This window comes from Ciconia boyciana, chromosome 7 (assembly GCF_034638445.1).
Source record: "Ciconia boyciana chromosome 7, ASM3463844v1, whole genome shotgun sequence".
Lineage (NCBI taxonomy): Eukaryota > Metazoa > Chordata > Aves > Ciconiiformes > Ciconiidae > Ciconia > Ciconia boyciana.
The window spans coordinates 67,939,112-68,080,810 of NC_132940.1; the positions used below are offsets into that span (position 1 = coordinate 67,939,112).

Sequence of the window (141,699 nt, forward strand, 5' to 3'; positions counted from 1 at the left end):
ATCCTGAAATATCAAGACTGAGTTACTAATGATAAACTTTAATAGCATCTTATTGAGTATGTTACTTAGCAATATACTGTTTAGGCATTTTTGTTTGCATTGATGTAATTTTTTTTAAACTGAATTAATTGGTCTTATTCTGTGAAGAAATTGTGTCTGTTTGTAAAGAAAATTACTTCCTGCCAAAAGGAAAATGGCAATATGTATTTCTCTATATTTGTCTATTAGCTAGCTAATTCCTGTTGATACTTGTAAAAGCCGTCCTATCTTGTGGGCCATACAGTTGTTCTTATCTCCTGAAGAATTTCTGCACAGTTTAAATGAAATTGTATATGTAATATATAAACTCCGATGTTAATCACAAATATGTACATCTGTATTTGGGAGACTTAACACTGTTTGAAGCAGGTCTACAATTTTTTTAACTCTACTTGTAGAGATAAATAGTACTAAATGTTTGGGGTTTTTTGAATAGCTGAAATTGCTTTCACCACTCAATAAATATAATGGAACTGATGTTCTGTAGGAGAGAGCATATAGGAGAGCAATCCACAAGGATGTGTGCATGTATACCTACTATCCAGTTGCAGGATATTTTATTATAGCATTATGTCGACTGTAACATTTATGTTGTGTAACTTTGAGAAGGAACAGAAAGCGTCAGCTTTCGATTCTCTCTGAAAAATTTAACTTGTGACTTAGCCAAAGAAATTACAGGTGTTACACATCTGAAAGTAATGATTTATCATATGATGAAGAAAATTTGAGGCAGTTCATTTAGTAGCTTGCAAGCTAGATTCTATGAATGTGTTACACTGGTAGCCTATGGCAGGTAAAAAAGATAGGTATAGCTATCCAGATTGGAAGACTGGAAGTAACAACTGTAAAGAATTCCTCTATGCTTATTGGATTGCTAGAATTGTAGCTTCCTCATCAGATCAAAAAAATGTTTAAGAAGAGTCCTGACTACTGCACTGAAGTTGAGGTACCCAGACTCTAGTGTGCACAATGCTTCCTTGGCCCAGGTCTGCCACGTTTTGTGCAAGCAGCAGTTGTCATACTTGCTGGCAAGGTATTTTTCTGTCTGTACGTCTGAGCTCAGGCAGCAGCTGGGAGAAATAACCTCCGGAATACACATTCCAGTAATGCCGCAACTGGCTGCGAGGAGCAGGCTTCGAACAGCAGCACGCAGGTACATTGAAGGGCTGGTGCATTCCCGATGCTCACTGTGCTGAGCAGACAGGCTGGCTGCTCTGCTCCCAAATATTTTGCAGGTGTTAAAATGGCAATATGTATCTTACAGAAATCCCTCGGGGGGGTCACTTGCTTTTCATTGTTTTCCCCTTCCGTCTTCAGTTGAACATGTATGTTACGGTTACAAGGGCAAAAGTGACAGCATATGATGTGAAGTTTAGATGTTTCAACATCAGTTACTTTATGGTGGCCACATCTGTATTTTAGGTGTTTGCTCAGCATGTTGCTTTGTAGAAAGCATCTAACTCCATAAATACCGTGAGTGTGACTTCATTTTCCGGGATTTCTTTTCCCTCCTGATTTTAACAGAGACATCCGGCTGAAAATGGACTCCTTCAGAGATACAAGTGGCCACAGTTAGTCATGGGCATGTCTACCGTGATAGTCCCCTTTAACCATCGGTATCTACTGGTGTGTATGGTGAGCATCCTCCGGTGAATGTTCCACAGGCTGCTGCCAATCCTGCCCACCTCTTACAGCGAGGGTCCCTGGGTGCTGTCTCGGATGCTATAATCCCAGGCCAGCTGATCAGACCAGTCTTGCTGGCTGTCATGCATGGTTACTGTGAGTTGGTTGTTCCTCCAACAACATTGCCAAATATAACTTATCTCATCAGTTTGGTTATATAAGGTATATTATGTTTATGCTTTTTCAGAGTAGGGGAGGCAACCTCTCCCTCTCTAGTAGCCACTGAAAATGCCTTGCACTGGGGAAACATCCATATCGCGCTATCAATCCCACCTGAGCGACTGCTACAGACGGCGAGGAACTTCTGTGCTCCTTCAGAAGGATGGGAGAATTCATGCAACCACAAGGAAAGGTGCAGGTAACGTTTGCTTTTTGGCAGTCTACTGACAGATTGAAGGTTTCACTGCTTGTTGCTCTGGAGAGTGTTTTCACTCTCCAGGCAGGATGTAGAAACCTGCAGCCACACCAAGCCCTCCTACCTTGATCGTTGTGTACTATCACTTAGCCCACTGGCCTGTGTTTGCGAGTGTCTTTACTTATTTTCTGGTGTTAAAAAAGAGCCTCTAAATCTCCTCATTGGCAAATACTACAAAAAAAGTTGCGAAATACTTGTGAAAGCAAATTTCACATCCAGAGCTCTAACAGCTGTGCTCTCCCAAAGGGAAATTTGAGGAGGAAAGTCCTTTCTAGTGGTCTGTGCATGTTTTTATTCTGTTTGGTTACTGCTGTGGAATGAGCTGGTGATAAATAGGAGCGCAAGTGAAAGGGATGATAGGATGACGAGCCGGAGCTGTCTGAAGAACTGTATTCCTTCCTCAGACTGCCAGATGGAGTCTGTAACCACTTCTGTCACTGTTTGGATGCTTTCCTTGGAGGTCACACATCTTTTTTTAGTTTAGTATGCCTATGGTAGTCCCTGCTGATAGAAGATGGGAGCTAACACAGGCTTGCAAACAGTTTAAAAAAAATACATAGCCAAAGCAGATGTGGTGAAGAGTTGGATTAAGCTTAGTCTGCTTTTGTTTTATTCACTACAGCGTTCCTCTTCCTGTTTCCTTCCCTTTGTAATGCTCTTAAGGGCTGCAGGAACATCCTTTTTCTTCTACAGCTCTTGTGTCATACATGAGCACATGCCTTTCCTGTAGAGTCTAGAGATGTGTTTTCATTAGAACATAGAGGCTCAAGAATAGGACAAATAGGACATGCAAGCAAATTTCTGCTTCTTCAGCCTCTGTTTCCAGTTATTGACAAGCCCTTGACTTTGCTAGCATCAAGGTGTCTGCATTAAACTTCTACAAGGAAAAATAATCAGGCCTCTGAAGTTGAATTTAAAATAATTTCCACAAAGGTAGCGTATGTGCAAAGCAGCAGTCTTCCTATGAAGTGTCAGAAAATGTTTTGTGAGATTTGTTGCATTATATACACTCTACTTCATTGTAGAACTTTGCTTATTCTTTTTAAAGGTGCTACTAAATATGCTGGAGTTTGGAATGAATCCTCAACAAGCCTCAGCTGCAGCCTGGCTTTGCTTGGACTCTTCCAAGAGAGGCATAATCTTAATTTAATGCTTGAAAAGTAAACGGTTAGGCCGGGAGTTTCCAGTTGTAGCACAGACACAGTAGCAGAGGTGACTGTGAGGACAATGCAACTTCTCTGTAGGTAGCAGAGAAGTTGTGGTCCTGTACTGTCAAACCTGCCTGCTGTTCTCAGGCCTCTTGGTAAAGGAGTATTTTGCTTGCTTAGTGCATAATCCGAAAGAAAATAAATTTGCTATGAGGTGGTGTGGAAGCTCATTCCTGTTGTGATAGTCTTTTTATATGCATTGCACATTAATCATAGGCTGGATTAATCAGCAACCCACTTACAAAGTCTGCATATGAAGAACTGTGTAAGGGCTTTGTAATTGTAATGGTTCCACAGGACACGCTTTAATTTTCCTTCAGCCTTTTGCATGCCCCCAAGTAGCATTCAGTTCGTAAGCCCTATGACTTCAGCTTAGGGCAGAATGCAGTTGATCACAATCTTGGGAGCTGATGGAGAGTAACACAAAAAACCCCCAAGGTGCTTTGCCTGCCAAGCAAGTGCTAGTGTTGATGCGGCTGCGGTTTCCCCAAAACAGTGCCTGCCTCTTTGAGGAGCGTGTCACCTGGCTCAGCCCGGATACGAGGGAAGGGCTGTGATTTTGGGGGGGTGGGTTTGGTTGGTGCGGTTTTTTTTGGTCCTCACCTTTAGAGGAAGCTTCCAGTATTTTTTTGTTTCCTTTATCTTTGTGCTTGTGGAGAGCAAAGAGCGGGACTACTTGTCTGCTGTGAAGGTCTGTAAAAGAAGAAAGTTGGTTTACTTCCTTTTTTTAACTTACCATACAGTAGCGCTCTTCCTGGAAGAGCTCTCTTCTGGAACTAGCACCTGAACCAAATCCAGTCCTACTGAAGCCTTCAGGAGTTGGCTCAGTGGGTGCGATGCCTTAGTTCAGTTCCTGTCGCTGCAGAGTGCCTTGTGCCTGACTCCTGTGCCATCAGTAGCTGTCGCTGAGCATTGTCGTCTTACGCAGGAGGCAGGTGGCGTCTGTTGCCTGGAGATGGTATTTCATGAGCTGTTGTAGAAGACTTGAGAGCCAGAGGTCACTGGAGCTAGTGGCCCATGAGTGGGCACAACAGAGCCTGTTTGGTCATAGCCTGATTATCACTAGAGGGAGCTGGTGGCAATCTTGGGGCTCTTTGTCTTCCAAGCACTAGCAGAAAGTCCTGCGGGCAGGATCTGACCCCTGAGGAGATGGCTGTGCAATGGAATACTACTCTGGAATGAACATGTGTGTAGTTCTGCAGCATTAACTGCCATGTTTAGGTGCACTGGTGACATGAATGCTTTTAGCTGTAATTATAGTTAAAGGAATATAAAACTCTTAATTCAGGAACTTAGTCTTTCCCCACCCTCCAAACCAAACCACAGTTCATTAGAGTGGCACCACATACGTGAGTTAGAAGGACCTTGTGAAAGGAGCAGCCGCAGGAAAGCGTTGCATGTAGGACAGGCACGATGTGGCATGAAAGGAGCAGCCGCAGTGAAGCGTTGTATGTAGGACAGGAGCGTTGTATGTAGGACAGACAGGATACGGCAGACAGGTATCTTGTATATCTACACAGAATACAGTCTCAGTTGTATTGTTGCAGTAGGTTTCCTTTAAAAAAGACTAAGAATTAATTAAAACATAATCTGTGTTAAATGTTTCTAATTTTGTTTTTAAATTAACATTCTGCTATTAAAAATGTGTGCTACATCTGTATAGCATTTTTGAGGTCTTGATGTGCCCGGTGGAGGAACATGACCATGACCTAGTTGGCTGTATGACTGACAGCCATTTTAAGGACCAGCTGGTAGCAGAAATTCAGTGCACTGAGTGTATGCTGTTAAGGGAACTTCAGAGTTCCAACTTAAGTGATGATAGCAAAGGTTGATGGAAGGGTGGGAGTGCAGTTTAGGAAATCATCTTTCAAGAGTCTTGTGGTCATGTCTGATTTGCTCTTCTGATTGTGATGTATGTGATCCAGTTACTACTGATGCTGAAAGATTTGCAAGCAAATACAGGATGCTGCAATATCAGTCATGATGACATGAAAGACATGTTAATTTTAAGCACTAAATTTCACATTTTACTGCTCTGATATCTATACATAGACTGTTATAGTCCAGTAGTAGTTGCGGGATCATTCAGCAAGAATAACTTACGTTTTTAACTGGCATGAACTTACTAATGGCTAATTCCAGAGACAAGACTGTGTGAACAGTGCATGAAGCATATGCTAATGAAACAAAATGGGCAATGAAATTTGTTGCTTTTCTTTTTTTCTTTCCTTTTTTTGAGCCTATAGATCTAAAATATATGGTATGATAGAGGTAATTTTTTTTTGCTAGATTAGAGGTAAGTAGAAAACTACTCGCAGGATCACTATATGAGAAACACGAAGATGCTTGACGATTGACTTTTGCACCACAAGAGCCAAAGACGTAGTCATGATATTTCTTGTTCCATGTTCTCTGAAGTGTCAGAATTGGATGTCTTTTACTGGACGTCTGTTTTATGCATATTGCTGCAGGGGAGGGGAGTCACAGAAGTGGCACGCTTCCAGCCTGAAGACGGTCTGTTCATCAGGCTGTGCTATGCAGAGATAAGTATGCGAAGCTAATCCCAGTTTTTTAATTCATACAGCCATTACCTACACACAGTATAGAACAGTGTGCTTATAGTACAGTGATGATAATGCTTCATGCTTGTTTAACTTTTGCAAAAATGTCACAGTTTTAGGGATAGACTAGAAATATAGAATGCAAACCTGTGTGTATATACTACTGCCCAAGGGAAACAAACTTTTGTTGGTGATTGTGCATTGCCAAAGTTTCACCCACAGGCTGTGGCAGAAACAGAAATAAGAATTTGTCTTATGTCCTACTTTTATCATAATAACGTTGTTGCAAGAAGTAATGAATGCAGGCTACATCATGGTTTTTACATGTCACCAGAAAACAGTTTTTTTGAAGTTGTTTATTTCATTCTGGAATGATGTTACAGTAGCATTGCAAGTCTAGGGTCAGTAATGTTGTTCCTAAGAAAGGTTTATGGGCTCTTCTTCAGAGAGATGAATTTCTATACACTCATTTAGTGGTAGCTCTGCCCTGATCGTAAGCTTTTGAATCTCCAAGCTGGGTCAAAACTACTTCTGTTGCATCATTGCTGACTCCTTCTCAGGTCAGCATTTATTACTAATAAATCTTCTCTGTATGTGTCAATGTGTGTTGTTGCTTAAAAATGTGAGTGTTCCCTTCAGGCTGATTTCTACGGTTCAGATCAGTTTTCTGTCTCAAAGCGATGGCAGAGATGGCAAGCGAGCATATGCATGTGTGTTATAGCTGTGTAAGGAGCAATCGATTTTGTTTGGTGATCTGCCTCATGGCAACAGGTGGTTGCTCCTCCTCAAAGTACCTCATTAGTTCGCCCGAGGAGCTGTCATGTCATTAATAAAGGTAGTCTGGAAACTTTCTTCTGGCTGTGGCCAGGAGACCATAGACACCAAGGATCAGGGGAGCAGTTTCCTCTCGCGGCTGTCCGGGTGGAGTTTGCTGACTGACGTGCACTTGTGAGGTGGCGTGCCTGAGGACAGTTACGGCTACGGCATGTAGTCTTGTGGACAATGGCTGGAAAGTGTGAGCAATGCACCGCTTGGACGTTGAGAAATGGCTGGTAGCACGGATGGGTGTTTCCCCATTTGATTAAGGGGAAGTCATGGGTGTTCCTAAGGTCACTGGGAGCTCTGTCTGAACAGCTGGCCAGGACGCTTCCCTTGGTGTAGCTAGCAGGGGACTGCATATTCATCATACGTTCCCAGCAGTCGTCCGAGCTGGCATTTGCCTCTGAGCAGTAACCTACGAAACAGTAAGCGAAGAACAAATGAGAATAGCGTATAAGGGAATACGAGCGTGAGTTCATAACCTGTGTCGGTACGCGTGCATTGTGTTGCTCAGCCTTTCCAAAGGCATCCGTGCAGCCCATGCTATTATTTCGCAGGCCGTGTCTCATCCGCAGATGTCCTGCAGTTACCACACCCTGCCGGTGCTTCCCTCCCATTAACCTCTCGCCAGTGGTGGGTGGGACCAGAAGTTTTGCAAGAAAAGTTACAATGAGAAACTCTCTGGTAGAAGTTGTCAGCATAGGGTGTCCAAATGGCAATGATATTAATAAAGCCCACTTGATTCACATCGGACTAGTTTTGTAATGTAAAAAATTTTTGTTTGCTTCAAGGCTTTTTGTTTTTTTCTTTAGAGTGTTTTCAAGGTAATTGGAAGACATTTGTCGTGTCTGTTTCAGCTGTGTCTCTTGGTCACTATTGCGTCTTTCAGCAAACCACATCTAGGGGTGGCTATAAGGCAGCGTAAAGCAGAAGGACTGACCATTTGGAGCGTTAGAAGAAACACGTTACGCTTTTCAGTAGAGCGACAGCTTTCTTTCCATCTTTCTGGCATCTTTAGTTTAAATCAAGAGATTGCTTATATTTGCTCAGAAAACACTGATGACAGAAACGTTTATTGCAAATGTTTTATCCTTTGTCTGGTTATAAGAGGTATAACCTCTTTAGATGCTAAAACAGTAAAAAGAGCAACGTTCAGTTTAGGGAGGCTTAGCAAGATTAACACTGGAGATTTGGCATAGCTGAGCTATAACAATCTCATTTCCACGAAGGGAATAGCAGCCAAGCTGTCCTGAGCGTGTGCCAGAGAGCTAAGGAAAGAGGGTTCTGTGGCATCCTCGGAGCACGTGAGCCTTACAGCACACACGTGCAATAAGTTCAAATATGGTAGTGTGCCCAGTGTCCAGTCAGGGAAACCGAGCCTAGTCTGCTGTTCTTGACGGCATGCTGACTCTGACCTGATGGGTCTGGGTCTGTCTGACGACTTCTCTATTTATTTTGCAGGTACCCTTCCCTTCCCACCCCCCTTGATTTCCTCTTTAGTAGAGGGATATGGGTGTTTGCAGGATTACTGTAGGCATTAAAACATATTAGTGGAGTCCAGAGATCCCCTTTTTTGTATGGCACTTTTCTTTGTGGTTGCAACTCAGTTTCTTCTGTTGATTAGGATGAATCCCTTTGGGAAGCTGGCGTAGGGCGGAGGTGCTAGCTGTGGCTGTAGGCAAAGTGATTTGCATGTGTAGGGGAAATGTGATACTTCACGGTTTTCTTTTCCTTGATAAAATTCTGTGGTTTTGTGGTTTTGGGAGTGTTTTTTTCCCTCTCTGAAAGTATTTGGTAACTTTGCAAGCTGTGGTAACTTTGACAGTCTTTGATAAACTGCTCCTCTTTACAATAGGTAGATGTAAAACTTGTCCAAAAATATAGCAGGGGTCTCCAATACACCGCTGAGCTGAAGAAAGTAATTTCTGTTCCTCCTGTCGTGCTGGCTGAGGAGCTGGAGAATGCTCCGCTTTTCAGAGCGTGAATGTAGAGAGCTCTTCTGCTATTTATGAGATCTCCCACTTCTTGGCATCAGGAAACACTAGTCTCTTTCTAACATCTTTACTTTGTGAAAGAAGTGGGCTTCTGTCCTCCTGCTGCAATAGAAGGGCCAAAGCAACAATGCCTATTGAGGTGGGGTTTTTTGTTTTACGGGGGGGCTGCTGGATCCTTGGACCCCATGTGAAATTAGGCTTGGTATTAGATACCTCAGTAACTGAACAAGGCACCTAACTTTACCCACTTCTCTGGCGTGCAGGGTCAGTGTCCTGCTCCATGTAGCGCCGTTCTGCTGACGAACTTTATCCTGCGGAATTGATGATTTGTGGATAGAAGCCAGTTGCTGTAATTGTTTATAAACCAGCCCCCTTCTGCCGGGAGGGCATACAGAGGTCTTTCACAGCGGTCCTACCTGCTGGACCCTAGAGCGCGCTATCAAAATTGCTTCGCTGCCCCTTTGATTGCCTTGTCCTTCCCGTACCACGCTGCAGTAGGTCCTTCTCAGCCAGAGCTGAGGACTAGGCCTACAGCCTAAAGTTAAGCTTTAGCCTAGAATTAGACTTTTATTAGTAACACGGGGTCATTGATTGCCTTTTAATACATCGTCTTTGTACAGGACAGGCATCAGAGCTACAGGAATAGCTCTGCAAGAGAGAAATAGTGGCGTTTCCCATGGGCCATGGGGAAGCACCTGTGACTGAGTAAGCAATTACCTTACCTCCGCAAGCGCAGACACTGTGGTTCTTGTATAAAAGACTCAGAACCCGATTCTGGTTTCGTTTACAGCAGTGTAAGCTTTGCCGTCTCGTGGTGCTGGAGCACGTCACAAGCTGCAGTTTGGGCCCTGCTGTTCCTCAGGTTGACGAGAAGCTCGTGTTTGGCTACGGCTCGTGTGGGGGTCAGTCTCATCACTTAAAACTGGACATGCCCACGATGCATCCCAAAAATCCACCCCTGCTCACTTTGCCAAGCAGTAAAATTAGGATTTATGAAGTAAACGGGCATGAGAAGTAAACAACCTCAAGATTTTTGTAACCTATACGATTATACAGGAGAGTGATCTGAACTACTACTGTGTTGTTTGGGAGGGGGTTCTGGTAGTAACCGCAGACCGCAATGCCCATGCGATGTCCCACATGCTTGATAATGTACAGAATTGATTGTAAATACAGGAAGTTCTTGATTATGTGAAATTTTATTTCACATCAAGTGTTTAGAAAACAATTATACAGGTTATAAATAGAACGGATTTTAAATCCACTTCCCAGTGGCCATATGTATGGTGTGGCGGGTGTGGGGAGGGTGCTGGGTGGTGGTTTTTTGCAGAGGGGTGGTTTGGGTTTTTTAGCATAACACAATAAAGGGAGTTTTCAGTTGAGCAGCTGTCTCCTCCTGCAGAGGAAACTTGCAGGATGATGTTTATGCTTGGTTTAGTCATCAGAGGTGAAGAGGACAATAATGGTAAGCCCATGTTTCTACAATTGGAGGATATTTCTCATAATGAAGGAAGTCTCCAAGGTCAACAGCTACAATACCCGGAGAAGTTACATCACGAAACCACATCTGCACAAGGCTGCTCTCTCCGCCCTCCCCCCCGCTTCTTCCTTTTTGCACACTTGCTCTCTCTTTCTCAGCTTAAGTGTTGCTCACATCACTTGCAAGAATACCATGGATTTGATTTGGACTTCTGCTTACAGTGTTATTTGGCTGTTTAACAAAAAAACCCCCACACACACCTCCCCAAACCAAAAAACCTGAATAAGTATTTTTTTCCCTCTAAATAATTGAAAAAGTCTCACTACAGTCTTCTAATATCCTGTACATTCCCAAACTCAGTCTGTTTAGCTGCTGTTCTTGCAATGAGAATTACATCGTATTATGGTGATGGCACAGCAGCACCTCCCCAAGCTAGTCTGGGCCTGGGCATTTCTTGGTTGCCTTCTGTCCTGTGCTAGTAGTGGGCATGGCAGCTCATGCCTCTGTGAGCTGTACGTATGTGAAGAAGGAAGCTTTTGGCTATTTTAGCCAAATTTGCATGAGGGAAAAGAGAAGGCTAATCTTAATTTTTCCAGGTCACTTTGTATCTCCATTTACTATGCAAATTAATGTTACAGGTACGTGTAACACAGTTTGGAAACCCCTGGTATAATGCATTTCTCTCTGTTTGGGGTTTTTCTTTTTTGTGTTTCTATATGTGAAATTTCAGTGCGAGGACTGTCTTTTATAATCCTCATTTTGAAGCAGTATTTTTCACCAGTGTTTGCTTGGTTTAGCTTTAACAAATGGCTGTTAATCTAAATTCAGCTTGTCTTACAATGGCAAGAACAAGGGCACTCCTTAGAAGCCTGCCTGTCCATTTTATTTGTTTTCCAACCTCCTGATGAGGCTTGCTCTTATTCCATCAACAGGATAGCAAAGTGAGAGGTTGCTCTACATACCCCTCATTGCTGTAGACCTTATTCTATTTATACCCAAAACTGTGACTCAATACTGTTTAAGTCAGCTGAGTCTTTCCCTGGCTTCAGGTTGTTCTGAATCAGTCTATAAACCTGCAAGTCAAAGCTGCTTCTAACGAAGAAAACAAAACTTTTTTCCTTCAGTTCCTAACAGAACTTGTGTTGTGGTTTAAGGCTATTGTTCATGTCTAGTCATGTTCACTGGTGATCATTCCAAGCATCATATATTAGAGTGAAATTACCTAGTGTTCAGTATTTCCTTGATTGCATTTGGTTTGACAACAATTACTGCATTTAAAAAGGGTGGTGGCGTTCTGCCACCCCTGTTGCCTCGCTCCGCAATTGGGAATGGTAGTTATGAAGAGGTGTAAACATCATCCAGGTAGCTAAGTAACCCTGAGTATTTAAGGAGGTGAGAGAAAAGGCCGATCTTCTTTTAGGTGTGGACAGGTATGAGAGAGGTTGGACTGGACTAGTGAAAGAAGGATTTGTAAAGCTGAGGACATGTGTTTTGGAAGGTGTGCTAGATGTATTGGTTATAAGTTGCTCATCCTTGCCTTGCTCAGCATCGTGGCCAACATTTTACTTTATTTTCCCAATGGCGAAACAAGATTTGCTTCAGAGCATCATCTCGGCAAATACGTGGAGTGCCTTCATGGCATTCTAGGTGGAGGCTTTTTGGTAAGTAATGAGGTAGTGGTTTCTTTCAAGTTTATTTTGGAGCTACTTGGTATTACTGTTTCTTTACCAGTTATGTTAACTTATTGATCAAATATCTCGTCAGCAGGAATCTCTGGAGTTGTATCAAAAGAAATTAGCTATATTACCCCATAGATATTATTAGTTACTATTGGTTATCTTATCTGCAACATTATGTCACTTTAGAGCTGAGAAGATCATAGGGACTAGGTAGCGGAATGTAAATGCAAAACTGGAACGAAGCCTCTCAGTGGGTCACGGTTTGAGTAAAGTGTTAAATCTTACATTTTTGTTATATTATTGAACTGTTCTCCTTTTAAATGTCCCTAGATAACTAGCATTTAGTTACAATTCCTTAATTTCTATTATCTGAGATGTTGACAGTTATTTCTCCGCCTTAGCTCTTTATTCAGAGGAATCAAGTGGCAGTTATCAAAGCTTTGCATTCGAGTGACAGCAAAGGATGAAGAATTGAGTGTGTTCATTGTAGGACATCGTTAATCTGAAGCTATTATTTTCTACCTTTTCAATCTTGTGGACCACATTGTAGCATATTTAACTTCCCCGACTCCAGGCTTCCTTTTTCATTTGCTTTTAAAAGTACTCTTAGAAATAGGCTACAGATCTCAAGGTGTCTGCAAATAACAGGTTGAAAACTATTGCGTGATAAGGTCCTCTGTCTTGTGAGAGGTGCTTACAGCTGTGTTACAGCCCTTTGGCACCTAGACTGGGATTTGCAAAGACTGGGCTTTACGCACAGGATAATACAAGTGAAATCAATGGAACTGTTCCTGTAGCACACTTGTACAACCTATTCTGGACCTGCAGCACTGGGGCTCAGCAACAGGTTTGAGTTAGGGGCTGACAAGTATGTCACTGTTCAGCTGGATAGCTTTTATTTTAGCGTCTTGTTAAGTAAATCCATGTGGCTTGCAGATAACACTTTGCTCTTTCTTTATGGTTTTCCAAGGTACTCCTGGGTGTAGAGTCTTTATAAGTGCAAACTGTTATTAAGTCCCGTTAGTGCTGGTGGGCAGGATACTCTATTTAATCAACTCTGCTCCTTCTGGATTTTATGCTAAAAGCTCTACAGTATGGATGATTTCTGTTTCTCACAGATAGCTTCTGCTTTGTTACTTTGCGTTTCTGTCACTGGAAACTGGTTGTGAAAACCCAGAAGAAGCTAGATGTCTGTAATGAGATGTTTGCCTGACTTGGGCAAAATATTCCTACACTTTCTACGCTAGTCAGACTGGTTTGTCACATGGGCAGTGATGACTACTCTTCAGTAACTAATGTGTTGGTAGTGGGGTTTTTTTTAACAAAATAATTATGAGAGACTTATCATGTAGTCCTCATTTGGCAGAAAGTGAAGGCATTTTTTTGCAAAGCATTTTATTTGCAGGATACAGCCTTTAATGTGAACAAAAACTTGTAAAGTTGAAGTACTTTCAATTGCAGCAATATCACAGCAGGCTCTTTGGTGACAGGCTTTTTATGCACTTAAGTGTTGTGTATACACAAAGTGGAAATAGAAATGTACCTATCCTGGTGTTGGCGCTACTGATATCAGTAGTGAGATGCCTACTGTGTTAAACTGTAGTAAAACTGAATAATCTGTACAAGGCTGCCCCCCCCTCCCCTGCCAAGAAGCTATATAAATGAATGCAATGCAAGGACTGTGTTTTATCTGCCCTGTCTGTGCAACAAAATAGAACAGTGTGGTTTGTTTGCTCCGTACGTAGGTACTCATTCCAGCTGCAGTATTCATTGGGCTTCACAATGATGACTGCTGTGGGTGCTTTGGCCACGAGGACTGTGGGAAAAGCTGTGCGGTAAGTGAGCCTTTACGCTCCAGTCGCAGATAATCCCAAAGACAAGGCGATGGCTGCGTTGAAAGTTCATGTCTATGTTTGCTCTGCAGATGCTGTCCTCAGCTCTGGCAGCCTTTGTTGGGATCCTTGGTTCTGGATACTGTATAATCATTTCAGCACTGGGCTTGTCTCATGGACCATATTGTTTTACTCGCCTAGAAAGAAACTGGATATATCCTTTCACCGAATCCTCTGGAGGGTAAGTTGTCTGTTCATGTGTACATGGGGGAAGATATAACATCCTCATGGTCTTTGTTCCAGTACCTTTCAGCAATCCAGTAACCATATAGCAAGATCCATTAATAAGTTTATGCTTCTCACTCACTAAGAACTAAACAGATGGCATCAGTTACCCACACTGCTATAGCTTAAAACCAAAGCAATATAAATCCTCTGTCCTACAAGACAGGATCTGAACATATAACATGTATATATGTAATAATATCTATATACCACATACGGTTCATGTCCATGAACATCTCTCACAAAGTATAAAGTTTTAGGACTTCGAGGGATTTACAAACTATGAATAGCGGTTGTTATGAAACTTGTCTTATCATTTGTGTAAGAATTTGTTTTGTGAGGCTTTCTTCTGAAGTTGCTTTGCATCAGTGTAAACTGGCATAATACCTTCATTAGCAACAACGGCGTAGAACCTTTGTAAATGAAACTAGAAAAGGCTTACAGGAATCTTTGTCCACTGCAGGGCGGGGAGGGCCAGAAACCCTTAATTATCCCTAATTAGGGTTCTCCAGCAAACCAAGCCTACGTAGCTGAGTTTTGTGCTATTCCCCATTAATCCCCCCAAATCCTGGAGGTTGGAAGAGGATTTGGTTTGGATCGTGACATGCTTTTACAGTGTCTGTCTGGTTGGCAACCTTGAGGCTGTGTCTAGTAAGAGTGATGGCTGATGCCAGGCTAGAGACAGTTTGAGGACTGAGCAGCCACACGAAGATCCTTTGCAGCAGAGCGTTTGAATTTTACCTTTCAGCTGCACCTCTCCCAGGAGGGGGCATTCCTCCTCCCCCACCCCCAGCTATGGCTGAATACAGAAGAGCTGAGTTAGGTCCTTGCTGAAGGCTCATCAGCGCTGATGCTCTGAAGGTGTGGGAGAGGAGTAGCAGCTGGAATACTGCAGTACCCCTCTAAGTTTGTTCTGTGTTTGGCTCTTCGAGAGCAGGCATGTGAGGGCCCAACGGCAGCAGCACAAGACAGGAAGTGCCCCATGTGCTTCAGATCAGTAATTGCTGTCTTTAGAGTAAAGGCCCAGTCCTGAAAAGCTCTGTGGTGGTTTTGAGAAATAGCTTTGTTCTTTCAGCTTTCTTGAGCTTGTGTTTTGCTTGAATCAGTAATAGAAGATCATGCCTTTATAGCTTAGATTTTTTTTTAAGAAATTAAGACTTAACAAAAATGTATGGTTGATAGTTCAACACGTTCTTAAACAGAGCAAACTTGCATGGAATAAACCATTGCATTGTCTATTCCCACTTAGAGCGGTTACCCTCAATGCAGTTACAGGCTAGATGTAATCTGGTTCTAGTGTATGGTAAGCATCCCACTCTGTCACAACGTTAATATGCTTTTAATTGCTGTGTACAGGTACTTGTTCGAGTATAACAAGTGGTCTGAATGTCAAGAACCTCAAAACATTGTGCAGTGGAACGTCACCCTCTTTTCCATCCTCCTCATCTTGGGCGTGATAGAGTTCATTCTGTGCTTCATACAGATAATCAATGGCATTCTTGGAGGACTATGTGGGTTGTGCTGCAGTCATGAGGAGGTAAGCCATTTATAGTTATAACCATGCTTCTCAGGTGGCCATGAAACACTGGTGTTACTGATGCTACTGTGGAGTCTTACTCAGCAGCTATGGTTTAGGTATTCTTAAGCAACAATTCAGTGTACAACTTTTTTTTATAGCCTTGTTGTGTTCAGCATTTTCCTGTAGTATTTGATCACATGCTTGCAGCTGATTCCTCAGCTGTCACAGTGAAGTTATACTGCAGAGGAGCTGGAAGGCTTTTTTCCTGCTATGGCACATGTGGTCATCAGCACTATATAGGTGATACAACTGAAATACAAATCTCCTGGTGGTGGCGGTCTTTGCCATAGCCTAAACCATTGTTGCATAGTGTCGTGCAGTTTTGTGGTAGGCTGGTTTTTTGAACTATATCGCTTTAGCCTTGTATTTTGCTCACAGCAACTGGTAGACTACTGAGAATGTGCCATATGCAATGAAAACTACAGCATCCTGGCCTTGCTTAGTAAAAGCAGGATAAGAGAAGGAATTAAATAGCACATAGCTGACAAAACCTGCAGACAGACCTGAAGGGTTTTTTGAAGGTCGGGGGTTTTTTGAGTGAGGAAGGGGAATTTCCTCCAAATTTCTTTAGAGTCTTGTTAAACAGCTTTGAGCATGTTAAAATCAGTATCATAGTGGTGGTGTTGGAATTGCAATGGCTTAAAGTATGAACCAGATATGATTTATCACACACACATTATGGCTAAGAATGTGTTTCACATTTTTAATTGACATAATTCAATGTTGGGCTATTACTGTCTTCTCATGCCTGTCTTCCATGCTGTAACTGCAGTATAAAAGAGCCATGCTATGGTCGTCTAAATGTGGTCAGCTTAATTTTAGCTCTTATAGTTGGACACAATATTAGCATTCTTCCCCTTAATATGTGTTTCTTTCTTTTTGTTCCCCCCACAGACATACGTTTGTTAGAACCTGACAATGTGGTGACGTCGGTGCATGTGTGTGGTGTATTGAGTATTCTGTGGGGTTTTTTTATATTCCATGCATACTAAAATGCACATTGTTGTCAAACTGTGGTGTTGCCATCAATTTAGCTGACTTGGGGCCACCCTTTGTTGTTAGTCATATGCAAGTTTTCCACTAACCTGCCTGTATCTAAAGGCAAAATGTATCCTGAATTTCTTTGGTTTGTTTCACCTTAGTATGAGCAACTGCCTCAACATGTGTTGTTAAAGATGATTTTTTTCCTTTCTATTGACACAACAGCTCTGTACTTCATGCTGCTTTCAGAATAAAGTTGCACTTTCATTCTGATGTTGGAATGAACACAAACCCAATCTAGTCTGGCCTGGATAGAAATGAATACTCAGCTGGAGCAAAGCCAAAGCAGCAGTAAAATGTGGATGATCGAGGCAGACACATGCACTTCACCTTTTCAGGGTTTTTCTGAACTTCTGTATTTCACAAATAAAGATTTGTATTAAAAACACCCAGCAGGTGTCAGTGATTCTTTCCCTGCCCATGCTGAAACACTGCTTTCCTGGCCTTAGAGTAAAGGACAGTGGTGGCATGAGCACACGGATATAAAGCAGCCAGGTTATAACCTACTTTTCCTCTCCAGCAGGCTCTGTCAGAGTGGGAACTGCTTCACTGTTTGGTTTAGATCATTTAGCTGAGGCAGGCAATTGTCCGTCAACAAGGATACGATAGTTGAACGACAGCTCTGTGACAGGCACAACTGTGTACGCGGAGTCCTCGTCCGGGGTCTGGGCTAGCCGTTCTTTGCTGACGCCCGTTCCAAGGACCGGAGGGAGGTTCCCGTGCAGTTGAGCCACAGGGCTGTGTTCCTGCTGCTGCTCTCCCAAGGGGGGCTTGCCCCCTGACTGCTTAGTCAGTCTTGAGGCAAAACAAAATGTGGGTCTGGGTCCTGGTTTCTACCTCACTCAGCAGGCGTAGCCATGTTCAGAAAATACAGTGCAAATTCAGGTCAGCAGTGATAGATTAATCTGAAATATTTGACTTCAGCGGTAAGCAGCCTGGAGGCAGTATTCTAAGATCCCGTGCAAGAACCTCTGAAGTGTGGCTTGTAGCATATTACAGTGAATGTTTTATCACAAGGTAAAGTAAATCTGAATAATACGCTGCCAACAGCATTGCTGGGAAGTGGCGTTTTTCAAGTGAAAAACAAAATGTGACGTGCCATTTGTTTCAGGGAAATGAAGCTGATTACCGTTACTGCTCAGTTTTGGAATCTAGCAGCTAATGTCATCTTTGAAAACAGGCAAATTAGTTTCTGTTTATGGGAGAAAAAGAATTTCCCATGGGTGTCAGTGCATACTTAGTACTATTTGTAACTAGGAGGGTGGTCTTTAAAGGTAGCCTGAAATTTGAGGTGTATCTCGGGCTGTCCTCACAGCCAAGTCTGCCCAGTACAAATACATATCTGAAAAAAAGAAATTAACTGTGAAAAAGAAATTGCACACACACATCCACAGCAACAAAAGAACTCACAGACAGGTAAAGTTTGTGTTCAGAATCTCAAGATATCTGCTTCTTGCAATACCATTTATTCATACAGAAATACATAAAGTAGTTGAGGGCAGTCTTTAATACCGTTTCTGCTTGTTCTGTTTCTCTCTGTCTCGCCCTGCTATGGGAGGGAGGAGAATGTGCACATGCGTATACGCACACAAAATGCCTTGCTGCTGTGCAGTACGGTGTCTCTGTGTGAAGAAGCATTGTTTGAAAAAGGATCTGCAAATTTAAATTGTGTGGAGTGAGAGGAGGAGGAAAAGAGGGTCTCGATGGAATAGGGTATAATTCCCATGGAACTTAGATTTTTGCCTTTATGCTTGCATAATTGTTATTTGTCTTTCTGGTACACACAACTAATTAAAGAACTGAAAATTTTAGACATTCCAATGAGCAGAATGATTAGTCTAGAGTTTAGAATTAAAACTTCAGCTCAGATCCATGTAGCACTAATGCACAGCATTACTACTCACTGTTTATGTTGTCATTTAGAAAACGGACGGTTGAATTCCTTTGTTGCCTGACGCATAAGACGGTGTTTTGGGAGCTTTATCAGTTGCATCATGGAGGAGCAGTTGTTTTAGGTTAAATTCATTTCAGTTAGCAGAGAGGTCACTCATCCAGGGTAAACATGGCTTTTTGGTAATGGGCTCGGCATCAAACTCATGGATATCGACAGCAACAGCAAAGCAGTTCTTGCAACACTTGGTAAGATATTTGAGAAGCTGGTTGCCAGATTTGCGTAATATTTAATATAAAATGGTTGCTTCCTAATCTAGCAGTCTAGTGTGCCAGCAAAAAAAAACCCAACCACCTTGATTTGGTATTTGTAGAGCTCAGTTTAAATACAAAAGAAGTCATGATGCGGACTGCTGTCCTGCAGAGTGAATGCTGTTTCAGGTGTCATTTTCCAAGTAAGTTTCTTCTAATCAGAACAGATTACTATGGGAAGTAGCAGCAAATCTGATTATAAACTAAGCTGCTCACTAGTAATTTTGGCCTTTGCTTTGAGAAAAAAAGATTGCAGCCGATTGCATGATCTCTGAGTTTTGTAATAAAAATATCAGTCCTGGGGATGCGATGTGCCTGCTTTTAATCCAGCCCTTTTCTCTGATCTGTAAGGCGCAGTGTTGATGATATGAGTTCCGTCCATGCCTGTGAGCCTGCAAAGGGAGGTTTGCCCCTAATTTCAGTCAGAGAGAGGCCTGAAAAAAGTGTCTGTAGTGAATAGGGAGTAAAACAGGAAATATGGGAAGATCCTCAGAGTAAAGTCTGAGGACTTCAAAATGAAACCTCCTAGAAAAAGAAGGGGAGAGTCACAGCAGAGTACGGGTAGAAAAATGGTATAATTGCATGAGTACCACCATGCCCATTTCCTTGGGTGATCTCATTCGAAGCAATAGGAAGGAATTAGTTACAACTTGCAACCCAAACAGCTTTTATGAGATCATGAGAGAAATCTCATGTGTGCAGAGCCTAAAACAGCTCGTAAGGAAGCAGAAGGAAGATATGCCATGACACCATTGCTTCTAAAATCAGCCTTCTCACTTTTGATAGAGCCCCAGGTTTTTTTTTGTTCTCTGACTACAACTTTCCTATGAGTAAACCCTAAGCTCATTCTTGAGTTACTTTTCCAGTGACTCACAGGCACATGGAAAGGCGGCTTGGGTCATGCTGTGAGCATTCAGACAGCTCTGGCTCTGTGTTACTGGGATGGATGTTTAGTTGCTTAGGGAATGATGACACATGAAAATGGGGAAGCTGTCTGGCTTTGGCTTTGCACAGTGCAAAACAGCAGGCATTTCAGAAAACAGCCAGACCTTTTGTCCCATACGAGAAGTCACGTGTACTTAGGTCAGATCTGTGGCTGTGCATACTCAGCTGTAAGCACGGAGTAAAACAACTGGAGAAATAGCAGGATTTAATTCATGAAAAAGTTCAGCTGCACAATGCTGGGGAAAAGAGTAATTAACTAAAGTGTGGCAATAAGTCTGCCTGGCAGTTTCTAACCAGTGTTATTTGGGCTTCTGCACGCTCTGCAAAGCAGCTGAGACTCAGCTTGGTGTTTTTGTGAGGCTGCCCCAAGTTAGCAGCAAGTGTTGGTTCGCCCTTAGGGCCGTATCTGCCAAGCTCTGGTATTAATTCTCTGTAGTGTGAGGCAATGTGTGGCCTTCTGCGCAGAGACTGGGCATATTTATCATTTGACAGTCCCCTTCCCCGTGTAAGGTAGAAAACAATTTGAGCTGCAGTAAGGCTGAGCAACCTGCCTCCTGTCACAGAATATCTGCATCGTAATCCATGTTCTCGGGAGGAGTGCGTTTCTAAGCAGTCACTAGGAAATGAGAGTTTTGAAGTTCCTTCCTGAGTCTGACTTCTAGACGTATTTCATTTGGAAGATCACAAAGGAGGATCCTTTAGAAGGGAAACTGCTACTTAAAGACATATACCTAGAAAGGACAATGAGTTTAGACAGCGATATTCATCTACTGTTCTGCTAACTGTTAAGCACCTCTCTATCTCTGGAATCATACCCCAGTCACCTGGTTCCTGAGAACATGAAATGACTGAATCAAACTGAGGAGGTCAAGACACTTTTTGTATTTAAAACCTTGTCATCTTTTGTTACCTTAGAAGAGCAAAACTTCTAAAGTTCTTGAGAGATGGCTTTAGAGACGTGTGGAAGCTGTTTGAGTTGTCTGCTGATACCTCTCGCACTTTGGAGTATTGTTGTTAACATCCTATTATACTTCCCTAACGGGAAAGCTTCACATGCTGCCAGTTACCAGCTTCCCAACTATGTGTGGTATTTTGAAGGGATCTGTTTCTCAGGTGTGATGGTAAGTGTTGTTTCTACGGATTTTTAATTAATTGCATTCTACTGCAAATAATACTGGGTTACTGTGCAGCAATGTAATTGTGCTTTTAAAGAGGATATGAATTACTTTGGCAAAAACACTGCAGGCAGAAAAACTTGATCAAACTGAAAAAAATGTGAATATACTGAATGACATGCTACGTATACTATTTAATTTCATGTAAGTGATTTTGCAGGGTGGTTGGTTTTTTTTCTGTTGGCTTTTTGTTTATGTGTAATTTACACTTGTATTATGGAGGCAGGCACTACGTTGATTTAATGCTCTATGGCGGTAGAGTTAGAGCTCTTTTACCAAAACAAAAGGAAACAAAAACTAAGAAAGCTGTTCAGATGTTTTTAAGAGCTGTACGCAGTCCAGTATTTAGAGGACTGGATACAGTTCACAATGCATCAAGCACCACTGTTGTTGGGCTAAATACAGAAGATTGTCTCACTGTGATTGGCGTAGTAGGATTTTCTCCACCACATTTGTAATGTGCTCGTCTGCAGTAATAAACTCACACAGAGTTGCCCACTGCTCACAGTGTTGGCTGTGTTCATAAAGAACTGTAGCCTCAGGGACAGAAAACAGCTATGTAATAAAAGTGCAGGCACACAATCAGTATTTAAAAGGTCTCATTTGCATAAGTAAGGTCTTTTTATGAAGGTGCTGAACTGGGAGAGTTACTAAAGCATGAGACATTCTTTTGAAATTGTGTATTCTTCTTAAAGCAGAAGAAAAACCTAATCTTTTCTAGCGGAGCAAAAAACTATCAGGCAGAGAATTTGAACAGAAGAGCATAGTTGAAAATTTGGGAAAAAGTTAACTGCAACAGTGACATTCATACTTTGAAGCATTTTTAGCCTTAAGGGCATTACCAATTTATTAAAAATGTATATATTATCCTGTTACAAACAGGGCAGCAGCATGTGAGAGGACAGTGCTGTGATTCAGAAACATTCCCTTTCATGTTTCCCCTTTCAAACCAGCGCCTCTCTGAGTGGCAGTTTGTGGTTCTGGAGTCCAAATCTTATTTGTTGAAATGATTCTAGTATCAGGTTTAAATAATCCAGTAGTCCGAGAAAAACAGTATGGATACTTGACAGAGAAAGCAGATGAAAGTCCAGGTGAATTTAACGAAACGGTTGTCCTACTGACTTTTTCTAGCATAACTGTTGGTAAAGAAGGTGATACCCTGATCCATGTAACTGTGTCAGCAGGAAGCTGTTGAACTGATGTGGTTGTATCAATATCTTGCCTTCATTGGTATAGATTCTTTTACTTGTGAGCTTGGTTTTATTCTTTCATCTTCACTGTATAGCTGTGTCCATGCTAGTAACACTTTGCTGTGATAGGAGACACTGTACTCTTGTCTTTCAAGTACAAGAAACAAGTACAGTGACAGCCTGAGAAAAACAGCCCAGTTCCATGGTGCACCTCGAGTAGTTGTGCTTTCCTACTGAGCAGCTTTAAAATCCCAACAGAGCATAACAGATGCAGTCCCTACCTTCCATAGGCAAAGGAGACTTTGGTGTAGTATCTGCAATCATTTCACCGACCTTATAATGTCCCCTTATAGATCCTTCTGTTGGCAGTAATTCTAATAACACTGGAGTGTAGCGTGTTCTATCGGTGCTGCCAGAGTGAGAGCTGTAACAAAACCTACAGGGTGAGTCTGTGTTCTGGTTTTGTGCATCTCTTTAGCATTTGTTCTGCATGCCTTCCTGCTCCTGTGTTTGCAGCACATCCTTCTGCCCTCTCTGCTGCTCTGTCTCTGCTTCCTTTCACAGAGAAGGATTCTAAGTCGGCTTGAGAGGTCACAGAAAGTGTAGCTCCTTCCTTCTGATGCGTAAGCAGGATGAAAGAAAAATAAACAAAAAAAATCACAAAAAAATCCTTGTAAAATAAGAACGTAGAAGGCCTGAGAGTTTCAATGGTGTGCCCCAACTAAATAGCTTCATCCCCTTGCTTGTATTATTTGGAAGTTATTTTTTCCAGTAATGACTCAATATACACTATCTGGGATGCAAACATGTTTAATGCATGGTTGTGTTCCTCTAGCATTTTGGGAAAGAACTTTTCAAAAATGCACGTTTTTTTAAAAAAAGTCCCCAAACAATATTTAACTGAGAGTTGTGAAACTATCTTAAACTCTGTCTTAATCTTTATTTTGTATGTGCATGCTTACTATTCTTTCCCTGCTATTTTTCTTTCTGAATATTGACAAATGGGACAATCAAATGTGAAATTCAACCCCAAGGCAGTAGAATGACTGTATTTGCTGAATGACTGTATTTGCTGCGGTCACTGTCCCCACACAGTAATATTTTTCTCTCTTTACTTCAGAGTTTCATTTCAATTGTGCTAGCCCTGCTTGGAGTTGCTTTCTCTGGATACAGTTGCATCATTTTTACCTTGGGGTTGATCCAAGGCCCCTTCTGCAACTCATCAAGTGGATGGGATTATATCTTCAAAGACACTGCTGGAGGGTAAGAAACATCAGTGTAATTCTTCTGGAAGAAACTGTTCATCGAAACAATAGTCAGACAAATTCTCTCACCAATTTACACAAAATGGCACTGTCTCTTGAACACAAGACCTATATTGGCGAGTGAGTTTTTTCAACTGCTTGAATGAGCACCAGAATCCTCAAAGAAAGGTATTTGCCTCTTTGTAAGGAAAGATGAAATGTAAGAATCTTTGTACTGATCAGACCTGGAGGTCCATCTAGCGAAGTGTCCTTTATCTGGTGGTGGTCACAATCATATGTGTAGTAAAGAATGTAAGATTAGAGTGAGTGTAGATGATACTTTCTCAGAATATTCTCTCAAATTCCTCAGATTTTTGGTTCAAAGATTATAGATGGCATTTTTATATTTAATAACTCAGTAGATATCTCTTTAACTCCTAAAGCTCAATGAAGTCTGTGGTTTGACCACTGGTAGTTTTTGCATACAGCTGCTGTATCTCACAAAACACCTAAGCAAGGCAGACAAAGCGTTGTCCGTGTCCCAGCCTCCTAGAGGCATGAAAGGTTTGATTCAGATATGTAACCTGAGGCTGCTTTCGCAAGATTTTACATTCTCCCTTGAAAAGATCAAAGTTTTATAAGACTTTAATATTTCAAGTCATATAATGCCAAGCTCTTCCAGCTGCATTTGAATGCACCGAGGATTACATTTGTCAGAGGATCACAAACAAGTTCCTTCAGCATCCAACAGGAATAGTTCCTAAACTGTGGCCTTCTCTGACTTAAGTCAGCTTTATTTTAAAACACTGAAGTGCATCCTGCAATCTCTGCTACGTATGAGCAGCATTACCATCCCATGTGGAAATACAAAACTAGAGTCTGAGTTCAGCGTAAAGGGCCAGATGCTGAATAACGCACTCCAGCCTGGGCTCCAAGCATTTCAGTTACGAGTGTTTAGAAAAAAAGCAACTGACACTGAGCAAGTCAGTCTAACAAAGTTTCTTGCGAATAAGCTCCAGGCTGTAGCATGTGTCACAGTTAAAAGGGCAGAGCTGTGCCTGTCAGTTGTGCACATTACGACCCTCGAGGATGCGACGCATGGCTCTAGAACAACGGGGCATTGCACGCAGTGACGCTTACCTCAGCTCTGCCGTTTAGGCTGCACGCACTGGTTAGAATGATGGTGCTGGGGTGTTCTTGCTTTCTGCACGGTACTGATGTCAGCTGGACTTAACCTAAAGCTGAAATTAAATCGATAAAAGGAAAATTCCCGTTTCAAACTTGGCTTCTGCCATTTGAAAAAAAATGGCAGCGTCTCTCTAACACTTGGGTGTCTAACAGGGAAACTAATGAAGCAGGTGTACTTGAGAAATAAGTCTTTTCACTCAGCTGAGTTTGACAAACCTATGCAGGAGTTATGCTGGTGTAATGAAAGGCTAGAGTCTGTCTCCCAAACTTGAAGCATATAAAGCCCAATATGGTTTTTCTGTATATTATAGGTAAAATATCGTGTATTTAAATTGAACTGCACCCACCACATGCAATTTACTTCACATTGCTGTCTCTCTAACAGGTACCTCACAGATTACCCTGCTTGGTCTCGGTGCACCGAACCTGCCAACATAGTGGAGTGGAACATCATTTTACTCTCTATTCTGATAGCTCTTAGTGGACTGCAGTTGATCATCTGTTTTCTCAAAGTGGCTGCTGAGTTGAAACGGACGCTCTGTGGGACCTATTCTGTTTTTGTCCAGGTAACAAAAGATCTGAGGTAATTTCTTCAGCATCTCCAAGTCAGTTTAGCTTCAGCAGTTTCTTTCAGTTGAGGACCTACCCTTTTGGTTTATCCATTCTCTATGCTACTGCATTTTTATTACCAGAGGATATGTACTGATTAAAAAACTATTATGTTTGATGCATCTACTACTTCCTTGTGGTATACAGGGATTGGTGACTGCTCACTCTGACCTTTAAGGCTAGGATTGAGAACAAAAAAATGTGGCTGGGAATTAAGCACCGATGCTGAGTCCATTACTCCTATGTCAGCAGAGGTCTGTGAGCGCCTGTCTTCTAGCATTCAATTTAAAGTCATTCTTATCAATGTGTGGGTTTCGCAGCAAAGACAAGAAGATGCAAGAGGTAGTATGTAGCAGTTGTGATCTAGGCATCAGCTCTTACTATGTTTCCAGTAGGTTATTGAAACAATAACGGAGAGGGCTCTGCTTTGGGCAGAAGAACTAGTTGGAACCCCAGAGCTCAAGTGACTGATGCTGCTAACCTGCATGCTGGTGTGAAGTGGCGTGGTTTAGGGTGGGATGCAGTTTCCCCAGCTTTGGAGGTAGGGTGAAATTAGACGTGCTTACCCCTCCCTGTCCATCTGCACTGGGATCAAGGAGCCCTCAGGGTTTTTACGTAGCCAACAGTCTCAGTGATGACAGCATGTTTGAGAAAGATTTCTCATTAGGAAAAGCAGCAACCCCCAAAAGCACGCATGCGCACCCGCATGCACGTACGCACAAATATCTGTATGTACACCTGCACGCACACACACGGTAGCGTTAGTTCTGTCACCTAAGTGGGAAACGTTGGAGGGCAGAGCAGGTAGGATGGCAGTGCCTCTGTAGCGCGAAGTCTCCTGACCCGTGCTGGTCAGCCAGGGCAGGGGAGCTGCAGGTGCCACGGAGGGCCTTGGGCAAGCAGGCAAGGAAGCGCTCTGGTAGGAATTTACTGTAACAGCAATCTGCGATAAGGCCGAGGCCTGAGGCAATTTCTCTCAAACCATTCCACTTGCCAGCGAAAGGGCCTCGTCAGCCTGGGACCCAGCCCAGCCTCCAGCGCAGCCGGAAGCCGTGCTGCCAGCTTGTCCTTGGGCGCAGAGCAGGGTGTGTGGGTTTCAGATTGGATGTGGATGTTGAACAGCCGAACAACTTCCCTATTAACTTGAGTTGAAAAAAAGCGAGCAATTACTTCCTTCCTTTTTTATTTGCAGGCTGGGATTCTCTGAAAGGGGCAAGGAAATCTTCACTGCTTCTCCCCCACCCCCCAGAAGAGAGAAACGGCTCCTCCAACATTTACGGTGGTAAATTTGGGTGCTGCAAAGACAAGAGAAACCCTTGTCTTAAATCTTTGTCTCTCAAGACTCTCTGTTTTGGATGAAGTTATTTGAACTGTTTGACATCTACAATTTTCTAGCTGTTTTCTAACATGTCCGATTGTCCCTGGCCGTGACTCTTCAGTTTTTTACCCTCCAGCTTGTTCTGACAATAGGAAGGTTTGAATACTATGGAACTGCTTTTGTATTGAAATCACATTTTTTTAAAATAAACTGCTGTTAAATTGCCTAGAACTGCTTTTGTACTCCCCTCTCTCTGCTCAGAACATAGGAATATCTGTTGTTCTGAAAGGGCCTGATTCAAAGCCCAGTGTGTCGGGAGGGGTTGTTCCTTTGAGAATTAGTGTGCTGGATGAAGCCGCGATGTCTAAATGAATAAATTTTAGTTACAGACAGACCACGATGGTCACGGAAGGCAGCAGCCTACTGCTCATTCTATCTTGGAAATTCTTAACTGCACAAAGCAATTACTGAAAGAAGTCTCTCAAGTCCTCCTGTGGTACGGCTTTTAGAAAGGCATCCAGGCCTGATTGAAAGATTAGATACACAGCTCTGAAGTCAGGTGTGCGAATTAGTACACATTAATAGCTGCACTGGGTTTCTCTTTAATTTATACTGAGAGGCAAACTTCTTTTTTTGATCGAGTATTATGTGACTTGAGGGACTATATGAGGGAACCCTGTGAGCAGCCAGTGCTGGCTTATTAATACTCTTCTAAATTCCCTGACCTTGCTGCAATGAAAGGCTGATGTTCTTGACAATAATAATCAGACAAAAAGAATAATCTGTTTTAAATTAGCAGCTAAAAAGTCTTTTTAATTTCTCAAAGAATTATTATTTCATTCCCAGTGGAAATTCAAGGCTTTACAATAAAGTGGACATATGGCTCATTTGCAGCTGCATGGGCAACAGCTGGCTGTATTCAGCACTCTGGTTTGAGAGAATGAACACCCAGAGGAGAGCGAAATGCGTCCTTCAGACTTGCAGTAATGCAAGTATCCCTACTGCAGCAGAACTAGTGGGATTCAGCTATATCAACATCTAATATTAAACACTGTTAGAACTGTGAACCATACAATAAGGGGCAGCTGTGGGTAAGATATTTAGAAAAAATAGAGTATATCAGTCATTTAATTCTGTTTCAAGACAATATTGGAGATTTTGCCTTAATATTCCTTTATCAGATTGTTTTGAAAAGCTGATTTCTTTCTGCAGATTTGAAGAATGCATCTGAAGTTTTAATTGCTTAGTTTCTATTAAGTTGCAAGAAGTAATAAGGAAATTAATGATGTTTAAGAATGGGGCTAGTCTTTTGGGAGATGGTTCAAGGTGGCATGGATGTTCAGAGATGCATATAAAAAGGCATGATTACAAAATGGGGGCTGTTTGCAACTGCACACTTGTTTTTCCCTAGGCTTAAATATACATCATAGCCTATATCCGCTTAAATGATAATCCCATATTCGTATGGATTTGTGGATATTGTTTGCAGACAGAAGGAAAAGAAAGAAAACTTAACAATCAGCCCGTACTCTTATCAAACATCTTGGACAATCTTGCTGATTTCGTGCCTGTGAACCGTGGAGCTGTTTATTTGAAAATGTTAGAGATACTTGAAAAAAGGTTTTGGTTATTTGGATGAAAAATAGTATGTGTGGGGTAGACATTCAAAGCAGAAAACCCCCAGAACTGCTAAGTATTCCTGAAGGGAATGGCGCCATTTCACTGAGGAAAGCAAATAAACGGTATTCTATTCAGACTGCAGCTCAGCTATGGGGAAATTACAGGCTTATCTTTAGGCAAACAGGGTCTATTGAGATAGATTTTTCTGTGCTGGATGAGAGCAATGAAACGCCTTAAGTTACACCTGGAAACTCTTAACCCTTTATCTTGCTCCTGTATGTGCCCTTTCCACTTTTCAATAACTTCTGTCCCTGATCGTGGAAAGTCTGGAGCTTGGCAGACAGGAGACACAAAGAACAGTATCTAGTTTGACAGCTTTTCCCATAGTAGTATTATTAGTGGCTGTACCTAACCACTGGCAAGGCTTGGCTGTCTTTAATTCATCCCTTTTTTTGTGATTGTGTCTTGTGAATTTACATTTCTGCTCTACCACAGGCTGGTATCTCCTATTTTAGTGGCTTAAATCAAAGAAAGAGATGTGTAATTTAGTTCTTGTTGGACATATTGATTTTGCAACCCTCTTTATCCATAATCCAGATATTGGCATCTCCATTGCCATAGCCAGACTCAACTGTGACTGGATGGCTCAGCTTTTAAATGGGCAGTTTATTAATTTGAAATTGGTGATAAGAATACTAAAGGCTAACAGTGAGTTGCATTTACAAATTTAACAACTTGTTTCACACAGGGCTTTTAGATGTAAGGCAAAGTTAAACTTGATCTAATCAATTTAAGTCCCGATTCAATCCTAAATAAGGTGTCTCTAACAAGAGGTGCTATGAACTGTGCCTGGTAGCAAAACCAACATTCCTGTAAGGAATATTAACTGACGAAATCTAGACATAACTGGTGGCTCTGACGGTGGCGTTGGAGGCAATGGGACCATCTGGCTCTCCAGCTGCAGGATACAGACCTCACGCCGACAGCAGCAGAGGGAAGTGGGCCACAAAGCCCGGACAAAGCTCACACCATGCTGGCATACGAGAAACCCTTTTTTTGAAGAAGTGTTCCTGAACCTGAAGTGCATGTGCTGCCTGCTGAAACCCACACATAAAATACCCTGGGCACACCTGGAAGAAAGCTCCAGATTTGAGTTTATAAACTTCTGTAAGTGAGGAGTTAATGCTGAAATCTAGAAGTAAGAGCTCCAGCATTGTTTGTTCCTCACAGCCAATGCATTTTGCCAGACTATTATGGTGCTGTGTCTGGAACAGAAATGTCATTCTTTTAAAACACTGCAACTGGAAATAGCTGTAGAGACTCGGTTTTGACCACAAATAATTGTGGGCAGAGATTTGCAGTAAAATACTGTGGAGCCCCATCCACCTTTGCATTTTGGGGCATATTATTCCTCATGTAGGTAAAAGTGAGTCTCACTGAAGCACCATTTCCTGATTGCTAATTGTTCACATGTTGGATGGAGGTTTTTTTCCACGTTGAAAAAGAATTAGGGTAGCAGAGGACAAATGAAGCTCCCCAGACCTTTAAAGGGTGTTTACCTGCAAAGGTTTGCGGGAGGTCAGAACAGCAGCATGGGCAGCAGACTATAAACACGTCATTCGGATTAGGGAATTATGAAATTGTAGGGTTTCAAGTCAATCTCACTGGGAGCTTTTATTGAGGCTTTTTTGTCAGAATATTCCCTTTATGTTTTTTTTTCCTCAAGGAAAATTTTTGAAGTAAAAGATCAGCTTTATATTTTCAATGCAATTTTGAGGACTTTCAGAACAGTCATAGCATTTCAGCATCCTCGGTATGAGAAATGAGGTATTGTGGTTTAAAACAATAAGGGGATATTCATGACAGCAAACTGCAGACTCATAATTTAACCAATTAAATGAGGTGCTCAGTCTTTTTAGCCCTCTCTACCAGATGAGAGAGGTTCCTGCTCTTCAAACGCCCTCTGAAGATACTAATACAGGCTTGGGAAGCTCAGTCACCTCTGTCAGTTTTTCGAGTTCCTTAAGAGAAAGATAACAGGAGTGTGCTCAGGCACACAAATATCTTTAAGTTTGGGTGAGACACAATTAAAAGTGGCAATGGAAAAATCTTGCTGTCAGAAGTTTTTGTTTTATCTTTAAATAAAAACAGCATGCAGTTCTTTTGCAAGTGAAGAAAGAGTAATGTAGAGGAGTCAAGGGACTAAGGCAAAGAAATTCTCATGTTTGTACCCTCAAATAAATGTGGAGATTTCAAGGATACTGCGTGTGTGGTTTTTTTATCTTCCTCACTCCGATGGAAATTTGAACAAAAGTAAACCAAATAGCCCACGTATGCATGAACAACTCTGTTAGCTGAGTATTAAGGAATGACTTTGAATTTAAGTAGTATAACAGGAGGTAAACATTTTCTCATTTCTACCTCAGTTAATTTATGGAATGGGGCATATGGAACCTGTACAAGCTGGTCTTTCCAGTGAACCACTGACCTTCATCCCTGGCAAAGAAAAAAAAAATCCCTACAGAAATAATTTTGAGCATGTGATGCCAACCTGGGAAACTCCAGAATTTCATCATAGATTCGGTCAGATTTCGAAAACTTGGCTTTGGCCACAGTCATTTAGACAGAAGCAGAATCCTCCATTTAATGCAGATGTGTAGAAGGTCCCAAAAGGTGAGATTATGAACTTCAGTATTCTGACAGTGCCTGAAATTTTTTATATGAATAGTGATGAAAATTGGTAATTTATCTCTATACCACAGTCCTGGTAAATAAGGTTTAGATTTGTATGTCATTAAAGGAAACCTGACATACTTTAGTTACGTTCTGAATCTTAAGTCTTCTATCCAAAATAATCGTAATTTTTCTGACCATTAAGAAAATAGCTTCAAAGAAGGTTGTGGCTATTACAGATATTTTTAAGTTGCCATATAATGAAAAGTGTCATTTAGAATGAGTGCGACTGTGTCAGTGCTCAGAGTGCAGAAGAGATTTTTTAAGAATTCCCAACTGACTGAAGATACACATTTTTTAATAGAAGTCTTTAAGATTTGCAAGTTTACAGGTGGCTTTGTATGTCTAAAGCTTCAGACACAACCATGATGTAATGGATGTATGCTTGAAAAAAAATGCAGTTGCAAGCTTTAGTTAGGTGTTTTTTAAACGTCCCATGTTTAAGGTCCAATTTTGTTCTTATTTTTCAATGAGACTAACAGACACAAGATGTTTACAGAACTTGAATAAAACAGAAGTATAGCCTTCTGCACTGGGTAGTACATTTAGATAATGGTAACAGTTAAGATTATCTGGAGCTTTATACATCTATTATGCTTTTAATCATTGAAGAATGTGGCTTATCCTGTCTGGTGGTAGACTAGGAGGAAGATAACAGAGGGAGTTCATTTTGTGGAATTTCTGAGCTTCATTTCCATTTGGGCAATACCGAAACTGCTTGGAAATGCGATGCAAACTTCCCCTCCCGCCACCATCCATGCGGAGCTGGTTCTTTTCAGCTCTAGCTATATGTGCCACACTTTGTGCTAAAATTACATTCCACGGGAACTGTGGTGGGTTAGCAGTATACCAGTGACCCCAGTCCTCCCTTATCTGTCTGTGCCACACCAGCGTAGCGATTGCTGCGCAGAGGGGAAGAAGCAGCGATCTGTAGACTGAGAACGAGCAAGGGAAACAGCAGAAAGTCTGCACCTACGGGGCCTGCCTGGTGTTCAGTTCTGCCAGCACAGAAGCAGACACACCAGAGAAAACAGGTACATTTAGAGCTTTTCACGGTGCAATTAAAAAGTTGTGTTCTTGTACCGCACGTCACAGAAATTGTTTTCTCAGTAGTATACAAGCTATAGAGAGAGTGATAAAGATAGTGAAGAATGCAATTAAGCTTAAGTCTGTAAAGCCATTTCAATTCAGCTACAAGATTTACAATCCGATAACAGTCTAAATGGTAATTTGCGTGATAGTAGGTTGGCAGAAGTTGAAAAAATTTCTTTGAAGATTATCCGAACTGACGAGGTTACCAGAATCTTTTGTTTACTCTTGACACACAGAGACATTGTGCAAGAGTTTGTTGTGTTCGCCAAAGCAAACAGGAGTGGGGAGGGGGAAGGCAAGGAGGGTAGGGGGTGGGAGAGACAAGAACATATAAAGGCAAATTGCATGTGCCCGTCCTGTGTTTTTATTTCACATTTTCCACAAGGTTCATGAATGCAAAATGAAGCTATTCTTCCTAAGTTGCTTGCTGGTTTCTTGCTGTTGCCAAGTTGGGGCGGTGAACAGGGAGTACTACATCGGCATTACAGAGACAGTGTGGAACTATGCACCTGGCAATACCAGTATCATATCTGGACAGCTTTTCGCAGAAGAAGAGTAAGTAAAACAGTTTACACTGGTTGAGTTTGATTTTACAGCATTGTCTGCTTCAGTCACTAGGGCCAGACTGAAAACCTGGTGAAGGCAGTGAAATGAATCATGTTGGTGTCAGTGGATTTTTCTGTCAGACGTATAAGGGAATTTTTATTGTTTCCTGGCTTGCTTGAGAAGTGCATTCCAATGCTCTGGTAATTAAAAGCATTGGAATATGTAGCTTTCTTGTGAATTTGTTGCAATGAAATGTTTACTAAGTAGAGACTAGAAAAAGACCCTGAACGTCTAACGATGTTTAATTTTGAATGGCTAAGGTGCCAGTACTGAAGAGAAGACTTTTGCTGTTATGTTTTTAAACACGGAAGTTTGACAAATTTAAAACTTTCCTATTGGGCACACGTTTCCTTGTTAGATATTAATCGTTGGCAGTGGGCATTTTCACTGGTGCAGCAGCACAGCTGGGCCCTTCCAGCCCCAGGGCGGGAGCTGGGTTGCTTGTTTCAAGGCAAGGAGGGTCCCGGGCAGAGTCAGAGAGATCAGTAGGGTGAGGATAAGTACGGTGAGGAGGAGGGGAGCACCCTGAAGATATGAAGATTCAATAAAGAAAAGTCAGCTATAAAAGGCATCAGAGAAATATTTGAGAGAGAAAAATAGTTCCTTCTATTTTTTTCAGCGCCTTTAAAATGAAGTAGGACTATTACAATAAAAACAATGAAGAGAGAAATGAGAAATTAGAAAAATCTCAGAAATACAGTTCTCATTTAGTCTGTAGATGAGGGATTCGAGTTCCTGTGGTTTGTTTTCTCTAGTGAGAGCCAACAATATCTCAGCCATAATCTGCCATTCATCAGGCATGAGACAAAGCAGTCAACTTTTTCTTTTTTTTACTCATAACCTGAGTGACGTGTAAGACACTGCCAGTGATTCAGCAGGCTGGTAATTCTAATAAATGGTGGAAGCAGGGCATCTTGTGTGAAAATTGTGGAGCAGTGTTGTAATACAACAAGCCACCACCGATCACTGCACTGTCACCGCTTTGCTCTGCTCTGTGACAACCTGCAGCATGCTAAAGTAATTCCAGCTTTTCAGTGGCTGTATGCCTGCAATGGAGCTGGTCCCTTTTATCGTACTTTTCATTTTCAGCTTCTCTGACTCTTCTTCTCCTCCTGAACCCTTCAACTATGAGGCTGTGCTTGTACGGAGACTGATATTTATAGAGGCACGGAAGAGCAGGAGAAGGGAAGAGGGCAGTGTACCTGCTAGAAGGAATACTCTACAATTAAATGGTAGCTGTTTAAACAGTCCAAGAAGAGCCATAACATTTGTTTGATTTAATTTGTGGCTAAAAAGCTTCATGCACTCACACTTCCAGTAAGTGAGCCTTTGCAACTAAGTTTATGCTCTCCAAGTTTCATGGAGCTCTGAACTGGCATTTTAATTACACTTCAGATCTGTGCTTGCCAAGGTACAAACAATTCCTTCCCCAATGCTCAGACAATGCTCAGCCTTGTGGGAAATACTTTGCATTTTTGGGCAGTATTAACTTGCTTTACAATATGGCCTGCTGGGAATATGAAACCAAGTTGGCTTGCTTTCTCATCATGTAAGACAAAAAGTCAGGAGGCTGCTGAACTTCAGGCAGTGTTGCTTTATCTCCCGGGACTGCCTCCTCCTGGAGCAGGTTTACTTCCACAGCTAGTCCTCCTGAGATGGGCAGGGAAATGTGCAGGAGGATTTGGCGTTAAAGAGACTCTAGAGTTTGGGCTAACAGCATTAGCCAATAGTAGCACTACTGGTGTGAACAGCCAGTGCTGGCAGTTCCTCTCGCCATTGTAGTTCGAGAATATAAGCACTTTTTCCACAAAGATAACTCTTCTCAGAGACTGAAATATTTGAAGAAAGGTACCTGACGCTCAGCACAGGCAAAGGTTGGCTCCAAAGCCATTCCCAGCTGCTGGTCGTCAGAGCCACGTGGTGACCCCGCCTGCGGCTGATGGTGCGTGGGCAGCATATCCACGCCAGCTACGCGGTTCAGAGGTATTGACACCACGTGTAGGAAACACCGTCTCCATCGGTCTCATTTTAGCTCATGGGTCAGGCTGTTTTCTCGCTAACCGAGTTCTCATTTTTAATATAAGCGTTTCATTAATTGAGAGGAGCAATGGTCCGGTAGTTAAGGCACTTAGTGATTGAGGGGTCATTGCTAATTCCCTGCTCTCATGTAACCTGTTTGTATATTCTTGGGCTGAATCTGTAAAAGTGAGACTTTATTAGGCTAAATCCATATCAAGCTCTAAGGCTGTGATTCTTCTTCATCTGTGACTGGTGAGCAACCGGAGGGCTCGGTCTCACTCATTTCAGCACTCTGCATGTCCCCCTTGCCCATGCACACACTGGACATTAGCAGCACCTTGTAGTTTTGCTCATGTCCAGACATCTTAAATGTATTTTACAGCTGAAAAGTCCGCTCCTCATTGCAATGGAGCAAGGACTATACAGTCAACGTAATAGCATGATGATGGAAATTATTGTTTTTAACAGGCCATGGAAAATTATACAGCAATTTAAGCATGCAAGTACAAAAGTTTTGAGCAATAAGAACTATTATTTGCCTTATCTACATGGTCTGAAATTTGCCCAAAATTGTATCAAATACCCTTATCTTCAGTCTACAAAATAGGTAGAAAAAAATTCAGGTTGGTGCATAATATTTAACCTCTAGATGAGTGCCTAACTCTTTATGATAAGAGACATATTTGCTCCTAAACACAGATACAGTTGTGCACAGCACTACGGAGGCCTGGTCTTTATTTGAGACCCTACTAATTAACACCTTTCAAATATAAAATGAGTATCACCTGACACTACAGATGTGTTTGTGTATTTTCTTGACAGGCAGGCTGCAGTCTTTCTCAAAAGAGGACCACATAGGATAGGAAGCACTTACAAGAAGGCTGTCTACACTCAGTACACCAATCATTTATATGATGTGATAGTTGACAAACCTTCCTGGCTGGGCTTTTTAGGCCCTATCATTAAGGGAGAAGTTGGAGATTCCATTATTATTCACTTGAAAAACTTTGCTTCCAGAAGCTACACACTGCATCCACATGGTGTCAGATACACAAAGGAAAATGAAGGTAAGCTTGAGTCCGTTCTGTGCCAGAATTTGTCAAAAGTTAATCATTCCTCTGAGTGCAAGTGATATTCTTTCATCAAAGAGAAGACTGGTCAAGTAAATAAAAATTTAAAACAGGACACAATCAATTTAAAACAGGAGCTGAGAAGTTTGGTAATTTTTTTCGAGAGTGAAATACAAAGCCACAAGTGGAATTCATAAAGGAGGCAATTTTAGATCAACATTTCACCTGAAATAAGAGTATTTATATTTCACCTGAAGTAAGGGTATGTCGTGCTTTAGCTTCAGTTGGCAACTAAGCCGACCAGCCACTCGCTCACCCTCCCCCCCGGTGGGATGGGGGAGAGAATCAGAAGAGTAAAAGTTAGAAAGCTCGTGGGTTGAGGTAAGAACAGTTTAATAATTGGGAAAAAGAAAAAAAAAATTGCAATGAAAAGGAAAACAACAAAAGAGAGAGAAAGAAATAAAACCCGGGGGGGGGGGGGAGCAAGTGATGCAACTGCTCGTCACCCACCGACTGATGCCCAGCCCGTCCCCAAGCAGCAAGCGCTGCCCCCAGCCAGCTCCCCCCAGTTTCTATACTGAGCATGACGCTATATGGTATGGAATAGCCCTTGGGCCAGTGTGGGTCAGCTGTCCTGGCTGTGTCCCCTCCCAGCTTCTTGTGCACCTGGCAGAGCATGGGGAGCTGAAAAGTCCTTGATTTAGTGTAAGCACTGCTCAGCAACAACTAAAACATCGGGGTAGTATCAGCATTATTCTCATGCTAAATCCAAACCACAGCACTATACCAGCTACTAGGGAGAAAATTAACGCTATCCCAGCTGAAACCAGGAGAGGGTATAAAGGTATCTAAGAGATGCAGGTATTGAGGATATCTAAAGGAAAAATTGATGCTGTTGTAAAGAAGATATTGTTAACAGTGATAACTTACAGTTCCAAATTCTTAACAGTAAATTTGTATACATTGTATACAAGATACACAAGAATTTCTTAAAATGGAAAAACAGCTACTGCTTAGTAATAAATTAATGAGAGAAAAGTCTGACGCACTTTAAGATGTATTGTAGGGGTGCTAGTGGGATTAGTGATGGTTTGCCCTTGCAATAGCTGCTCTTGCCACACTCAGGCAATGGGAATTTTCTGCACCAGATGGCACCAGAATATGGCTGGTGAAGGTTTTATTAGTGCGTCTTAAAACAAGTGTGTGAATTGTTGAGAATATGATGTCTCAGAAGCAGTCTTTAAAATTTTTTCACTGGAAGAATTTATGAAGTATCAGCTTAACTTCTAATATTTCATTAAGTTTTTCATTGCAATTAATATGTGGCTTGATACAGACACAGTCTGTGGGAGCAGAACAGTGGGTTACGTAGCAGTACATGCACTTTTTGGAACAATGTTTAAATTTTTTTCTGTTGCTCTCATTCCAGTGACACCTATATTCCTTGAGGACATATGCAGTATTTTAGAACAGTTTCCAAGATTAATATTTAACAAATGTTTTACAAATATTTGAAGTGTTATGTTTTTAGCAGAAGTACATAGTGCCCTCCTAATAAATTAAGGACTAAATTTAATGTGCCATTAAAGAAAGCACTCCCGTGGAATTGAAAGGCAAATGAAGAGACTCCTAAAGAGAAGGAAAAGATCTACTCACCTGATTTGAAAGAATTTTTTTACCTGTATTCAGATGTTCAGTCCATGTTACTGCAATATGTAGTCAACTTCAAAGCATGGCAGGTGCTATCCTGACACCATATTGTGAACGTGTTGTGTTAATGGTGACTGCACGGCATTCTTCAGGTGCTTTTTATCCTGACAACACCAAAGATTTGCAAAAGAGAGATGACGCTGTGGAGCCTGGAGGCCAGTACACTTATACGTGGGACGTGACAGAAGATCAAGGTCCAGCTAAGGAAGATGCAGACTGCATAACCAGGGTTTACCACTCCCACGTAGATGCTCCAAGAGATGTTGCCTCAGGGCTTGTTGGGCCTTTAATAATTTGCAGGAAAGGTAAACCATAAATAAATAAGTAAGTAAAGGAATACATGTGCAAGGTGATTGATAACGGTTATTGATAAGTATCAGTGCAATAATTTACTGGAAGGGGAGAAGATTACAGTTAATTTTGAAATAGCAGCTTTTTGTCTTCTCAATTAGCTGCGGTTCAATAGTATAGGAAGGAGTTTGATTTTGTGTGTGACAGCGAATATAATTTGCAGAATACTTTGTCCACAAATCCATATGAGTGAGATGTGTTCATGCTAGTAATGCAAAAGGATGTGTAAATACTGATAGGAGAAACAGATTTACTGTAATCTTATCACATGCAATATTTATTCTTAGTCAATTTATTTTATAGTATTTATCAAAACCGATTTTTGTTTTCTGACCATGTCTGTAAGTTTATGTGTACACTCACACTCAAGAAAAGTGGCAAAATATGAAGTAAACAGTGACCAGCCCTACTGATATCACTTAAAACTGATGAAAAGAACATGTCAGTTGCCAAAGACTTTGAATATATCATTTTCTTTTTCAGACACAATGAATAAGGGCAGTGATAAACACTTTGATGCTGAATTTATCCTTATGTTTTCTGTGATGGATGAAAATCTCAGTTGGTACCTAGAGGATAATATCAGGACATACTGTTCTGAGCCTTCCAAAGTTGACAAAGACGACGAGGACTTCCAGGAAAGCAATAAAATGCACTGTGAGAGAACATTCTATTAATGCTGCTTGTCATTGATATGGCGAAGTAATATTTTTATGTGTTGTCTCTTTTAAAGATGAACTGTAGATAATTTTTTTTAAGCAGGGCTTTTTCTTGGAGGAATAAGAAAGATCCTTTTAAATAAACAAAAAAATTAAAAAGTGATGGCAAGTATTGTGCAATCAAACCTTTGGAGTTGTGATATAAAGTTCTTAGGGGCTGAGAACCTCTTTGCCAGTATAATTTCCCAGGCGCTCTAAACAGAGGTGTGTCACTTTGTTCTGTTTCTTAGTCCTGAACTCTGTATTATAATATGACAGTTTAGAAAAAACATTTTTATTGTTAGTGTCAACAAAGAAGATACCTTAGGCTCTGACATGGATTCCAGAATCACAGCAGGAAGTGCTGGTCATGCAGATAGTCGTGCAGATGAAGCGTGTGTGTGATACTGGCTCACTTCCAAAGGTGTGGAGTTTTGTTCTGAGCCTCTTTCTCTTTTGAAGAATAGAGCAATGGTTGTATGACACCTGCTTTTGAAGAAAAGATCCTAAGGTCTGTGAAGGTAACTCTAATAAATAACATTCCTTTTAGCAATCAACGGATACATGTATGGATACCTCCCAAACCTAACAATGTGTGTGGAAGATAAGGTAAAATGGCATCTTTTTGGCATGGGTAATGAAGCCGATATCCATTCAGCCTACTTTCATGGACAGACCTTAATAGAAAGGCATCATCGAGTTGACACCATCAACCTCTTCCCAGCCACATTTATTGATGCCGTCATGATACCAAGGAGTCCTGGGGAATGGCTGCTCAGCTGCCAAGTGAATGACCATATCGAAGGTACAGAACAAGTTCCAGTGATCAGAATTTTTTTCAGCTTGAGCTAACAGCTTACTGAGTCACTTTAGCAGTATTCCTGACCTGGTTATACACCAGATGATATTCTCCTCTGGGTAACAAAACTCTCATAGTAATTGAAGTGCCTGGAAGTGTATCAAATGGGCTTGAGCACGTAGCCATGGAAATCAAGGAAATTCTTGTCTGCAATGGAAATTGTTATCGGTAGGCAGCAATTGGCACAGCTGCACTTTTGCAAGCCTCAACTTTAGACAAACAATAGCATGGTGTTTGCCTCTTACTGAAGGTAATTAATCACAATTTTCTGTTTGCCAACAAAAAAGTTGGGGCTCATTCCATGTTTGGGCAAGGGGCACCAGACAGGCAGGCTAACTTGCCTGCTGACAAAGAGATGTTCTGGGAAGTGCATTGGTAATAAGCAGAGGTCATCTGCATTTCTCTTCCCTGTATCTTCCTGTATTTCCAGTGTTTGTTAACCATATGAAATACTTAGAAGCTAATTCCACACTTTTCCGTGATCTATATCCCTATAAGTGAGTTAGAGAAGTACTTTGTCACAAAAGAGGGAAGGAACACAGAACTCAAAATCATTCTCCAAGATTTGAAAATTCTGATATAAAAGGGAGTATGTTTAACCTACAGATTCAACTACACAGAGGTTGTAAGTTTTGAAATAGCTATCACGTCAAGCAGCATCCTGATGGGGTTGAAGCATCCTGGGCGAGACTTAAATCCTACAAACTGGCCTAATCCATAGCTGCAAAAGGGCTCTCTTTGTTATATTATTTGTATCTCCAGCAAGCAGATTTGCTAACAGACCTTTCTCCTAGGGTGCAGAGACCCAGGAGTTTCACAAGCAAGCTGTTGATTAGACGTAAAGGGAAGCCTGGTAGCACCTGGCCTTGGCTGAAGTGCTACCCGACAGTACTGTTTCCACTCCTCCGTAACCCCCATTTCAGCTGCAGCTTTACAAGCAGACCGCACTTTACCACACCTGTCTGCCTACTGTAAATACCCTGGTTGTGTTTCTACATCCTAGCTCAGCTGGCACGCATTCTTTTATATCATTCCTCTTCCTTTTCATTTGTGATTTGCATATCCATCAATGGCACAGGAATTCTCCAGGGAAGAGAAGAGCTGTTGCAAGCAGGGAAAGAAAAAAACAAAGTGCGGTTCCTTCTCCCTAGTTTTCTCTACCTCCTCATTTTTTTCCAGGTGGTATGCAGGCCCTTTTTAAAGTAGAAGTTTGTAGGAAATCCACAATAGATCGCAATGAGAGTACGAAGATAAGACAGTACTTCATTGCTGCTGAAGAGATCATCTGGAATTATGGCCCATCTGCAATGAACCATTTTACAGGACAAGAATTAATTGCTGACAGGTAAATGCTTCTAATTAAAGAAGTTTTACTTTCCAAGCAGAATTGATATAAATGTGCTAAATAAGGTAAACCATGCGGTAGAACTGACTTTTAAGCAGAATTTCTCATTGTCCTCACCTCTGCTTAAATATTAATGCCAGGATAAATATCAGACCAAATTAGGTCTATTGTTTTCCTTGCAATGTTACTATAAATTTTGCTGTAATGTTAGTAATTTCACTGGGATGAAGATGAATTGTAATGCCATATGTAGGCAGTGACCTCTGATGATTCCAGGTGGTTGATTATTCTGAGTTAGAGAACAAAGCTAGGAATTCAGGATCATCTCCTTAGCTGATGAAAATCACGCTAACAGCATCTGGGCTAGCAAACCAATTGCATGAGGTAGCTTTGCCTTTTGCTCTGTGTTTACATATTTAAGACATGGATCAATTCACTGAATACATTGATTCCTCAGATTTCTCATCTGTGAGTTAAAGAATACTCGCTCCACAAGGGACGAGGCACAGTTCGTTGTTTGACTAGTGCTTGTAAAACATTGAAAGGTCCTTTCCTGAAGAGTAAAAGTGTAGCCTAAAAGGTGTAGACTAAATCTTCTCATTTTCTATTTAGACATTACATATTCTTGGTGTTTGTATCTACTGCTGTTGTTCTATTTGTAACTTAATAAAAAGAAGAGTAAACCTCAGGTTACGAAATGCTGACTAGAAATCATTGTTGATGAGTCTCTAATATATGGCTTTATAAGGGCAATGCAGCACAGTGTCTTTTTGGTAAAGAGAAGTTAGTGAAGGATAATGCATTCCTGCACATCCTTATATGGGACTGCATATAAGTGTGTGGCCAGGTCACTTAAAGGAGACCCAAAAGACAAACTCAGCATGCCATACCTCAGAAAACAGGGTTGAGGTCTTGACTGCCTTTGTAAAGATGACCATTATGACTTGAACTATTTGCATCTATTGCCATTTCTTTTGCACAGTGAATCTCGCGTATTTTTTGAACAAAGTGAGACAAGAATTGGTGGCTCTTATAAAAAAGCCGTTTACAAAGAATACACAGATGGTTCTTTCACTGAACATAAGAAAAGGCTCACAGAGGAAGCACACCTTGGACTCCTAGGTAAGATACCTAAAATTATTTCATGTCAAAGATGTGTGAGAGTAAACGATCGCTTCCCCTGGCTAGCCAACAGAGCCCCTCCACCTCCACGGGAGCGGCTCTCGGCTCTCCCTGCCTCCTGCGGATGCTGGCGCCTGTGGCCTCCTCCAAGCGACACCCCAGGGTGTAAGAAAGCTCTTGAAGGCAACGTTGTGATGGCCCCCTGCTTGCCCGTGGGAATATGCCATGGCCTCCAAAGGTCAGGCTCTGAATTACAAGGCCAGGCTGGGCAGGTCTAGCCCTGTTTATAACCTGCCTGCTCCTGGCATGGCTCTGGACGGAGTCTGAGGCTGGCGCTGTCTGTAGGTCCCTTTCCAAAGGGAGGAACTGTCCTGCGTGTCACTGGGCCTCCATGAGGAATGGGAATGGAGCAGTCCAGTTGCTGCTGGGCTGCCATGTGATTCAGGTCACGTGCCAGGGACCTGGTCGGTGGCCACGTAGGCCCAGGGGCAGTTCCCCATGCAACAGGAAAAGCAGCCAGCCATTGATTGCTATAAGCTCGTGGTGATCTGTACGCCGCTTGATAGAAACATCTTGTAATTAGACCATATGCTCTCTTCTAGGACCTGTTATCAAGGCTGAAGTGGGTGAGAGCATCAGGGTGACCTTCCGAAACAATGCCAGCCGCCCGTTTAGCGTTCAGCCCCATGGTGTGAGTTACCGCAAGAGCGACGAGGGGGCGTTGTACGGTGCCGCCTCCAGAGGTGCGCCTGCCGCCAGGGATCCCGCAAGCACCAGAGCACGAGCTGTCGTGCATGTTGATGTATTAAAGGTGATGAAATAAACAATGTTCATTAGGCATAATTCCTAATGTTGCTTTCTGTAATAGGTACTGAATCTCCAGCCTCTCATGTGAGTCCTGGTGCTACATTTACGTATGAGTGGAATGTGCCAGAAGATGTGGGCCCCACAGACCAAGACCCAGACTGTTTAACCTGGCTTTATTACTCAGCTGTGGATGCAGTCAGAGACACCAGTTCTGGCCTTGTGGGTCCTCTCTTGGTGTGCAGGAAAGGAGCTCTGCTTCCTTCTGGGAAACAGGTCAGTCGAAGAAGAAAAATGGAAGCATTTGCATCGTTGTAGCTGAATCTGCTTTCTCTTCCTGAATCGTGCCCTCAGGGCCTGCCACGTTAACGACCACTCAGCACCACCTCCTCTCCACATCACAGTCTCACCCATGGGCAGAGGGGAATACATAAAATGAAGAAAGTGGGTTTGTTGGTTTTTTTTTTTAAAAAAAAAGCAAAATCAGTCTGGCTCCAGATAGACAGACACTGTACTGTGAAACCACTGTCGCAGTGAGCAGTCACCAGCATTCAAGTCTCAGCTAGGATGAGAATGACTACAAAAATGTAGAGACTTTAAAGATGAAAACACACATTCATTTCTGGAGGTGGCTCCTGCTGGTAGAAAGAGCCCTAGCAGCAGATACCTAGTCATCAGATACGGCAATTAGAGAGCTTTGAGATTATCGGACTGAAGTATCAATGTATGCATCTATCCTACGTGTGAATTATACTCATAAAGTATCATGCGCATCAAATTTTTTTTCCTGACATTTTCTGTTCACTCATTTTTATTTTCCTTTGTGCTATTTCTTCTCAACAGAAAAATGTGAACATGGAGTTTTTTCTACTTGCCACAGTATTTGATGAGAATCTGAGCTGGTATTTGGATGACAATATTTTGATGTTTACACTAAATCCTTACAAAATTGACAAAGAAGATGAGGACTTCCAAGAATCTAACAAAATGCACTGTAAGAAAATTACTAGTTAGCCAAATATTCATTTCTACAATAAGGTTTTTACTTTTGTGATCTCATGTTGGAGACTGGGAAACTGTATAGTGGCAGAGACATTTCATTCCTTTCTATTGGGAACAAAACCATGTTTGAATGCAATTCAATTTCAGCTAAATGTGGTAGTTCAAAATATAATGCCAGCTGTTCACTGGCTTGCGTGGCAGTTGAGCATTTAGCACTGTTATGTACCACTGTGAGCAGACAGAAGGAGGAATTAGGTCTGTAGCCCATGTGCAACCCCTGTGGATGCAACCAGGCAGCAAGAGAAAACCAACCTCTGCCCTACAGATGATGTAGCCGAAAGGAGGATTTTCACAGAACCACAGAACGGTTGAGGTTGGAAGGGTCCTGTGGAGGTCGTCTGGTCCAACCCCCTGCTCAAGCAGGGTCACCCAGCGCCGGTTGCCCAGGACCATGCCCTGATGGCTTCTGAATACCTCCAAGGATGGAGACCACCACCTCCCTGGGCAGCCTGTGCCAGTGCTCGGTCACCCTCACAGTGGCAAAGTGTTTCCCGATGTTCAGAGGGAACCTCCTGTGTGTCAGTGTGTGCCCATCGCCCCTGGTCCTGTCACTGGACACCACCGGAAAGAGCCTGGCTCCATTTTTTGCACCCTCCCTGCAGGTGTTTGTGCACATTGATGGGATCCCCCTGAGCCTGCTCTTCCCCGGGCTGAACAGTCCCAGCTCTCTCAGCCTTTCCTCACAGGAGAGATGCTCTCTTGTGCCTCCGTCATCCCTGTGGCCCTTTGTTGGACTCTCTCCAGTATGTCCGTGTCTCTCTTGTACTGGACGAGCGCAGCTCGGGACACAGTCCTCCAGGTGTGGCCTCACCAGTGCTGAGCAGAGGGGAAGGATCCCCTCCCTCGACCTGCTGGCAATGCTTTGCCTGATGCAGCCCAGGATACCTTCTTTGCAGCAAGGGCACGTTGCTGGCTCATGTTGAACTCCGTGTCCACCAGGACCCCCAGGTCCTTTTCTGCCAAGCTGCTTTCCAGCTTGATTTGCCTGAAGCATTTCTACAATAGCAGCTGCAATCTGACCTTCATAATCTGACCTGCTGGCAGCACTCCTAATGCAGTCCAAGATACTGTTAGCCTTCCTTGTGGCAAGGGCCCATTGCTGGCTCATTTTGTGTCCGTAGCTGAGTCTGGATTCCCTTACCAGCACTGTGGCCCCCTAGAATGAAAATCTTTGCTTCTTTAATAGGGCAGAGCTGAGTTTCACACTGATTGTATTTTGGTACTGTAAAAATGTCTTTCAAGTTTCATGTGAAAGAACATTTTTATCTTCAGTACCTAGTCCTGCAAATAAGTCCTAATCTTTAAACATTACTTGCTTGTGCTCTTTCTTAAATTTTGCCCTCAGGGGCATTCCTACTATTTACAGAGCCCTGATACTGAGCGTTCAGTGGTACCTGTGAGGCCCAGTCTATGAAACTTTTGCACAGGAGTAGCTAGAAAGGATTAGTAACTCAGACTACAAAAGACTTCAGATGGTTGTCTCCACTGTGTGGCTGGAGGGTCTTGCAGGGTATAAGGCAGGAAGCTTTAGGCACCCTGCATACTTGGCGGGTATAAAGCAGTGGAAGTTCCAGTTGGTCAAGTCAGCTACCTGTGCTTTAGACATTGAAAAAGAGAACGGTTAGAAATTGTTTTTAAACACTGGGTTTTAAAAGTTGTTTTGCTTGAATTGATTCTCTAGTTTCGCTGATGTGATAAAGTATTTTATTATTGGTATTTCTCTCAGTCTAAGGCATCATATTACATCTGAAGTGTGTATTATTTAATATGTATTGCAGAATTAATTCATGTGTTAATCAAGGTGGGTTTTGCCTCCTCAAATCTTCTACAGCCATTAATGGTTATATGTACGGAAATCAACCTGGTCTTGAGATGTGTAAAGGAAGTGTGGTTTCCTGGCATTTGATGGGCTTGGGGTCAGAAGTCGATGTCCATGGGATATACTTTTCAGAAAACACATTCGTAACTAAAGGAACAAGAAGGGATACAGCAAATCTGTTCCCACATACATTTCTTACAGCTATTATGAAGCCTGATTCCGAAGGTAAATGTCTTGTTTAAAAATCCTGTTACTAGTTTAGAAACTGTTTACCTATGAACATTTTATGCTTAGAGACAGGCTTTAAATAGCTGATATTTTGATCCTTTGGTGCTAAAACTGTGTACAGCTATGTCTGAAGGGCAGCAAACTTGTCTTCACAGGACACAAGGTCTTAATGCTAAAGCCTTGATTTTTCTAGCTTCTACATATGCTGAATTTTGTTACTATAAGTAGCCATACTACACAAATAATTTGGATCTTATATGAGCAATAGCCTGTGTCTAAATGGCCTGGTCTAGAGAATAACAGCAATATTATTATTGCTCTAAATAGCAATAGCCTAGTCTTTAAACACTAAATCAACATAGGCAATACAATCTTAGGATCTACTGGTAGCAGATTCTTGTCTTCAAGGCTTTGTTTCTCGTATGACCTCCAGGAGTTTTTGAAGTGTCGTGCCTGACAACAGATCACTACACAGGGGGCATGAAACAGAATTACAAAGTGAAACAATGCCCTTGGTGGAATGTGGATCTATCTATGTATTTGCATGAAAAGACTTACTATATTGCTGCAGTGGAAGTCGAATGGGACTATTCTCCTAACAGGACATGGGAATTTGAGCGGCATCAATACCATGAGGAAAGGTACTTTGGAATATACACAAGGGAAAAAATGCAAAAAAGCAAAGGAGAAACTCACTTCTCCTCTGAACCTTTTCCTCCGCCAGGCATTTCTAGACACACTTTCTTTGCACATGTATTTTTAGGGCTCACTTGAATTTGTGGTCCTTCTCCAGTCATGTTGCTGTGTAACTGTGAGCCAGACAGCATGATGTTCATGAAATGGTGCAGTGTAAATCTTCTGTGGGGCAGCTACAGATTGTCATGAATCCTGAATAGTGCATGTGCATTCATTATTTACCGATGTTGGTACAGTCCTTGATGTGGAATGCTTAAAATGTTCATTAAGTTGTAGATACAATGACTGCTTTGTCCTGGTATTTGATTACTTACAATATGTAACACGTCTTTGTCTCATGTTTATCTGTACTCTGAGTAAGGTTCTTTTCTACTCTTCTCAATTTCATTAGCTTACACAAGATAAATCCATAACTGAATCCATTCACTATGAAGCTTGTCGCCTTGGTGTCTTATTCCCAGTATTTGAATCTCAATGAGAGGGAACCGATTGGATCAAATAATTCATGCCCATTAGCAGGAAAGGCTAAACAATGAACTGATGACCTTCTATGTGTTCCACCTTATAACTTAATTTGAGGTTAAAGTAGTAGATTGTAACTAACTGCCCATATTTTTTTATTGACTTAATTGTATTTTCTTCTTTTTCCTCAGCTTGATAGCACGTGTCCTTTCCCTGCATGCCACGGTGGACTCTGTCATAGCTCTAAGTCACTTAAGCTTTACAAGTTTTAGGCTTCATTTCAGATCTCCAGAAGTCACTGAGGGCTCTATTTTTTGGTATGCAAGTTGCTGGATGACTTCTTGCAATCTGAAATATCTGCCAGGCCAAGCACTCGGCATTCTCTCAAATACGATATAGACTTGGTCTGTTTATAGTGGGTTTTTAACTTTCCAGGTTAAGAGAAACCTCCCAGCTTAAAAAGAATGTTTTCATGTTGAAGATACCAGTGGTCTATGAGATTACTGCTTCACTGAGCTGGAATTTTGTTTGATGGTTAATTGACATACCTGCAAAAGATGTTTTAAAATACATGAAGAAATGTACGACACATTCTTATCTCTATTTTTTTTTTTTTCCCCAGCCCTGGCAATCCATTTTTAAATAAAGAAGACAAATTCATTGGCTCAAAATACAGGAAGGTAGTATATCGTGAGTACACTGATCAGACATTCAGTACTCCCAAAAACAGAGCAGAGGAGCAGCAGCACTTGGAAATTCAAGGTATAGTCATCATGAAGTTCAGTTTTGAAACTGGGAAAAATGCAGTGAAACAAAACAAGAAGATACTATTTAAGTAATACTGAGTATAGTTCTACCCATACAAAGTGCCTAAACCTACATGGAATCGCTACTTTTATTATGGTGCTTTCCTTGCAAGATTACATGGCTTGCTTTACAAGAAAAAAACCCCTTCTGGTTTGCTGCCTGATCACAGGCCAGTATTCTCGAAGTCCGCATAAAACTGGGCAGCTACATCCAAACTGACTTCAAATACACAGTAGGTGCTCGGAGCTTTGGAAACTTAGGCCTCTGCTTAGGTGCGTAACTTCAGCTACTCAAGTTGGCGTACCGTAGTGAATGGCATTATCCATGTGTAGTTTTTAGTTGGATTATAAGCCAATGTTGTTGTGTGTTTGAACACAACTGTCTCTCTCTTTCTCTCTGCTCTGATCTTTTGTAAAACCAAGTTAATCTTTCTTTTCAATACAACAGGGCCACTGCTGATGTCAAATATTGGAGATAAAATTATAATAGTTTTTAAGAACTTGGCATCAAGACCTTATTCTATACATGCCCATGGAGTGAAAACAGACAGCTCTGTTGTTGCTGTAACTAACCCAGGTATCAAAGCATCCTTGTTTATTTCTAGCAGGTAACATCAAGCCTTCTAGTAAGGTTTAGCAAGCTTTCATTTTAGGATAGCAGGAAAGACTTTGGTTTTGTTTGTTTGTTTGTTTTTAACTCAGGTTCTTCGATTTTTGATGCTGATTATGACAAATATTTCTACAATTAAAATGGCCCTGCTAACTATTGCTATGTATCCTAGCCCTTGACAGATCACTAATTTTTTGACACAGTGCTGCTGCACGTTCATGAAAGGAAACAGATTTGGCTATGTAGGGAGAGCGTAGCTTATGCTAGCTCTTATTTCAGAAGTTCCTCTGTGATCTTTACAAAAGATACGGTTGTTTTTATTAAGTATGGTAAACTGGACAGTGCGGCCACGCACAAAAAACACGTTGGCAAGAAGAGTCAGGGATCTGCAGAAGGGAAATAACAAGAAGCTAGCCAGTGCAGTAATGGAAGAGGAAGTTCAAGACAAATGTAAGCTGTAAATGGAGACAACATCTGTTTCAGGATGACCTCTGCATCCTGCAGGTCAGCACACAGAAAACTTCTAAAATTCATCGATATTTATTTAATTCAGGTGAAACAAAAAGGTATGTCTGGAAAATCCCAGAGAGATCTAGTTCTGAGAGAGGAGATCCACATTGTATTGCATGGGCATACCATTCAACGGTGGACATCGTTAAGGTATATTATTAATATCAATCCAAAGGGTTTCGTTCGTGACTTCAACACAGATATACGTACAGCAAAAGGGAGATGAGTTTGAAACTCTTTCTGCTTTCTCTGTCAAGTCATTCCTCCCATTACCATACCTTTGAATTTAAATGTCTCTTGAATAACGCAAAAAAGTCAGGGCAGAATTTGTCACAGCCCTTCATGTTCTTGCTCTCTGGTTCTTCTGCTGTTGCTATAGATCACCTCACTCGGATTTCATTCTTAAAGCTAACACCTTATAGCTCAGTATCTAATCAGTCATGTGTGGGAAAACTAACATGCAACTGTGGAACACAAATCTGCCATTTTTGTACAAGCACCCATTAACTTAACATGACTAGTAATTTTTAATGGAAATTAATGTATTTTTTCCTTCATGTCTCAGCAAACACAAATAAAAAGTGTCAAGAAGTACATTTTGAATGGAAACTGAGCTCAAAATCCTAAAACCTAAAAAGAATTTGGAAAAAAAAAAAAAAAGCTGAGCAAGAAATTAAAATGGAACAAATGTTTATTTCTAGCAGGACATGAAAAAGAGGCAGTTACTCTTCATAGTCCATCGAACTTAATCCATGGGTAGCATATAACAGTGAAGAAATAACCTTGTTTGTCTGACACTGGCTACCTTTATTCCCAGATACTGACAGCTGTAAAAATAATAAAAGGATTCATGTCTGGCATTAAAAGTGCTTCTGCTTAGTCATCTTGCAATTATATGATTTTTCATTTGTAATTTCAGGACACTTACAGTGGATTAATAGGCACACTTGTTGTGTGTCATAGACGTTATTTGCCATCATTTCATACTAAAAAGAAAGTTCAGTTTGCTCTTCTTTTTATGGTTTTTGATGAAAATGAGTCATGGTACTTGGATGAAAACATTAAAACCTATTCTCCCAACCCGCACCTTGTTGACAAAGAGGATGAGGAATTCCTTGAAAGTAATAAAATGCATGGTATGTTTCCCAATTTAGTTAATGTAACTCTGAAAACTCTATAAAATTATGTATTTGAAAGTACTGCATATAAATTTGAGTTTCTCATCCCCTCTGAATTTCCAGTTCCAGGGCGGAAGGCCTGAAAAATTTCACTCAAACTATTTGAAAACACTGTTAATGCCACTGAATGACTTTTTTTTTTTTTTTTTAACATATGAAAAAAATGGTCTCATGTTGAAATTTTGAGGAGAGAAAGAATAAAAATGAAATTTGAAATTTTGATTTGATGTCAGCAAACAACTGTTCTGGATAAGTTGGAAAGACAATGTGCATCCCTGGTATGGAAAGCATGCCCTGGTAAAGCTTACCCTTTACAAAGAGCTGCAGGAAATGCAGACCTTTAAGAACTGCAATATTAGCAACGGTGTACAGTAAAGAACTTTTCTTTTAACTACGCCTTACTTTCTAGTTAAATATGGAATATAATCAGATCCATTCACAATATGCTGTCCGATTGTTTTGTTTTTATATACCATTCAAAGCCATTACTTTTGCCTGGCATTGGCTTTCAAATCTTGTATTCTATTAAAGTTTAGAGAATAACAATACACAAAACCTTACTGGTTTTCTCTGTCTTGATCTTTCCCTCTTTTTAGCCATTAATGGAAAGGTGTTTGGAAATGTACGTGGTCTGACTATGCATGTTGGAGATGAAGTAAGCTGGTATTTGATGGGAATGGGCAATGAAATAGACATTCACACAGCACACTTCCATGGCCACAGCTTTGAGTATAAGGTAACAGGTCCTTTCCGCTCATTTCTGGCTGTGTTAAGAATGAGATCAAATACCAAAGACTGTAATGTCTGGTGGAAAGTCAGATGTTACAATATTAAGCAGGACTTGTAATTTGGCTGTAAAGTTTTTATGCCTCAAACCTGTATCTGATCAACATACAAGAGACGCAGCATATCGGCCAGTAGCATTTGCTGACCGGTAACCTCACAAGTTGCTTTGGCAAGGTAGCTGTGAATTTTCATGGCTGTGGTAAGACAACAGCTGTAGTTTTCCTTCATTTCCACTTAGTTGCTAGTTTATTAATCTTTTAAGCATGAAGTGGATGTACAAAGTGATGCTTCTGTAGAAATGACATACAGTAGATGTCTTTTCACTCAACTGTGATTAAAAAGTTTAGTGGGAATATGCATAAAAGATAGCTTAAATTACTGCCACCTGGTAATGCCCCACTGTTTAACCATTGTTTCTTTTTGTCCTGAAGCAAACAGGGGTTTACCGAGCAGATGTCTTTGATCTGTTCCCCGGGACATTTCAAACTGTGGAAATGACCCCGCAGAACCCTGGAACCTGGCTATTACACTGCCATGTTACTGACCACATCCACGGAGGCATGGAAGCAACCTACACAGTGCTCCCAAAGGAAGGTAGGAGCTTATCCATCTCAACATATTTAAATGTTTAGTAATGTTCATTATGTTTAAAGAGGCAGAGTGGGTCTCACAGACAGGCCAGCGTACTCGGAACCAGTTTAGGCATCTAGCAATACTTCATGGTTTAATATTGATGTCTGGAGGCCAGAATGTTGCAAGCCACCCGATCATACTTGCCTCAGCGCTGCTGCTCAGAAAACAGAAATAGCTAAAGGACTGGATGTGAACTGACTATTGCTTTCCATCTTTCCATCAATGAAATTAAAATAACAGATTTTTATTTAAAAAGAATTCTTCATGAGACAAAGTATTTCTGTACCCCAGAAGTGCCAGTACTGTCAGACTCCCTCTCAATCTTCATTTAAAACAAAAAGAATAGTTGGTAAATAACGCTGAAGTCATCATCCCTAACAGTTAGAGTACTGAAAACCTAACATAGTGTTTTCTTTCTAAAGGACATGTTTTAGCTTTACAGACACTATTACCTTGCTTTAGCAATATTACCTGTGAAAAAAATTGAATCTTGAAGAATTTTGAAAGTTCTTGTTTCTACAGAGTTAATACAATTTTAAAAGCAACACTTTCCTGTACTCAAAAGACAGAGCATAACAGGTATGCATTATAGTTCACTGACAAAGAGAACAGTAGGAACATTTCAAAATGTGTGTATGTATGTGTATATATAGATATACACATGTACATTATATAGTTGTATCTATACTAAAAACATAGACCGGAATGTTAAACACTCTACTTTAGAAACCATTCTGATTTACAGAATACATTGTGCCAAACTTGCACAGATAATAAAAAAGTTGACTTAAGAGTACACAGAAAGAGATGTAGAAACAGACTTTAACTTGTAGAAGCAGTATGTTGGATTTTTCATAATCAGCCATCTAAAGTGCATTAAAATGTGCCCTTCAGTGCATTTTAAAGCTGTCTTTAAATTTAACTCACAATGTCTAGAAGGTACTGGGATCCATTGCTCTCATTTTGGACCCTGTTGTCCATATGCATAGACTCTTCTTTTGATGAAATGCGTGTAACAAAAGCTATTTTCCCCCTTACAGATAAACAGTCTTTGTTCCCAAGATTATTCAATCAGTTCAAGTGTAAAGGTACGGCCGGCACACTAGAATGTTGAAAACATTTTACCGCAGTGATTCTCCAAGGCCTACCTTCAGCGAAGCATTTATTGACAAATACTATCCTGGACAATTCATCTCCACGTGTGTTTTGGAAGATTTCATTTGGTGGCCCGTGGCTAACAAAAGGGCTGTAGACTGACAGATGAATGGATATAACAGCTTATAAATATATTTTTCTCTAACTAAAAATAGTATCTTGCAAACGAAACATATTCTAGGTGATGCCTAATGCATGTTATTTAACTGCTGAGGAACATGGAAGAGCCAAATGAAATGTACTTTCCTTTTTTATTTTTTAAGTTTTGTAAATAACCCTGTGTAACAGCAAAATTTGTTTTAGGTATCTGCTGTCACATTTTACTCGTTAGATATGTTAGTAGTTATTGCTTGGAAAATAGGAATTTGGTTAACACTTTATCCATAGATTCACACTTAATATATATACTATCGTATAATTGAACAGCTAACAAAATAGTTCTATTATTTCTGTTGAATTATTTTATAACTTTATCCAATAACATCTTTCAAGATGGTGAATTTAAAAGATGCAATGGCTGAGGGATCGTGGTTGCACAAGATGGTTTTGCTTTTCTGTTATGTAAATAATTACAAGACAAAGTTATGCTGAAATAAGCCTGATGAAATTCAGACATCGAAGGGCAAAATTTCCTGACTACTACACGTAAGAGCTTTGCTCTGATGAATCTTAAACAATCCCTGCAGTGGAATCATTTTGCTATTAGTTAAGTAGTGCAGACCTAGGCAAATTAAGCATTTCTTGAGAGATGGAAGCAGCAGTATTAGTGCATGACTGATGCTGGTCAAAAATGAAAGCAATAAGAGCAGGTACCGTCATGCCATCCAGTTGTGTTTAATAGCCCAACTCCACATACGTTAGACCTGTGTCGAACAAAAGGGAAGGATGTATGGGACAGGCAGGCAAAGCAAAACATTTGGGCTTTACAGCTACCAGAACAAAGGAAGTTGCTTCTTTGTAACAAGTCTGAATCACTTTTGCATTTTTTTAAGGTAGAAAGATTCTACTGAAACCATCATAATCCCTAAGAGTAAATTAGATTGTTGATTTTGGCTGTAGCAGGAATACTACATAGATAAACTATTTTTTCTTTCTCTTTTTTTTAAAATATATTTTATTTGCAGTGTAGATGATCTCTTCTACAGCTTTAAGTAACATTACAGCTTCAGTGAAAATGGATTTGACAGTCAATGTCAGCTAATTTAGGCTTTTAGATGGTTATGGGATCATGGAGTCATTGTTTTATTTGTGGTAGATTCTCAAAAAACCAAACTGCATTCATAAGAAGGTCATAAACATTGTGACAGTTTATTATGACTGAATTCCAGCTGAAGGAACAGAAGGATGTTTTCTGCCCAAAAGAGAGACAAACATCAGTACATACATGCACAAGTACCTGAGACGCTTACCAGAAAACCTAGAAGAAATAACAGTTTTCAGCTGGATTTGTGACCTAGCGATACTTCAAATACTTGTATACTGACTGAGTACAACAGGAGAAGAAAGAAAACAAAAAAACAGCAAGCAAGTGGTAGTCTGTATCTTCCACTCCCTTTGGGAACACTTCTGTTTCTCTTTGATTTATGGCCTTTTTTTGCAAATTGCTAAATGAAAACATTTTCAGTGTAACACTCCCATGGGTATGTAATTAAGATGACAGAGCAGCTGACTGGTTTTGCCAGCTGGAATTCCAAGGGAATGGCTATGTTGCAAAATGAAGTAAGTGGGGCCCAATTCCACTTGGAAGAGTAAGGCACTTACTTTTACTCATAGAGTTAGATACATGCCTGAGCTTAACTCCTCCCTGGGTCAGTGACTAACTAACTAACATAGAATTCAGACTGACTCCCTGCTTTACACTGTATGTCCAATTGTACCATACAATCTGTATTTTCTAGGTGCTTTGGCCATAAGTTCACCCTCACTGAGAAGATGAGTGATCCTGCCTAACAGCTGAATAGTTATGTTTTTACCAGTCCACCCACCATTCAGTTCTACCTGGCAGGAATTCTGGTTTGCTGACCTTGTCAGAGTGTAATAGTATTAACTTCAAAACAGATGCTTTGCCTCAGACAATAGCTGTTATTCAATAGTTGTCAGAAGGTTTCAAATGAGAAATAAGGTGATTTATGTGAGGGGAGTCCCACAGTATCTTATATGTAGTTCTACTGTTTGTTTCATTTACTTTTTTATTCCAGCACATTCTTTATATTTGAGTGCATTGTAGACTTTCATTGTTTTAGGTCAGCAGCTTCCTCTGGCTGCAGTGAAGAAGATGCGGCAGGAAAAATGCTGCAGTTCCATCCTCTGGTAGAAGACTGAGGAAATCCCTTAGTTCTAGTTCCATCGCAACAACTGATAAAGTTTCTGCTCAGAGCAGAGGAGAAAATCTTGTTTAGGTATTTTGGTTTTAGAACAAAGAAATGAAAAACATTAACAATGTCATTACTAACTGAAGTCATCACATTATCTAAATATTGCAACTGGAATGAAATTTGAGACATACCCATCTGGGAACAAATACAACTATAGGAAATCTCAAAAGTAAACTGAAATGATGGCTTAGATTAAAACCATACCTCTAACTTGACTCATCAGGTCTACATGTGGCACTAATGCTTACGGAAGTCTGATCTAGTACTTCACATGTTTTGTATCAAATGCAAAGGAAGCCCTAGAAATCTATACTGGTACTCTAACTCAGCACTATCTGTAAAATGGGATGTTCTGCAAGCAGCTTCTCAGACCAAGCTGTTTAACACTATGTTCTTAAGTGATTACAGCAGTTACTGCATGAAAACAATGTTGCAAAAAACCCCCCAAACCCTAGCACTAGAAACTAGAACTTTATGATACAGCATGGCAACCGGTGCTGCACAATGCAACCTCATGATGCTGTTTTTCTGCCCTCAGGCATTACACTGGTGTTTTTTAAAAATATATGTGCTTTATTCAATCTGCTTGTTCTGTCAAAACAAATACACTGGCCCCTCAGCTATACACAATATTATTGACTTCCTACAAACATGTAACAATGGGACTACCTCAACTACCAGAATTGGTTTATCTACTTCTAGTAGCAACACATTGTGGTTTTTTCAGTCTATGACTTAATCATCAATACACATGTAAACGCCCACTGGGTTATAAATAGTAGCCTCTTAGCTGTCATTCCTTAGAACCATATAGTCACTTCGCCTAGAAAAAAAACCCAATTACTATCTATTAGTTCTATTTAGTAAGTTTTTTTAATGGTGTCTATTCTTGACCTATATAGAAACAATATGATTCCTCCAATTTAACCGTTTTCAATACCAAATACATGCCATGATTTTTATACGTTGCAGAATCCTGTGCTAGAATGACTAGAAAAGGCTGCTGAGCTGTATTGGCTTTAACCATAGAAAAAGGTCCCCCTTTTTTTTTTTTGCCAAATTATCACATCAGTAGTCCCTAGCCTGAACAGTATTTAGAAATGTCAGATGCTGTACAAAGGCTTCTGGAGTTGAGTTGCAATCGATTGATTTACCTTTCAGTGATGAAATAAGAAGAGGGCAGTCCTTTCCAGTAAGTCTGGTTCTCTTGCAAAGTTCAGGAAGCAGCTTGTTCCACCACACAGCCTAATCCACAAAAACCCACAGCAAAAGTGTAAATTAACAAGGACTGCAATTAAAGAGTATGAAAGACCTGCTAAAAATACACTGCTCAGACATGTACAAATACAGGTAGGTTACGATGAACTCGATAATTCATTTATATAATGCTTTGAAATGCAGTGTTTGCAGTGTTTTTGCACGTGTTGTATTTTCATTTTTCAGTGCGATCTTTTTATACTCGAAAATTTTTACACAGTGCCCCCTAGTGCCTCTATAGATAAAAGTTTATAAGAGAAAAAAGTCACATAATTAGCAAGACTGATGCAGTCAGAAAATTAAGGTTTTTTCCCTCCAAACAGCTCCATGCAAAGTGGTGAATAGCATTACTGTAAGAACACTGCTCTGTCTCCTGACCTAATCTGTCTACTTCCAACAGCTGTAGTAGTGAATTCAACTCTATAACTAACATGGAAACAATCAAAGGAACTATTTACAGATATGAATAAAAAGCACAAGTCTGGTTTTGAACAGAGTTCTAGTACATCCAGCTGATAGAGGATCACCTTTGCTGACTCCGGCCAGCAAAACTGTGTACAATTAATTGAGTAGCTGTGATGGGCAATAGAAGTAAACTCCTGTACTCCTGGAACACTGGAATAAAAATCAGTTCCAAAATTAAAACTGTATAGAGGCCTAAGGGGAAAATGGGACATAAAGAAAGAACATCATCTTTCCACTAGTGTACTAGTACCATTCTGATGTTCTAAGGTCAGAAGATGTCACTAGACACAGGAAGAACATATTTAAGTGTGATTTTATTTGAAGGACCATGATTTCTTAACAGTGAGCTTATCTCTAAAATGTCACGTTATACAACACTGTCAAACAATTTAGAACACTGATTAGTGAGAAACTAGCTAGTGTTTCATTTACAGTGGAAAAAGAATATATTACTCTCCCTTTTCTGAGGCACTCTGCCATCTGAAAAGACTATGCTTTAAATTTACTAGAATGCATGCAAGAAGTGACAGAAGAAACTGGGAAAACAAATATTCCATTAAAATTAGTGGGGACTGAGTTATGGAATTTAAATGCCAAACAAGAGGTTCAAAGCAAGCTAAGCAATTTACTTTGTCTGAAAGATGGGCTACTTGATCCATCCAGAGTCCATCTGTACACAACAGCATTTTAGTTAGAAACAAAACCAAACAAAAAATACTGAACAACTTTTAACAAAAGTAGCTCACCCGATGGTCATCTTTCAGCTCGTGCTGAGCATATAACACAGCTGCATCAGGACACCTCTTGAGAAGCTGGTCAATGGCTTCCTCATACTTGCCTAGACGGGTATTGCAGAGAACACGGATGGTGAGGCCGACATTGCCAGCCTCTGTCAGAGGCTCCAAGACAGGCAGAGCTGAAGCTATATTGATTGACTGACTACATAAAAGAGACTGAAGACAAGAAGAAAAAGTATTGTTTGGATTTAAGACAAACTTTGCAAAAAAATGCTAACCATAACCTTAGAGCAGAAGCCCTTACTTATTGGAATAATTTTGAAATAATATTTCCTTTAATAAATATTACTGAAAACTGAGAAAGCAGGTTTAGAGTAGATTGCAAATATAATTATCATTGCTATCGACGTATCTCTTCAGTATTTTTTTTTCTTCTACCATTTCAATGGGCCTTTTAGTTCGACTTGGATAACTGGAGGGGGGAAGGAGGAGGGGAGTCCGCTAGAGAAAGTTGTTCATACATACATGAACATTTGCAGAATGGATCTAAGCTGTAAACAGTAACAGTTAAGGGTTTCATACCTGTAGTTTTGAGATATCTTCATGGTAATCTTTATCAGATGGAGATTCCACTGACATTATGGAAGTTACCCACGGGAATATCAACCCAAAGTGATTACAGGAGTTTATCTATACAAGAAAGAATCGAGTTGCAATAAAAGAAATATTTCTGTTAGTGACAGTTCTATGCAAAACCCCACCACAAGTGAAGAACATTTTATTCTCAAATAGCATAATTTAGAATAGCAGCTACTCTTTCTTCTAGTTCATTCAATTTAGTAACAAATGAACTGGAAACTTCTATTTCGTTCTGTATTTCAGATTTCCCATTCAGAATCCTTTAAAATTCATCATTCACACATTTTTTTCTCATTTAGTCAGCTTTGTAAAATTGCAAACACTCCACTCTGACAAACTCTGACAAACTCTCATTGTTTCATTTTAGCCCTTATTTCTGTCCAGAGCTGAGACTCCTGTTGGAAGTATTTAGAATCATAGAATCGTTTAGGCTGGAAAAGACCTTAAGATCATCAAGTCCAACCATAAACCTAACACTGCCAAGCCCACCACTACACCATGGCCCTAAGCACCTCATCCAAACATCTTTTAAATACCTCCAGGGATGGCAACTCAACCACTTCGCTGGGCAGCCTGTTCCACTGCTGGACAACCCTTTGGGTGAAGAAATTTTTCCTAATATCCAATCTAAACCTCCCCTGGCGCAACTTGAGGCCACTTCCTCTTGTCCTATGTCTTGTTACTTGGGAGAAGAGACCGACCCCACCTCTCTACACCCTCCTTTCAGGCAGCTGTAGAGAGCGATGAGGTCTCCCCTCAGCCTCCTTTTCTCCAGGCTGAACAACCCCAGGTCCCTCGGCCACTCCCCATCAGCCTTGTGCTCCAGACCCTTCCCCAGCTCCGTTGCCCTTCTCTGGACACGCTCCAGCCCCTCCATGTCTCTCTTGGAGTGAGGGGCCCAACACTGAACACAGCATTCGAGGTGCCGCCTCACCAGTGCCGAGTACAGGGGCACGATCACTGCCCTGCTGGCCACACTATTCCTGATACAAGCCAGGATGCTATTGGCCTTCTTGGCCACCTGAGCACACTACTGGCTCATATTCAGGCAGCTGTCAACCAACACCCCCAGGTCCTTCTCCGCCAGGCAGCTTTCCAGCCACTCTTCCCCAAGCCTGCAGCGTTGCACAGGGTTGTTGTGACCCAAGTGCAGGACCCGGCACTTGGCCTTGTTGAACCTCACACAATTGGCCCCGTCCCATCGATCCAGCCTGTCCAGGTCCCTCTGCAGAGCTTCCTCCCCTCCAGCAGATCAACGCTCCCGCACAACTTGGTGTCGTCTGCAAACTGACTGAGGGTGCACTCGATCCCCTCGTCCAGATCATCAATAAAGATATTAAACAGAACTGGCCCCAGTACTGAACCCTGGGGAACACCACTTGTGACCAGCCGCCAACTGGAGTAAACTCCATTCCCCACCATTCTTTGGGCCCGGCCATCCAGCCAGTTTTTTACCCAGCAAAGCGTACGCCCGACCAAGCCATGAGCAGCCAGTTTCTCCAGGAGAATGCTGTGGGAAACCGTGTCAAAGGCTTTACTGAAGTCTAGGCAGACAACATCCACAGCCCTTCCCTCATCCACTAGGCGGGTCACCTTGTCGTAGAAGGAGATCAGGTAGGCCAAGCAGGACCTGCCTTTCATAAACCCATGCTGACTGGGCCTCATCACCTGGTTGTCCTGTAAATGCCGCGTAATGGCACTCAGGATGATCTGCTCCGTAACCTTCCCCAGCACTGAGGCCAGGCTGACAGGCCTGTAGTTCCCCAGGTCCTCCTTCCGGCCCTTCTTGTAGATGGGCGTCACATTTGCTAACCTCCAGTCCACTGGGACCTCCCTGGTGAGCCAGGACTGCTGATAAAGGATTGAAAGCGGCTTGGTGAGCACTTCCGCCAGCTCCCTCAGTACCCTTGGGTGGATCCCATCCGGCCCCATAGACTTGTGCGTGTCTAAGTGGTGTAGCAGGTCGCTAACCATTTCCCCTTGGATTATGGGGGCTTCATTGTGCTCCCCGTCCCTGTCAGGGGGCTGGGTACCTGGAGAACAACTGATCTTACTGTCAAAGACTGAGGCAAAGAAGGCATTAAGTACTTCAGCATTCTCCTCATCCTTTGTCACTATGTTTTCCCCCACGTCCAATAAAGGATGGAGATTCTCCTTAGTCCTCCTTTTGTTGCTAATGTATTTATAGAAACATTTTTTTATTGTTTTATATGGCAGTAGCCAGATTAAGTTCTGGTTGGGCTTTGGCCCTTCTAATTTTCTCCCTGCACAACCTAATGACATTTGCAAATGTCCCCAAAAAGTAGGACTCCCCAGAGCCAGCAATACCTATTTGGTAACTGCACACTACCTTATTTGCTTTCAGTCTTGCTTCTTTTAAAATATAAACTGTCCAGAATTAAGATACTAAGGATAGTATTTGGATAGACTTTGGAGGGACAATGCTGTCATAAAACTTCCTCTGAGTGGTATACTTACCAGATCCTCTGTTGTTTTCAATGGCTTAGTCTCAGGAAGTTGCTTCTTTGATATTCTCCAAACATACTGAGAAGTAATCCTCAATAAAAGCTCCTGAAGTATTTCTTCCTGAGAGCATGCTACAAGAAGAGCTTCCCAGAAATCCACCAAGAGCTGAGGAATAGTGTTTTCACTGTTGCTACACAACATCTAAGAACAAAAACGTTAGAAGATAGCAAGTTAGCACAGACTGTGGTAATTATTAGTAGCAGAAGTCAGGAGAGACAGGAGGAACAGTTTTTCACTTTTACTAGAAGCAGAATTTTGGTTCCTTTTTTATCTTGATGTATTTCTATTGGATGTGATTCTACATAATACATAATACATAATAAATACAATTCTACATAATACAGTGCTAGGCAAAGTAAAAAGTTAATGGAATTATTTTAAGGTCATCAATTCTAAACGATAGACATGATTTCTTCTTCAAGATTTACTCCACTGCCAGAATGTCAGCACACTGTCAGCAAGTATTTACAGACTGCTAATTTGGAGGATTTTATATATGCCAATAGCCAAGCAGGTGTCTTTGAAAGAAGAATCTAAAGGCCATGATAAAGAGATGCTGTGTAGCTCAGCTGGGTATAATGGTAGGACCCACAAGGGGTCCTACCCCTTTAAGGTCTGGTGTGTCAGCGAAAAGGACATTTACTTGGCTTCCATCCAGCTTTAAACAACACCACTTGTTCTAATTTGAGTTTCATGACGTGGTATTTCTGATACAGGTCTTTCACAGTAACAGATATAAGACTGCAACATACCTACATCAAAGAATACATGGTTTTAATCCAAACAATGTCATTCATTGTAGATAAAAGAAAAAAGGTTTGTCTATTCGCAATCTAAATAAAGAAAACTTCAGTGACACCAGAAAAACTATTCTATTTATCTTTCTTCTCATAAGCTCCAGAGACCCACTCTTCTTTCAGAAATTTATACAGAACATAAGAACATTATATACCTTCATATTTAAGTCTGATTCTTTAGAAGTATGTTTCAATCCTAATGATTTCTTCAAAAGGAGCTTATGGAAGTGATTTATCTAAATTCTGTTAAATTTCAGTAGCGTTAGGAAGCCAAATTACTAGGAAGCCATTGAAAGATCTCTGAGATCAGGGTATTCTCCATTCAAATGACAGGGTGAAAACAAAGAACTTAATGGAATTTTTTTTTGCTTGATTTAACCAGTATTTCTTTCCAGAAGGTCCAGTTTCTGACTCTGTAGTCATCTATCATGACTGGAATATATCCAACCTTCATCTCCCTCTTTCTGAAGAAATGCTGAAATGTGAGTGAAGGAGCAACCGAGGCTACTTTGCTTACCCATAACAACATCACTATGAGAAAAACAGAAGCAAAAAATGATCACAGGCCAACCTTGAAAAAGGTATCTGCTTCTTCCAGTTCAATTTTACTGTTCTCATGTAAAGCCACAGCAGCAGCCACCAGTAAACCAGGCTGCATCTCCTTCAGGTGAACAGCAAACTCAGTTGGAATAACAATTCCTTCCTTACGCTGTCTCAAGAGTTTTGGTTGCCCAATGAAGCCACAAGCCAGTATTGTCTACAAACATAGTCAGATATAAATCAGGTAAGGAATTCAATCCACATATGATTCAACTCAGCAAACTCAGTACTTCCTCAGGCAGTGAATTTTAGACAGATGAAATGAAGTCAGGGGAAGGAAATAAATCCTTTCTACAATTTACAGACCAGCTCTCCAGAGACCGAGCTCCAAACGGCGTGCCGGAGCAGTGACTCCTGAGCAGCAGGCTATTTGCCTTAACACTGAAAGTGACACGCTGCTGAAATCTGGAGTTACTGTGCACATAAGAAAGATAGATTTCCCTACAAAATCCAAGGCTTTCAATATACATGGTGTTTTGAAAAGGCACTGGCTGAAATTTCAATAGACTACTTTGCTAAATTTCAGTAGACTACTTTGCTAAAGTATGATTTTTATTTTGAAAATAGCCCTGAAACAATGATCAACATGTGCTGCACTATGTGCAACAGTAAGTTGTTTCTGGATATCTGAGTGCTTTTGAAGGTAAGCATGACAAGATACTATTTCCACTTTAAAGACAGTGGGGAATGATGCCTAAGCAGATTAAATAAATTACACAGGAAATATAAGGCAGACCTAGGAAGAAAATTCAGATTTCACCCCACTATGCATACAAACTATCTTTCCTTTCTTTATCCTCCTGAAAGTGTTATTTTTAATACTTTGCAACAAAATGCTTTTTAAAAGTGAGATGCAATAGAACTTTTTTTAGTAGGTCAGATTAAAAAGAAAAAAAACCAAAAAAAACCAACCCCAACACCCAAACCCCAGCCACCTTATTCTCTAAATAACATCCACGCAGTGGAATGTGTACGTTTGCTCACAACATGGCAATTTCACTTGATCATGCTGCAAACGGTTAGAAAGCATGTGGTGCTGAATATCATTGCTGAAACAGCTCTCCTTGCAATTCAAAAACTGCTAACTGCGAAAGCTCTCCAGGACTTCTCCTACTGAAGCATGGTATCTAACTTTGGAACAGCTATCAGTTTATTTTAAAAATTTGTAGACCTCCAATATCTCACCCTCAGCAAGAGTCTGTATTTCAAGCTCTGTCACCTTTGAATATTCCACAGTCCTGATCAACCTTAACAAGAATTTACAGACTGGTCTCAGTCTAAAACCACACGTGAACATCTATGGCAGGAGACTGCTTCACTAACATTTTTCCCCCATTGATGTGGAATTCTTACTTTGATAGCACTGAAGTAGGTTCTGATCTGACCTTAATAAGGGTTAAGTGCTTTGATTCCACATAAGAAAGATGGGAAATTGTATACAGAAACTTTAGTTTGTGTGCGCCGTGGACATTCCGCTTCAAGAGCAATTTTATAAGGGCTGTTTGCACACAGATGGTGTTTCCATGGGCATATCACATTAATTACAGGTGCAGGCATGTAAAAATGCTACTATACAACCCTGCCATACTGTTGAAGAGCACTGGCTCTGCAGAGCTTGTTACACCCCAGTAAACAGCATTTAATTTCTCAATAATTAACAGCTTCAAAACTTTTGCTTATTTGGTAAGGCTTTGCCAAGATAAGACTACCCTACCTGCAGGGTAAACAGTACAGTCCCAGTGTATGCCAGCCCTCAATTCTACTGTTATTGCAGACATTCAGTGGAGCCTATACAGCATATGAGGAGGAAGAGGAGTGACTGAAAGTTTCTTTTACTGTAAAACACAACTACAAGCCAAACCTACTGACTTGGGCTTTGCAAAGCGTGAACAGCTCATGCTTTCAGCATACTCTACCTCCTTATAGGAGTCCATCTCATGTTCATACATCGTCAGGTCTCCCATTTTCAGAGCCATGAAAGCCTTAGTAAGTGTCAGGACCACTGATGGCATAATATTTTCTACCTTCTGAAGATACTTCACAGCTGTCAAAGGACATATGTTTCTCATGCAGGGGCTGCAGAGGATATGAGGCAGCTGCACAGGGTCAGCAAGATAGAATATTTGGAGAACTTTATTTGCAGATTCCTATTAAAATAAAAGCCATTTGACAGTTTAGACCTTTACAGATATACAGTCTTCTATGGCATATGAAAGTATTGTGGTTTTTTGGTTTTGGTTTTTAATAAAACAGACAAGTTCAGCTTAGCTATCAAATCACAGTGCCTTTCCTGCCTCTTTCCTCCCTACTGGTAAAAGTAAAGGTTCTCTAACCAGCAGTGATTCAACCCATATTCTGCGGTGCTAGGAGAACATCCACCACCACAGTGAATTGGTTTCACCAACCTGTACAATTTGGCAATGTTCAAAGAAACAGTTTGTTACAGAAATGGGAAATGAAAGAAATTTGAGGCAGAGCTTTTCTAAAACAGAAGTGTGTCTGTGTGCAAGTGGGAACCAGATCGTTAGCAACACGCATCATGATAGCCAAACACGTAATATGTTGCTTGAAAGCAGCCCAAAGCATCACAGGTGCTGCCTGCTATTTTGTCAACAAAAATGGGAAAATAAAAACCATGTGAAAAAGAGCAACTGTAAAACTAAATAAGCAGCTCAGCATTTTCAGAGGGAATTTAATTAAAATTTTATACAGTTCTTAACATCAGAACTAAATCAATAGATGAAGAAAAAAAAAATTTGTTTCTACCTTACTTAATTCTTCATTTAAGTCTTCATTAAGAGAGTGAGTTAAGTAAAATATAAATCCTCTCTCATATGTCTGTATTTCATCCCCTTCTGAAACTAGTCTCTTTAAAACTTCAGTCATGGATAAACCAGACATTCTGTAGTACGGCAAAGCAAGGTGGTAATCCTTTGTGTCAAACCTGAAGGCACCAGAGAGGAAGGAAAAAAAGAACAACACAACTAAGGGCAACACTTTTGCCATCACTGCTTGTAAGAACTAAAATAATATATCAAACAAAGTTGCAGACACACAGTATCTGCAAATACATAGCTCGTATTCAACGTAATGTTGTATTCTGCGTTTAATGACAATAAAGACAACTAGATACTGAAGAGATTACTAGATTAAGCTGTTTTCGTAGAATGTAAAGATCTACATTATACATGCAATAGTAACGTAAAAGAGCAAAGAATGATGCATTTTTGTTTTAAAGATTACATTACTGGAAAAAAAAGCGCACCTATATCACTTTGACTTCTAAAACATACCTGCTGTAGCAGTCTCCTAAGAAGGCACAACTCTCTCTGAATGCTCTTAGAAGTTCTTCTTTCTCATCTGATTTAAGGAAACTAGGGTCCATCATAGCTGCTCTGACCAGTAAGTGAGCCTCACTTAGAAGATGGATACAACTCTCAGTTTTTACGTTTTCGTAAGTTCTACTATAATCTACCTAGAACAGACACAGGATATACTTGGGCTGTGGGCAAAAATTAAGAATATACAGGAGCAATTCTAATGAGGGCAGCAGCCATTTGAAATAGGATTATGGGATATTCATGAGAAATACATTACGTTATATTCAGCAATGACATGCATCAGAGATTAATTAACAGTACTTCTTTTTAGTCACCAAACAACAAAAGCAGGAATTGGGCAATACCATTTCTCTGTAAAGCTGAATGGTTGAAACTGTGTTTATAATATATAAATTCCAACCAGGCTCTGACTCAGAATTTGTTCTGGATTTGATGCTGTCAGCCTTTCTGGAACTAGAGAGAAGGAAAAGAGTTGAGTTGTCAGTGTCCAAATAAACACTATGCAGCCAAAAAAACCCGCACTCACTTGATAATTTAAATGCATAAATAGGTATGTTTGCAGGCTAGTAAATGCTTGAGAGTTAAGTTGTGAATTTAAGTCATAATGGCTAATATCAAAACAGGGATAGGCATGTTCATACACCAAGAACATCAACAAAACTATCTACTACATCTACTCCCAGGCTTAACACCAGGTAGTATCAGATACTTACATGAAGTTAAGTAATTCAAATCAGCTAAGATGTTTACTTACTTTCTGTAAGGACTGACTGCATGTTTGCCCCTGTAGCTCTATTAAAGCGTTTGCCAAGACATGGCGTAAAAAAATATTTGAATGCTTTTACTCTAACACATTGGCTACGTCTGTAATGCCCTAAGGTTAAAACACTGTAGGAAAACACAGAGTCTTTTTGTTCTGTTTTTTGGGGTTTTGGTTTTAACTGTTCTGGGATATTTACATCTTTATTTTCAAATGATGGTGTTAAGCAGACAAGTATTTGTTCAACTTATGTTCTTTACAGAAGGCAAAAAGTCCATCTTCCTCAAATGCCAACTATAATCTTTGAAACAACACAACTGGCACAAGAAACTGTGCTTTATACACAGAAAACTACAGGATTTTGAACTACCATTCTCCTTGATGGGCTTATCCTCATCTTCTCCTGAGTAATGTCTGTTCTAGGCTTTAAAAAATACTGGTTCAACTGACTCTTCAAACAACTATAGCTGTCCCACTTTTGTTAATGAACTTGAACTGAAATACTTGCTTAATCACACACTTAAATGTGATTTCTGAATAGCTGTTTTAGAATAGCTGTTTAGCTGTTTTATGAAAAGCCCTCAAAAAAGAATGGGAAGAGCAGTTCTCACAGAAATTGAAACAAAGTCACAAATGCTTCTGGCTACATACGTGCTACAAGAGCATCTTGGGCCAAAGTCCAACCCTTCTTTTGTCATGGATTACTATAGTGACGTTCATAACTTTTCTTGGAAAGAACCCTTAGCCAAATGTAAGACATTTTAATTTTGTGCTACAACACATTTTGTTAGCCTGTAGCTTCGGTACTCCTACATATTTTTGTTTCTCAAGAGAAATATCAGTAGCAGATACATTCTTAGTAATGTTATTTTAACATTACTTATGAAAGTTAAGTTTTTTACAATCTTGAGTAACTTATTTTGTTGATTTTAAGCATTTGTGACCCCACCCTCATTTCTTCCATGTCAGTTAATACAGTAGAACTGAAAAAAATAAATGCTTGATTTCTGTTCTCATGGACTAACTAGGGAATTATTTCCAAACAGTTTTTCCACAGAGGAACCTCTCTTCAACTCCAACACCCACAAATTCAGCATTGTACACAGAGCTATAAATACCATCTCCCCAAAAGACACAAATCCTTACAGCATCCTTCTTGTAGGCTTTCTTCTTTCAGTAATATCTTCCGTGTCCGCCTTAGTCAAAAGAATTATATGGTTTTTGAAATGACAGATAGCTCTTGGTCCTATAAAAAGCTGCATTCTTAACGTGCAGACATCCAGTGCGACAGGTGGACAAGCCTATAAAGGAAAGTGATTGTTTTGTAATTTCAGTTAGTATGTACTTTGAGTCTTTAAATTAAAAAAAATAAATGAAAAAATGTAACCTTTGTCCAATGATCTGACACTAAAAACATTCACTGGCTTTCCTAACTTTGAATGCTTCACTTAAGCAAGAATAAAAATACTCATAAAACTGTGACATAAATCATTTTAAAATGGGTAAAAAAAAAAATAATTCCACTCTTCAAAGGAACTACACAGTTTTAGCTGTGTATCTCAAAATAACTGAGCCTGAGGGAGATGCCTAACATGGAAAACTTAATCCCAAATAATTTTAATTTGGCCAAGTTGTAAAAGATTGCCTGACATGGTTATAAAAGTCTTGATTTCAGTTGCTTATAAAAAGCAATTATAGATAGAAGTACTATATTTGCTTGCCTATTGTTACATTACACACCCAGTACTGCATCCCTGATTTGTTCAATATGCACCTTTCAGATAACACTTACCATAACGTCTATACTGGACTAAAAATGGAAAAATGCAACCTCATTTGCCCAGAAATATACTAAATTTACAGCTTTAAGGAGATAAAATACCATATTTACAAATTAACATACACAGTGAAGCAAGGCCACACAGCACCATGTGTGTACCCTGCTTTTTGAAGAAACCTCAATATTTCTTGTAAAGAGGCAGAGGGCTGCAGTGGTGACCAGGAGGCTCTAAACTGCGCTGCGCTAGTCAGAGCCAGAACGAGCCAGCTCTGAAACTGATGTAAAAAACCAGCAGGAAAAATAATAACAGCAAATAATAACAATAGCCATCATCATCATCACCACACTTTGAACTCCACACTGGGGCAGGAACACCTCTGAGGGAACGTAGCCTGTGGGCAACCCGCACCAGAGTAGGGGCACCCCAGAGGGACTGCAGCCAATGGACGACCCGTACCAGGGCAGGGACACCCCTGAGGGAATGTGGCCCATGGAGGACTCGCACCAGGGCAGGGATGCCCCGGAGGGACTGCAGCGCATGAAGGACCCGTGCCAGAGCGGGTCTGCAGCCTGTGGAGGGCAAGCTGCAGTACGGACACCCATGAGGGACTGCAGCCTGCAGACTGCCATTATACACACACCTCCTCAAACCTCCCGTTGAGGCAGCAGGCAGCCTGTTGCCTGACCGGAGGAACTGTGATGGACTGAATGTAACCCACAGTGAAAACACAGAAAGCTGAGACTGGAGAAGGGAGAGGATAGATTGTGTCACGCGTTCGTATTCTTTATCTCGGTACCTCTATGGAGAGCAGAAAATATGTGTTTGGCTCTCAAAAATTTTATACTACTTCTACTATCCTATGATTTCTTTATGTCTGCTGTCTATATGCTCAAAAGAAATCCTTAAATGCTAACTTAAAATACACCTCAGTGTATCTTTCCTGGTATTTTTATTAACGTATAGCCCAACCTTTACAATTCAATAGATTTTTACTGATAAGCAATTTAAGGAAGGGGAAAAGTCTAGACCCCCAAGGATCAAAAGCCCTCCTCCTAAAAAAACATGCACTAAGTATCTGACAGCAGACTTGTTCAAGTGTCTATGCTCCTCTTACAAAAACTGGTTTTTCAAGGACACCTAAGAGAGAGAAACATCATCAGCAGCAATAAGGGAAAACTCTGCACCCTTCATTCAGATTTATACAGGAAAGCATGGGATTTAGTTTAAAATGTAAGTGATTTTATAGCTTTTGATGTTTTTGAAAACATTCTACTAATGGTCTAGAATCTTACATGGCAATAATAGATTGTTTCATTAAGACATTTGTAGACCAATAAAATACAATACGCCATAGACTGACGTAAAATATTAATTTTGGATGTTATTTTATTGGTTCAGCCAATAGAAACTAACAGGATTTCAGAAGGAAACATAAGGAAACTAAGTGCTATACCACTACTCCCATTTTTTTAGCGAGATAACAAGAGGTGCACCTTCACAGTCGTATCAATATACGGATCCTCATCACGAGCTGCTGCTGCACTGCATCGCACTGTGAAACACTGCAGGTTCTGACTAGAGGGAAAGAAACCACAACGATGAATGAAAAAAAATGAAGACTTCCAAAAATCAAGTAGCCAAGACTACAGAGAATCAGATCTTTTTCCTTCATAGAAATGGGCCTTGAAGCCTAAGCAGGAGGGCATGCCGCACTACTACATGAGCCTACTCAGAGAGTTCCAGGAGGCTATGAAGGACGTATCAGAGAGGGCAAAAAAAAAAAAAAAAAGGGCAGCAGCATAGAGAAACGTAGTAATACTATCAGCAAAATCATAAACGTAGTACCTTGTAATGATGTGCAGGAACTGTGGAGTGAGAACTGCCTGCTCTGACTTCTCTGAATATTGGTAAGTAGAAATCAGTTCTACTAACTTCCCAACAGAGTAGAGATATCCAACATGAGGTAAAGAGAAAAAGCAAAAGAGACTCAGTAGTTCTCTCTTGTTCTCAGTTTCCTCATGGGCTGTCACAGAACCTCCTAGATGTAACAATAAGAAAGGCATTTTATATACCTCATAAATCAAAACCTGGCAATTCCTTTGCAAGCCTGATGCCTAAAAGATACTATCAAACCTGCCCAGGCTGCAGACTGATTTTGTTAGTAGCTAGTGAAGAGAAAAAGAACTATACAAAGATCAGTGTACAGGTCGAATCAGCACACAGGTCAAAAATTTGTATGTCATGTTATCTCATCTGGGGGCATTTTTAACAAAAGTGTGGATGTACCACCAAGCGAAGAAATTCCATAGATGTAGCAGCATCTGAGAGTCCTGGCAGATTCATCACAACTAAGCATTCATGGATTGAATGATCAGCCTGATCTTAGACAACTATTTGTGAGCTGGGATGAATGCTCATCCAGAGCTGCAGCCGCAGTGCACCAATACACAGGTCCTCACTTAAGGGAAAGAAAGGCTAGGAATGGCAGAATTTATTTATAAAGCCACTTCGGCAGGTAAAGACTGTGTTCAGATTCTACAGATCCTCTTGTCAAAGACTGTAAATCACAAGAGAGTTAAATGGCAAGTAGCTCATTCTCTTGTGTCAGCTGCAACTTAAATGAGGCTCTGCTACTTAGCAGACAGACGACAACCACAAACTGGGTGAGCAGTCAGTAAAGCTGATTGATAACATACAGCATTAAATTTTTCCATCGGTCTGTTGGGGCTTGAGCTAGTGTGTATTAGTGAACCCCTAAAATCTGCATTCATCCCTTGCAGTTTTAATTAATGCCTGGCAGAAAGGCATCCTGTATGTTAATAACTATTAAGGATTACTACTCTGGTTTCCACTGCTGACTAATGAGAGGCGGCCTAGTATCTTATAACACTGAGGATAATTTTATTAATACAATGTAAGGAGTGACTGTTTTGTGATGTAAAATTAATCAGTAAAGAACTGATAAAAGCTGATTTAGTCCTCCTCTTTTGGCGTGGAGAATTGACATTTTAGTTCAAGGTTTATGCAGAACTTGGAAAAACTTAAAAGACTTTTTTGTTAGTTGAAGCTCAGTTTAAATCGTTGAAAAGGGAGGAAAGACCTTAATTTAAAAACAGATCATACAGAAACAGTGCACAAAACAGAATATACAAAGAAGCCCCTCCCTTTCCCAGGTCTGCTGTAACACAGGCCATAATGCATCCGTGCATATCCATATACCTGTCTGGTATACAGGAAGCAGTTGAACAGAGTGCAACTTTGTCTCTTCACAAAACCCAAAAGGCGACTGGTCGGGTGTAAAACGTCTAGAGAAAAAAATCCAAACAACAACATGGGACCTCAGTGAGAAATTATTATGAGCTACTTTGGACAAGTAAACAGCACTAGCTATAACAGGCATAGCTGATGTTTTGTAACTCAACAACAATGTGCACTCCTACTACTAACGTAATTAGCATGGCAATGCCAAGAAGCATGTGGCACAGCTAGAGACAACTATCTTGTGTTCTTGCAACCAAAAATCCTCTTTCTTTGCTTATCTACAAGACATGTGTCAAAGTTTGGGATCACTGGAAGACATGTTGCAATTGATTTGAACCTCAATTTAACCTTTTTTTCCCCTCTCTTTTTATTCAACTGAGCTATATGTAACATGGTGCCATCTCCAATCATACTTTTCTTTCCTATTATGTGTCACCCTTTTTCCTGCTTTGCTTTGGAATTCACTGCTGGACTGTGACATCCATTCTTCCTCAGTTTTGGATAAAAGTTTAATGGCTTTGATCACTAATGAAATAAAAAGTATAGTTTCTTAGCGCTTAAGATACTTGATAAACTCCCTTTGCCAGCTGGAGAAAGGGAGAGTATTTTTTTTTGGAGGTACCCAAATAAGTATCACTTCAGCTGGAGCTGATGAAAGCTGCAGAATAAACAAACAGAAGGCAGTACCTTGATTAAGGTCACACAGACAGGACTGCTGATTAGTCTCCTGTGTAATCCTTTAAAGTAGGCTTCTCTAAACAGTAACGGAATTTGACACAAGCTGCTCCAGGATGAGGTGTGTAAAACTTCGGTTTGCCACTTCACCATGAAAATATAAAACCTGTGGGTGGCCAGACACTGGAACAGGTTGCCCAGACAGGTTGTGGAGTCTCCGTCTGCGGAGGTATTCAAAACTGGACTAGACAGGGTCCTGGAAAACCTGTTCTAGCTGACCCTGCTTGAGAAGGGAGGGGGTGGGGTACTGGACTAGATGGTCTCAGGAGGTCCCTTCCAACCTAAACGATTCTGTCATTCAGTATGCTGAGAAAAGACCATCCCTTCTGATACGTCACAAGAGAAGCTGCCATGCATGCTCTTCACAGCATACAAGGATGTATGATGAAAGCAGACATTAAACACCACCAGATCTGCAAAACTACCAAAGTTCTACTCCAGTTTAACTGTTAACAACTAGTCACGTTCCCCTAATAAAATGAAACTTAGGATTTGCAAGGCCAAAAGGTGTTCAACTATGAGATGAGTGGGTTCACGGTGCACTGGGTGAAGAACTGGCTGGATGGCAGAGCTCAAAGGGTTGTAGTGAATGGGGCTACATCTGGCTGGTGACCGGTCACCAGCAGTGTTCCTCAGGGCTCAATCCTAGGGCCAGTTCTGTTCAATATTTTGATCCATGATCTGGATGCAGGAGTTGAATGCCCCATTATAGCAAGCTTGCTGACAGTACCAAATGGAGAGGTGCTCTTGACTCTCTTGAAGGACAAGAGGCCTTGCAGAGGGATCTAGATAGATTGGAGCATTGGACAATCATCAACGGCATGAAATGGAACTAGTCCAAGTGCCGGATTCTGCACCTAGGACAGAGTAATGCCAGGCACAAATATAAAGTGGGAGAGGAGTGGCTGGAGAGTAGCCCTGCAGAAAGGGATCTGGGGGTGCTGGTCAACACCAGGCTCAATAGGAGCCAGCAGTGTGCCCTGGCAGCCGAGAGGGCAAACCGCATCCTGGGGTGCATCAAACACAGCAAAACCAGCCGGTCAAGAGAGGTGATTATCCCACTGTATTCAGCGTTGGTATAGCCTAACCCTGAGTACTGCGTGAAGTTCTGGGCCCCACCATTTAAGAAGGACGTTAAGGTACTTGAACGCATCCAGAGGAGGGCAACAAAGCTGGTGGTAGGGCTGGAAGGCATGTCCTATGAGGAGCGGCTAAGGACTCTGGGCTTGTCTCGTTTTGAGCAAAGGGGGCTGAGGGGCGACCTCATTGCTCTCTGCAGCTTCCTGAGGAGGGGACGTGGAGAGGGAGGTGCTGAGCTCTTCTCCCTGGGATCCAGGGATAGGACGCGTGAGAATGGCTCAAAGCTGCATCAGGGGAGGTTTAGACTGGACATTCGGAAGCATTTCTTTACCGAGAGGGTGGTCAAACCCTGGCACAGGCTTCCTAGAGAGGTGGCCGATGCCCCGTGCCTGTCCGTGTTTAAGAGGCATTTGGACAATGCCCTCAATAACATGCTTTAACTTTTGGTCAGCCCTGTCAGTGGTCGGGCAGTTGGACTAGGTGATCGTTGCAGGACCTTTCCGACTGAAATATTCTACTCTATTCAAAAATGGGCTTTCTTTGGTTTCACGTTATTTCCTCAGTGCAAAAAAAGCCCCAAAAACCCTTGTAAAAACCCCAGAAGTCGAAACACCAGGATTTTTCTTTCAACAAGACATGAGCCACAGCTCATTTTGGTTTTTTGTAGTAAATGAACACGTAAAGGGGAAAATACATTTGTAATACCTGAAAAGCAGATACCGTACTTGAAAGCGCTTTGTGTCTTCTGTAGGTAACTCTGTGGATTCCAGTGTGATAGGTATCTCACATAGCTTACTTTCTTCCCCAAGCAGTTCCACTGGCTTCTGACATATGATGAACTCATCTAATTCAAGCTGCAAAGTATGTGTTGAAGGGCCTTCATCTTTTACACCTTAACAATAAAAATGCTGTATTAATTGTTCAAACCATTCCATTTAGCAGTAAGACAATGATATGACACAATATCAGTTAAATACTCCAATTACAGCTACCTAGCTAGCATTGGCTTCCTCAAACCATGAGATTTTGAAAACGGCTATGCTAGAAGATGAGAACAATCCTTCATTTAAGCCTCAACAGTCTGAATATCTGAGAGTCAAGATTTCTGAAAGAACAGGTAAGCAGTTCATTGTAAGGCAAGTGCAAGGCAACCTGTGCTGCAAATGGCTGGCCATCAAAAAATGTTGTCATTTGGTTGGAGAGGTTTTAAGAAGGAAAAGGCAGCTATGAAAGAAAGTTGTGTTATCTTAAACTCACTTAAGTTCTGGAAAGCAAATCCTAACAGCACTCAGAAAGCAATTTGAACTTTTCTATTTCTTTTTTATTAATAAAAACAACTAGGGGCAGGATGCCATTATCCAAGTTAACATCTATTGTCACTCAATGAAGAACATCCAGTTTATATTTTCCCTACCTGACAAGTCTTATTTACCTTTAAATTTTTTATAGGTACAGTTTCCATTTCTAAAAGACCATCCTTTTCTGCTTTAAGTTTCTTCAATTATAAATGAAGGCTTTTCCTAAGCTTTGTTGGTGTTCATCCGATACTTTTGGAAAGGTGGAAATTGATTACATATGGATCGATTTATTGCAATACAGGGAAATGAAACCTACTGAGTAAATCTATTTCTGGGATTTCTAGTATTCTAAGGCAAGCCCCTGAATAAGACAAAGGACTGAAAAAGGAGAATTTGCTGTATGTTTATGCAGGTTCTGAGCATTGTTTATGCAGGTTCTGAGCCTACTAACGGTTACAAAAGTGCATATGCATCGCCACAGAAGCATTCGTAAATCTGTAAGCCAGTATGCATGGTCCATTTCAAGGTTCATGAGATGCTTCTTCCATTTGGCTTCCCGCTTGTCCCTTAGAAGAGACACGGTTATTTGGGCAGTGACACTGATGGAATAATTTTTCTGACCACAGCACACTGAACTACTACCGCTTTGATTTGGCCCACAGTGGCACCCCAAAACAGGGACCTAATTCTACGTCTGTAGAGGTTGCACCATCCTGAAAGTGTCTGCAGAATGATGGCATATTTGTTTTAGGTGTTACCTCCAACTGCAGGTGGTACAAATTTTCATGCACTAGAACATTCAGCTGACAGTCCTAAGACGATCTGGAAATATTTTCTGAAGGGCAATGACCTTGCTTGAGCCTACTTTGAGAATAACAGGAATCAGTTAGCAGATTCTTGGAAACAAAAAAAAATTAATTTCTGTACTTACGTCCATCCACAGGCTTTTCTAGTGCAGTAACTCTATGCGCACATTGCTCTGTCCCGTCTGCACTTTGCTGGACCAGTTCCAGTTTCAGGATTAGAACATCCAGCTCTGTTGTTATGGCAATATGTCTGGCACAAAATGCAACTTCAGCAGGAATGAAGTTATCAATGTGCAAAATTAAGGAGCGTTCAAAGTCTAACACAGTCAAATTCTGGTTTATGACCAGATATTTCAAACAGAACATGACCAGTTTATTTTTGCAGCCCACAAGAAGATCTCCATTTACAGGACAACATGAAATGCACAGTGGAGGATCTGAAAGTGGCATTTCCACAATTGACATCTGTTCTTTCAAGGTTTCACTGTATGACTCTTCCATCTTGTGACCAACCATCCGAACACAAACACGAGAACTCCCTGCAGACATGCATCTCCAGTTCACATATGCTCTTAGGAAAGTTGCTTTGCTTTTTTCTTCAATTGTCACCAGATAGTCTCCTTAAAAGAAAGCAGCAGTACTGGTATATCATTAAAGAATAGATGACGCAGTTTTTAAGCTCTTTACCTGCTGTAGTACATTACAAAGAACATCTTAAATTCTCAACCCTTACATAAAAGTCCCAAAACAGTTTTCACCAATTTTTTCTCTAATGAAATCTAAAGTGCCAGTTTCTTTCACACTTCACATACCATTAAGAGAAAGGACTTGCAGACCTAGGTCCAGACTAACACCTAAGTGAATCCACTTTTACGAGTTGTGATTGCAGGCAAGGTGTGCCCCCCCCAAAATAACCATTAACGAGAAAACGGTTTGTTCTCTGAAGACCAGGGAAAGTCACAGACTCAAGAAAAGCTAGAGCGACCACCCGCCCCGTGCTCTGAAAAAGAAAAAAGGCAAGGGCAGGAGCACAGACTCCAACCGGGCCGGAGGAAGACGCCAAAAAAAGCAACGTGCTGGCCACGCACTCCTACCAGCCCGAGCGCAGCCTCACACCAGCCCGTGCCGCAACAAGCCCCGGCCCGCGGCAGCCGCCCCGCTCCGACGAGACGCGCCCGACCCCCCCGCAGCGGCGGGGCAGCCGCCCGGCAGCGGCGGGCAGGAGCGCGCGGCCCTCCCCCGCGCCGCCGCCAGCCCGCCACGGGCCCCGGCGGAGCCCGCGCTTCCCCCGCCGCCCCGGGCCGGCGCAGGCCAGGCGCCTCCGCCTACCCCCCCCCCCCGGCCCGGCGCAGCCCGCAGGCCTCTCCCCAGCCGAGCACTCCCGGACCCAGCGGCCAACGGCACTGACCTGCCTGGCTGTGCGCCATGCGCAGCACGGGACCCAGCGTGGCGAAGGAGCCCAGGGGCTCGCAGCGGCCCTGGTCGCGCACCGCGAACACCTCTACCCTGCAGCTGGCCGCCGCGCTGGCCACGAACAGCACATCGCGGCCGCAGCAGAAGTGCGCCGGCTCTTGCTTGCAGGGCACTACTCGCTGCGACCCGAAGGGGTGCAGGTTGTAAAGCTGCACCATGGTCCCCGGAAACCTCCGCCACAGCAGCGGAGAGAGCGCCCGGAGGCCTCCTGGGGCCGCGCTCGACGACACGGCCGCCGCGCCGCCCTACACTTCCGCAGCGTGCGCCGCCCGGCGCTCCCCGAGCCGGCGGCCGCCGGCAGGGCGGTGCGCCCAGCGCCCAGAGCCGCCCTCCGCCTGCGGGCGCGGGCCCGCGGCGGGCCGCCGGGCGAGGCCGGACGGGCCCCTCTCCCTCGCGGCGGAGCGCGGGGGCGTCTTCCCCGCCAGGATGCGTCTCGTCCTGCGGCAGGCTGCTTCGTACGAATGTCTGTGTAGCGTTAGCGTGACTTCATTGACACGTTAGCGCTTCCAGGCGTCCTCTACCGTCGCGGAGCGTCTGGCGCCGTCCGCGGCTCGCGGCGCCGTCCGCGGCTCGCAGCTCCGTGCCCTGGGGCAGTTCCGGAGCGGGAGGCTAAGCTGGAAGCGACCTGCGAAGTGCGTGAGGCGGGACTGGGAGCCGTGGCTTAGAAATACGGGAGCTCGCTGCCGAGTGGTGTGGGTCGGAGGCGGGTATTCGGCGTTGGTTCCCCTGGGCTGGGTGAGGCAGGCGGCTCGGCGCACGGCTCGGCCTTGGCGCGGCTGCCGCGAACAGCAGTGTGCCTAACGCGTCGGGCTGCTGGGTCCTTCTGTCTCCTGGATGCAAAAACAAAGGCATTTTTGGTTTTGAAGACAGCAATTATTTCTTTAGAACTCCGTAAATTGTGCGTACGCAGTACGCTCTACAGATACTAGTTACGAGTATTTCTGAAAATAATTCACTGGCTATCTCGAGCATCTATAGTCCTTTTTCTTCCTCCTGGTTTTATACATGTAGGGAGGGAAAAGACAAAACCAAACCTACAAAAACCCCAAACAAAACCCTAAAGTTTTTTCTCCTTTTCAGGATTGAGGACTAAAAAAATTTAAAGTAGTGGGGCTGCAGTTTTTACCTCAGCTGAGTGTCCTACAGTTTAACTGTTCCCAAGTGTCTATAAAGCTATATTCATCTTAACATACTGTTAAAGGACATGATAATTTTTTTTTTTTACTAGGCCAATGGATGAACGTAAAAAATGACAGTGCTCTTTTAAAGCAGGTAACAGATCTGCTCCTTTATTTTCCTTTGGAATAGTAACAGGGTTATCAGTACCACAACAGCCTGAAGTAGAAGCGGTTTCCTGCTTGTGAGAAACCAAAAATCAAAGAGAGCGTATCTCGGAACATGTTGGATCACAGGAAAGTGCACACAATTTCCTGATTTCTTCTGTAATTTGCGTGTGACTAGATGCTACCAAAACCTGCCATCTCAAATGGTCCTCACTCAGTGAGTATACACATAAATAGTAAAGAAGAAAAAAATAGAAGGTAGAACCTTTAAAACTTTATTTGAAAACAGTCAAACAAATGAACAGGGTTCTGCAATTCTTTTTCTTTTTTTTTTTTAATAAATTTTTCCAGACTTCAGTTTTCTAAATATTCATCTCCTTCTTCAGCCTCTGCTTCTACTGAGTCTACACCGACTTCTTCATAATCTTTCTCAAGGGCAGCCAGATCTTCCCGGGCTTCAGAAAATTCTCCTTCCTCCATTCCTTCCCCAACATACCAATGTACAAAGGCACGCTTAGCATACATGAGATCAAATTTGTGGTCGAGGCGAGCCCATGCTTCAGCAATAGCAGTTGTATTACTCAGCATACACACAGCCCGCTGCACCTTTGCAAGGTCACCACCTGGCACCACAGTTGGAGGCTGGTAGTTAATGCCCACCTTCAAGAAAACAAACAAGAACTTTCCTTATGAGTGCTAGGGCTTAAAGACTTATTTCTGTTAACAATTAAAAATCACCATGGTTATGAACAAATAAAATAGCTTACAGTTATTTTGGACTTCATCAAAATATTTAACAGGGACACTACAACACTCTAGAATGTTACCTCTGACTACTCTACAATTCCTAATAATTGAAACATCAAGCACTTAAAGCGCTATGCAAGTACCTTGAATCCAGTTGGGCACCAGTCCACAAACTGAATGGTACGTTTGGTCTTGATAGTAGCAATAGCTGCATTGACGTCTTTGGGAACAACATCACCTCTATATAGCATACAGCAGGCCATGTATTTGCCGTGGCGAGGGTCACATTTTACCATCTGGTTGGCTGGCTCAAAACAAGCATTGGTAATTTCAGCCACAGATAACTGCTCATGATATGCTTTTTCAGCAGAGATGACAGGGGCATATGTTACCAGGGGGAAATGGATTCGTGGGTATGGAACAAGGTTAGTTTGAAATTCTGTCAGATCTACATTGAGGGCTCCATCAAAACGCAGTGAAGCTGTGATGGATGAAACAATTTGCCCAATTAATCGGTTTAAATTGGTATAAGTAGGACGTTCAATGTCAAGGTTACGACGACATATATCGTAAATGGCTTCATTATCTACCATGAAGGCACAGTCTGAATGCTCTAATGTTGTGTGGGTAGTTAGAATTGAGTTGTAAGGTTCCACTACAGCAGTGGAAACTTGTGGTGCTGGATAAATCGCAAACTCTAGTTTAGATTTTTTGCCGTAGTCAACAGAGAGCCTTTCCATGAGCAGAGAGGCAAACCCTGAACCAGTGCCTCCTCCAAAACTATGAAAGATAAGGAAACCTTGCAGCCCGGTGCACAGATCAGCCTATAATGGGGTAGGAAAAAAGTGGGAGGGGAAAAAAAAAAGTTATTGATGATTTTGGAGAAAGCATTATTAAAATAATCATTCAAAAGCATTTCTTTAAGTTTCTTAGGTTTAGATTGTTATAATAAAAAACCAGCATTCTTGAAAGGTGGTCTTCCTTTTTTCTTGCATGTCTTTTACTCAAAAGTACTAGTGCCTCTGCACTAGTAATAACTAGTAATAACACAGAAAATAACTTTTTCTTAATAGGAGTATTTTAATATTTTGAACTTGCTTTATTGTCTTTGACACCATTTTAATACTACTGAAAGCAAGAGCAGCTGTGCACCACTGTGACAAGTTACTATAAATTACAGCTGGGTTACAGCTTTAGAATCTGTTTATGTTCCCATTCTAGCTTTCAGCAAGTATCAATTAGATGTTGAAAACAAGTTTGGGTTTTTTAATTTTTGTCATTTTAAATAGACAATCACTATTTCACTTTGAATCATATCATCCTACTTGAGTTTCTCACAATGCAATGTCAAGATAAAAAAGACCTAGAGAAGTAATTAAAGTTGCTAAGCATTCAACCAAAACCTGAGGTTCAGGGCACTAGAAATATTTTGCGTGACACATAATGGCATGATTCAAACTGAACAAACAAACAAAGTATAACAACATTGTTACACTTGTTTAAGGCTTTTCTAATATGTTTCTGAGGTATCCTTAAAATACTTTCAAATAATGGTATTTCAGAGCCTAAAAAATTTCAAGCTTTACTGACTGAATTTTTATTTAACTGGGGTGGGGGCGGAGATGTTTTGTTTTAAAGAGTGTTTTGTTTTAAACAATCAACTATGCACAAAATTCTTGGGGAAAAAACATAGCAACCCATCACTATAGACAGCTATAGAGCTGCATCAATTATTTTAAATACTGACTTGCAGCACGAATCCTTACCAGTTTGCGAATGCGGTCTAGCACTAGATCAACAATCTCTTTTCCAATGGTATAATGGCCTCTGGCATAATTATTGGCTGCATCTTCTTTCCCAGTAATGAGCTGCTCAGGATGGAATAACTGCCTGTATGTGCCTGTACGTACTTCATCTACAAAGAAACAAAATACCACAACATAAATTTGATCTGTCCAGTTCTGTGTGTGCTGCCTAGTGTCTACACACTTAAGTGCACATGTTAAAAGACTGCAGACAGCATCCCTGACTATACGCAGTTTGTCTGACCAGCCTAAAAAGTTGGCACAACTTCAGCCCCTTTGTTTAGGGGAAAACAGCAGGCACTCACAAAGCACCATTTGTACCTGAGAACACAGAGGTCACTCTACATTACAGGTATAGACAAGATTCCAGATAGCAATTAAACAAAGCTCTGAATGCAGTGCAGCAGCCTAGAAAGATTATCCAGAGTGTAAAAAAGTTCTATTGTTTTTCAAATGTTGTTAACCTGTAGACCATTATTTCATTTCTTTCAAATAACAATAACCTCAAATGTCAAAATGGCATCCAGACGCACATCTTTTAAAATCTATAGTGTTCTGAACAAACAAAAGACCATAGGGGATCTTCACTTTGACGCTGAAGATCTTTAACGCTGGGTACATACCAACTACGGTTGGCTCTAGGTCCACAAACACTGCTCTGGGAACATGTTTACCAGCTCCGGTCTCACTGAAGAAGGTGTTAAATGAATCATCTCCACCTCCGATAGTTTTATCGCTAGGCATTTGACCATCAGGCTGGATCCCATGTTCAAGACAATACAATTCCCAACAGGCATTGCCAATCTGAACACCAGCCTGACCAACGTGGATGGATATGCATTCACGCTGCGAATTAAAAGCAGAACAACAATAATGAGATATGGAGCTACCTGTCTTCAAGATTTTATTCTCGTAATAACTAGCCATCTCTGGGTTGTATCTTTTCATGATCTTTCTCTGCTGCAGTATTCCCTGGTTGCTCTTGAGTGACAATTTAACTGATCAAATTGTCTGCTGCTGGCACGTCTCTACTCACCTTAGTTGACCTGGGCTGACTGAGAATATTGGAAGGTCTGTGAACACATAGGGTGAATACAGATTCATCATCCCTTACCATGCTGCACATAATATCTTTAATATTCTGCCGAGTCTCTTTTTCACCTTCCTTTAGTTTTGGAAGACTTCTTTGTATAATATTCCCAAATTTCTTTGATTTGTTGCCAAATCACGTACTGGGTAACTGTTGCAAGAATCTTTCCTGCACAGGACCACTTAGTATGTTTTCCTTTATAATAAGCAGAGATATCTAAACCCTGGTAATTCATACATACTTGAGTTCCTCTCTGAAATCATCCGAGAGTCCCAATCAAATGTCATCTGCCCACTTTTAGCCAGCTCCTTTGATTCTAAGCAACAATGCCATGTATGTTTAATCTCTCAATACCTCAAATTTGTCTTACGCCCGAGATGGAAATAAGCTGTTTTTCTAGCTTACTGTTACAGTACATCCAAGAAAAAGCAGAGGTGGAAAAGAAAAAGAAGGGTGTCCGGGCTGCTCTTTCCTGTTTTCGATAGCTTCATCAAAACTTGTATCCTTGATTCCAAGTTTTAATTCTCACCCCCGCGGTTCTGTCAGAAGCCTTCTGCCAGCGAGACTAACTCTGTGCTTATTTCCACTTCCATTCACTTGGCACCTCGTTTCCAAAGCTTCCCCGCCGCCTCACCGCTTCCCGCGCCCTGCCGCCTTACTGCCGGGCGGCCCTCAGGGCCGGCGCGAGAGGCTCCCCGCACCCACCACCCCCTCGCCCGCCGCCGCTGCCCTCTCCAGAGCGCGCGGCCCCAGGCCGCTGGCTGCCGGTCCTACTCCTCTCCTCTCACTGGCTACGCCCAGGCCCCTGCGGCTCTGCGCGCCAGGACAGCCCGGGGCGGCGGCACGATCCGGTCGGCGGTCGCCGTGCTTTTTCCCGCCGTCTCTCGGCCGCCTGGGTCAGGTTTCCGTCTGCTCCTCACCTCTCCGCGCGGGAGGCGCCCGCTACGGACAGACCTTCGTTGCTTTTCTGCGTGTCTCGTCTTACTAGCCACCGTCCGGTTTCTGTGCTGCGCCTCCCCTCCACTACTAACTCTTGCACTAATTTCTCTCCTTCTCCCCAACCCTCCTGCCTTACTGCTACCGCAGGGACTTCACACAGAGACCGCCCGCAAGTCCAGCCGCGGCACACGCAGTCCTAAACTCCCCAGACTGCCGCAACAGAAGCGCTCCCAAACACCCTCCACCTCCCCAGCTGCGACGATCCCGCTCCCCACCATGACGCCTTGCTAAGCCGAGGAGCTCCAGCTGCGCCACACGACGCCCGCCGCCGCCTGTCGAGCGCCACCAACGGTCGACGGCTAACCGCCTCGAGCGCCACGCCCTCGCGTGCTGGCTTCCCATTGGCTGTTACCCGGGCGGTCCGGAGGCGATCGGAGACCGCTGATTAGCCGAGGGCGCTCTTCTCCCCACGTGGGGCGACGATTGCCATATGCTCTCCTGAAAGCGCGCGAGCAGGGGTGTGCCCAGAGGGCGGGGCTTGAGCTACCCTGGGCGGGGTGTGTCGGCTCGAGGCGGTAAACTGGGGCGTCGGGCGGCGCCCCCGGGCGGGTCCGGGCTGCTGTCGGCCGGGCGGGCTGTGGTGGAGGGCCGGCGCGGGAGCGCCTTGGGCGCCTCGGCTCGCACCGGCTCCGGGGCGTGCTCGGGGCCAGTGGCTGGAGGTGGGGGCGGCTGCGAAGCACCGGCTTGACTGGAGCGCGCTTCTGCGGCTGCCGTTTTCGAGGCCGCGAGAAGGCTGCTGCCCGTCAGGGCAACGGCATGAGGGCTGGCGCGCCGCGCCGGACGGGGAGGGGAGGGGAGGGGAGGGGAGACCTCTGACAGCCTGGAAATCCCTTTTAGCAGAAAAAGACCGGCACCTGGGTGGGTGAAGCTGGATGTCCAGAGCTGAAGTGAGCACGCTCAGTGGCTTTCTCGAGTAGCAGCCGGGCCACAGCTGGGTTTTTTCCTCCCTTTCTTTCCTCTTTCTCCCTTTCCTTTCTGTCAAAACTTCTTTTCTAGTGGTCAACATATCCCCTGTAATGCTCCCCATGTAGCATTCCTGCATGGAGGTTTTTCCTGGGAGGTACGTGAGGCTGGAGTAGGAGATCAGATTGGTCCACCAAATGCTGCAAATGCTTTATGCTTTTTTTGGCTAGCAGCAGAGAAGGTTATTTTTCTGTAACATTAGTTCTGCCTAACAGGCCAACAGAAATCTCACAGAAAGAAATCTAGCAAGAAGTCTTAATTTATTTTAATGTACTTCTAGTCAAAATTGGACAGGAAGGCATTACAATCAAATAGTCCTTTTTTTTTTTCTATCGAGACTTTTTTTTTAACTTGGGCATAGCTTATTAACAGCCTTGTACAACAGAAAAATTCAGTCTAGATTATTCTCTTTATGACAGAGTGAATGAAAGTTGAAGAAAAAACTTACTTTGTTGAGCCAGCTGCCTGAAAGTTGAAATGGGAAAAGAAATTCTATGTGTTATTATAAATGTCAACCTATTCACATTCTGTTACTGTCAATTGTATCCTTGCTCTGTATTTAAAAGCTGTGCTGAGCCAAAGAAGTTCTCTGTTTCAGGGGTCTGCCCACAAGGCTTGATTTCAGGTTATTGGTGGTAGTTAAGTTCTGTTTCTCTGCAGAATACAAGCCACGTATCTGTGGTTCTAGAAGAAAATAAAACCTTTCAAAAGAAACTACAAAACTCAATAGTGTTTTGTTCTTGGGGGTTTTTTTTTGAGATTGAAGCTAGAGTATTTTTCTATGAGATTGCAGTTGTTCCAATGCAAGTTTTACACATTTTTTATATGAGGTTTTCCATAATTTACAACCAATTGCATTTAAAGCTACATGTGAGGGACCGATTTAAAACTGAGGTTAACGCCCGGTTCCTGCTATTGTGTTGAATTTTTTTTTTAACAAACCTTTTTAGAAAAGCAGTTTATACCTGGGAACTGGTGCAAATATGGCCATATTCTTACTAAACAGATTTTTCCCCATTGTACTCAAGAATCTAACAATAGGATTTTTACCATTTTAAATTTGTGTTAGTTTTATAGGGTCAATACTGCTATGGAATACTGAGCTGAAGGAGATCTATGGCATGACTTGCTTTCCCTGACACGCAATATTTTGTACATAATTTAAATATATGTATGTCTATCTCTGGTTAGCTGGTGGATTAGGCTGTTTCACTGCTAAGTTCTGTAATACACAGAGGACTAGGAGTGAGCAAATAAGATAACCCTCACACACATATAATCATATCCTAAGCTGAGACTGGTGTTAGCGGTGAGGTTGTATTTAAAGTCAGAGATGCCAGAGGCTGAAGTACCTTCTTTATTACGGAGCCTTTCAAGCCTGCTGCGTAGAAAAGGCTTGCAAAGACAAATTAATTGTGTACTAAGGATGACCTAGTTTATGGTTGAAATTTGACTTTGGCCTTAGAGCTAGAGTTAATTTAAAGCCCAGGACAGGAGAGTTTTAAGAGGTAGGTGTACTTCTTGATTCTGAAAGGCGCAGGCCCATAATGAAGATTGCCATGATAAAAGAGAATGTAATTCTATCACTGGTGTTGATGTTTCATCCATCCTGAAGCTTATGTTTAGCAATGTGACTAAGGAGTCTGTTTAAGATGCAGTTTTAAAACCACCAAAGTAAGTTGAAAATAGGCCCATTTTGGCTTTTTTTTTTAATTTATTGTCCTCATTTTTGAAGGTGCCAGACACTTTATTGTGTCCAGTTCTTTATGCTGATCTACATCCACACAATCATTGCTTTCTATTGTGTGAGTTGTAACTCCATTTTGAAGTACAAAAGTTGGTAAAATTTTTCTTGAGAGTGAAAAAAAATCTGTTTGAATTATTTTGCATAAACATTGCATTAGAAGGGCTAGCTCTTAAGCGTAGGCACTTTCTCGCGTAAAATCCTAGCTTTGGCATATGAAGCCTGGAAAACCAGACTGGGAAGAATCAGATGTTGGGCAGAAGCCCTTTCCGAGACAAAGATGGCACCACTCGGCCTCAACAGCATTGGCATCTTTCCTTTGAATCATCTTTTGTATAGCGCAGCTAGCCTGAGTCTCCTAGGCTTGTCACCACTGCTTTTTGTCCCTGCTCCATCCCTTTCCTTTTTCTGGAACGGATACAGGGAAAATGAGATGTTGCCTACAGTGCTGGGAAGTCTTGAAACAAGCCTTGAGCTGAATGCAATCCTGTATCTAGTTTGGAAAACAAAAAAAGATGGGGGGACATATTTGCTTGTGACCAGTTTATCCTTTTTATCTTTGGGGTTTTCTTTTTATTAATAACCTACTAAATTTAAAGTTTCTTTATGTTCTACTTTTAATATATTAATATAAAAATGTATCATCTTTATAAAATTGCATTGGATTATTTGAAAACAATCAAGTATCATCTTACAGATCTTTCTCTGAGTAGCTTTTCTTGAAGAAGTTATGGAGGTGACTTTAAATGGTGGTGGTTTTCAGTATGAATGACAGATGATACTTCAAAGGTGGCCCTTTTTGGACTGGCCCCTCAGCGCAGGCAGGACAGAAAACAAGCTTTGAGAGGACAATATCTTTAGTTTTGTTTAGACAACATTGTCCTAATGTAATAGAAATATACTAAGGCAATATGTATAAGTTTCTGAAAGTGATAGTGCACTTAACTTCAGTGTTCCTCTTTTTCTTGTGCAACTTGCATCTGCATCTGAATTGTACACGTTTGTTTGTCTGCTTGAATCCTGAAATACACTGCAGTAGGAAAGGTTGACAGATTTTATATTAGCGTAAAATTTTATGTCCTTATTAGATGGGGTCTCTAAACCCATTGAGGGTCTTCAGATGTTTTGGCTAAGATTTTTTTCTTTTTTTTTTTCCCAGCCCCCTTCCTGTTCATTTCCTCTTGCGAGTCCTTTCACATTTTTTTAAAACTTCTATTTATACATTTTTGTTTTCTTACTATTTTATCTAAATTATTCTTGTATTGGTGCAAACCATCAGCCAGTCATTTGGAGCCAATAATAAAGGCGTAGTGTTTACTGTCCTGCAGTAAAATGGGACTTCGGGTACAGGCCAAGATGGGATAGGGATTAAAATGGGAGAGGGCAAAGTGGCCATGACATCAATTTTAGCACACCATCATTCCTAGGGTATCGCTATTTCCAGTGCCTTCCTAGCTAGTGACAACACTTACGAGTATATCATTCTTAACTTTTCATCAATATGTCTAATACATTTTAACATAACTTCAGGCAAGACACTGCTTGGGCCCTTCCTCCTTATCAAAACTATTTAGTATCATTCAAATACTATCATTGGCGGCCGGTCACAAGTGGTGTTCCCCAGGGCTCTGTGTTTGGGCCAGTTCTGTTTAATATCTTTATCAATGATTTGGACAAAGGGATTGAGTGCACCCTCGGTCAGTTTGCAGACGACACCAAGTTGTGCGGGAGCGTTGATCTGCTGGAGGGGAGGAAGCTCTGCAGAGGGACCTGGACAGCCTGGATCGATGGGACGAGGCCAATTGTGTGAGGTTCAACAAGGCCAAGTGCCGGGTCCTGCACTTGGGTCACAACAACCCTGTGCAACGCTGCAGGCTTGGGGAAGAGTGGCTGGAAAGTGCCCGGTGGAAAAGGACCTGGGGGTGTTGGTTGACAGCTGCCTGAATATGAGCCAGTAGTGTGCCCAGGTGGCCAAGAAGGCCAATAGCATCCTGGCTTGTATCAGGAATAGTGTGGCCAGCAGGGCAGTGATCGTGCCCCTGTACTCGGCACTGGTGAGGCGGCACCTCGAATGCTGTGTTCAGTGTTGGGCCCCTCGCTCCAAGAGAGACATGGAGGGGCTGGAGCGTGTCCAGAGAAGGGCAACGGAGCTGGGGAAGGGTCTGGAGCACAAGGCTGATGGGGAGTGGCCGAGGGACCTGGGGTTGTTCAGCCTGGAGAAAAGGAGGCTGAGGGGAGACCTCATCGCTCTCTACAGCTGCCTGAAAGGAGGGTGTAGAGAGGTGGGGTCGGTCTCTTCTCCCAAGTAACAAGACATAGGACAAGAGGAAGTGGCCTCAAGTTGTGCCAGGGGAGGTTTAGATTGGATATTAGGAAAAATTTCTTCACCCAAAGGGTTGTCCAGCATTGGAACAGGCTGCCCAGCGAAGTGGTTGAGTCGCCATCCCTGGAGGTATTTAAAAGATGTTTGGATGAGGTGCTTAGGGACATGGTGTAGTGGTGGTCTCGGTAGTGTTAGGTTTACCATTGGACTTGATGATCTTAAAGGTCTTTTCCAACCTATACGATTCTGTGAATGCTGAGCATCTTGTTTGGAGAAACATTGAATCACTCACAAATAGAGTATGCCTTAATTGGCAGAGAGATTTCAATAATTATTAAATTCACTAGTAAATATTAGAAATCTAGAGAATTTACAAATAGGAAGACAGTATAAAAATACTATAAACTAGCACACCTAGTAAGGAAGCAGCCACAAATGCAATTACTAAAGCAAGCATTGTTGAAGGTTACACTGCTTTGCAGTGGGGAGGTTATACATCTGTCTTGTTAGGCTATAAAATGCAAGTAGATCTGATAGCACTGTGGAGTTCCATTAATCAGTATCTCTTGTTGATTCATCAAACTTTCTTACCATGTAGGATATACTAATAAATAATTAATGACCCTTAAGATCTAATACTCGTTATCTATTCCTTTGTAGCATAGAATTTTTTGCTACTCCCATTTATTCTCAGCTGCATCAGGATAGAGTACAACATTAACTTACATTTTTTTAAAAACACATTCCCTCTTACAGTGGAAATCAGTGATTAGAATATTGTTAACGTTACTAACATTGTTTACATTAATTTATTAGTTTCTAGACCTTTCCTTATATTACACTTTTGTAATTGGCAGGCAAAACAAGGTACTCTATGCAGTAATTAATGGTATTTCCTGTGTTAAGTATAAAACTGTAAAAAAACCAACCAAACAAACAAAAAAAAACCAAAAAAAAAAAAACCTCAAACCTCCAAACAAACAAAAAATCCAACCCTGTAATAATTTTAGCATATTTACAGTGAAAATCATCAATTAATTTCTCCATATATTTTTTTTTACTGTTAAGCAAGGAGAACAATGTGATTACCTTTTTTCATTTTTACCAGAAATAGTAGCTAAAACAGTAGTGAAATTAGACTAAAACTGATGCTTTTTTGTGTATTGTTCTTGTTAAACTGTATAAAATTATAGCATGATTTAGAATAAAACAGGCTTTGTAGAGACTACTTCAAATGAGGTTCCACCTAGAATAAATGTACCCCACACTCGTGAAGCACCGCATCTGCTAACTAACATTAATCAGTTGCACCTTGTTCTTTTCACCAAAAGCAATAGAGCAGTTTACCTTTTATTTTTCTCAAACCCCCCCCCAACCAAACAAAAACCCTAAACCAACCAGCCAACAAAAAAAGAAAAACCCAAACCCAGAGAAAAGCAAATGACAGATTTGCTGTTAACAATAAGAACTGGTAAAAATTAAGACAAAGAAATTGCTATTCATTAATAGAAGCCAGTGGAGTTATGCTTAATTCATGTTAAGCATGAGCCTAACCTAAGCTGATGTGTTTCTAATTGCAGTGCTTTGGGTTTTTCTAAGGTAAGTGTAATGGAAGACATGCAAAGATGAACACAGACACCTTTATAATTCCATAAAAACAGATTAGCTTGTTAACTTGTTTGCTTTTAAGTCCCTCACAAGAAGATGATTTTTTTCATTCCTTAGGAATGCATAAATATGTCAGGGTCAAATTATTGCTAGGCAAATCTGCTGTGGACTCCTCAAATTCCTGCCCAATGTGACAATAGTTCAAGCTGGTCTGAGTCACAGCAGGGACAGAGGCCCTTGTCCCTTCCATGGAACTTGCACTGCTTACTGGAGCGACTTATTTGTGAGCCAGTTGCTCTAGACTCCTGCAAGCACAGGAGAGAAAAGCACTTCCACAGGATGATTTAGACTCTGAGCTCCACCATCCTGCCAAGATGCCTACTGTTTTCTCTCTCGGTGACCCATAGATCTATTTCACTCTCTGTCTCAAGACTCCAGATATGTTCCTTCCTGCATCTTCACACCATTGGCTTGCTGAAAGTACCAAATTATGGGGATTTACTAATTTTCTTACATTTACTGGTACATCATTGATGCTGACTTACTGGGCACAGTTCCCTGCTGACAGAGGCAGCTATGTCACAGAATTCCTATTATAAATTGATCTCAAAGATAACCATTTATTTTGGTCTCATTCCTTCTGGAAGGGTTATCTAGGACTGTCGTGGTTTAACCCCAGCCGGCAACTGAGCACCACGCAGCCGCTCGCTCACTCCTCCCTGTGGGATGGGGGAGAGAATCGGAAGAGCAAAAGTGAGAAAACTCGTGGGTTGAGATAAAGGCAGCTTAACAGGGAAAGCAAAAGCCGCGCACGCAAGCAAAGCAAAACGAGGAATTCATTCACTACTCCCCATGGGCAGGCAGGTGTGCAGCCACCTCCAGGAAAGCAGGGCTCCATCACGCGTAATGGTTACTTGGGAAGACAAACGCCATCACTCCGAACATCCCCCCCTTCCTTCTTCCCCAGCTTTATGTGCTGAGCATGACGCCATATGGTCTGGAATGTCCCTTTGGGCAGTTGGGGTCAGCTGTCCTGGCTGTGCCCCCTCCCAGCTCCTTGTGCACCTGGCAGAGCATGGGGAGCTGAAAAGTCCTTGATTTAGTGTAAGCACTGCTCAGCAACAACTAAAACATCTCTGTATTATCAACAGTGTTTTCAGCACAAATCCAAAACATAGCCCCATGCTAGCTGCTATACAGAAAATTAACTCTCTCTCAGCTGAAACCAGGACAAGAACCCAACTATTCATGTTGGTATCTTTTCTATTTATTTCTGATCTAAATGTATGTATGGGTAGCTACAACCATTTGTGCTTCTGTGAACAATTTTGGTTAGGTTATATAATCCTTTTCCTCTCTCAGGGGTTTGCTCTGTTGATATGTGTATAAAAATTAATCATATCCTACTTCTCAGTCTTTGTCTTAGTGCACTAAGTAAGCCAAGCTCTTTTAGGCCTCTCATAAGGCACATTTTTTATTCCTTATCACTGCCTAACTAAAGCTGATCAAACTTAATTGTCATGAACTTTGGTGTTTAGAATTCTGCACAAAGCTATATTCCATGTTTTACTGGCAAAACTTTTGTGGGGCCATTAATTCTACTCTCTGCTGGAAAAAGTTGTGCAGATAAATGCCAAGATAGCATTTAAATTTAAATTCTAGAATTATCCATTTACCGCTGACTGACTTGACTGTGTTCAACCCTTCCTGCTATCTTTTCATACATGTCAAACTCCTTCGTATACTCTTAGCTACAGAATTTCTTGTACATCTTAACCATTCTAGCCTGATGGGTCATGCGAGCTCAGGAAGATTTTTTCACCTTGACTCTTCATGGACGTAAATCTTTATTAAAAGGCAGTTATCCACACATATAGCAATGACTGTGTCACAGAAGAGAAAAAACAGGCCTATGCAGCATTGCCATCTTATGGTAATGATGGAAAAAAATGTTTAGTGTCAACAAAGGGAGAAATGAGAGGAGGTGTCATTGTAGACCACTCCTTTCACTTCAGGAAATGAGTCTGAGAAAGTAAGTTCTCAAAAATATTGGCTGTGGTTTAGAGCCTCTAAGAGGGACTGTGTATTCAGCCTTTTTCATGTATTCTTCAAGAGAAATTACAGTAAAAAAATGTCCCTTAAAAAAATCTGAAAGGACTTGACATTCTATCACTGCCGGATATTTTGTCTGTGGATTTGGAACTCCTGATGCAGAAAATACAGCCCTTTTGAAAACACAGGCAGGACATAAGCTGCTATACCTAACCTTTTATAGGATATGGTGTGTGCTGATCTTTGTGGTCTCAGCCATACTGATCGTATCAGATTGGAAAATAACCAGACTGGAATATTCCTTTATTTTATAGATGACTAAGTCTGTGTTTCTGGTGTATTCAGGAGAAGACAACAAAAATCTTCCAAGCTTTGTATGACAGAAGAAAAATTACAGGGGGAGGGGAGCATAAGGAAATAGTATGGGGATAATGAACAGTATAAATGAGTGAAGAAAAGTATTTGTTTCTGAAAGGCTTTTGATATTTAAAATTGTTCCTGTTCAAATGTGTAACAATCTTAAATATCGAAGTTATACGTGAAAGGGAGAGAGAGCAGTGAACTGTGCAAGTCTTAGCATTTCTGACTGCAAGACATTCTCTGTAGGTTTTCATGGAACTGCAGATGTTGGAAGCTCAGTGTTAGACTCCACTTCCCAGGTCTCCTGCCTTGCCGAGAAGTAGGATTGCCTTCAGTCTGCCACATGCATTGCTTTAAGAGTTAGGAAGCAAATGGGAACCCGTCCAGTTTGCAGAAGAGCTTCTGTTGGAAAATTACTGTAAATGAACTCTCTTTGTCACTTTTGGTTTTGATGAATGTGCAAGTCCTTATGGGAGAATGTTCTATCACTTTTTTCCTCCAAATGAACAGTTTCCTAGACTCTTGTCTTATAGTTTTCCTTGTAAGTATATGGCTTTACTTGTAAAAGCTATAATAGAAGTTTTATTTTGGTATTTGTGACCTGCAAATTTGCACTGACCAAAACAGGTACACGGACAGATTTTAAATTCCATCTCGAACCACTGAATCTGTGAGAAAGTGTCACTAATTTAATGAAAAACAGGGTCTTGCCTAGAAAACTACACTTCTGTTTGAAAGATCTCTGCAGACTGAAGTTAAAATTGGCTTCTAAAAGATGGAATAAGTCAGTCTTAAAACTATCTAGGACCATGGCTGTACCTGTATAAAGAGAAGAAATTATGTATTCGCATAGAAGAAAATTCTGTCAAAAATCAGTCTAACAATTCTGGGTTTCTGTCTTTGCCTCTGACAAAGTTAGTCTGGCAGATCTATTATAAGCCAATTAATTTATACATCAGATACATTAGATTTCAATGTTGGGACAGTTTGCCCCAATGGTAATCCTTACACAAAATTTGTTGTCCAAGCTTTAAGGATAAGTAATTGAAAAGCTGGGATTTGGTTTCTTTTTTCTTGTTGTTGTTAATGTTTTTTTGTTTGGTTGTTTTTTTTACATTAACCTGCATCTTTAGATAAAACTATGTAATTTTCTTTCATCTAGCATCCAGGTTTATCCAAGAAGACTGCTGCATAAATCCCTTTTTGACAAAACATTTCTTCCAATGGATAGCAGTGGGTGTCTCGATGACTTAGTGAAAGTATTTATTTTCAATTATTTAATGGAATGGAATGGAACCCTGGAATGGTGGGTGAAAGTATTCAGTTTTTAGCAAAGGAAGCTTTTAAAACTCGTCCTTTTTTTTTTTTTTTTAGCAGTAGGCCAATGAAGAAGAAAAATTCTATTTTCCTCATTTGTTGTTGGTTACAGCGAGTATCTATTTGACTTAAATTACAGCTCATTCAGTTACGATTTTTGGGAGAAGCTGTAGGAAGCTTCAGAGTGGTTTCATTTAAGGGACATGAAAATACCTTTCAAAAGGCTCTATCCTGCAAGGATATAACTGCTTTTAATTATCACTGACCTTGGCAATGATTGATGAGTTCACACACAGATACTTCAACAGATCTCCACAACGTGCGATTTCTGCATGAGGTAGCGTACCACGTGCTTTTACCTTGTTTAGTGTATTAGAGATGCTACTTGCTAAATCAGATTCTTATTTCAAGATAAACTTTCAGAAAAATCACATTCTGACAACCTCGTGCTTTGCCCTTTGCATCCTCTTTCATTTTCCGGGCATCTCTGCAAACTCGTAAACATGTTCTTGTCTGTAACTTGCGGTTAATTGCACACGCTCTCTACCACTGCAAGGAGGTTATTTTAGCACAACCACTCGTCCGATGCGGTTCCCGTGGCGTGCTGGCAGGGCCGGGTGCCCCGCAGAGGGGGCGCGCAGCACGTCTGCCGCGCCGCTCCGGCTGGCGTCGCCGGCTCAGCCCGTCCCGGGGCTTCCGCGCTGCCGGAAGGCCGCTGCCGCCGGGGTGGGCAAAGAAGCGTCCTCTTCCGGTCCCTAGGGCCCGCAGCGGCCCGCGCCTGCGGAGTCGCTGGCAGGGATTGGAGGTTGCCGCTGTCGGGTCTGGAGCGCGGGCGCGGCTTCGCGGCCCGGGAGCGGTGGCTGGGGCAGCGCTCGCTGGGCTTGGCGGGCCGCGGGAGCCCTGCTGGCGCCATGTCGGGGAGGCTGCCCAAGTGAGACGGGGGGGGTGGCGGCGGCGGCGGGCGCCGTGCCGTGCCGTGCCGTGCCGTGCCGTGCCGCGCCGGTCCGGTCCGCGCCGATCCGCATCGCGGCGGGTCCCGCCTGCGCTCGGCCGCTTCGCGCCGTATCCTGCGGGCGGCGGGACGAACGGAGGTGGCTAGCGTAGAAACTCTGTGCCTCCGCCGGCCCCTTCTTGTCGGTGCTGGGTGCCATAGGCCGTTTATGTGGCTTCTGCGTTCGGGCAGGGCTCCCGGAGGGGTGTTCAGCGGGGCAGCGGCAAAATGGCTTCTGGTTAACCCCTCGCGGGCTCATCTGCAGTTAGCTCAGAGCAAAGCTTCTCGAACTCTTTTTTTTTTCTGTCAGAGAAAATGAAATGCCGCTTACACAGTAACTTGAGATACCATTTGCAAAAGAAACCAAAGTTTACTCTGCCAAGCTCTGAATAACTAGGATATGGAAAGTAATTATTTTAATTGGCAGTACTCTTAAATTAGTCCAGCAACACAGTAGGGTAGTTTTGGGATATACGAAAGGTCATGATTATTACGCGTCAGTTGGAACTTGTATTGAGATTTTATTGTTACGTATTACTTGATTAAAACAGCTGTTAGTGTGTCCATCTTCACTCAGTCACGCACTCGGTGCGTGGCCAGAGATGTTCCCGTCTGCGTGCAGTACCGTGAGTTACCAGGTGTAGCCCTTCACCAGCAGGGGACCTGGCTGACGGGGGTTTGTATTGCAGGTACATAGTGTAATTACCCGGGTTAGGTTGGAGTAGCTGGTTCTCTCAAGTGTGTTATAAAGTATTAATGGTAGGTGTCAGGGTGTGAAGGTAAGCTTACTAAATATGTAGGGACCAGTTGTTTTAGCATTTCAACTCTTGTGGATATAGGCATGAAGTTACACAGAATTAATCACTTACAAATGTAACCTTTTTCTTAGATGAGGAAAAATTGGTGTTAGGAAAATACATGGAAATTTTGCTGTGCCAGGTATAATTACAGATGTAACTAGATCTGGAGAATTCTTAATGTTGACAAAGATAATCTGTGAGGGAAGGTAGGGCAGAATGCACAAATGCCATAGTTTTTTGTCAGTTAAGTTGTCAGCTCTTTATTGTAATTGGCTTAAACTGATGTATTCAGTATTAAAAAATGGCAAAGTTTTCTCCTAATATAAAACTTTTTGAATGTTTCCAGGTAAATATTATCTGAATAGAGTTGTAAAACTGGGGTTTATAGGTAGCCTTATATAAAGGCGTAAAATAGATCACAAGGTATTATTAATTAAAGTAATTGCCAAGTATTTAACAATTTTTCTTTCTGCAGAGATTCTGCAAGAGGATGCTCTCAATATAACATCTGCAGAGGAGAGGAAAACTATTCCCGTTTTTCTTCTTCTGACTTCTACTCCAGTCTTAGGTTGGAAGACTTCCTCTCTTCAGGTGACACTTCTGGAACAGAGGAGGATACAGACTCAGCTATCTTATATGGAACTTTGCGAGGAAGTGTTGTTGGATTGCGATACTACACGGGGATTGTAAGTGCGTGATAAATTACAAAGCAGAAGAAAAAGTTATCGTCAGCTTCAGGAAAAAATACATTTAATTAAATTTCAAAAAATCCTAGAACTTTTGAAGAAGTATAATTTTAATAGATTGTGTGTCCCGTCCCCCCCCCCAACTTGTTGTGTTCAACATTCTTCATGGGAAGTACTTAATCTAAAACTTTAATTCCAGATTTAATTAAAGTAGCAAGCTTTCAAATCTGGTTTAGTTACTTGGTAGCTCTGCTTACCCACATAAAGCAAATGAAAGTGACTGAAAGCAATAACTTAGGTCTTTGAGCTGTTTATACAGACAAAAAGGGATATTTATTCCCTTACTAAATGTGTTAGCAGTTGAACGTAGTTCTTGCTCTTCGGAATACTTTTGCTGACATCTATCAGGGAGCTCTTCTGTAATGCTTTTGGTAGTTGGAATACGTAGTATTATTAGACTGAACAGAATGCTAGACCAAATTAATCCTTAAGCTTCACAATATTTAAGTAAATGTATAGTAGAGACTTCTGCAAATAATTTGCAACTAAAGCATTGTGTTCTGCCATTTGTTTGTTTGTTTTGGTTAGGTTAATAACAGTGAAATGGTTGCACTTCAGAGGGAGCCCAATAATCCTTATGATAAAAATGCAGTGAAAGTAAATAATGTGAATGGAGAGCAGGTAGGCCATATAAAAAAAGAGCTAGCAGCAGCATTGGCAGGCATTATGGACAACAAACTAGCATTTGTTGAAGGGTAAGTGTGAAGATTATGCTTTTGGTTCCATGAATATAAATAATGGAAATGTTTTTTGTTGCTACACTAGCAAATTCTGAAAACTATTTATAAGTGTTCTCTTTTGACAGAAATGACAACTCTTGGTAATACAATTAAAGCTTCGTGTTTTCAGACTCTTTGTTCTTCTGTTGAACTCCTTGCATACAGTTAATTCTTTCCCATATACGATAAAATGTAGAGACACTAGCTAGAGCAAATTCTTTAAAGATTGTTGTGGAACTCTTAAATTGACTGCATGTAGTGGTTAGTATAAAAGATTTACACAGTATGAGTACTAATGCCTATCTGGAACATTTTGTGTTTTGATGAAGATAAGCAATTTGGAGTACCTCTTCTGAAGAAATAACAAGGTTTATTATAAAAAAAACAATTAAAAAAACCTGTGGGTTTTTTTCCTGCTTTTTATCAGGGTTGTCCCTTATGGAGCAAAAAATACCTTTACCATGCCTGTACAAATGAGCTTTTGGGGAAAAGAAGAAAACAAGGAAGCAGTGCTAGATCAGCTAAAAAGGCATGGATTTAAATTGGCTCCTCCTCTGAAAGGTAAGTCTTGAAGTTTTGGGGTTCTTTCTTTTTTGAAATATTCAGATTGAACTTGCCACTGGTTGGAAGGAATGTTTAAGGGCTTAATCCTCATCGTAGTGCTGTCATTCACAAAATTATTTATTTAACTTAGTTGGGGAATAATGCAGAGCCCACAGCTATTAATTTTAAACTTCATAGGAATTGTACTTTTGTGTCCTATCTTTTATGTTACCTGCCAGCAACTGGAGAGGCATTTGAGCAACCTCAGAAATATACTCGATTCCATAAGTTCTTTAAAAATCCATAATGATTCCGTGCATTTCTCCAGACTTGAAAAAAAATTTTTTTCAAGAAACTGGTTAGACCCTGTCATAGGGAGTTTCAGGGACAGCGCTGCTTTTCAGCAGAGTGCTAGGACATGTATCCTACTAGTGAGGTGTGGGCAAATAGAGATGAGATGTCTCTGAACAAATAAGCTTAGGAGACCTGATGCTTTGCAGAGCCAGCCTCGCACAAAAAGCACCTGTGCTCCTGGAACTAGGCTTTGTGGAAGCAGGTGGTAGTCAGGAGTAAGGATGCATGCAGAAATAAACACTTAGTGAGGGATAGATCTGTTCTACATATAGCAGGATTTCAGTTTTTATCTTGTAGGTTCTATTGCACATAGCTAACAGAAAGAGTTTGGAGTAAAAAAGCATTTTGTGTTATCAGTCATTGTACTGTTACCAAATCAAATTTCATGTAACACAACAATTTTTAAGAAATGCGGTTGCCATCTTGAAGGATCCCAACCCATAGCACCTGTGAGTCCTACGAAGCGTTGTGGAAAGCCTTTGAGGCCCACTGAAAGTAAAAGATAAATTAAGGCTAAAAGACAAATGGTGAAAGATACTGTCTTACATCCCACAATCGGATCAGCATCGTTACTCGTGAGCCAGTGAAGGTTGAGATTGGGAAGTCATCATACTGTTGTGTTTCAGAACAGTATCTTTTTAATCACAACTAGGTTCGGAATGTGGTTTTGGATCAGAGGGGATTTCTGGGAGAGCTGGTCCAAGTTACTGCGCTCCGGTTCATGCTGCTGTGCAGTTGACAACTGAACAGGTTTGCATTTCATACTTAAACACCTGAAAGTTGGAATTTTAACAGTGGGGGCCTTTAACTTTTTCATTAATAAAACAGTGCTTGTGAAGTGGAAGTCTGTGTTGCCTTTTTTTTTTTCTTTTCTGAACCACAGATTTGCTTTGAAGTAATCTTGAACTTCTGAGCTTTTTCATTTTTATACTGTAAGCAGATGTTTTAGCGGTGACAGCCTTGAGTCCTGTGTAATTTGGGGAGGTTTTGGTTGTTCAAGAGTTTTTTTACATTGTTGTGGTGGTGTGTTTTCTTTTCTCTGTCCTAATGCTTTACCAGATAACAAGTATGTTAAGTTCTCAAATGAAAATAAAATCAGGCTTCCAGACTTTTTATCTTCAGATTTGGCCCAGGGTGATATGTGAAGGGTTGGGTAGTGGTTTGGTTTTGGTTTTGCTTTTTGTTTGCTCTTTCAAATGAGAGTGAAATAGTTACTTTAGTGAGTGTTGTACAAGGATGTGAATATATTTAGCTATCCCTTCTCAAGCTCTTGCTTGTATTGGCATGTGTTTGTCTTGGAAAAACTGAACTTAATTTTTGTATAGCAGTAGCTAACAAACATATTCCAGCAAATCAGGTCTAAAGTGGTAGACCTATCTATATTGACTACTGTATGACAGGTAATTGTAATTTAATAGAGTCATTGATTATTTAGTGAGGTTATTTTTAATTGCAATCATTTTAATTGCAATTTTTGTGTTTATCTATGCAGCTTAAAAGTGAATTTGACAAATTGTTTGAGGATCTGAAGGAAGATGATAAAACTTGTGAAATGGAAGGAGCAGAGGTATGTCTTAAGCTAGAAACGTTTTTCTATAAAAATACAAACACTTAAACATCTAGATGCATATTTAGCTTTGTTGTCTGGACACAGAAGATGCTTGAATCGGAAAAAAAAATAGTAGATACAAAAGACTTTATACAAAAACTTTTCTTCCAAAAATGGAATGTCATATTTAATATGTGAACAGTGCATAATGTATCTCTTTAATCTGCAGGCTGTTGGCACGCTCTTGCTTCCCCATCAGAAGCAGGCTTTAGCTTGGATGGTTTCACGTGAGAACAGTAATGATTTGCCACCATTTTGGGAAGAGAGAAGTAACTTCTATTACAATATACTTACAAATTTCGCAGAAAAAAAGCGACCTCAAAATGTTCTTGGAGGAATCCTGGCTGATGATATGGGACTGGTAATAATACTTACCAAGCTTGAATTTTTTTTAATACAGAACATGTGTGCGTGTTTCTTGATTGGTTGGTCATTTGGTTCATTTTAATCTGTAGAAAATATGATGTTCTTTTCTGTTATGCAGGGTAAAACACTTACTACTATTGCATTGATTCTCACAAATTTTCAAGATGGCAAGCCTCTTCCTGTTGATAAGATCACAAGTGATAAGTTTTATGAGGTGAGATGAAAGAAAAAGATTGTTTTAACAGAGTTAATATAGCAGTTAATAAAAAAACTTGTGCCTAGTAACTTTCTGTATGGTGAACTTTGTATACATTTTGTAGAAAAAGTTATTCAAGTACATCAAGTAAGAGGAAGAATAGGGTAGATTAGTTTAAAGTAGGTGGACTATGTTACTTCAGAGTGTATAATTGAGCTGTAGACTGTGTTATCTTAGGAGTGCATGCTTAAGTATACTCCAGGGAAGACTTTATGAAGACATAAACATTTGCAATGTTAAGTTTTTTGTAAATTTTTAAGTTTCTTATAAATTTCTCCTATAGGCAAGTTGTGACTGCACAAATAGAAGTGGTATTTTTTCTGGGGGTGTGCATGCATAGTTCCTGTGTGGTTTGGAGGAAGTGCCCGAAACAACCAAAATAGCAAGCAGAGGGTCTTGGTATAAAGTACATAAATAAAGCACTGTTTATATTTTTGCCAAATACTTGAAATGAAGAGAGGAGAGGAAACTACAGTTAGTGAACTAACACCAATGTGCAAACTCTTCTTAGGTAGAGTAGTTTGTGCTTTTTGCTTTCGTTACAATACGATTTTCAAGATGATGAAATAAACTAAATGCTGGGACTAGGTGATTTATTATGTAGTATTCCCTGAGAGTATTAAGGCTGGGGGTTTTGTTTTGTTTTACCATACTTGTCTGAATTTAACAAAATAACGCTTTGTGTTTGACCTCAGAATGTTAACTGGGAAATGTTACTAGTTGTTTTCTTTCTAGGGCAGCCGTGTAGACTGAGTTTCTCTCCTCTGCCTCTGTACGGTTTCACTTGAACTCTGTATGTGGCTACTAAAAAAAAAAAAAGCACAGCTCTTTCAGCAGCTTTAAGTGACTGACTTGCCACTGAGCGAGTCTTTCTTTCATGTTTCAGAGCAGTAATTAATCAGTAGTCAGATTAGTGTAATAACGTTATTGGCATTTTTTCCAGTTGCTACATTAAAGAATAAAAGTTTCCATTCCTCAATAGGAATCTGGTACTAACAGCATGAACAACGTTGGACGCAGACTATGTAAAGGTGACAGCAAACTATGTAAAGTCCAGTAATGTTTGCATGATAATTAATGTTATTAGCTGGGGTACTGTTAGTCAGTAGTCAGTTCACAAACTTTTGACAAACTGTCTCAGAGAAGTATTTAAAACATACCTTTAAAGGTGTTTCAGTTAACGTATGAGAAGATTAAGTGCCTTGTGAGAAAGTTGCACCCCTGCTAGGGAAGTTACCACATCCAGGAAATAGATTCTGCGTTCCTTTTACTTTCTTTTTTCCTTCCTTGCAGATAAAATAGGAGCACTTACGCATCTGTTAGAATCTTGTTTAAACAGTAAACATTAGTAGTTAAATTGTAATTAGGTTCTGTATTAAGTCACTTTTTAAAAAAATATTTTTAAGTAATGAGCAAATGACAAGTATTTAGAAGGATTTTATCACACCTGTAGTTTTCAGGTTGTATTGAGAGAATTTATACATGTATATGAAAAATTATACTTGCTGTTACTATGTTTTGTAACTCATCATGCTCTTGAAAATGACTGGAGAAATGTATGGGGCTTGAATTTTTCTTGCAGTAACTTTCCCTCACTGTCCTCCCATGCAAGGAATTTTAATATGGATGGGCTAACTGGTAGCACAAGAGAAATGAAAGGGACTGATGAGGAGAGAACGCATTGTCGTGCCTCTGAAAGTTATTTTTATCAGTACTCTGGAAGGGAGAAAATGCAGACTTTCCTGGGGGTCAATATGAGTGTCACCAGAAAATCAGAACCTTTACCACAGCTGAAATCCCTAGCAGCATCCAAGATATTTCTTTTTTTCCAGAGCATCAAGCATTTTAACAACATACTATTTACAGCAGTGAGGGGAGAGCCTGTTTCTACTATTATTTAATTGGAAAAAGTGATGAAAGAAAAATCTTTCAAACCCTTGCAGCCCCCCCCCCATTTCTCATTCAATTGTACATTAAATTAATGCCTATTTCTTGAGTCTTTGCAAGTTTTTCCATCTTCAGAATTGTATTAAACTTTTTTTAATATTAAAAAAAAAATCTTTACTGAAGCTTAAGTCTGGAATTCAAGCATGGATTTACTTACCTGAGTTACAGCAAAACTCTTTCTGCAAATGCGGTTGCTTTTCAGTTTTGATATCGGCTCTGTCCTAACACGTTTTCTTTTTCGCATTTGCTTCTGATATGCTATTATTGGCAGAGCGCAGAGGCGATGTTTTGCTCAATACCTGATAGAAGACCTTAAAAAACCCCAACAAAACAAAACAATCGCCCTGCAGCCCCCTCAAAACCCCCACATGCACATCTGTGGTGTTACCACATTTTTTTCTGTTAATGTTGCTGTTACTCATTTAGTTTTGGGCAACGTAGAAATCATTAATTGGTAAGGTTTGACCTGTAAAAAACCTTTACCATTTAGCATTATTTAAAACTTTACCCTTGCTTGTTAACAGTACAGTGGTTACATTTGTTTTTTCCTCTTTTCTTGACAGTTTGTTTTTGACCACCTGCAAACCCAGTACACGTTTTATGACTTTGTAAATATTTAAGATTGTTTTAAGAGTATTTTTATTTTTCATTTGTGATCGCAGTATCAGTAGTACTTGTCTCATGCAGATCTAAGGTCGTTTTAAAGGAAGTTTGTACTTGTTCTTGATCAAGTTATGCTAAAGTTGGTTTGATAACCAAGCTGAAGACTATGTATATTTTTCATGAATACTAATTTCTTCTTTATGAAGACTCTAGCAATGTGATGGAGCCTGGTGTTTCTAACGTAAAAAAGTTTGAAACTACTCCGTTGAAACACTCAAGTTGTCTTCCGAAAAGGTAGATAGCTGGAATAATCTTTTTCTTTTTGTTGGTTTGCTACATGGATTTTGAGTAAAAATAAAGTGGTACTTGGTTATGATTAACCGTAGCCTAAAACTTGTTCCTGCTCTCTCCTCACCTTTCAGTATGCTATACTTCTGCTCACAGTTATCATAAGTGTTCTGTATCTGTGTTGCACTTCGGAATATATTAAAAAAGCATTAACTCATTGTACGTGGCTTGCATGACTGCGTGCTTGGATGTCTCCTTCAGTAGTAAAGGTGTCAATAACATCAATGTGTGGCATCTAAAAAACTGGCTGTGAAGTAATCTTTCTTCTAGTATCAGTTGGGTTTTTAAGTGGTTAAGAGATACTTTGCAGGCATGCTTCTGACAGAGACAGCTTTGAGCTGATCTCTTTAAGCTTCACAACTTCGTGAAGCTTACTGATGTGTTTGAACCTTCGCACCACGCTAGCCTCTTCTTATAGTTGGCGTGAACTTTAGCGATAATCTGTGCCAAGTTTTAGGAGCATCATTCACCCTGCAGCTCTGTGTTCTGTGCTTTCCCTTTTTCTAACCCTTCTAAAGAGAAAATTTTCAAATCACAGTGGTATCTTATTTGCAATATCAAGTTCATTTGCTTTATGCTCTTGAGATTTAATATGTAAATTCAAGCAGTAGTAGAGCTGTGGGTTGGGGTGGGTTTTTTTTTTTTTTCTTTTTTAATTATGATATCTTAGAGATAAAGCCAAGAAACCCAGATATTCAGGAAGCAGTGACTTGGGAGAGTCTAAAGAATGGCTGCTGCAACGAACAGAAAGTAAGTTGCAAGGAATTTTTTTTTTAATTGTTTACTGTAAACACCTGGTGTCTTCCTTGCTGAAGCCAAACTGAATAGGATTTCTGATTAACTGGAAAAGGAATTAACTAAAATACTTGGGGTTTTTGTTGTTTGTTTTGTTTTTTGTTTGTTTGGGGTTTTTTTGTTTTTTAATTCAACCAAAACTTTAAGCAGAAAATTTTAGAAATTGCTGAACGGGAAAGCAGTGTTTTAGTCTTAAGTGTTGTAGCTTGTTTCCTTAGCTGAACCAGTGGTGGTGTAACAAGCTATGAGCAGGGTCAAATGGATGGTGAAAAACAGAATTGCTAAGATTTTTAGAATTTGACATAGACTTGTTGTCAGGGCACTATGGTTGGAAAAACATTCAAAAAATTAAGTCCATCTTTTGTGGTAAATACCTGAAATGTGATCATAAAGAGGCAAGAACATGTGTCATTTGTTGAACTAAGTATCTTGCATGGAAAAAAAAAAAAAAGGAAAGGCTACAGGTACTCTGGAGTAAGCAGTTAAGTTTAGATTTAAAGTACTTGGAGTGAACCTGTGCTAAACTTTTTTTTTTAATGACTGGTAAACTGCATTCCTCTGAAGATTCATATCCTGAAATAGATTTATAAGATACTATATTTCTGCACACACGCCTGTCAGAGTTCAAGGAGCGTCTGGACGATGCCCTTAGCTGCATAGTTTAGTCTTAGGTAGTCCTGTGAGGAGCAGGGAGTTGGACTCGATGATCCTTATGGGTCCCTTCCAACTCGAGATATTCTACGTTATTGTATTGGAGAGAAGTAATTTGGTTAACAGGTTTGATGTTTATGAAGCGTGTCATAAAAAAAAAAAAAAGCACTCACGTGCTCTGCATGGTGTGAAAAATCATGTTTGTCTGGCTTTTTGCAGCAACTTCCTGCGTTATCCAAGAAGATAAAGGCTTTGCATCTGTTCTTCTACCTTCATCTACTTGTTTAAAAAGACAAACAAAGAGAAAAGGTAATGAAGGGATAAAGAGATAATACTAATTTCTGAGTTTTTTAAAGCTGAAGTGTTACACATATCTGACTTAATAAATGAAGCTTATGCCTTCATAAATTGCTTTGATGCTCTTCAGGTGAAGAAATACAGAGTTTTGAGAAATACAGAGAAACCATAAGTTTCTTGAACTTCTACTTTGCTTTAAAGTGAACTGTTATGCCACTAAATATGACTTCTGTTTTCTCAGGTACTGCTAGTGTTCAGTCAGTTGAGAAGAAATATTCTGATGATGGCCCCAAAGCAACTCTGATTGTATGTCCACTGTCTGTCCTAAGCAACTGGATTGTAAGTGCTAAGCTGTTTTAATGTGTAAATGTGATATATGTTGATTATGACTCTGTAGAAATAGTACTCCCTGTAGTCTCTCATGCTAATAAAAGGTCATGGTTTTCCTTTTTTATGAAACAGAGCTGCTTTCACGAGGGAGGTTTATTTGATGGAAATTTAAAGACTGGAGTAGTAGTGTAATGAGAGTGCAGTTCCATGAGTAGTGAGCTCACCACTATCGGAAAGAGTGAGCTCACTTTCCATTCCCTGCTTTTGACTAAGGCAGGTTCACTTTGGCACTTCTGGAACTCATGTGATTTAACTCCTTAAACCAGATGAGGAAGGTGGAGGAGACAGGTCCTTCTTCTTGCATGCTCAGAATAAAATATTATTGTACTTTATTGATAATGCATGTGACTTTACATTTACTAGAGGTGTTCAGTAATTTGGCGATCTTGTTGGTGATTTGTGGGAGTAGGTCTGCTAGGGTGAACAGGCCGAAGGGCCCTTCTAGCTCCGTCTCTGCACTAGTTAAATTTTTTTGTTTTCATGGCATTTTGAATACAAATATTAAGGGGATATCTTTAACTTTCAAGTTATGTTTTATTTGGAAGTTTTTGCTGTCTCTGGTTAGAACATTAATAAGAAAAGGAAACAGTTTAATCTTTTAACGTAGGTAAAACATTGAAATCATACAATTGAGAAACATCAAATAGTGGAAAAAAATAAGTACTCTCTTCGTCAATTCAAAATCAAATTAAGTATTTAAAAAGAAAACTTGTGAATTTGGTGCTTCAAAAGTTAAATTGTTTATTTTTATTGGCTGTCGAGATTACTGTATGCCAAGTGTTTCACAGAACAAATGTAGGGAATATAAACACTGTTTTTAAAATGAATACTTTGACAATTGTGCCATCATTTATGTTAAAACTTAAGTGGTTAACCCAGTAAGGGGAAGAACCTGTAAATGAGCAGTGAAAGAATATACAAAGAGAAGATGAAGGTAGAAAGTGGAAAAGAACATAAAAGCTCTTCCGTTACAGTTTGGGAGGAACAGTGGATTTTGAAATGCATATACCATCAGGGTGTGCATTAATACTGTGCGAGAAGTAGAGCTAGAGTTATCAGAATGTAATACTGTGTCTGTTACTAATGACTGAGGTGACTACTTCTGGTCCCTCTTCTCACCTGGCTGGAGAGGTAAAAAGAAACCCAAATTCAAATTGCTTTTGTTATGTCAGTGGATGTAGAATGTCACAGAGCTAGAGGAAGTGGGTTTTAGTGCCTTAACTGGCAACTTACAATAATTTTATTCCAACAATCCTGTGGTAACACAGTAACTTTTGTATGACTTTTGACAACTTTTCTTTCAGGACCAGTTTGAACAACATATCCACCAAGATTTTCATGTAAATATTTATGTTTATTATGGTTCTGACCGTAGCAAAGACCCATCAGTTCTTTCAGAACAAGACATCGTATTGACAACATACAACATCTTAGCTACTGATTATGGAGTAAGTAAATGAGAAAGTGTTCTTTGAAGATCCCTTACTGTTCAAGACTCCCAGTGTTTGGGCTAATGATGGCAGTATATTCAAGTGCTATTCTGGTGGGCAATCAAAAGGTTATAGCTGTAGTTTTGCTTTACATACCTTCTTACGTGTTCGCTGTGGTAACGAAGGGAGTTTTTTATTGATTGCTCCTGCAGAGAAAATTATTTGGCTGCAATTATGGCAGTTTAAGGAAGAGATTTCTTAAGGATAGAAAAGGATGGCAAGTATGTAAATGTCCCCAAATCTCAGTGGCATGAGGCTCCCATTTCTGCCTTCCCCTATCAAATTCAAAGAATATGGAGCATATGAAAGCATAATTCAGTAGCTCTTGTTGCACATGGGCTGCAACCAGGTAGCTCATTGCATGAGATGTATTTGTAAAGTGATGTTTTCATAGAAATTCCAGCCATTTTAAAAGCCTGAAGATTACATCTTTAAGTATAATACAAACTTTTAATTTGCTCTCTGATCTATTTTCCATATCTCTGTGTCTTTGAAGCCTTTCTTCTTTTCAGGCTTAGCTTATTTTAGCTGTAGCTCATTCCTCATGTTCAAGACGATTAGTAGCGTTTTCCAGGAATCATTAAATCTAAAAGAAGGAACGCCTCATCCTTAGTTTTGCTCTTCTGTGCTGATAAATAAACAAGATGTGAATAAATACTATCCATTATTAATTGTGGAATTGTTATATTCATAGCTTGCTTAATCCAAATTGCAAAAAAGGATTTTAATTTGAGTCAAAGATTTAAAAAATACTCTGTTTCAGATCAGAGGTGACAGCCCTTTACACAAAGTCAAGTGGCTGAGAATTGTGTTGGATGAGGGGCACACTATACGAAATCCAAATGCTCAGCAAACTAAAGCTGCCTTAAATCTGGAGGGACACAGAAGATGGGTACTTACAGGTAAAATATTTGACACCAGAGGAAATGCAGCACAGATCACCTTAGTATAACACCATCTTGTGTTTCCCACTTGGTGTTTCCACTTTGGCTTTTTCTGGGAGATGGTTAATGTCTATCTGCATCAGATTCATTTGGAATGTTTTTAAACTTGTCTTTGAGCAGTGATTTAGTTGTGTCTTCTTTTAGTTGTGTTTGGTGGAAGTGCAAGTAAAAAGGGACCTATTTATGAACTGGCATGTTACATCTGGTTAGAAGCTCACACTCTTACATACTTATGCAAACTTCAGTAGCTTTTTGAAATGTAATAGTCATCCTAGAAACTGCCAGGGACCATGCAAGCATTATGATCCTTAAGTGTAATTTAAAGAAGATCATGATGTAACCACTGTTGGTGAAGCTGAAATGGAAAGATTAACATCCAAATCTTCCTAGCAGTGAGAGCTGCAGTTTTCTCACTCTCATATATTTAAGTGTTTTGTAATATTTTAATTAAGAAAATAATATGTGTTATACTTAATGACATGTCAACTTAGTTATGAGAGAACTTGTCCCTGGCGTATGGTTTGGAGAAAGCACAGAACTTTCATTTTTACTAAAAATTTGTAAGTTTTAGTTGCTTTGAGGTTTTACAATCTTTTTCTCTTTGTTTGTTTTCTGTTTAGGCACTCCTATTCAGAATTCTGTAAAGGATTTGTGGTCTCTAATTTCCTTCTTAAAACTGAAACCTTTTACTGATCGAGAGTGGTGGCACAGAACAATTCAACGTCCAGTCACAATGGGAGCTCCAGGAGGACTTGGGTATGAAGTGTTCCGAAAGGGTTTGTGAACAAGTATGAGTGGCAGTGCTTGGGCAACGTGACAAATTAGTGTTTCGCGTTTAAAATTGAAATGCATGTGTCATCAGTTGTTATTTCAATTTTTTAGTTCAAATTAAATAATTCAAATTATTTAATATTTCAGATTAATGATTTATATTGTACTACTGGGCTTGGATTTTGTACAGAACATGTATTTATGCAATAAACAGGGGGTAAAAAAGCCCTCACCAACAAACCAACCCCAGATGGGTAATATATTGTCTGTATATGTGTTTTTAGGCGTTTACAGTCTCTGATTAGGAGTATTACCCTTAGAAGAACTAAAACAAGTAAGGTTAAAGGAAAACCCATTTTGGAGTTACCGGAACGTAAAGTACTTATTCAGCATGTTACGCTTACAGAGGAAGAGAGACAAATCTATCAGTCTGTGAAGGAGGAGGGCAAAGCTGCTATTAGCAGGTAAGTAGAAGGCTTTCTTAACCCTGAAGGTTGAAGTTTGTTATCACAGACTTGTGTTTTGGAAGTTTTGATTGTTAGCTCTAGTAGCCAAGTTTGTATGCCGGAAGCTAATAATTGCAAATTAGCATAGCATCTGTTCAGTTCTGAAGAGTGAACTAGAGACTATTGCAGAACTATGTATTAGAAGTTCTGTCTTGCAAGAAACAGAAAGGGATACCAGATACGTAAAGAATGGCCTTAAAATTTTTGTCACCATGTGTTAGCATTTCTTCTGGTAGAATATGCTACTGGTAGCATTTTGTACCTTGTTTCAGAAGAGGATTTGAGAAAATATATTCAAACAGGAAAGTGAAAAATCAGAACATCATTCTAACAGCTAAACTTGATCACTTGATGTCATCTGTTACTTCAGGCTGTAGCATTTCATACTAACAATAAAACTCTTGTTCAGATTTTTCCATGAAGGGACTGTACTAGCTCACTATGCTGACATCCTTGGTGTCCTGCTCAGATTGAGGCAGCTTTGTTGTCATCCTCATCTTTGTATAAATACATCTTCTAGTTTTTCAGCTGGTGAGTGACTGCTTTTGGTTCCTGTGTTTCTAAAAACAGGACTTGCACTTTGTATTCAAGAACAGAAACAACATTTGTGTGTGTTCCAAGCTTTCTAGCTTCAGCCTTCGTCTTTTCAGCTTGGATTATTGAACTTTTAGCTTTGTTACTTGGATTTTTTTTTTTTTGGTACCATAATATGTTTGGATACGTTTGAGAAGTGGGTACTCGAGCACATACTCAAATATGAATGAAAGCAATGAAGTATGAATAGTTATGAAGGCTGGAAGCAGGACTTAATAAACTTTGACAGCCCATACAGAAATGACTGAAGAGGACCTCTGCAGAGCCAAGTGCAGAAGGCTTGTTAAAAAGCAGCATATCTGTTGTTGTAATAATTTACAGAAGTGCTATTACAGCAAATTTTTTTTCTTTGCCTCAGGAGAGAAGGTGTAGAGGAGCTTTGGGGAATGGCTTGTAGATTGGTAGCCACGTCAGCAGAACCATTGCCTCTTCAGCAGAATAGAAAACTGTTGACTTTGTTACGGCTGTAAGAAAGGGTGAACACAGAGGACTGAAAGGAGAGTGAAATTTTATTTTTGACAAGCCAGAACTGTACAGCTGCCTAGTGTTAAAAATTATATGCATTTCTTTCAGAAGAAAGTATAGTCTGTTTGAAATACTCAAAATTTGAGACTTCTCAAATTTAATATTTTGAAAAATCCTATTTTGAGTTGCCATTGGTATAGGTGTGATTTTTCAGAAAGACCAATGAGATATGGTCAGAAACTTTTTTAGAAGGTTGTAATTTATCTTCCTGAAAAATACAGGATGGAGAAATGATTGAATAATTGTTCAGTAATTATTTAGGAATGAATTAGTAACTAGTAAGTATGATTTGAATTTCTCTACTTAAAAAATAAAGCAATCTTAACTATAAATAGCGTCATCTCTGTAGTATTGTTACTACTTGAACAGCTGCCATATGATTGTCATTGTGTATAAACTGTCCTAATTGCATTTTGATCAATGGAACTGTGTTGATGTGTGCCAGCTCGGAGTGTTTCCTGTGTGGAAATCTGGTTTTGAGTATCTTTCTATATTTGCAGATAATAAAACTCCTGAAGAACTGCGTGAGACATTAGTGAGTAAAATGAAGTTGGTTCTGAGCTCTGGTTCAGATGAAGAATGTGCAGTTTGCTTGGAATCACTGACTCTTCCTGTGATAACACGCTGTGCGCATGTGTTTTGCAAGCCATGTATTTTTGAGGTCATCAGAAGTGAACAGGTTGGTTGTCCTATGGTTACAGTTAATTGTAATAGCTATTCAAAAGCAATGAACTGGTATCACCAGAAGACCATCTTGCTATTGTTCTTTTAAATCATAAATGGTGATCAGTGTAAACCTAGTTATCAGCTGGGTTATAAAAACTATTGGCCTGAAGTCAAACTATGGAGAGAGTAGTTGTCAAACTGAACAGTGTTAAGGTCCATCAGTATTTTCAAAGACCTTTTCCCTAGTTCTCACCTTACTTTGTCCCTAGGGTACAAGTGATGGCATCCAGTGCAGCATTGTATACCTCCATATGGCTGGATGCCTCTTCACTGCTTGTATGCGATGTGATGCATGTATGTATTGTTGTGCTTAAAAGAGACCAAAGCTGTGTATTGGAAGTTGACTGTTGAACTCAAATCATGTCTACTCTCCTTATTCCAAGCTGATAACCTTCTAGATGAAATAGCTGCCTTGCTAGAGGACCGTCTTTATGGCCCTTCTCTAGACTCTCTTCAGAATAAGCTTATGGACGAGCGTCTTTTGCTTTTTTGAAAAACATAGCATTTATTTTTCTTGTGCGCTTCTAAGCTGTACTTTTCCTTCTTGTTTGCCCTTTCCTTTCTAGGGCAATCTGATAGGGTGGTAGTCTCACCATCTGTATCCAGTGCTGCTGCACTTCCTCTCTGGAATTGTTCTGCCTCCTGCTCAGCCACAGTAGGGCTGCAAGCCCCAGGCTGAACCTAGGTGGTGTCCTTTATAGGAGGCAGCAGGGGACAAATTAGTCCCTGCTTGTGCATAATCGGTCAACCTAACAAGACAAAGGTGGCAGTTGTTGTCCATCTGGCACGTAGATTGGCTTTGTTTCATTGCCAGACATGCAAGGTTTTGATGCAGATATCCCAGTCAAGAGTTTCTGGGAATTTTGAGGGAAACTAGTGATGTGAAATTATTCTCTAAGGAAAGAGCACTTGCAGAGGCCTTTTTCCAGCGCACAGGTTCTTGATGTGTCTGTAGCAGAGTTGGTGCCCCTACTCAACCTTCAGGTGTATTTAGGCTTGTGGAGAAATAAATCGGGTTATGATGTGATGGAACCTGTATTACTTGACTGTACAGTCAAGTTATTTACTATGCTTTGCCTAGAAAGGACCTTGTAATCTGCAGAACTAGGGCCTTTGTCCAATCCCACATTGTTCCATAGACTGCTTTCATAGTAGTGAAGTCTGAACAGAGGTGGCTGTAGTCTGTTCTTTTGAACTATCTTGAGTTTATAAAGCAGTCATTCTGAACGAAAGAAAGGCTTACTCACTGATTCCTGATTTCAGTCAATTTCCAAGGAAGTTTTTGCAGCTTCTAGTCAAAACACTGACAGACATCTAAATTCCAGAGTTGGGGAATTCACTGTTTCCCTATGCTATGTATTTGTCCTAGTGCTGCATCTCAGTTGGGTAGTTCCTGTGCCTGAATGGTTACAATGCAACTCTCTCCTAGTAAATACCTCGGGAAAGTACTGTACTTACCACCTTAAAAACAAAGCAAACCAACAAACTCATACCCTCTCCCCCAAAACAGCTTGGGTTCAAACAGGATTCTTCCAAGCAAGATGCCTGTGGCTTCCATTATTAATACAAATGACAGCATTAAGCCATCAGTGAGGAATGGGATGTGAGGCTGCCAACACTAAACTGCTGAGTGAAAAGTTGGGCCTTTCATTGTATTACAAACTTGGAGACCATTTTATCTTTCTACTGTTAACCTAAAAGTATTTACTGAAATTGGAAAAACTTCTTAGTACTTAACAGCTTGAGAGTTAACACCTTCTTCATTTCGATCTTTCATTGAGGCTAGCTTCAGAGTTGTGCAAGTAAGTAAAGATCCTACGCAGAAGTCCCAATAAAGCTGTAAAATCTCTACAGTAATCTAATGCCTTTGTGTATTAACTGCATTGTTGTAAAAGCTTACCAGATATGCATTAAAACATTCTTTTTTTTTTTTCTTCTAATTGTTGATCGTGAGACACTTTTTGTCACTTTCATATGCTTTCACTGCAAGTCTTCCGTATCTCTGTTGGCATTGTTCAGCTGTGTTTTGGGTTTTCTGTTGTTTTTAATTACAGTATTAAATTGGAGAAGGGATGCAGAAAGATGTGGGCCTTTTAATAAAAAAGGAAGGAAAAAAAAAATAATCTTTATGAGCACTATTAGGATTTTTTCCAGAAAACTTTTTCAGATTTATTAGAATTCATTTATTTTGTCTCGTCACTGGAGGATTTTTGGATTGCTGTCAAATCAGCAGTGGTTCATTTGTAACTATGTTTTGGAGACTGTTATTTCAGATTCCTTTGTGTTAAGATTCTGTCTCTTGAAAGGAAGGATATCTTTATTGCTGCAATAAATTAGTGTATGCAGACTATGACTGCCAGCCTCTTTAATTGGCTAGAGGTTCATTCCAGATTAGCAGCCCCCAGTACTCATCTGCTTTGTGAGGTCTGCTTTGCAGCCTGTCTAAAGATGCCTTGGTTCTGTGGCCAGATTACTATATAAACTGAGTTAGCTAATTTTAAAGGGTTGCTCTGTTAGGCAAAAGTTTTTCATGTCTGTTACTTTTGCTTCACAAAGTTGTGTATTTGTGTAGTGCACGCAGTCTTCTGTTAAATTTTGTGAGTAGTCCTATGGAAGTGTTATTGTGTAAAATCTAAACTTTGCCTTATCTAGAGTATGCTTCAGAGAAAAAAGCCTTTGGTGTTAAATTATGTCTCATTTCTCATGTCTGTTGGGGAAAAAGAGAAGATACCCTGTGTCTGGCCCTGACAAAGCATATTTAATCAGACTGCTATTATTGCTGTGCAGGCTTTAAAGGAAAAGGGTAAAAGGTCATTCTTTGTAACTAAGGAAGATTTTGTCTTTGAAAGATGGTTTATTTTTCTGATATTTGAAATAGTCTTCTCCCCATAGCCCAAGTATTTGCTTGCTTTTAAATCTTGAGCTGCTTATTCCAAGTATAAATATGCTCAGAAAGAAGACCACTTCTAAGGAAGGGTGAGTGTTTTTAAAACATGTAGCATTTATGTCACCTTAATGTTATCACAAACAAAATATTTTGATTGTTATGTCAGAAATGACAAAGCAGTGTGTTACAAGAATGAATGTACTCCTTGAGGACTTTTTTTTGTACGAACACCAATATAATAATTTCATAAAAGATGCTTTATAAAGGTGATCTTTAGTACTCACTAGAAATAATTTAATATGTTTCTTCTAATGTTATTTGGGCTTTTTCGTAGCCAAATGCCAGATGCCCTCTCTGTAGGAATGAGCTTCGAGTAGAGCACTTGGTGGAATGTCCCCTAGAAGAGGAAATAGACTTCAGTAATGGAAAGAAGTCCAATCAGAAGTGGATATCCAGTTCAAAGGTACGTTCCCTTGTGTTTTACTTGGCTTTCGTTATGGTTTTGTAGAGCACTCTCTAGAATTTTTATGTAAACATGCTGAACATACTTTACATATGCGTAACATGCTTTAAATTATTATTTAAAAGTCTGCACAGCATGTCTGGCCAGCACAGGAGAAAATGTATAAGAAAAGCTCATCACAAACAAATTTTGCAGCAGAGAAACAAGACAAAAGGAGCACCAGTTGTAATTTGGTGCTGGTCATTGTGCAGTACATAAATGTGTATTAATTAACTAAAACTTTTGGTAAAAGAGCTGTTGCTTTGTGTTTTGTTTCTGAAGATAGTGTAGTTCTATAACCACTGAAACTATTCAGCTGTTAATTTACTTTTGGAAACTAAAAATCTAAATAAATCCTTCTTTCTTAAAACTTGCCTAAAGAATATATAGTCTGGTCTAGAGGGGAAAACTAAATGGGCATCAAATGTTCAATGTAACACTTGTCAGATAACCTAGTGAGATATTTTTATTTTACTTTGCAGACCTGTTTCTCAAGGTCTGCCACATCGTTTTTTGCCTTGCCTTCATTGTGCATTCACTGCCAAAAATAAAATCTTCCTGCTTGTACTTTGACCTTTTTGTTTTGAGATCGCTTTTCTGAAACATTACATTTTTAATTTTAATTTGTAATGAAGTTATTGTTCTTTCAAAAGTTGGTTATAATTTATTCTCTAAAAATCTTTCCGTGGAGACCTAAGAATGAATTTAGGACACTAGTGCTCTGGATTAAATTAAGATTCTAATTTTTTTTTTTCTCTTTTACCTGGTGCAGTTACTTGCATTCTCTAGTTAGTGGTTCTTTACCTCATCATAGCTAAACCTTACATGAGAAAACTGGCAACGTTCCTCTGCCTCAGATCCAATTCCTTGCTCCTTTTGTTCTCATGTTGGTCCCAAGAGTGCTTCTGGTGCCTCCTTATCCTCTGTCATACCTAGCCAAGGGTCTTGCATAGCTTGCCTGAATATTCCTGGTGGAAGCCTTTCTCGCTTCTTGAGTATCGCTACAGTAGAGCACTCGCCTTGTGGCTGTCCCTTGCTTAAGCCTTACTTTTCAGAGTTCTGGTACTCTGTTGCTTTTTTCAATATGCCCTGGAGGTAGGGGACTTTTTGACTCCTGACAGTGGGAAGTATGTCTGGAAAACGGCTTTGTGAATCCTCTTCCCCAGAGCATCATCAACCACTCTGTAGTTCATGACTGTTCAGTGTTCAACCCTTAGTTTCCTTTGGAAACTAAAAGAAACCCTACCCGCAGAATTAAGATTAGTTTGTTTAAAAGGTATTACTGAACAGTGATTTCTCAATTGATGTGAACTTCATCAAAGCATCTGTAGGAGTGGAATCTAACCAAGTCAGAGTAAGCTGCATAAGTCTTCGTTTGATTTCAGATAAATGCTCTCATGCATGCTTTGATAGAACTACGGAGGGATAATCCAACTGCTAAATGTCTGGTTGTTTCTCAGTTCACAACTTTCCTGTCACTGATAGAAAACCCCTTGAAGTAAGTAGAACTACTGTAGTTTTTAATAAACATGTGCTTTTACGGTCTTTTAGAAAGATCTCTCAAGGAATATAGTATCCTTTTGATTTTTAGAACTTCAGAAGAGGAACAAATTACTTAAATACTTTGTTTAGTGGAATAAAGCCATGAATCTCATTCTTGTTATTTTTAATGTATAACCTGTGAAATGCAGAATTTTAAATATGCATTTCAAAGTAGAGGTCAGGATTCTAATGTATTTATTTCCTGTTGTAACAGAAAATGAATTGTTAACTTGAACATTTTTACTTTCTCTTCAGAGAATCAGGGTTTGCCTTTACTCGTTTGGATGGGTCAATGGCACAGAAGAAAAGAGTAGAAGCAATTCAGTGTTTCCAAAGCAGCCAAGCAGGATCCCCAACTGTAATGCTTTTGTCTCTGAAAGCAGGTGGAGTTGGATTAAATCTGACAGCAGCTTCCCGAGTGTTTTTAATGGATCCTGTGAGTAATGGGTTGTTCCTAATGACCTGGCTTAACCTAGGTGAAGCTCCTTTGGTAGCTTTCCTAAGAGGTAGAAGGAGAGCCCCTCTGAGAATGAACGCCACTGATGAGTATCTGTTAAAGGGCAAATAGGGCTTTTCTTAATTTGTTTCCCCGGCATCTTTTTGTTTTAACACAATATTTTTGTGCTGTCCGTTTATTTACTGTGAATGGAAAGAATGCTAGTAGTACTGTTAAGAAAGTGGTGTGACACCTTACAGTGTAGTATTTGATATTGGTTCCTTCTTTATTTCTTTTTCTTTCTGATACTTTTGAATGTGGTTTTCTGTTTGTTCCATTTAATAACTTTAAAAGCCATGAAGTGGAATTTCAGGAACAGTATATTTCTTTCTGTGTTATAATGCAGTGCTTCTCTGCTCTAGTCTCTTCTGTTACTTTTGTGAATTTTTTTATAAAAAAAGACATTAGTCTGAGGTTACTTTTTGTGGTTGCAGGAGACTGAGAAGGATGACGATATCTAAATTTAGGAAGTTTTTTCCTTTCATTAAAGCACTCAGGAATGCAAAATTATTTGTAAGGAATAAAAATGTAAATTAGACTTATAGCAAAATGGTAGTCTTAACAGAATTGGCTCATGTCTTGTGTCATTGTACAAAATAGAAGTTTTTCTGTTCACTTCCTCCCTTCCCCACTATTTACTCCTCTGCTCTGATGCCCTAGTTTTTTGGCAGTTGGAAACGGAGACAAATTCTGCAGTTTGTGCACTTGAAAACAAAACCAAAGTAAATGTGAAAATAATACTGTAGCTTTGGACTTGGGCACCTGGTAACACCCATAGTAAAGAAAAAGTACTAGCTTGGATATCGGGTTAGTGATAACAACAGCATGAAGACAAATGCTATTTACTTAATAAACTAAAGGAATTAAATATGAGTGAGAGTATGGAGAAGTTGCCTTGTAAAAAGGTTTTTCAGGAATTGCGATACATCTTCACAAGTATTGTTTCTGTATGTGTTGCATTGAATAGTTCTGTTGGAAGGGCCCTACAACACCATCTAGTCCAACTGCTTTTTTTTTTTTTTTTTAAACCAATTCCCTGAATAAGAAAACTTATGGAAAATCCAAGAGAATTTTCATTTTCTGTGAAGATAATTTACGAGGTATAATGCATACACTGTCCTGCGGCAAGCAGTTGTAAGAAAATAAGCTAAGCATTGTTAACACTGAGTCATCTACAGTATAACAGTTATACCTCACAAACCAGAGCCAAATATAATTGCATTTACGCCACTGAACAACATCTCTTCATCCTGCTGGTAACCATCCTAAGTGGCAGTGGTTGACTCCTTGTATTTGATGAAGGGGCAGTGGGACCACATGATCCTTTATGATCTCACTTTTGAATGTTCAGTGCTAAATGAGATTCGGTCATGCATAAGCATTCCTTGAAGTGAATTAGCAGCAATAATAGGATTTAAGAAGCAGAAATACCTCTGGAGCCAGTGGAGTAACCAGTTTTTCTACTCAAATTCTGTGGATTTGTTGTAGAACTATCGCTTAGAGGTCTGCATTCTTTCTCTGAGAGGGGTTACACCACAGTGCAAGGGAGAAACATTTATCCAACCACAGACTACTTTCTATCCCCCCCCCCTTTTTTTTTATTGTTTGTTTGTTTGTTTAAATACAATCATACATCTGCTGAATTCTCACCTTTAGGAAGAAATACGAACCTTTAATGTGAGAGTATCACAAGTATACAGATGTTTCTCTGAGGCTCAAGTTTCTTCATATTTTCCCATGTAAAATATAGTATCCTTTATATGAGGTATTGCAGAAAGGCATAGAGGTATTGCAATTCAGTTTTCCTTTGCTGGACTGATGAGAGAAGAAGAGTGAGAGTGGTACACTTTGGTCCTCCTCGACTACAGCAAAGATAGAATGGAACATGCTTGTGCATGTTTGGGCTAGGTCTTTCCTCAAGACATCATCTTGTTTGTACAGTCAGATTAGTATTAGAACGGTTTGCCATACGTAGCTTGCCAGGAATGTTCATCTTGCAGTGACAGATACATCATTTGTTGCACCTCTGCTCGCTACCTTAGATTGGAGAAACAAGACTTGTTTGGCTTTTATCTTGCAGCTTGATGTCTTAAGCGTGGTTAGGCATCAGAGGTTCTTAGAATCTAAAATGATTTTTTGTGCTAGCCTAGTGCTGTTTTTTCCCCCCTCTGATAGAAAGGAGTCATTAAGAAGAGTTCCTAGGTACCTTTCAGTATGTGGGTGACATGGCAAGGTGAGCCCATTGCACGAGACTTGCTTATCACAGGCAGAACATTACTACATTTTAGGTAGATTTAAATACCCATTCTGTGAGAACTAGTAGCGCTATACCTTTAGATAGAAAAAACATGCTGGAAAAATGCAGAGCACAGACTTGGCATTTCACAAATCCTTATATTTAGTGTTATATCCCAAGTATAAGTAGGAGCAGCTACACTACCATTTTGTGTTCAGCAATTTTCTTGTTTACCTAACTTGGTGATTACTGCATATACTAGTGGAAGTATACATGGGCTTTCTTAACAGTCAGGGGACTTAGTCTACTGATAAATAACTGCCTGTGTTCAGTTCCTTTAGATTTTGCTATCAGGAAAAGGGTACCGAGGCAGTTAGTATATGCAGTGTTTATTTCAGAATTAAAATGGTAACAAGATTGTTTTGGTGTCTCCTAAACTCCTGACAAACTTAGTTTTTAAAGCATTTACCTGAAGTTCCTACTTGTTACGAATATATAACCAGAAGTGCTCAAAGCTTTCTTTATCGCGGGATACTTAAGGAGTGAGACGTTAGGTTGGGGGTAATTAATCTGCAAGTAATATTTGCTCAAGAGCTGGTGGTACAATAACTTCTTCGTGATTCCGTGTGCATCTTGCTCTGTATTTTGAAGGGAGGTTATTTAACTTGTTCATTGCTGCTACTGATAGGCTTGGAATCCTGCTGCAGAAGACCAGTGTTTTGACAGGTGTCACAGGCTGGGTCAGAAGCATAATGTTGTTATTACTAAGGTGAGTTGAGAGATGATCTGTTTGAACTGTTTTCTGGTTATGAATAAATAAATTAGTATTTTTAAAAGAATTGTGACATCATATGTCTCACCAGTAAACTTAAATTGTGGTGTGATTTTTGACGTGTGGGCTTTGGATTATAAGATTTTACTAAAAGTAAGCTATTTCCCGTGAAATAATAATGTTAGAAATTAGATGTCCCTGTTGAGCTATTTGGAGTGAGTAAGATGGGGTAGTATTGCTGTTGCCTAGCCTGGCTGTTACAGATTATTGTCTTGAAGGTATGTAGAATGCTTTTGCTTTTGTCATAGCAGCTTGTTTAGCTGCAGAAGAGCAGCTGGTCTGTCTCATTAGTACCCAGTCACAAAAATATTACTTGGGAAATTGAGGACAGGTTTCTTCTAATATAAGTAGCAAAGAAGAGATAGATATTATTCCAATAAGTGTTTAAAAAAAAGGGGGGCAAAAAAAAAAAAAAGAAAATGCCAAACCTTTTCCTCCAACTGCTTTTATAACCCTTCCCTCTTGTGTTTTCTTTACAAAGTAATATCAAAATAACGTAACTGTGCTTTAGGGTACTCAGCTTTTTAACTATTTTTTTCCCCCAAAGTACCTAAATTTCTCATCCTAAACTTTTAATTAAAAAAAAAAAAAACAACACACGAAAAAACCCAAACCTTAATTTCAGTGGGGCTTTTTTTTTTTTTTGGTATTTCAGTTCATTGTGAAGGATTCAGTGGAAGAAAATATGCTGAAAATTCAGAAAAAGAAGAGGGAACTTGCAGCAGGAGCCTTTGCTACCAAAAAGCCTTCAGCAAGTGAAGTAAAACAAACCAAAATTAATGAAATTAAGGCTCTAATTGATTTATAGCTTGAAACTGTGGTATTTTGCATAAATAATGTATTTCATACTTTAGTTAATATTGCTCTTCAAGTTACATGTCTCATGCTAACTTTTAGTTTTGCTGTCTTTGTGGTCAAAACATAAATGCTTCAAATAAATTATAAAAACTAATTTGCTCCTAAATATTAATTTAGAAACACACAAACTTGTTTTACACTACTGAAATCTTTCCAGCGTTAATTTCTTCGAAGTGTTGCTTATTATGTACAACTCTTAAGAATACATAAAAATCCCTCAAAACAGAAATGCGTATTCATGCATTCTAACTTGCAAGAATGCAATCTCTTTTTAGAAGTGAAAAGGTAACAAAAGGTAAATAATGTGTGTCTTGTCCTTCAGACAGAACCCTTAAATAAATTAGCTTCATGTTTCGATCTCAATGTTTCCTGATAACCAAACAGATCACCTGGATTGATTGTTTCAGAACAGGTGGTCAGTGATCACTTCATAAGGAATTCTTACTTTTGCAGACTATGTTCAAAGATGGTATTTAATTCAAAATGGTAAATTTTTTTTACTATTTCTGAATAATACACAGGTGCAGCAGGGAGTTCCTCTGCTTACTTCCCAGGAGACAGTAAAAATTAAGTACTTAAATTTGTAAAACACTTTCTTTTAATATTTTACTTAAATGGAATGCCACCGATTTCTGTAAAAGTAAAAGTTTTGTGATTTGGATAAAATGCTAGAATCATAGGCTTGTATTGATAACACGCTTTCTAATAATTTCTGTACACGCTTTGAACAATACCACTGTGCTATACGCAAAGTAGAATACGACCCGCTCATTTGTCAGTGAATCAGTTAGCCCTTGCAAAATAAATTAAACAGAACAAATTATTTTAATAGCTGCCAGCTTTCTGACAGTGTTCTTGCACTGCTAAGTGCTTTTCCAATCCCATACATACATCTTAATGGAATGCTGATCTGCATGCATCTTGATTTATATAGGAAGAATTTGGTAAACTACTTGTGTTCATGTACTGCAAAGTAATAAATAGCACTGAAGAATCTCAGCTGAGTATTAGTTGAATATTATTGTCTGTTTCTTCTGTCTCTTTCCATTTGATTCTGGTCTTCTGTTATGTGTTTTCCTAACACTATGCTGCCTTCCCTGTAGTGCTCAGACTTCAAATTGGAGGCAGAGATTGCTATGTTTCGGTTCTGTTTAGATTCCGTGTTTAGATTCAGGAAGTGTATTTGGCAGCAGAGAAATGGAATCTGATTTTCTTCTAATGCCTTTCACCTTTTCTTATGTCTTAGAATACCAGCCAGCTGATTAAAAGATGAATTGCAAACATAAGAAATGGAAAAGGACTGAGAAGTAAAGGCAAAATGTCTGATATTTGGAGAAACTGAGCCAATGGAAGGAGTGAGAAAGGAATTCAAGATATGTAACCTAATGAGCTGATGCAGGTTTTGGGGAGCCAGCATCTTAGCTATGGAAAAAAGTGTGTTTTAAGTCTGTTAGAGAAAGAATTAAAAAGACATGAATGATGGAAGACAGCGTGAGCCCCAGTAACTGGTTGTCACTGTAAAGTTGACAAAAGAACAAGAAAACAGAGCCACAACTGATTGATTTTTTTTTTTTTTTGCATAGAGGTTATGTAAGTTAAATTTCTTTGGGTTTTTGTGGTTCAGATTCTGATGTTTAGAGATAAGCTGGAGAAATAATCCTGATGATGAATGAGAGATTTGGCTTTGTGTAATTCTTTCCATTTTCCAAGTTAAAATTCCATGAGGAAGAGACCCATTTCAATGGCTAGTCAAGCTACATTGTTACTTGTGTTAAAATATGCTGACATTTTGCAGAATGGCTGAGTTATGATTATGAAAACAATTACTGGTATAATTTTTCCTCTACTAGATGAGGGTTTCCATGTTCCAAAGCCAAATAAAAACGTTATGGAGTTAGTACTAAGCTGTATGGCTAGTTAAGGTCTCTCCCAAGAAAGCCATTAATGTATCTGAGAGAACAGTTAAAGGTCAAAGCTGAGAGCAGAAAAGTCCCATCTGATTTGATGGAGCTGTTCAGTTACTCAGGTGGTTAAAAACCACACAGTTATGGTTGTTTGGGGTTTCTTTTTGCCTTTCAAGAGCTGTAAGTAGTCTTTGGCTATTGGTATTCTTTCTTGGAGTTCTAATGGTATGTTCTGTGGCATGTGCTAGAAATGAGCTTTTGGAATTATGAACGTAACATTTTTAATTCCAAAGACTGAGTTAGTAGTCTGTCATTCTGGGTTGGTTTTTTTTTTACCCCCTACATAAAATAAAGATGTAAATGAAAAAAAAAATGCTTATAAACTTTTAAGAGTTGCTCTGAATTGTCACCATCTAAGGAACACCTTAGATTATATGCTTTTTAAAGGCAAATGGAGTTCCAATACTTGGGTTGCTAAGCAGGGCTATGATTTTTCTGAATAATGATGTTTTGAGTATAGTGCTTCAATTCAGTTACTGCTTTGAGTACCTACAGTTTAGAGCAGAAAATTGTTTGATGTATCAAGTGATACTATTACAAGGGATAAAAAGGGATCTTTCTTTTTCTGCAAATGCTGCCTGTGGTAATTATGAAGGAAATACGGCAGATAATGACATAAAGGCCATTTTATTAAAAATAAGCTGCCTAGAGTTTGGTATAGATGTCATACCTTTTTGCTTTCCTGAGGCTGTGGGTAAACACTTGACCACAGTATGAGTCACAGAGGCTAGGACAGAATTGTTTTATAGGTTTTCTTTCTTTACTAACTATATTTGTTAACTCAAAACATGCAGGTTTTAATATTATTCAGCATCTCCTTATCTTTTTGTATTAATGTAACAAAACTTACGTACTAAACCAAATTTTCAGGTTGGTATAGTCTCATGCTTTTACACTTTCAGTTCTTTCCAACTAAACTTAAAAAGAAGTAACGTGCCTATTCTCTAGTACAAATACAGACAAGGGGAGCAAAACTAAGACTATTTAGCTGTCTTCAAAAGAGTATTTTACCATTTTCCATAGAGTATTTTGTGAGCATGCAGAACTCAATATTTGTACTTGTTGGATAAAGTATACTTTTGTCACTACAGCTTTTAACTGGTAATCCCTCCTGCTTTCACACAACTTCAAATTTATCTGTTAAAAAAACCCCAACACAGCAAAAGAAAAACCCACACAGGAAAGGGCTAGTTACAACTGGGAGTTCAGATGCTATGTACTTCTAAATAGCTTGTAGCTATTTGGTTTGGACCTCATCTTTAGCATTTTTGCTAAATGGTGACCAAGGAATCTTAGAGCGATTAAGTAGTGAAAACAACTTAAAACAAACTAACTCTCCTACACAGATTACATCTTCTGCTTTACCAGCAAATGGTGAGAGCTTGTTGATTGTTTATTTTATCTCTAGGCTAAAAGTTTAGCACCCTCCAGTAGCTTCCTGCCAAAATCCTCCTTCATTAGGAAATAGTGAAATATTTTCTTAGTGTTTCTGGACTAGTACAGAGCATAGCTGTCAAAGACGGAACACTATGTACTTTGGTTCTGTTTAGACTTCTAGCTAAAGGATGGATCTGAAACTTAGTACAGATAACAGCCAATCTCTGTCTGTCTTCAGCATGCTTTTATTGTGGTATTTATTGTGGTATTTTTACTGCTTTTCCATGTGTCTTTGAATACAAGGCGTGGCCTGATGAGTGTGGCAAGAAAGCACTTTCTTTTAATCTCTGCACACATGGAAGGAGGAGTTTTCCTAATCAGGGTAGGTACCGTTACTTAGGCAGCTATTTAGTCTTTCTTGGCCAAAACAGCATCACCGTTGTGTTTAAAAACAAGTTCACAGTGTACAGGGCTTACATTAGGGATGATCTTTCTTTAGTCACCAAAAGAGTCCCTGTTCCCAAGCTCCATGTTGCTTATGTGAGTAGCTTCAGCAGGTACTTCCTCCACTGCCCTTGTCCTATACTTAGGGGATTGGCCCTAAACAGCTCCCTGGCAAATTGCTATATGCTCTGTAAATAATTACAGAACTAAAAGCTGGACACTTGCTAATGGTAGCTAGAGTAGGGTTAGCAAAGCTGAAGGGTTATACCGGTTGAATATTTTGGTTAGACTACTTCAGAGCTCCCTCTTTTTTTTTTTTAAATTGCTCAAGAGTTTAGGGAAGCCAGAAATGCATGACAACTTTTTATTTTTGTATCAAGTGCAACATTGCAAGTAACAGATAAAACTCAGTTTACTAGTCCCGTAGTATACAGAACTGAAAAATGCATTCTGCCATGCTGTAGGCACTGTGCGTAAGAACCTGGTCAAAACTTCAGTGCAATTGTGACTGGAAGAGCAAAGCAGTGCTATTACTGTTACATCTGTATGTGTCCCAGTGTCATGAATACATTTATGGTAAAGCAGAATGGCTACCACTCTAGTGTATGAGCAATCCCATGAACTAGATTTTACATCTAAAACAGCAAGCAAAGGAATCAATGCTAATCACCTTAATGAGGCAAGGTAACAAACCCAGTTTCAAGGAATATGTTGAGCCAATTGATCACAACAGAAGAAAATTTAAGCTGAAAATACCTGGTTTTATCTAGTAGGGAGAACTGGAAATTGGGCAGTTATAGGTGGCCCAAGGAATTCTGCTTCCTAGCTTTTGCTCAGTCTTCATCTGTAGCACTGCAGAGGCCTTCAGCCAAGAAGTTTTTCATCAAGCTACTAGCAAGTGTAACTGACCACCATCTACACCTTTCTAGCTGTTAGTTCTGGAACAAGTCCTTGCATCACCACTGTTTGAGACAGGCATTTCTACTGAAGGTAGGTATCAAGTTTCTTCTTGATGTTGTCAAAGGAATCCACTCCCATATAGTCAGCTTGGCCCTGTTCCCACCGTTCCTTGCGTTCTTCTGAAGATACAGTTGGTAATACTGGTGATGGTGCTGATACTGATATGTGGGACACTGCCTCTGTAACCTCTGCCTAAAAGGAAAGGCAGAGTAAAAATATAGAAATACTTTGCATGACTAAAGTGAGCAACAGGCCATAGAATGGGACAACGAAGTAGATGTTCTCATGCGCAGCAGCAAGCATTGCCAGCGGGCAGGGATTGTGCAGCTTTCCTAGCAAAATAACAAAGCAGAGTTACAGAGGTTAGCAGGGAGGGGAGGGGGAAAAAAAAAAAAGAAAAGTTTAAGTTCTTCATACCTCTCTACAGAAGCCACAAGAGAAAGCCAGAGTATAGACCAAGCCCGATAGCTGCAAATAGTTTGTTAGAAAGATGTAAGATTAACAAGAGAAAGCACATCTTAAGAGATCAGTAACTTTGGTCTTAGAAAGGTTGAGAACTTAAACTGGCCCATGTACTAAGCTAAGACTATGAAGTCTGCAGTCAGGTGCAAGCTACCAAACTGAGAGAGTCAGATGACAGTGAGAAGTGTTACTTTGGCTTTGGTAAGTATTGGGATTCATCGCTGCCAGTTTACGTAAGTATTCATTCTCTAGTTATCCTAGGCTTACCTAGCTTTGTTTCACCATGCAAGATCTGTATGTACATATTGCATGCTGAACTGGGGTTCTTCTGCTTGAGAACCTTATTAACCTATTACTGCAACACATTAGGAGTTAGGGCCCTTCTCTATGTATTAAAGACATTACTACAGTATAATTTCTGGTGCACCATTAGCTACTTACATAGTTTTAGGCAAGCAGACAGCTACGTTCAAGACCACTATAGCATGCTTCTCTTCTGTAGTATTATTTATTCCAAGCTTAAAACAACAAAACAAAAAAACCCTGCATCCCACAAACTAAACCACACCCATGCTTTGACATGGACAGAGGGAAGAGAGATCAGTGGAATGGTAAAGAACCTGTCATCCATACTGAGGTAGTTTCTACAAGAATAGTAAAGCACATACCATGTTTACACCTGTAGTAGTTTCTTTAACAATTCCATGCTGTTCTAGTAATGGTAAAATATTAGCTGTATAGATATCCCACCACATGTTGAGGAATTCTGGGTGAACTATTTTAGGGTCATCCATGTTGCCTTTTATGCTTTTTGTTCTGGAGTCATATGTATAGTTCCATGGCTTTGTGCTTCCCAGGAAATGCACCACTTTAGTATTTGCACCAAACCTGTTGGACAAAAAAAGTTAGAACCCACAGTTTGTGCAGGTGTCTAGAAAGCAAGTTTTGACTGGCAGACAAATTTTAACCTGAAGTTTCTGCAGGTGTCCAGAAAACAGAAATATGAATATATTTAGGAGGTTAAACACATCAAACTGCCAATGCCTACTGGGACTGAAAGCATTGCTATACAACAGAAAAAATGCAAACAGAATTCTACATTACACTAGTCAGGATACAGCCAAAAACCTAATGGTCTGGGTTATTTAAGTACTTACAGCCAACTCAAGCCTTTAGGTAGAGTGATGTCCATAGCTCAGGAGAGAGCAGTCTCGAGCAGCCGTTGCAATCGGAACTGGTTTTAAAAGTGAAAAAGATTCTACTCCAAAGTCAGTGATCCAGATCATGAGGCATTACAAGCATTATGTAGAGAAGGGTCAGCGTTAGAGTTACCCTTTCAGTTTACAGCCCTGTAGAAAAGGATCATTGGAAGGCCCTGCTGCAGGAAGACCGTGTCCCTGCAAAATAATAGCTTTATATAACCTAGGTGTTTTGGAGGACTTCTGATCTTGGTGCAGCAGGGTCTTGCTAGACATCCAACCATTATTTTCTAAATAACCTTAGTTTAGCAATGAGTGGGGTTTGTGGTGGCGGGTTTTTTTGCTTGTTTCTTTTTAAAACTCTTTTAACTCCATTTTCAATACGGACTTCTAGCTTTGTCCCAAATGTTACCAGTATGTTCTTTTGCATTAAGAGTGTAGATGAGATGCACCCCTTTTGAAGTAAAGAACTTAATACTGAAAGAGACGGCATTCATTCCATTCTTCTATGGTTCCAGAACTACAGTTCAGCTTCGGCCAGTTTCTTGAACAAGCAATACTAGTCTCTCTAGTAACAGTGACTGTCTCACCTCCTTCAGCTTGCACCACATGTTGGGATTTCTTCTCAACGTAATAAGATTAAAATGGATAATAATGCCAAACTAGTTTGTCTAACATTTTGTTAATCTCACCCTGGTCATTTTGACCAGGACTCAGATGTTTGAGTTTTACATGCGGAGACTATGCAGGTGTGTTTCAAAAACTTTAGAATATTCAAAACAAGGCAGTGTGCATTTGGGTGGGGGTTTTGTACTATTTTAAGATCCTTGACTGTGTTTCATTATTCATGTTCAATGTTTTGAACGCAACTGATCTTACTGCAGAATGAAAACCTATGCACGTGTGAAACGAGGTCAAGTATTTGCAAGTAATTGCAAGAGAAAAAAAAAATTGCCTTCAAGAGGTCAATTCCTTGGCTTTAACTTTAAACTCCATATGTCAAGATTTGGCATAAGAGGACTACCTTAGTTTTATTAGTTGTCACAGCACTACTTAACAGCCTGAGTTTCCTTCATCTTAGGCTGCTGCTGTTCTGAGGAAATCTGTCATTGTTTAAAAATCAAGGCTATTTAAGCTAGAGGATGCCTCAGAAGTGTTACGTTACGCTTGCTGCAAACAGAGAAGCGTACTCTTAGTATTCTGTCCACTTAAGACCTGTACAACAGTTGACAGATGCCAAGCTTCTACAATGTTTTCAGTATCTGCTTTCTAGATACCTTCTAGATCTGCAATACTTTCTTTTGACATTTAAGCTCAACTGTTAGGAAGCTTTATGTCCACACTGGCCTCAGCAACTAATCTGTCTTTCCCCGTCTCCCAGAAAAGTCCTTCATCAATGTTTTGAGGTTAGAGAGCATTTGTCATGAATTGGCATTTTCCTTTGGAAAAAGGATTACCGAGACTGCTGTGAAATCTAGTCTCGCTGTACAAAGCTGCAAAAAACTTAGCTATTGATGTCAGTAGGTTTAAATTTCACTTTATTCCAACTGCTGATTATCAGGAGTGTAGCTGCTGATCTAACCAAGGGAAATTGTTCCACCTATTGAGCAGGGCATTCTACTTAAAAGGGCTGCACTTCCAGCATTCTACTTTTGCAGGTCTGCTGAATTCAGTTAGGCAATTGATTCAATCAGTTAAATGGAATTTTTGTCAGGAGCCCCCAAATCCAATCAGACTTTTGTGGCAACAAGGTCATTTGTACATTTAAGGTCATGTGACTAACAACCAGCCAGCCATGGAAAGAGGACATACTTTACAATAGATGTTAGCTTATCAAATGCTATCCAACTACTTAGTCATTCTTAGGCTTGCATATATTTCTTTAAATAAGTGTTCCACTTTTAGCATGACAGGATTTCAAATGGTATTCTGATCACAAGACATAGTTTGATCCTGAGCCAGCAACAGTCCTGCTTATGCTAGCTGCTGCTTTAGACACTACTAACCTGATGTCATTCAGAGATCAGATTGTTTTTATGCAATTGGTACTCTCCCTCCACCCCCCCAACTTTTGCAGCTCCTAATGAGTAAGAGTTTGTGTAACATTTCCGCTTCCCCCTGTGTTTATTATAACACTTTGAGTGACCCTACCACTGACATATGGTTTACTCACATGCCCAATCTAATACTGCTGGCTAGGGAGGATACAGTTGTTTTCCTTACACAGGAAACATGCAATGGTATGGCGGTTGGCTGTAGTCTTTGCTCCATCTTGCTATTACTTAAGGAACTGTCTGAGATCTAGAAAGACTGTTGAGAGAGAATTCTAGCTTTATACAAGTCTTTGTTCACCATGTTTATTTGAATAGTATACATCGATTAGATGAACAGTAACTACTGGTTGTTAAATACCCTAAGTATTTAGGGTATTTGTACCTTGAGTGAGGAAAGGGCAAGTTTATCTAGGTGGGAACAATACGACCAGTGACATGCTGAAGTTCAGCTCAAGCTGATTCAAGAGCTACTGCCTTTGGTGAGAGCTGTAATAGACAGTATCCCACAGTGGAGTAGTGGTTCTTCCTTTTGCAAGTGACCTGTCAAATGTGCTTACTCTACATCAACTTCAGTGTTACCACCAGGGATGAGTGGTTTAAGCTACAGATACAGCTTTCTCTCTGCATTTATCATGAGATGATTCATTTAACTAGTATTAATTCAACTTTTTTTTAGAGTGGAAACTATACCTTCTTCTAGTGACAATAATGCTCTCCCTTTAAAAAAAATTGTGTAAGTTCACATTGTGCCTATTCATTCTGTTACAAGAAATTGGTTTATATAAGCTTTGAAAGTCTCCTTAGAATTTTGAACTTACGCTTTAAATGCTGGAAGGTAGGAATATACAGAAGTGCTGCTCAAATTATAAATAAATGGTAGATGTTTGCTCATGTCTGTTGTTGCCCAGCTGCTGAAGAAGGTGTTTAATAACCCCTGATCTGCACCTGAAAGAGAGAGCATTAATAGGCTACAAGCATCAGGTAGCTGTCTTAGGATCTTTTTCAATCACTTCACTTTGGTGATTGTGATTTGGTGAACAATTAAAAGTCAGTAATGCAGTTGTCATGTCCAGTAGGAGCTTGGCATAGAGCGCTAGAGTTCTATTTGTGAACAACCCTGTAAATCCTGCAGCCTTTGAAAATCCAAAAAATGCAGAGAACGAAGGAGGTAGTATGTGTGGGGTTACTTTTGCTAAAAGATAGCAAGCTGCTCACAAACCCTGCCGGTTTGTTTTATACCTTAAGCTCAAGCTGTGTAAGGCAGCAAAAAACAGGACTTGACAATTGAGTACTGTTCAGCTTCAGGAAAGCTGTAGCTCAGAAGACCAAGTGCCAGCAATTAGTTTTATTACTTATGCTTACAGATGCATGACCAACATCTCAACACCAAAGTTAGGGTATCAGTGGTCTGTTAGACCTGCAGCCCTGGATGCATCTACCTACACTGTGATATGATAAGGAAAGCACATTCAGTCTTGGTGACAACTCTAGTAAAACTTCATCAAATCCTTTAACAGGCAATAGGCATTCCTAGTTCTGTACTAAAAAGCTGCTGACTAACCCCTCAGTAAGGATAACAATCTAAATTATGGCTAGACCTACTGTGTTGGGAGAGGTCACCTCTTGGTTTGCAAGTAGAGGTTGTAATGAGGTCAAATGAGTCTGAAGTTGTTTGGTATGTCAATAGTAGAGTAGCTAAAAAAAAAAGCCTCTGGCCCAAAGCAGACTAGTTTATAAGCAGCTACTGAGAAGTAAAAGCTACTTATTTATATCCATTCATTCTTTATTGCCGTGAATAGGCTTAAAGACTAAGTGCTAATAGTTCCTCTTAAGAAGGAGATTGAAGGGAGTCCCTCAACTTTCATTTGCTGTCTTCCCCTTCACTTGTAACTGCATTCACAAGTAGCATTGCTAAAGAGTAGGTAAATGGATAGCTTAGTTAGAAAAGAGACAATGTTTTACTTTAATCTTTAATTTTCTAAAGCACTCAGTCACTGCTGACTCAGGAAGGGTTGTTTTTTTTAATTGGCCTATGATTAGATTTAGGGCAGTACTAAGGTTTACACCCTCACTGCTGTTTGAGCAGAATTTGCTTTTTGCAGCTGAAGTATCTAGACACTGGGCATAAACTTAGATGTACAGACAGTACACTGACAAATATAAATTCTAAATTATCCTGTTACAGCTGTCAGCATACATGCAGATTGCAGAGTGAGAAATTGCCTAGAGACTCAGTCAAGTAATTTCAAACCTCTGACTTGCCTCTCAACCCATAAAGGAAGGAAAGCACTTTTGAAGAAGTTGTGCCCATCACAAGAGAACAGAGAAACCAGACAAATCCTCTGGTCTTTACTCGGCTATGTTTCATTTTAACTTCTAACTCAATGCTGTGTTAAGAATGCATATGTTAACAATAAGATCATCTACGAGAAGAAAGTCTGGGATGCCCTCTCAGAACAGATAGCTCATAACTGAAGGGGCAGCAACAATATCTTTAACTTATTCTATAGGCCTTTCTCTCACTCAGATTGTTTTTACACTCTGCTTTTTTTCAGATTGCATGCATTTGTGCCAAAGCAGCCACTGAAAGCAGCATTTAGCTGTCCTAGTTCAGACTTCAACAGTGGTCTTCTTGTATAAACTGGACCTTAGACATAAGGTGAAAGAATCAGGCGGTAGTTACATTAGTGGCGTATCTACAGATGCAGTCTTGCTGCATTATATCTTTATACGTAAAAGCAACTCTTTTAGATCCCAGGCTAAAGAGCCAGAGGATTGTCAAAGCAATAGCAACATTCCTAAGGTATCAGTACTACCAGATTTCTTTTAAAACCAAATTTTTTCCCCCTCCACTACTTTTATATGGTATCTAGAATTACTGCATGACATATTCCTCATTACCTAGAAAGGTAAAGTTCAAATAGACAAAAATAGTTGTCTACTAAGTAGCCATCACTGTACCATTTCTGGACAACAGCATTACACAGGAGGCATCTGTCTGCTGTTACAAACATGAAATACTCCGGAAAGTCTTGCATTCCCTAGTTACTACTACTGCAGATGGGGTGAAAACTTTAGAGCTTGACTTCAATTACGCATAGCTCGGTAGCTTGTTGAGTTTGCATCCTTGGGTCCTATTAAGGGCAGTGACCCTTCACAGGTGTTTCTCTTATAAAAAGTTTCCTAGGAACTTTATTACTGTCTAGATCAATTTAAGTTTAAATCCCCTTTTTTCCCACTGCGTTCATGAGCTCAGCAGCAGCTTATGCAGGTAGTGTAAGTCTCCATGGTCTCACATCAGTTCTACCATTTAATAAAAACTGAATAACTTTTAAAGCTGAAGTACAAATTACAGTTCTAGAAATTTGGTACGTAAACCCACCATTTTTGCTGTTAAGAGCTGCAACAATTGCTTCATGTTGAGGACATTGAGGAAGTTTCACCATTGTGTGGCTTGAAAGCTAAAGTCAGAAAGTATATTGTGGAAGTAGTTCTATTCCTCTGAAGGGCAGGGGCCTTAGACCTAGAAGATGGGGTCTGCTAGCAGACAAGCACAAAGCTCAGAGGAGAAAATCACCAAGTCTCAGATGTTCCTGGAGCTACTCAACAGTCAGTTTGCACAAAGATGTGGGTTTGTTTTGGGGTTTTTTGTTTGTTTGTTGTTTGTTTTTTTTTTAATGCAACAATTCAGTACCATGCTGCAGCTTTTGGCATAGCTGGTAATCAAGTTACCCAGCATTTGAGAGTACTCCCAGAGCTACCAGCTGCTACCTTGTCAGTAGCGAGGTAGACAGACCCTTCATTACATTGCAGTACTCACGTTCACTAGAGTTTATTCATATGGTAGCATTAAGCATCCAACTGCAACTAATGTTCTTTAGGAGGCCACATATAGGAGCCCACGCACCAACAGGGATTATTCTGCAGACTAGGAGCGACATCCAGAATTTTTGCTTTTTACAAAGTACTGAAAGGTAAGTCAACAGGCTGGCTAATTACCTTCTATTAAGAGTTCCATTTTATAGTCTTATTTATGTTATTTTCTGTAGCTTTTTCAGTTAGACTTTGTTTTTATCACAGTAGTTACATAATGAAGTTTAGTGACAGGAGACAGTGACGGTCATTCAGAAGCCTTTAACTATAGCAGTCTTCAAGCAACATGTGTTTACTGCAATGGTAAGAGATTGGTAAGGAGACTTACAGGACAGCAGAACTTGGCTTCTCAAGCTTAAATGTGGCACAGTGGCCAATCCCAAGTGACCTATAGTGGGAAGCAGTCAAGGCTACATGCACTCGATACTGGGAAAAAGACGGTCACCGCCCTATAATGACAGGAAGCTATCCCATGGCATATGAAGATAGTTGCATCTTCAAATGTTTGTTTCTCTGAAGCTGCACTCAAGTTGGTCAGTACTATTTTTTTTCCACAGCAACTTGAGTTAGCATAGAACATTCAAGCCTTGAGTGTTAGGGATGCATGAAGCATAGTACTGCAGTTTCATTTGCTAATGCATGCACTGTGCTTGCTACATCTTAAGATTTCTTGTTACATGATTCTACATTGCTAATGCTTACAGCTACTAGTTTGGAGGCCAAACTCTTAGGTTTTTTTAATTTCATGAGTCTGAAAAAAGTAGTTTTACTACATACTGTAATGATAGCCTCTATTGTGAGAAAGATCTAATTTCTGTGTAGTTACACCGAGTTCAGAATTCTATCACAGAGAGTCCCCATGACATGTATATAGTTACTGAGCCATCCCAAGCACTATTACCAATTTGGTGCAACTTTTATTGAAATCAAATTAATACATACCATCAAAGCTGCCTTTCTCTGTAGCAAACTGTAACAGCTGATTGTATGTTTCAATGGAAGGTCGGTAAACAAAAACTCCAGAATTAAAACAGTCAGGCCAGCCTGGATCTGGTGCTGCAGACAGCTCTTCTCTCTCAAAAAGTTCATCGATATTTGACAAAACCTAGTTGTAAAGGGGGTAAAAAATTTTCTGGTTTTTAGGTTGGGAATTGGGGTATCATGTTTTAATGGATTTTCACATCTACCTTAAGACACAAAAGAAAGTTCTCATATCAATGCTCTTGTCTTATGGAAGACAATACTTCATGGAGATAGTCCCCTCAGACTACATTACAATTAATTTAGATAAAAAAGGCACATACATTTTTAGAGTTACTAGTCCAAATAGCAAAAAGACCTCTATTACCCCTTCCCTTAAAAAACCCCCCCCAAAGCAACCAACTCCCCCTCCCCCCAAAAAATCCCGAACAACAAAACCAAAAACAACCCCCATACCAGGTCATTAAGGGGTACCATGAGACATGACCACTTACCATTGTGTCTGCATCCATGAAAACGCATTTTGAAAACTGCGTCAGTTCCCAGCAGTGAAGCTTTGTTAGTGTGACACCCAGCTCAGGTCTTTTCATTAATGCCAAGTGTGCTGAATCCCCACTATCCAAGACATTTACCAGTATGACTTCATCAAAGACTTTTTCCAGCACTTTCCTGGGGAAAGAGTCAATTGCCAAGATTTAGTTCTATTGTTATCCCAGCACCAGACCACATGACAGATTCCATAAAGAGAAGCGGAACAACGGGGAACCTGGCAGTATTTCTTATGCCATCAGTATGAGCTGACTGCATGTGGTGGAATGCACAAGTACACATGTCTGCTTCAAGGCTTCTCGTTTGTAATGGGCACATCTTGGGGAACAGAAGTTTGTTTGGGGTTATTTTCTTCCGCAAACAGGGCTTTAGTTGGCATTGCTACCAAGTCCAGTAGATCATGGCTACGTAGTACCAGCTTTCCACAAAGCTTTTTTTCAGCCAGACTCTGATTTTTGGCAAGTTAACAGTCTACTTTGAGCAGGCAATTAAGAAATGGGAAGCTGTTGGAGCAGCTTGAGCAGGACAGTAGCTGAATCCTAAATAGCTGAAACAGAAGTTTGTGCAATAGTTATGACACTGTTCTGGATTTGTGACTGTTAGGGACATCTGACTAGACTCAGTTGCTAAAACTTTATGGGATAAAGTTTTAAAGACTCACTTAATCATGGCTGTGGGTACAGCAGTGTTTTGGCCCAGTATCACGTTCACCGTGATCACGTTCAGTAAGGTGACACTTAAACTTTCAGACAGTGTAGTGAAATTTTGTGGCAGATACCCAACCTTTGCTTTACCGTCAGTAAAGCATTATCATTAGTTCAAGAGAGGTTAAGGAGTTCATGCTGCTTAAAATACAAAGCATCTGTGAGGTCTCACTATTCTACAGTGTATCTTGAATGCTTAGCAATTATCAGTACAATTTGAGCCACAGAGCTTGTAAAATGAGTTTAAGAAGTCTGCCTTGCAAGGCTGTCTTTATACAGACAGTTTGGTATGGACAGTTGCTTCTGAACTCAAGGCATACCTTGTTAGTGGATGCAGAGCGAGAAATGCAAGTTCCAGTTACACCACTAGGTAGGTAGGTATCGCTGGTCTAAAGGCACAGTACTAGCTGGCTTGCTTACACTAGCACATAAGCACATTTATGATTCATCTTAAAAGAGCACGCTCACCTAAATAGGCTAGAATGGATGTTCCTGTACGTAACATCTTTATATTGATAAGGCTGTTTAGCTGCCAAGAGACTCCAGGGAGAGTCACTCCATTTATTATTGAGCCACTTCTCTACTGTCTCTATAAACTGAGAGATCTTTTCAAAGGAACTTTCCCATGTAGAGAATCTTGACCTATCATCTGTAGTTCGTATAGCTATTAAGTCAATTGGTTTTTTACCCTCCTCTTACGTGTGGAAAGAGCACCCAGTCCGCTCCATACTGAGACTATTCTAGAGAGGCTGTAGGAAGCAGTTGCCTGTTAATTTCATTTGTTGTACTGTGGTGACCTCATTAGATGCCTCTGTTGATCTGCTGATTTGATGTACTTGGTACTACTTTAGTTCTGCTCATTTTCTTCTCTCATGACAAAATGTGATTTGAAGTGTCTGCTAGATTTCAAGAGAGCTTGTGTTACATTATCTCAATCTGGAATGCTTCTGCAAGACAAATAAATACCAGTCCCCTACTCCCACCTCCACATGCATACACACGGCACTAACAAATGGACAGGCAATATCGTATTATTGGACAGTTCTAAATAGGGCTACGAAAGAGCAAAGATCCAGTTGAAATATCAGTATCAAGTCACAGTTTAGTGCTCTAACTACAGAGTATTTGTTAACTCATCATATGGAAGAAAAAAAACCAAAACAGTTTCATGTTTGAAGAACTTACAGAATTCCAGATAGCACAAGTTGAATTCTGCTAAGCTTAGCTGTTAAGCTTCCAGAGTTTTAGAAGGTTACTATTAAGGAATTTAACTTCTGTTTCTCAACCTTCACATCAGCAGGAACTGTGGCAGTTTGAAGTATGTAAGTGACCTTACCTCATAAGATCTGAGACCTGAGGAGTTATGAGTGCAGTCAGCTTCCTTGTTGTTCTGTGCTGTTGCAAGGAGGAACCAAGTACCAGTGCTCCTTTCACATAGGAGTCATTTGTGGCTAGAGTCACAAAAGACTGGTCTGGAAGAAATGAACTTGGTCAAGTTAGCGTGATCCACTACTTTATTCTGAGACAGATATACTAGAAACCTAGTATTGTTAGGTAATCATGCTGTGAGACCTCTAAGAGGTGCTCTTTAATCTGCGTATTGGGCCTACCTACATGGCTGAAGGAAGCACGTTATACGTGCATAGCTATACTTGCTATTAGTAACTTGACACATGGCAAAACGCAGTAAAAAAAACAAACCCAAGACTGTTGCAAGAGAAAACCAGTTCCAGTTTGCCCACGGGTTAAGTAAGTCATGCCAAATGTTAGAGAAAATCCAAAAGGTCTGAAGAGCCTTATTTTGGCCATTAACATACTATTTTTAAGCTAAAAGTATTGGGAGTCAGTGAGCTTGCATTTGGTCTAACGTTAGTAATGTTAGAGTTACTCTAGGTTCAGCCCTGAACCCTGAAGCTAGGGCAGCTTAAAACTTGTTTCATTTTCAAATGAAAGTAAGCATTGAAATAGATCTTGGACAACAGTATTAAGTTTTGCTAGCTCAGGATTTTGCAGATGAGTGGTTCTGCAGCCCATGGTTGCAGCTCTATCACAAGAACGCAAGATTTAAATGAGAAGTAGCCAGTAATATGATAAGCAATTTAAGACCTGCAGCAACAGTTTTTGCTCTTCAAGCAGAAAGAGGTAAGGTTGGATTGTTACTATAAAGTATAAGCTTCTGCTCCAGCTGTATCTTAAAAATAGATTAAGATGGATCACTTTGCTGTATTCTGCTTATTGAGGCCATATAATACAAGCTTTGCATTCTTTCAATTGTCATGTTGTTTTAAACGGCCAGGGTGGGACTGACAAAAGCAAATGAGTAACTTCTAAACTTCTTCAGTTCACCGTTAACTATCATCATGTAGTACTCCTTTCCAAGCTACAGCGCTTTATGAAGAAGTGTGCTCTTTTCCACCAACCTATTTTTGACACCATCAACAAAATAGTTTCTTCCTAAGAATTTCAAGAGCAGATTTTCACATTCAAATTTATTTTAGCAACTGTGATTTCTTTTGTTTACAGAAGTTGTTAACTAGGTTAGATCAGGATTGAGAATGAGGGTTCTGGGCACTTAGAGGCTTACTATCAAGTCTGGTAGTAAGATTAAAATAGTGACTGCTCTACTTTCAGAGAGCTTGTTGTTTGGTACAACTCCTCAGCCCATGAGACAGTCATCATCAATATCTTTTTAACTTAATACCATCTTAACAGTTGACAACAGAAAGTCATGTACCATAATTGTCTGTAAGCTCTGCAAACCTGGTTTGCAAGCCCTACAGACCAGCTACAAAACCTTCTATTTTGCTTAGCAGCAAAACCAACTAGTCCCAAGGGATTTAGATTATAGTGGTCAATTACAAAGTTCAAAAAAGCTTCTACAATGCCAGGAATACTTTTTTTTCAATTCACTTTAGCTACCAATTTGTAATAGCTCATATAATTCAGCAAGTCTACAGAGCAATTTTGTGTTTCTTTGAAGCTTTACAAATGGCAAGCGTGTAGCATTTTAAGTAGTGGGAACATCCTCCTAATAGGGCAGCATTTTTGATTACTTAATATACGTGTTACTCTTCAACTACTCAATAAATAGAAGTCTGCCACTCTATGCTGACAGACAGCTCACTAAAAAATGCAGTGTAGACAAAGTGGGATTGTACCCAACGTTCATCTGAATGTTGGGGTCCTTTTTTTCAGCAGTATAAGACATTCTTAAAGTGACCTTGCCACTGAAAGACTAGTCTTTTTCATTGAACTGTTAGCAGGTATACTTCTACCATGTCTCCTCATCTTACTGAAACTGAGTATGCACATGCAGAGGTCTTAGAGAAATAAAGTCAATTTAATGATGGAGTAAAGGCTAAGAAGCCCCCTATTCCATCCCAACTGCAGTAGGAAACTTTACGACTGCTTGACAGGAGGAGGATACTGGCAACTTGTAGAGCATCCAAGTGAGTACAGCTTTCCAACGTTTTGAATAAACTACGTTCTACTTCATACCTTCTCTATAGTACATTCACAGGCACATTCAGACATGTTATATCTGAGTCCATACTACAATTTGGGCAAGACCAGCTGCTGCTTAATGCAGAAGTTACATCTGCAAGAGACTAGTCCATTCTACCTAAACCAGAAGTACTTCAGTCGTGTGGGTCTCCCTTCCCATCCTCTCCCCCTTCTCCATTCTCTGTAAACGCTTCCTCCACAGTAGGGTATGTTTGCAGAGCAGTCACTGTTATGCCTGAAACATACTGAACTGTTAGTAATAGTGTGGCTGCAAAACCACAGAGAACGCGAGACGGTTGCACAGCTTCATAATTGATTTATCCAGGTAAAACCAAGCTACTTCAGAGACATCTTTGGCTGCCCAGTTCATAGGCTATAGCATCTGTACGCAAGAGTCTTTGCACTAGCCCTTACACACCTAAGAGCATCCTGGAAGCCTGAGCTAGGAGCAATCTTTCATTCAACAGCACGCAGGAAGGGGACTAGAGTGCTTGCCCCAGACGTTTTAAAGCTTCCCCGGAAGGATTTTCATAGGCATAGCCAGAGTTCATAGGTGTGTGCCTATTCCCCTGTTCTTTGAGTTCGGTACTAGTACATCTCATCTTTTTTGGGGTACAGGATTCCTAAGGAGACAGGAGCATCTAATCAGGACGTGCATCGGGGGGCAGAGCACCAGACTTCCTGCACCCTTCCAGATCTGAAAGTGAAACTGCCTCCCCTGACAGCTTCAGGTAAGAGAGGAATCGGGAACAAAAAAGTCCGGAAGAAAAAGAGCCAGGCATGCTCGGCGCGGCGGCAAGGAGTTGCTCGTTGTAAAGCAGCGGAGCGCACGGAAGCTACACGCTCTCTGGGCCGTTTCAGGAGAGGGCTAGGTTTTCTCCTGTGGGCCGCTGCGGGGCCGCAGCGGCCTCTCGGACCCTCCTGCCCCCCCCCGCCACGCTGGCCGCATCCCTCCCGTTAGGGGCAGAGCCCCGGGCCAGGTACCGAGGCAGGCGGCGCGCAGCAAGGCCGAACCGCGAGCGCCCTCTGCAACCGCGCGGAGGTGCCGGCCGGGCCGCCTCCCCGCCCCCCGCCGGCAGCCCCCGCCCCCACCGGCTGCGGCACCGGCTCGCCGCGTCCTCGCGGCGGCAGCCCGCCCCCGGCAGCCGCCGCTGGCAGGCACCGCCGCCTAAAAATAGGCGCCGCGGCGGCCCGCCCTGCTCCCGCGCCGCGGCTGGGCCGGGGCGCGACCGGGGAGCGCGTGGCGGCCCCGCCGGTGCGGCCCGCGCCGCCAGCGGCCGCCGCGAGTCGCGGCGCGCGTGTTGGGCGTCCGCGGGGAGGTGTGGCCGCGCTCACTGACCTGCCATGGCGCCCGCTCGGCGGAACGGCTGGCGCTGAGACGGCGGCCGCGCTCCCGGGGCCGTGCTGAGGCCGCCCCTTATATAGGGGCGGGGCCAGGCGCGACACGTCTTTGGCCAGAGGCGGAGGCCCCGCCCTAAGGAGTCCCCGCGTCGCCGCGGGGTGGGGCCTCCGCCATGGCCTCCCGCGGCGCTGGCACGTCATCGTTTCTTCGGCCGCGGGCGGGGGCGCGGGGAGGGGGTCTGGGGCCCCGCCGTGAGGGCCTCGGGCCCCGCCGGTGCCGCCTGGGCTAAGCGGAGCTAGAGGTTCCGCGGTGCTGAGGTGGGGTGGGAGCCTACGTCAGGATGCCGCGGCTCAGGCTGGCAGCGCCGGTGGCACAAGGAGAGCGTCGCTCCTGTGCTCGCCGAGCCCTGCAGGAGGAAGGAGTACAACCTCGCCGCGCCCGAAGTCACCTGCGGCTGCGGGGAGCGCGTTTACCGTGTACGCACAGGCCAGGCACCCCCGGTCCCGCGGCCGCATCAGGGCAGCGTGGCCACCGGTGAGCCATCCTTGATGCTGCCGCAAAATGGGGCACGAGGAGCGCCTTGGGCCGGACGCAGGCAGCTGCGCGCGCCGTTGGGATCGCTGTCGGGCTGTGAAATGCAGCTGTTGGCGCGTGCAGCGTGACGGGCGGTTTGGTGGCGGTCACCGCAGGGCGCTGCGGGGTGGCAGGAGGGGCCCTAGAAGAGGTGCGAGGCAAGTGCTTTCGGTTGAAGGCTAACACCGACACGCCTCTGTTAAGACAGCGTAACTGGTACTGATGGCAAAGCTTTGCACCTCTGGGGAGCACGTGTCAGCAGGTGACATGAGGAGATATGCCCATACTTAGATACTTTCTTTATGGCTCGATTTCAGTCCTTCAAGAAGTTTAAGCTGTACCTTTTCAGGAATGTAGGAAGGGTGCTAATAAGTTTCTGGTGCTCCTCTTTATCACCCTTGCAAGTGTTATGAGTATTAAGACTCTAGTACAGGTCCTTTGTTATTCACGTGAGTCTCTACCCGCTAGTCAAAACTGAGCAATTAAAGATGATGACAAATAGTGAAGGGTATAGATACGCAAGATATCTGAACTGAAGAGATGAGTTAGTCCAAAGAATCACAGAACCACAGAATGGTTGAGGTTGGAAGGGTCCTGTGGAGGTCGTCTGGTCCAACCCCCTGCTCAAGCAGGGTCACCCAGCGCCGGTTGCCCAGGACCATGCCCTGATGGCTTCTGAATACCTCCAAGGATGGAGACCACCACCTCCCTGGGCAGCCTGTGCCAGTGCTCGGTCACCCTCACAGTGGCAAAGTGTTTCCCGATGTTCAGAGGGAACCTCCTGTGTGTCAGTGTGTGCCCATCGCCCCTGGTCCTGTCACTGGACACCACCGGAAAGAGCCTGGCTCCATTTTTTGCACCCTCCCTGCAGGTGTTTGTGCACATTGATGGGATCCCCCTGAGCCTGCTCTTCCCCGGGCTGAACAGTCCCAGCTCTCTCAGCCTTTCCTCACAGGAGAGATGCTCTCTTGTGCCTCCGTCATCCCTGTGGCCCTTTGTTGGACTCTCTCCAGTATGTCCGTGTCTCTCTTGTACTGGACGAGCGCAGCTCAGGACACAGTCCTCCAGGTGTGGCCTCACCAGTGCTGAGCAGAGGGGAAGGATCCCCTCCCTCGACCTGCTGGCAATGCTTTGCCTGATGCAGCCCAGGATACCTTCTTTGCAGCAAGGGCACGTTGCTGGCTCATGTTGAACTCTGTGTCCACCAGGAACCCCAGGTCCTTTTCTGCAATCCATTATCTTCCTCAAGACAATGACCTGTACCTGCTTTTTCACCAGAATAAACGCAGTCTGTTAGGAATGGGATTCCTTTCTAACCTGAAATGGCAAATGGGTTTTGTCATGAAAGGATTTAAAAACAAAACGAAACCCTCAAATGCAAACTGATGAACAAAGTACATTTCACCTCCAAATTTCCCCAATATGGGAAATTATGTTTGAGCTGAGACAACTTTTGTAGACCTGTTTTAAAATCAAATTGCTTACTTTTAAAAATACCAAAATCAGGGAATTGCTCCTTGACCAACAACAAAAGCTTTCAGAGCATACTGGTAATTTATAAAACATCATGTGCGTAAAAATGCCTGAATCGTAATTATAGGCAATGCTGGTAATGTTGTATGTGAGTAGGGATTACTAATACTTTCCGGTATGCGTCCCTTTTTCAGGTATCCATGGCTTTGACAAACTTTCTCTGTGATGGTGTTGGGCATGGTTTGTGTCTGTCTCAGATGAAAGTTTTGAGAAATTTTTAGCCAGCACATTTCAGCTGCGTCTAGCTTGTTGCTTTGCCAAGTTTTTGAGAGAAAACAATAGAATAGCCACTGTTGGTGACTGCCCTCCCCCCTCCCCCCCCCCCCCCCCCGCTCCTTTGTATTATGCTAGAGTGGAGCAAAAGAGCGTCATTCCTTCTGGTTTCCATGTTAAAAACAAACAATCGAAACAAAAAAAATAGGTTTGTCAGTGTTAAGCTTGAAACTGTGACAGAGATATGCTCCCCTCACCCCCATGCACGCACCTGTTCGCGCATGCTTGTTTGAGATTTTTCAGATGTTCCTGGTTGAACAGGCTGTAAATTCTATGGTTCCCTTGTGTGACTGGATTGCACATACGTCTGTGTCCCTGTGCTGACTGGTTACACTCCTTTCCCCGCAACCTGGAGGGGAAAAGTCACAGGAACAACCTGAGAGATAATCAGCTGTCCCATTGGCTTCCAGATCAAATGGAAGAAAAGATCATGTGGCATGAGGATAGAAGGAAAAAAGCTGGGAAAAAAGAGAGGAATGCTTGGGGCAAGCTCTCATGAGATGAGAGCTAAGAGGGGAAAGCATCTAAGCCTAGGACAAGCTAAGCAAAAAAAAACCCCTTGGCCTCCAGTTTGATGGAGGAGGATAAATTTAAGACTAGGTGAAAGATAAGTATATGAGGATGGGAACTGGCCAGAGAAACTGTGTTACTTGTCAGCACACCATAGGACTTGATAAAAATCTGGTGAGGAGGAAGAAGGAATAGATTTTGCTAGATAAAAAGACGGACAGCATTCAGAAAGAATGGACAAAGTGCTGCATAGCAGCTCATTAGGTGAATACTGGCACAGTGAATGAAGTACAAGTCCTATGGAAAATGAGCCTGTGATCATGCAATTAAAAAATTACATCACAGTGCATGTCACGGAAGTCAAATTACCATTGCACATGATAGAACTTCC

At 40.9% G+C, this 141,699-nt stretch overlaps 6 protein-coding genes across 10 annotated transcripts; 3 read left to right on the forward strand and 3 right to left on the reverse strand.

Moving 5' to 3' along the window:
* Positions 1–11,683: 11,683 nt before the first annotated feature.
* Positions 11,684–26,616, forward strand: LOC140654279 (transmembrane 4 L6 family member 1-like). Its single transcript, XM_072867424.1, has 7 exons — positions 11,684–11,860; positions 13,624–13,713; positions 13,803–13,951; positions 15,352–15,532; positions 23,248–23,390; positions 24,945–25,125; positions 26,361–26,616. The coding sequence occupies exons 1-7, from the start codon at positions 11,684–11,686 to the stop codon at positions 26,373–26,375; spliced, it is 936 nt and encodes a 311-aa protein (XP_072723525.1). The 3' UTR covers positions 26,376–26,616.
* Positions 26,617–30,740: 4,124 nt separating this feature from the next.
* On the forward strand, positions 30,741–53,694 carry CP (ceruloplasmin). Its single transcript, XM_072867152.1, has 20 exons — positions 30,741–30,779; positions 32,317–32,486; positions 35,379–35,623; positions 37,429–37,641; positions 38,171–38,344; positions 38,936–39,190; positions 40,424–40,589; positions 41,572–41,711; positions 42,314–42,454; positions 42,580–42,791; positions 43,359–43,509; positions 45,409–45,621; positions 46,058–46,265; positions 47,405–47,544; positions 48,037–48,165; positions 48,752–48,858; positions 49,628–49,844; positions 50,483–50,622; positions 51,104–51,266; positions 52,346–53,694. The coding sequence occupies exons 1-20, from the start codon at positions 30,753–30,755 to the stop codon at positions 52,417–52,419; spliced, it is 3,285 nt and encodes a 1,094-aa protein (XP_072723253.1). The 5' UTR covers positions 30,741–30,752; the 3' UTR covers positions 52,420–53,694.
* A 55-nt stretch (positions 53,695–53,749) lies between these two features.
* On the reverse strand, positions 53,750–77,176 carry HPS3 (HPS3 biogenesis of lysosomal organelles complex 2 subunit 1). Of its 3 annotated transcripts, none has more exons than XM_072867153.1 (17): positions 76,327–77,173; positions 75,044–75,538; positions 73,520–73,706; positions 70,958–71,043; positions 69,584–69,776; positions 69,232–69,313; positions 67,104–67,258; positions 65,542–65,650; positions 65,150–65,331; positions 64,623–64,800; positions 63,773–64,003; positions 61,828–62,013; positions 60,412–60,600; positions 57,877–57,984; positions 57,304–57,510; positions 55,990–56,080; positions 53,750–54,827 (listed from the first exon to the last, which is right to left on the reverse strand). In XM_072867153.1, the coding sequence occupies exons 1-17, from the start codon at positions 76,547–76,549 to the stop codon at positions 54,700–54,702; spliced, it is 3,030 nt and encodes a 1,009-aa protein (XP_072723254.1). In that variant the 5' UTR covers positions 76,550–77,173; the 3' UTR covers positions 53,750–54,699. The 3 variants fall into 3 exon arrangements, with proteins under 3 accessions (XP_072723254.1, XP_072723256.1, XP_072723255.1); XM_072867155.1 differs by lacking the exon at positions 76,327–77,173 and adding an exon at positions 75,731–76,140; XM_072867154.1 differs by lacking the exon at positions 61,828–62,013 and having other exon boundaries at positions 76,327–77,176.
* An 805-nt stretch (positions 77,177–77,981) lies between these two features.
* LOC140654132 (tubulin alpha-3 chain-like) lies at positions 77,982–93,057 on the reverse strand. Its single transcript, XM_072867158.1, has 5 exons — positions 92,949–93,057; positions 80,850–81,072; positions 80,188–80,336; positions 78,565–79,245; positions 77,982–78,334 (listed from the first exon to the last, which is right to left on the reverse strand). Exons 2-5 carry the CDS (start codon positions 80,968–80,970, stop codon positions 78,029–78,031), a joined length of 1,257 nt encoding a protein of 418 aa, XP_072723259.1. The 5' UTR covers positions 80,971–81,072; positions 92,949–93,057; the 3' UTR covers positions 77,982–78,028.
* A 361-nt stretch (positions 93,058–93,418) lies between these two features.
* Positions 93,419–120,155, forward strand: HLTF (helicase like transcription factor). 2 transcript variants are annotated; one of them, XM_072867156.1, is made up of 24 exons: positions 93,419–93,613; positions 94,949–95,159; positions 95,748–95,914; positions 96,366–96,499; positions 97,488–97,585; positions 98,328–98,402; positions 98,614–98,805; positions 98,929–99,024; positions 100,049–100,097; positions 101,823–101,910; positions 102,635–102,714; positions 103,630–103,719; positions 103,949–104,046; positions 105,402–105,545; positions 106,351–106,489; positions 107,152–107,287; positions 107,587–107,766; positions 108,218–108,339; positions 109,428–109,606; positions 112,875–113,003; positions 114,428–114,540; positions 114,840–115,020; positions 118,005–118,085; positions 118,804–120,151. In XM_072867156.1, the coding sequence occupies exons 1-24, from the start codon at positions 93,594–93,596 to the stop codon at positions 118,954–118,956; spliced, it is 2,955 nt and encodes a 984-aa protein (XP_072723257.1). In that variant the 5' UTR covers positions 93,419–93,593; the 3' UTR covers positions 118,957–120,151. The 2 variants fall into 2 exon arrangements, with proteins under 2 accessions (XP_072723257.1, XP_072723258.1); XM_072867157.1 differs by lacking the exons at positions 93,419–93,613; positions 95,748–95,914 and having other exon boundaries at positions 94,974–95,159; positions 118,804–120,155.
* Positions 120,156–123,141: 2,986 nt separating this feature from the next.
* Positions 123,142–138,513, reverse strand: GYG1 (glycogenin 1). 2 transcript variants are annotated; one of them, XM_072867159.1, is made up of 7 exons: positions 138,417–138,513; positions 134,910–135,045; positions 132,815–132,989; positions 132,282–132,444; positions 128,285–128,411; positions 124,882–125,101; positions 123,142–123,943 (listed from the first exon to the last, which is right to left on the reverse strand). In XM_072867159.1, the coding sequence occupies exons 1-7, from the start codon at positions 138,421–138,423 to the stop codon at positions 123,773–123,775; spliced, it is 999 nt and encodes a 332-aa protein (XP_072723260.1). In that variant the 5' UTR covers positions 138,424–138,513; the 3' UTR covers positions 123,142–123,772. The 2 variants fall into 2 exon arrangements, with proteins under 2 accessions (XP_072723260.1, XP_072723261.1); XM_072867160.1 differs by lacking the exon at positions 123,142–123,943 and adding an exon at positions 123,950–124,083.
* Positions 138,514–141,699: the final 3,186 nt, after the last annotated feature.

Excerpts from the sequence above, each read along its gene's own strand:
- LOC140654279 (XM_072867424.1), top strand. The coding sequence starts at position 11,684 with ATGTGTTTTGGAAGGTGTGCTAGATGTATTGGTTATAAGTTGCTCATC. Across the intron at positions 13,952-15,351 it reads TTCACCGAATCCTCTGGAGG|GTACTTGTTCGAGTATAACA; the intron begins GTAAGTTGTCTG and ends TGCTGTGTACAG. Across the intron at positions 23,391-24,944 it reads TTCAAAGACACTGCTGGAGG|GTACCTCACAGATTACCCTG; the intron begins GTAAGAAACATC and ends TCTCTCTAACAG.
- CP (XM_072867152.1), top strand. The coding sequence starts at position 30,753 with ATGCAGATGTGTAGAAGGTCCCAAAAG. Across the intron at positions 32,487-35,378 it reads CAGCTTTTCGCAGAAGAAGA|GCAGGCTGCAGTCTTTCTCA; the intron begins GTAAGTAAAACA and ends TTTTCTTGACAG. Across the intron at positions 38,345-38,935 it reads GGAAAGCAATAAAATGCACT|CAATCAACGGATACATGTAT; the intron begins GTGAGAGAACAT and ends CATTCCTTTTAG.
- HPS3 (XM_072867153.1), bottom strand. The coding sequence starts at position 76,549 with ATGGTGCAGCTTTACAACCTGCACCCCTTCGGGTCGCAGCGAGTAGTG. Across the intron at positions 69,314-69,583 it reads TTCCTGCACATCATTACAAG|TCAGAACCTGCAGTGTTTCA; the intron begins GTACTACGTTTA and ends CTTTCCCTCTAG. Across the intron at positions 56,081-57,303 it reads AGCTGAAAGATGACCATCGG|GCTGTGTGGTGGAACAAGCT; the intron begins GTGAGCTACTTT and ends TTTGTGGATTAG.
- LOC140654132 (XM_072867158.1), bottom strand. The coding sequence starts at position 80,970 with ATGCCTAGCGATAAAACTATCGGAGGTGGAGATGATTCATTTAACACC. Across the intron at positions 79,246-80,187 it reads TAGACCGCATTCGCAAACTG|GCTGATCTGTGCACCGGGCT; the intron begins GTAAGGATTCGT and ends ACCCCATTATAG. Across the intron at positions 78,335-78,564 it reads GGTGCCCAACTGGATTCAAG|GTGGGCATTAACTACCAGCC; the intron begins GTACTTGCATAG and ends GTTTTCTTGAAG.
- HLTF (XM_072867156.1), top strand. The coding sequence starts at position 93,594 with ATGTCGGGGAGGCTGCCCAA. Across the intron at positions 96,500-97,487 it reads ATTGGCTCCTCCTCTGAAAG|GTTCGGAATGTGGTTTTGGA; the intron begins GTAAGTCTTGAA and ends AATCACAACTAG. Across the intron at positions 113,004-114,427 it reads AGTGGATATCCAGTTCAAAG|ATAAATGCTCTCATGCATGC; the intron begins GTACGTTCCCTT and ends GTTTGATTTCAG.
- GYG1 (XM_072867159.1), bottom strand. Across the intron at positions 132,445-132,814 it reads TCATGGATGCAGACACAATG|GTTTTGTCAAATATCGATGA; the intron begins GTAAGTGGTCAT and ends CTTTACAACTAG. Across the intron at positions 128,412-132,281 it reads AGAGAAAGGCAGCTTTGATG|GTGCAGATCAGGGGTTATTA; the intron begins GTATGTATTAAT and ends TCTCTCTTTCAG.